The sequence below is a fragment of the Falco punctatus genome (assembly GCF_963210335.1).
Source record: "Falco punctatus genome assembly, chromosome: Z".
Taxonomy (NCBI): domain Eukaryota; kingdom Metazoa; phylum Chordata; class Aves; order Falconiformes; family Falconidae; genus Falco; species Falco punctatus.
In genome coordinates this window covers 79,572,025-79,716,203 of record NC_137586.1, presented here as the reverse complement: position 1 = coordinate 79,716,203, position 144,179 = coordinate 79,572,025, and the positions used below count along the sequence as shown (strand labels likewise).

The following is a 144,179-nucleotide window of genomic DNA, read 5'->3' as shown; positions in this document are numbered from 1 at the left end:
TTATGAATATCAAGTTCATAATTTGACATTATGGAGATTGTCAAAAAATCTGTATTGTACCTATTAATTTTCCTGGACATTTTTCAGACTACTTCTGCTTTGTTACGCAGTTAAAGATTTTGGGGAACTTTCAAACCTAGGTGCATACGCTTAGAGTTACAAACCTTTCTTTTAAGCACCTGAGAAGGTAGCTTTTACTTTTTTACTCCTGCCTGAATATTTTGAAGGAAACCAGATAATTCATAGATAGTTAATAAGATACGAAGCTGTTCATACCTAGTATTCCCACCGTTGCCCACAGCGTTTACTGCTTAAGCAGCTCAGTTGACATCCATTGGCCTATTTTCTGCAGTAAACTCTGTGCATTGTGGAAGACTGAGTATTAAATCATGAAGAACAATCTAGGCAACAGCAGTAGTTAAAGCTCATGGTTAATATAATTCACCACAACTTTAGCATTTAATGATTTTTTAATAAATCTTCAAGCTTTGTCCTTAGTTAATTTGTTTTCAGTCCTTCTAGAGGAAGTAGGTCTAGAACCAGCTTTTGATGATTTTGCCTATATTTCATTATTGTCTTCTTAATTAGTATTTTATTACCATTTGTTCTTATGAACCTTTTGTATTAATGTGATTTAAAGCAGAGACCTCAGGCCACAGCTGGAGAAAAATATTTTTGCTTGCATTACTGATTCAAGTAGTATCTGAACATTTTATCCCAACCCTTACTCATGTGCCAAAACCATGTCCCCAGCAACATTATGGGGGCAAAAAAAAAGATGATTTCTAAGCCAAACCAGTTGTCTCCTCTGGCTACAGACCCACACATAACATTTGAGCAAGCCAAGCTGAAGAGGCAGCATTGAGGTTAGAGTAGCTTTAACCACCAAAGTAAATGTTTATCAGCTATTGCCTTAGATACAAGCTGTAGCTCAACACATACTTCAAACCAAAAAAACCCATGAGCTTTTTCTGTAACTAAAAATGGTATCTGTTGTATTATTTGCATCCAGACCTGCTCTCCAGTCCACTTCAGTGCCGTTCAGTGCCTTGGCCTTGCCAAGAAGTCAAGGTCCTCCCAATGGCACGAGGGAGGGAACCACATGGAAGGAATGAAAGGGGAGATGAGGTGGTGGGAGGTGGGATTACTTCTCTGTTTGGCAGCACAGGCTTCTGCTGCTAATATATTCACCGAGTTGTGGTCTAGTGGGAATTTTATGATACAGTCAAGCTAGCAGTCACTGAGAGGAGCCTGTCTTCTGGTCCTTCCTGGCAGCACATTTCTTCCTCTCTTGCATTGTTGCTCGTACTCATGAAACCACAACAGCTCATCTTAGAGACTTCTCCCTCTCCCTCTCCCTCCTCCTCTTCCTCCTCCTCTTCCTCTTCCTCTCTCTCCCCCTCTCCCCTTGCCACTCCACATCAGTTCGATGCCCTTTGAGCACCAGTCCCAGCTTCAAGGAAGCAATGGTCATCAGCAACTGGAAGACCAGCACCTCTTCTCTAAATAGGCTGATGGGTATGGGCAGCTGAGACACCTTTTTGCTACCTTGCTTTTGTGTGCCATTTGCTGTAAGTCATGCTTCTCAAATCTCTTTAGGCCAGACTTTATTTCAGTAGGCTGAGAATTCCTCATCTCAAGCAGACAAGCCCCTGGGAGAGCATGGAAAAGGTGCTTGGTACCACATTAGCTGTTTTTATGAATCTTAAACAGGGAGGTGTGGCTCTTGGGTATAGAGGAAGAATGGAAATGCTTTCTCTGCCATTGCTGGAGCTTTACCTCTGATAAGCAGAAACAGAAACCTCCATTATCTGTCATTCCTTAAAACTGCCAACCTGTAACCAAACTCAGCCTCAGCTGTGCTAAAATATTAGCTAAAATACACTCTGACGGTTGGCTGAGGATCAGCACTGATTAGCAAAGGAATATGCAAAAATGTCTTTATGCTTCTTTGTGCTTCATCTGTCCTTTCTGCTTATGCAGTTTGGAGCTGTCTGAAGGCTACTTTAATTTATGCTCACTGTCTGTAGCCACAGAGTTTCATCTGGCAGTGAGAATGAGGGGTATTATCACAGCAAAGCTAAGGTCTCGTTCCTGTCCTCCCATCCCCACTGCAGCTGACCACTGCCAGGAGTAGAAGTGAGGGATGACTGGTGCAGGTTGAAAAAAATGAAACCAGCCCCGGCAGCATAACTTTATTCTTTAACACACAGTGGTTTATCACTTGGCAGTTTGCAGTGCAGCTACACAAATCGGTGCGTTGGCACACTCAGCCTTATTGCTAAAGAAATGTGTGGTAGAACTATGCACTTAGCCCTTGGTTCCATAATCGTTACTGCTGGGCCTATTTACAAATTAACCTGAAATACAGATGGCATACAGCTGCATTTCTAGCAAGTTAGGTGGGTGAGGGTGGTACTGTTTCTTAGCCAGCTTTTGCACTAGCTTCATGCAACTTTTGCATTACATGGCTGTAGAATTATTTTTTTTTATTTTTTTTTTTTTTGGTGCAAGAAATCCAGAAGCTAGACTTCTTATATCATAATGCCATGGCCTTTGAATGCTTATCAGTTAACTCCTCCTTTCCATTATGTATGTGCATGCTGATACAGAAACGCATAGTCAGGGTTCACTATATCACATCATCTCTTATACTGTGGGGATCTTTTGGAAGGCCAGACAGCTCCAGGGCAGTTTATGCGAAGGAAATTATAGAACAATTATGGTAGGATAAATAATTTAGGGACATGTCCTGCTTATTGATGTGTGATGTGTGCTAACGCCACCCACCCCCCACCACCCCCCCTGAATGTTTACAAATTTGTCTTAAATTATTTATTTTAAATTATTTATTTAATTACATTTAATTTATGGCCTTTATAATGAATCAAAGGCTTAGCTTCTACTGAGAAAGACAATCAATTGCCAATTTCTTTTTGTTAAGTGCACTAATTAACTTTAAAAGTGCTGTCATTTTGGACTAGATCTCCTTTTTCCTCTCATTTCTGGTGCAAGGTTTATGTTGACAGACAGTTTCCTAAGACCATTGCCTTCCAGATTGTCAGGGTTGTGTGTGACTGTCATTGAGGCTAAAGCCCAGTACAGCAGAATTCCCCAAGGACTTCTGCTCTGGTTGGGGCTGGGGAGTTGAGAAAGGGGCCAGCAGAATAAAAGTAGATGGAATCTGTCCCAAAGTAGCAAGTGTCCATCAGCTTTGCTCTAAAGCACAAATACCATAAAGACACAATAGCTTACTGATCTCTGAGCTTCCATCCATATTCCCGTCTCCTACAGATGCTCTTGCCCTCCCCCTTCAGTGATGCACAAAAGTCAGCCAATTCCTTCCTTTGGGTGAGGTGTGAATGCAAAGCACAGCAAAGCCTTTGGGAGAGGCCCAAACCCCTCCGGTGCTGAGGAGTGACCCACTCCCATAGGAAGTTTTTTGCAAAGACATTTTTAAGTTAGACAGAGAACATCAGCCTAGCACATGGTACTTTGCAAATATGTATCGGACAGTATCAGTGGAGGATATTGCTACATCCACATCTCGGTGTATTGTTCTTATTGAGGCATATGTGGTAAATCCTAAATAAATATTCTACATTGAGAATACCTGGAAAAAACTACGGTATAAGTTAAAAAGCACACACAAATACAACTATTATAATAACGATGCTATATAAACCAGCTCATAGCTTTCAATATAATACAGCTCAGGTTCCAAAGTCAGTATTTTTTAAACCTTGGTGTTACCACTGTTGGTGCCTGGTTTAAGAATTATCTCGTGTTGGGCATCCTGAACTAGAGGAAACATTTGAAATTTCAGATTTTGAAAGGTGTTCAACACAGCATCCCGGCGACTGTCTGTCACAGGGTAGGTAAATCGTAGGTGGTGGCAAAGTGCTAGATCCGTGCCTTGCCCTAGCAACCTATGTCATTTCTGTTTTGAAAGGCTCGTCCCACAGAAAGAAAGGAAGGAAGGGTAGCCCCTTTGCATATTAATTCAACTTCTCGTTTGTGATTGCTCACAAATATGCTGCCTGGTGGCTGTGAAACATGGCTGTGTAAAACCCAGGAAATCTTTTTATTCCGATCTGAGCTTGACTGGTCAAAGTCTGGGTGTCTGTTGGTGTCATTTCTGTAAAGTCAAAGCCCTGAAAGAAGAATGAAAGTCGGTTCGTATAGCTTAATCCTTTCTATCTAACATATGTCTTACACACAATATGCATCATGAGTCATTCAGAAAGCGAGATGGAAGTGCTTAGGAGATATGAAGTCTCCCCAGAGATATGAGTACAGTAATTACAGAAGAAACTCCGTCTCCCGTAAAATGTTTTAGTGGGAGTTTGAGATCTGTCTGAAGGAGCAGGGGATGAGAGCGGGCGTTCGAAGGCACGTAGGAATGGACTGAAGAAATCCTTCGACCAGTAGATGTCACTGGAGGGATCTCGCTGGCTTCGCCCGGCAGCTGTGACTTCGGTTTCTAGCTAGTCCTTTGGTACAAAAAGAAAGGAAGAAAGGTCTCGTTTTCCAGTGTCTTTTAAGAAACTTAAAATAGTTTCTTCACAAATTGGGAGAAGTAATAGTTCCCGCTATGTACCTGCCATCCAACTCTAGCATCTCTAGAGGAGTACCTGGGTTTTGGGGTCTGAGTTTAAATCCAGCTGTAATCTCAGAGTAAGCGTGACCAATGAACTCTGTGAAACTCCATCGTGTAAACAGTCGTACCCTTCCCAGTCTGCCGAGTGTTTGGTAAGTTTGTATCCTGGTTACATTTCATGTCTCATTCCTAAAAAGAATCAGCTCTTACGTAGTTTGTCTTTGCATCAGCAGCAGAGCAAGATCCTTGTAAACCCAGAGTAGCCTACTTCAGTCTCTGGTTTACACCAAGTTACTGATAGGAACCTCTGTAACAACAACAACAAAAAAATCTCCTCTTACTTTGCACAAAGCACGTACAAAGCTTGCACATATATCTGACATTTAAGAATATACGTAGAGTAATACTATAATAGACCTGTACCTGATCTTTTTGTAGTGACAAGCACGAGATTCTTTCAGAAAGCCTGTACTGAGTAATTGCAGTATAACCACCAGTAAGACAAACATCTTTGTAGCCCCAACAGTCAGTGTCCATCTTAAAATCTGAACCCAGGACAATCATATTTATGTAACATGATTTTAAACGTTTTTTCAATAATGTATTTTTTCCCTTTTTGAAGCTTATACCCTCTTCAACCTAAACGTATGTTTCAAGGGAATTCCAGTGTTAATGATATTACATAATCAGTATTGTTTTCTTTCTCCATTCAAAATAATTTACTTCAAAGTTATTACCTTGTTCTTCTGTCACCAAATGATAAATACAGCAGTCTGATTTATCTTCTCCATTACACTCGTGATTCCTTTCTAGAACAGTTTTAGAGAAGATAAGAAAAAACCCAAATAACTTGCATATGCAATTGCTGTTTTTCCTAGGACTTTTAAGCAGCTTTGAGTTACTGGGACCTTGATTCCATTAGGAGGTTAAATATGCATATAAATTTAAATCAGTAAGTACAGCTTAATCATCTTCAGTACACTTATAAACAAGTATTTTAATGATTCAGAGCCTAATCTTCTTGTCTGTATTATTGTGTCTTTGCTCACTGATGGATCTTTACTCCTGACAGGAGTAATTGATGGTGTCTCAAGAGCTTGGGTCACGCAGACCCAAGAACAGGACTCATCTAGTAGATGTCAATGAGTGCATGTTCACCCTGATACCTGAACACCAAAACTAGGTGTAAGAAGGATCGCAGCGCAGAAATACCCACTGTTCACCAGGATGCAGTCAGGCTGGGTTCACGCCGCGCTGCATCCGAGTTTGGCCCCTACGAGGGCTCCTTCCAGAGCTCTGCAGGGACGCCTGCCAAGTCCTGCTCAGGTTCTCTGAACCAAGCTCCGCGTTTGAGATGGCAGCCTGACTTCCCATGGCAAAAGGGCATCCCTCTGCTGCCCCCTTCTCCCTGCGTCTCTTGGGGGGTGTGGAAGGAAGGGTGCTATGGAAAAACTTTGGAAAAGTCAAACAATAAAGGGCATAGAAAATAATGAAGTAACTCTAAAAAAGTAAATTACCCTTATCTTGTGTTTTGCCAAACTCGACGAAGTCTGGAATATCAACTGAGGCAGAAATCAGAGATGTATTGTACAACTGATAGGAACTCCTGAAAATAGTTTTTAGTATGAAAATGCAGATCACTGCCTCTCCCAGTATTCCCTAGTCCGGGTTTTTTGAGCCAAATGTCATTCCTTTGCAACCCCCTCAAACTGTGTGTCATTACAGATCTATTTCTGCCCAAAATGAGTAATTCTCCAGTTGTTTGTAAGTGGCATCACTGTAGGACCATGCCTGAATTACCCTTTCTTGAAATCACTGTGCCTAATTACACTGATGTACAGTGCTCAACAAATGTAAAGCCTAGACACCCTAAACCCTAACAAGACCCATGTACAGATTTTAGGATTCACTTTACAATTCAAAGAGAGGGGCAGGAAATGCACTGAAGTTTATAGTTAAAACTGACGTTCTGTGAATAAGTGGTCTAAAAAAATACACATTTAAAAAAAAACCACTAGTGCAGGGTTATGCCTCTTGACACTAATCAACTCAAAGCTTCTCCCAAATAAAACTCCAAACCCCTAAAAATCAACATGGAAGCAACAAGCTAGCAGAACTGTGATGGGTGGATGGAGAAGGTGGCCTCCTGACATGTGTTGGAAGTTTCCATGGTCCAGAGTCTAGTATTCTCTCACAGCAGAACAACACAATACACCAGCTTGTGCCAAATGTGGGTTTAAAGAGTATTTAGTCAGCGTCTTTTCTCATGTTGAAATTACAGTCCTATTAAAACAGATGGAATTATAGTTTAACAGGGAAATTGTATAATTAAAAATCAATTCTTCATGAAAAAGTCCTTGGAAATACCAGACTGTAACAGCCAGACCATGAACCCAGCCTAAGCCAGGCCTTGATTTATGCTCTTGTGATTCCAAGGCACCCTCTGAATAGCTATTGTAAGATTTCCCGAGACAAACAAGTGACTGACACTTGAATTATGAAAAAGCTTATCTGGATGCTACCAAACTATGTGAGATAATGCTATAATCTGTGGATTCAGAATTGCAGGCTGGCACGAGGAAACTTGCCGCATCATTGCGGGGTAGGGAGGCATGGCAGTAATCAGAGTAAAGCGGAGCAGGACATGACATCACCGTTCCTGTGTCGGGATTCCGTTCTCACCGATTCTCTTCTTTTTCTTTGTTTGGTTTGTTTGTTTTGCTGTTTCAGGTGCAGGTCTCAGTGTCAGCGATAATGAATCTTGTCACGGCAGCCAGGACGGCGGCAGCATGGCTAACTCCCAGATCGTAGAGCTTAGAAGAATACCCATAGCAGACACTCACCTCTAAGTCCTCGGCTTGCTTGGGTTTTTTGTTGGTTTCCTGTTTCTTTTTTTTTTTTTTTTTTTTTTTAATTCAAGACTCAGTATTTTTATATTTGTACTTCCTTTTGCACTAAAACACTATATGAAACTGTGTAGTAGAATGCTGTGAGCTTCGCTGGACGTTTAACAAGGAATGTTTGCTTGAGGTTTTGTATATCAAAAAACAAACTGTAAATTTTTTACAGTGGCTGAGCATCAATAGATATCATGGCAATCAGCCTAGATTTGTATCTTGTAGCTAGATGACATATTTCACAAACTGTAGCTTTTTTAATTAACCTATACATGTAACACCGATTAATAAAAACAATAGAGTCTGTTTGATACAAATAAGTCTGTTATTTCTCCTGGCTGTTTATGGAGCTGGAAGATGATGCGGACACCCTGTTGGACAGGGAACCTTTTTAGTCACGCCGTTGTTCTAAGTTTCCTAAGCTGTACTGTTTTCACCGGTTTTCGAGTACCCAGATCTGTGAACTTTACAAATCCAAATAAAGGCACAGTCTTGAGCCAGAGAGCTTGAAATTTAAATTGTGACATGACAAAATATGCCGTGATCTGAAACCAACAGGGGGAAGGGGAGGTGAAGGACAAGAGTTGCACCCCTGGCAGCTGCATGCTATCGACTGCATTACCTTGCTGGTTTCACAATATTAAACTCTCCCACTCTTCTCACAGGCAGAAGAGGGGATCCCAAAGAGCTGAGTTTTCTGCTAATCTCCAGAACAAAGATATCCCTGTTCTGGTTGAAGTGTTCAAGTATTGCATTACAGAGTTAGATCAGTAATCTGGGGTAACAAATAAGCAGGAAAAGTTCCTCCCTTGAAAGGAAAAAAAAAAAACCCAACAACCAAACCAAAAAACCCCAGAGAAAGTATTCCAGAACTGAGAGGGGGAGGCAGGCTGATCTTGTAGGAATCATTAACTCTGATTCTGCCCAGACGCTCTGTAAGAAAAACACATTAAAGCAGGAGACCAAGGGAATTTTCCTTTAAACGTTTCTGAGCATAGTATAGAAACACAGTAAATGATAATGCAAGCCTTTCATACCTTCCTCAGGAGCTTGCCTAAAGGCTTAGTGCTGGGCAAGCTCTGAGCAACAGCTTCTCCCTTTAAAAGAAAACTTTTCTTATGGAAATCTTCCTGTGAATTTTGCTGTGGTGATATACAGATTTTACTGTATCTAATTATTTCTCATGCCAAAAAAAAAAAAAACAAAAACAAAACCCAAACAAAAAACCCCCAAACAAACCCCACTTCTGTGTCCCAGTTGTGTAATTGCCGGTAGGACTGCACAGCTTACAGTCATCACTCATATCCAAAGCAGACATAATCTTTAAGCTCTAATGCTGCAAAAACATTCACAGACACAGGAAACTATTTCTAGTCAGCAAAGCCCTTAAATAAGTGCTTTTTAAGTACACGTTTGAATTGATGGGAAATGAGTGTACGTCTATATTTAATTAGTATGTGTTCTGCTGCATGGAGTCTTAATTTTCTGACTCCCAGGAATTTTGTTGCCTTTCTTTGTGCTGGTCATGCTATGGAGCAAACAGGGCCAAGTCTTTCTGCTCAGTGGCAAAACCTGCTGGGGGGGTGGGGGGTGGTGAGTGGGGTGGTGAACAAACCTTTCTTCCCCATGGGCAATACGCAGAAGAACAGGGTGGTCAGGGAGACCCATACCTCTGTGCAGAAGGGGCAGCCTTTGAAGTCGGGTGCAGTCCAACAGAAGCATAGTGGGCAATTTTGGACAGGAAGGAACCATCTAAGCATATGAACTTTTCTGCCCATACCTACCCCCGCTGAAAAGGGACTTTCTGGGCTCTTGGGTGAGCTGCAGGTATCATCGAAGTCAGTTTGGCAGTATGGAGTTAAAATTGGTTTTGGATGCTTTGCAGTGCAGTACCTTCATAGTATATAGTGCGATGCAGCAATATATCAGTATATAATATCACATATAACAGCAATAGTAATTAGTAATGTAATATAGTATAGAACAGCAATATAGCACACAGAAAATCTGGCCTTTGAAGAGTTTCTTTTATTTATTTCATTCTTCCTGAGGCAGCTGAGATGAGCGTTGCCCACTGCTGATGCTGCTCCTCTGCCTGGTGAAGCCCTAACCTGAAGCCTGGCTCCGCAGGGCAATTGCAACACTGGCTCAGTTGCGAGAGAGTCAGGGTTGTAACAGATGTTTCGCTACTCGCAGCACATGCTACTACATGCTGTGAGAAAGCTTATAAAAGAAGGATGTTTGTTTGATTTTGACTCACCACCATAAATGTTAATACTTTGTGTCACTTCAACTTGTTGCACAACTGGCCTGGTTAGGGATTTACTGTAAAGGCATCAGGATTTTCAGAGCAGATCAGTAGGATGACGTCTGCTGCCAGCATTTGCTGAATTTTAAGTCTCTAGGTGGTGCTCACATGGTTTAAGATTGGGAGATGGGTTTTGCTATTGTTCTAGAAGCATTTTTTTTTAAAAAAAATGAAAATATTCTCTCTGTAGGAAATCCAGTGTTTTAACAGTGTAAGTCCCCCTCTGTTCCTTTTTGCTGTTCCTTGAGGAGGCAAAGACTGAGACGGGAACAGGGCAGCTGGGTGCTCTGACTCAGATGTGCCCAACAGCCACACCTGGATGGGAGGAGGACCTTCACAGTTGGCTTGACTAGCCTAGCCAGACTGAATGCCTCCTGCGGTTCCCTCATCTCGGGCGTTATTGAAAATTTGATAGAATATAAACATCTTTTTGTTTCTATGAGATGAATAAATCCACAGCCAGATAACTTTCAAACCAAGTGTTACCACAGGGCCTGCCAAGCTGACTAACTCGTTCTCTGTTGTCTAAGATGACTAACCATCACTCTGTTCCTGTAGCAAAGAGCACCAGGACACTTGCTGCCTTTGCTTTTTTCCACATGAAAGGATCCATCATTTCTCCACAAGAGGCCATTCTCTGTGTTTTGAGGGGCAAAAGAAGCTATGGCTAATGTGGACATAACCTTTTGTTGTTTGCTGTGTGAAGGAGACCCCATTTCCAGACAAGTTTCACCTAAAGCTCCTTGAATATGTATGTAAATCAGGTGAATGAATGGATGTGCTTCAGGAGTTTGTCACCACTCAGATGCTGATAAATAAATAAATTCACTTTTTCAAAAGGTGGGTGAATATATATGCCGCATTCAAGTGCATAAGTAATGAAAAATGGTAAGTTCAGCAGACATCTTTTAAGGGATGTTTTAGAGAAAGCCACTATAGATAGTGGAAGATTCTACTTTTCACTTTTCTTGGTACATATCCGAAATGTCAATTCGTGTCAGGGATATGTACCCAGGAACAGAAATATGCAGATCATTTTTTTGTTTTGTTTTTCTTTAGAACCTTGTTGAAAGCCCCAGTATATCCGTGTCCTGTCTCTACCGTGCAAATGCTTAGTGCTCCAGCATCCTACATCCAAAGTCATCATCCTGCCGGGAACTGCACGGTGAGAGCTTTGATCTGCAAAGGATTAAATTGTATTGAGAGCTTTACAGCAATAAAGTGCCTATGTGCTCAACATAAAATTATGCTAAGTTGACTGATCATGCAGAGGTTTGACTAGACAACTGCTTAAGTTCAGGCATATCCTGCCTTCGCATACATTCCACTATAGCTCGGCCAATACTGTGGACCTGGAGCTACTATTGTAGATTCTGCTTCACCAGCACTGGTGTAAACAAGCAATAAATCAGAATGTGTGCCCAGTCTGCTGGCAGCAGAATTTTCTCCTGTGTTAACTTCTACTGGCAGGAACACGTAGTGAAAATAGCACATGCAAGAGTGGGCTCATCTGCCCAATTCAGTATGTTATTCTGTTAATTTTCACAGAAAAAAAAATCTCATTTTTTATGCTATGTTTCAAAATAATCTTCTATGCAATAAATACATTGAAATAATTGAAATGTAGTTCTCTTGTATGCAGTAAATACATGGCAAATAATTGCAAGGTAATACTCAAGCATTATTGAACTAAATACCTGGGACTAATGATGTGCTGAAACTGAGAAGACAGTTGTGTAAACTGGCCTAAATGGTAGCCCAAGACCCCTAAGAATGGTTTTGGGTGGGTGGGTGGGTGGATTTTAACCAAGTCAAAGTTGTGCTCATGGTAGAGAAAGCATTTTCACAAATACACAGGATCTGGGGACAATTATTAATACCTTTTTCGTTGTTGTTACTGCACTTCAAAATCTTTTTCTTTCTCTGCAAACCCAAAGGCTAATGTGGCATCTGTTGGGTCCCGCCATCCTGCTTAGCATCCCCAGGAAAGGTGAACGCTCTGCTCTTCCTGGAGGTGGTGGCTTCACTCACAGGATTATTTTACCAATGGCTTATACTACAGACTCCCAGAAGGACTTTCCTGGATATCCAGAAAAAATAAATGTATTCTGGGAACTGTGAGCACAGAGCCTGATAGCATAGATTTAAGAACCCTGTTGCCACTCCCTGGCTAAAACTTGCAGCTCAGAGATGGCCCTGGGCCGGGGTGGGTGGGTGTGGGTGGGTGTGGGGGGTGCGGGTATCAAAGCAATGGCTGCTGTCAGAAGTGCAGGGAAGGATTTTTACTGAAACTGTCAGGATTTTCCCAAACTCAGCAGGCAGGCTTTGAATGCAGTGTGGTCATTCCTGCGCTGTAGCACCTCCGATCTGAGCACACAGTGATTTTATCCAGAGATGCTCTAACTCCCAAAAGCTGCCATCTTCAGTTTGGCTCCGTACTCTTCATGCAGAGCAAACAGCAGTATCTGGCCTACCTTTTGATGGTTCAAAGTGTGTGTGAAACACAAGTACGTGTCACGGTGTACACACAGACAGAAAATAATTACAGGATCTAAGGGCTTAATGTAAAAAGAAAAATAAATTCCATTTCAATCTGGAAGCTAAAACACTGCAGTCCAGGTTATGAAACAGGTTTCCCTAGAAACTTCTTGGCTCCTGCTTTGCAATTCCTGAACTGAAGTTAAGCGTGTGATTTCCCAGTTTCCAAACTGGAAAGACTCACGCATCCAGGCATGGCATATACAGTTGCCAACAGGGCTGCAAGAGAGGAGGTGTCTGCAATCTCCCTTTGCTCAGCCTCCCTGTGCAGGACCCACTGCGATGTTGCTGCCACAGGTCTGTCTGCTCCCTGGAGTGGGAAAGCAGAGAAGCAAATACAATGATTTTCCCGTCTGGCAAAGTCCGGACAGACTTCTCCATGAGCACTGTATTTCTTTTTGCTGTGGGACAACAACATGTCCTGGAGTTTGGGGCAGGGCAAGAGGAAAAGAACGGACAAACAGACAAGAACCTCGCCTGAAATACTTGTTGAGTCCTGATAAAAGGAGATAGCAAGTTGTTCCTCAGTGAGTGCACTCATGTGCTCCTTCCTGCAGGATGATAACGCCGTCAGCCCTGCCACATCTGCCGAGGCACACAGGCAGTGTCTGCGCTGGTGATTCAAACAGCTCTTCTCTGTTGCTTCAGCCCCAGAATGAGCCCTTTTTGCCTCTGTTCTCCACGATCAGATACCGTTTGCAATGGTTCCTGCAGCATGAGTCTAAAAATGGCCCACCGACTTACTCCCTGCTGCTGGAGGGGTGGTCCTTCTCCCTGATCTGCCTGCCCAGCACCTTGGTCACTGCTGTGCACCCATATTCCTACCCAAAGACACTCTTTATTCACTTAATTCCTTCTAATAACATTTGCCTCGATAGCAAGTGGGCTTGTGCTCCCTCTTCCTCAGCCAGGCCTCTGTTTGGCATAATGCCAAATGTGAACCTTTTTTTTTTTTTTTTTTTTTTCTATCTTGTGAGAAGGAACCCATTTCCTTCTTAATTCTTCGTTGTTTTGCGGTTTGTACCTTCAGCTGGCTGAGGTCCTGAGGAGTAATGTCCTAATTCCAGCAAAAGGCACTTGAGACCATTCTGAGTTGAGCATTTGCCCACTTTGGCTATTCAGGTGGCAAAATGGCTAATGTGTCTCCACCCATGTGAATCCTGGTACCCGGCTATTGTCAGACATTTAGTAAAGCTGGTCTGGCCATTTTAACTGGGACTTTCTGCAAGTTTTGGGACACGCATGCTCCCTTGCAGTATCTCAATACTTCTGTCCCAGCAAACAGCGAACCCTTGCCTGCACTGACGTGCGCAGGTGGTGGAAACTCTCCGCTCCAATCATTAGATTAGTCTCAAGGTTTAAGAAATGAGTTTGAATTTGGTGGAGCCCCAGAATGCCTGAAACCCTGCCCTTGTTTGTGAGCAGTGCTCTGACTAGCTGTCTACTGTATGAAAGGCAAGGTGTCTACAGCTTCTGCCACCCCTTTTGTGTGCTCTGGGCAGATCCTTGGAAGAGTGAGAGTAGGTACTTCTGGCAGGAAAGATTATAGCTGGAGAGCAGAAGCAAAGAGGAGAAACTTCTGAGCACTTCCTTGTCTTCATTTTCTCTTGCTTTCCACCACCCAGTTGCTTCCCACTATTTCCATAAGTGTGATGCTCTGCCTTCTGATGCAGCACGGTGCACCGATTCTGCACCCTTAAGGAAAGTGCTGCAATCCTTCTCCAAGGACCCTGTGCCTACAGCTTTTAGCTTCTTGCATCTTGAGAGCCAAATTTAACAAGAATAATTTTACTTTGTGGGGCTAAGGGGCTTTTCAGAGAGAAGAGTCCATCAACTGCTTAAATTCAGTTTTCCTGGCAGAAGACCTCCATTGCATATGAGAAGACCTCTAATCCTGGTCCTTAGTGGACTAAGGGTTAGGGTAAGGCCTGACCTACGGCAGCGGTGTGGACCACTACTGTATCACCAGCTGGGAAAGAGTCTGCCCACTTTAAAAATCACGCTTTGCTGTGGAGAGCAGAGCAAGAACGAACAAGGCAAATGCCAGGCAGTTACTAGCAAGCCTTCTGACTTGCAAATGGAATGGCTCATTACAAACACTGGGAGATTAATATTAAAGATAATCCTCTGAGCATGGAAAAGAATCCCATGTAGCCTCAGGAGATGGACAGCTAAATCCTTGGAGCCAGTATACACAGTTATGCCATCCAACCTCCGGGACACAGACCTTGTTTTTGAAAGCAGCATGCTCTAGAGGAGAAAACAAATGGAAAAACAATAACATCTTGCTTTCCTAACCCAGAAAAGGAGTCTTGAATGTTCATGAAACCAACCTTTTATTGCAAAGGAAACAGAAGCTGAGATTTTTCTGCCTCTCATAAATCTGAGACTAACATGATTAAAAATATCTTAGCTTTCTGAAACTGTGTGAATTAGTGAAGAGACAGTGTGCATTTCTATTCATCTCTTCTCTGGTTATATTTAAATACTCTCAAAAATACTGTTAGAATTAGTCTTTTTTTTTTTTTTCCCAGAAGTACTAGCCAACAAGAGGCAGTGTTTTACACATCACATGAAGTAAGTTAACACCTAGATCATAAAACACAAAGTTAGTGCCTGTAGACCACAAGCATTCCAAATTCATTACTTCTAATTGAACTGCTTGTTACTTATTTTAATCTGATATCTACTCTAGAAGGAAAATAGTCATGTTGAAACTAATTAAAGTTTTTTTCTTCTTCTTTTTTTGTCTTATATGAGTTTTACATTAGTGGTGGCAATACATGTTTTGCTCAAAATTAGGTCCATTATTTCTGGTTTTCCTAGGGGAGGGAGAAATAAAGACACATGCTTAATTCCTCGTAATGCAGAGAGAGGTTCTGTATTGTGAATAGTTCAGCATTTTATGAATTGTCTTAAATAAATAAATGAGATTTTAAAAAAATAATACTTCTTGGATTCGGGAGGGAGGATTTGCAAGTGAGATGTTTGCACATCTACACTCTTATAGAAAGAATCCAAAGAGCGGGAAAGCAGGGGGGATGTTTATTCCCCTTAAGTATGAAGAAGAAGAAGAAAAGTGTCTTCCTGGTAAGACCCATTCTAGGCCAAAACTGAAAACACAGAAAACAAATCAGTGACAGTGGGTGTCATTGTCTTAACTTGATTATTAGCAGCTGCAGGATTTCGCCTGGGGTGGCTGTTGTCATTTGCACTGGCAGGGTACAGTCAGCAGTGACTGCTCTACTGCTTCTCAAGGTCAGATCCTGATTCAGTGGCTCCCAGACAATGTTTCTTAACATCAGATTTCACTGGATAGAATTTATAGTTTTTATTTACAGACATGCATGCAAATCTGCCCTCAACTAGCTGCCTTGTGCTGCGAACAAAAATTTTATTTTTGGTTGGCAGGTGGATGAACCGAATCTCCAGCTCTCCCGTAAAAACCAGGAATACAACACTGTTCGGGTCGGTGTGAGACTGGGGTGTGTGCAATCCCAGCAAAGACAGCGGGATGCAGCAACTGACACACCAGCTTTAGAAAGCCCGTACTTGGTGGTGGCTGACTGTTCATGCTGCTCTGTGAGCTTGCGCTCAGCCGCCTGCCTGCATCCTGTGCACTGGGTACCCTTGGTCTCAGACATGACACCTGGCAGCTGTCCCTCCTGCTCAGCTCAGAGGGCACTGATGGGCAGAGGTGCCACCAGCGATGCAGATGCAGATGCCGGACCCAGCGCACTCACAGCCCTTGAGCTGTAGCCCATGGGCTTCTTCGTGCTCTTGCCCGCTACCCCCTGTGGTGTCTCAGCATTAATGAATGCACTTCACGCTTACCTGCCCTTGGCTTTCCACTACAGAGATCAGGGTGTATCTGAAACTATGGCTTTTATTTCTGGTGAGGACTTAATTAATGTGATGCTCGCCATCCACTCCCCACATGCACTAGACACACAGACAGAGCACAAGTGCCCCTCCGGGAGGTATTTGCATACAGCAGAGACAAAATAGATTTGGCTTCTGTCACCTCCTTTGCCCAGAGTCTCACTTCCCCCTTCTCCTGTCGCCACAGTGACAGCCCTGGGGGATGCCCAGATGATGACTTGGAACTTCTACCACTCCCAGTCCTTGGGAATGTGTTATCTTTGTGCTTATCTTTGCTCTAGAATCATGCTGTAGGGATGGTCTTCTTCAAGAGGACTGTTGCTGGCATCCAGATTGCAGGTCTAGGTGGGACAGAGATAAAACATTGCCATGCCCACACTTCTAGTGTCTTGAGGGTGGAGATCCTGAAGAAGAACCGGTTGCATCTGATCAAACCCAGCTTTACAGCTTCGGTTTATGCAGTCTCATGGATCATGCAAGTTCCAGCTACGTCTGGAAGAAAAGTGGTTCATTGTTTGGACCTTCAGGACATGCCTATGACTATCACGTTAGGAAAGAGCTTTGGAAACTGTTCTGGCACAGGGTGAGAAAGGGAGAGGACATGGCAAGTTCTAGGTCTGGGTTCCTGAGGCCCAACAGATAAGGAGAGAGAACAGGGCAGCTTGCTGGTGTCCTGGGATCTTTCCAGGTCTTAGCTTTAGCCCATACCAAGGAGCCCTCGGTGAATTGCACAACCTGGATCACCTGGGTCCACGGCAGCCCAGGATCAGCAAAATCTGATCTGGCTTCCTTGCAAGCAGGACCTGCAGAGCACATGGATGTGAAGCTGCCATACCTTTGCTCAGCCAGGTTACATACACAATAAGGGTGGCCTACAGCCTTGTGATACAATGCTCATCCCTGACTGTTCAGTTAATTTGTCTCTGAGGCCATAAAGATAGCTCTGTTTGATTCTCAGAGGTTGTTTCATGCTTGTTTTTGTTTCTGGATTAAACTTTAACTGGTTTCCAGGGATGCTGCGAGGGCTGGAGAGAGCCACGCTTCTAGCTGTGTTTCAGGCTTTCAAGTTTGGGGCAGAAAATCCGCCCACGACCACATGGTTTCCTTCTTCACTTTACTCTCTTTCTTCAGTTTTTTACAGGACAGCCCAAGAGGGTTGCCCCCATGTAACAGCACTTTCTTTTCACTGCTCACCTGCTTTTTGTTGAGCTGAAGGGAGCTTTGGCTGCCAGACAGGTACGTAGGCTCTGTGATGCACGCTGGACAACTGGTGTGTGCACCATGCAAGTCAGAGGTGGGTAGCACGTGTGTTGCAAAGGGCTGCGGTGGCAGGTGGTGAGTTGGAGCCTGCGCCTTGCCTGCCGCAGCTGCCAGCTGTAGGAAGGACACAACTGGTTTGAGCTCTCTAGCTCCGTGAATTCAGACTTCAGCTTCTTCCAGCGACACTGTTTTTCTTAAGTTCCAAAAAATTGAAGCTTTTGCCTTACTCAGGCAAAGGTTCCAGGGTATCAGTGTTGTCAGTTTGTATAAAAATCAAAACAGCGGTTTGTATTACTGATAACGCCAAAGCAACTGTGTTGCTGTTTATAAGCAAGGGGAATGTGAAGCTTTTTCTGTGCATCAGGAAGCTGGAAAGATACACTAAAGATACGCCTATTATCAATGTCTGATTAAATGTCTCTCTTGCTCTGCTGCACTATCTTTACATATGACCTGTACATGCCAGAATGCCTGATCTTCATTAAAAAAAAACCAGGCTTAACAATGTTAAAGGAGGAGGAAAGGAAATGTTATAGATAACACACCAAGTTCTTTTTATTTTTTTTTTTTGTGTGTGTGTGTGTGGTTGTGACCTTTTTCTTCTTTCATAGATAACTGCACCATTGTTGAAGCAAGCACTGAACACTGCTGCATTTCATCCTATGTGAGTATAGGGTCTTTAATGTCATCTAAAGATCAAGGTTGTATTTTTGCTTGGAGGTAATCTAATAATATTTGTTTGGACTTTGTGATTGGATAGGAAGGGAGAGGTTATCTATACACATGCATTTGTCTGAAAATGAATGCTTTTTCCCATGGAAAGCAGCCTGAATATTCAATCATTAATTTCCAAAACAAACAACCCAAAAGAATTTGGCTTGTGCCTTCCATATGTATCTACTGGGATTTAGTCAGAATTAACTGCGTATACAGGCACACCACGTGACACTTGGCTGCAGTTTCCATTTGGCTGACAATTTTTCACTTTGAAGCAGCACCCAGTGTGCGCGGAAGGGTCACGGTGCCACAGGGGTGTGATGATGATGATGGGGAGCAAGACACCTTGACAGTCCCTTGTGCTAACCTGTTGCACAGCAGCATGCCTCCTCTAGGGTTTCAGCCAGGTACTGCTCTGCTCTCCTGCTCTTTGCTCAAATGCTGCTGCTTAAGGAATTGATTGAGAGCAGATGCCTGCTGAGCACGAAAATGACCAACTTGCTGTGATGGAGGAACCCCAGTAAAAGCAACCAACAGTTTTGGGACATAGTGGCCTTTGCAGGGGTACGGACTCCATCGCCGCTTCTTTGCAGACTCAGGATAAATTTGTATACAGCATAGTATGAACATTAGCATGTCAGGCACGCCAGCAGTTGTACAAATATGGGGTTAAATCCATGTTTGAAATGGGTGAATTAAAGTAATTTGAAGCAATGTGCTTCCCCCCCACCCAGATAAAATATTACTGATGCTACATGATGAATTTTCAAATTGAAAGAAACTATCCAACATCTAAGTCCACACTGAAACAAAAGTAATGAAACTTCCTACCTGCCTCAATTAGGCTTTCCAATAGCCCCATCACTCTCGTAATTAAATGATTCCTTGTTTCTCAAACTGTACCAGCCACTGCCAAATAAAATACAACCATTTAATCACATTAAATTAGAGCTATAATAATATTAGTCATTGCCTAATAGCCTTTTTTAAGCCACTAGGAAAGTAAAGTCTTGCCAAGAAGACTGTTACCCTTCCACAGTATAAATCAATAAATCATAATTGTACTGTGTACCTTGACCTCTTTTCTACCACACTGTGGAAACCAAACGGCAGGAAGCCAGAGACTGCTTAAGTAATTTAAAACAATTTGTAAACTATAATTAAAGGGACTGCTTGGGCCTATTAATTAGTAAATAATTCATAATCTCAAAAGTATTCAAATGTGCTCAATTTCAGTGAAATATACCAAGTGGAGCAATCTGATAACACGGCTGCTACCATCAGGGCTGTAAAAGACCATGTTCTTTCCAACTGTTTCTGTTAATGTTTGAACATAAATTGGTGAACACATGCTAGAAAGTAATTATCAACTGCAACCATTCCACCAGAGCTAGACGCGTCATAAATTATGGCTAGCCAGAAGTCCTTAATTTTTAACCACTAATTACTGATATTTTCACCAATATTCCCAAACTCGTATTTCTGCAGACACAAGTCAGAGCTTTTTTTCCCCCCTTCTTTGCTCTAAATGAGCTGCTTTCTGGCTGTGCTGCTTCACTGCTTTGCTTTCGTTTTGTCAAGTCAGTGGTGGGAAATCACCAATGCTGGACTCCTGGAGCCACGTCTGTGCTGTGGGTATTTACAGCAGGGCAGGGCACATTCTCTGGGATAACAGTGCTGGTTGGGTTAGAAAGGATTTAGAAAGGATGGGGATTTAGAAGGAATTTTTATGTGATCCTCAAAACACCGGCTGAACCCTTCAGATTGCCACCCCCTCCCCTGGAACAGCTTAAGTGACATTTCTCTGTAGGTGCCCTGAAGTGCTCCCTGGGATGGTCCAAGCCCTGGGTGCATGTGAGTGGCCATCAGCTTTTACCGACCGTAGCAGAAAAGCCGACGCAGCAACCCAGCTGTGGCTGGACTGTGTCTGTTAAACACCACGGCTGGTGCCGTGCGAGGACTGGCATGCCAGCCCCAGGAAACTGCAAGTCAAGAGTGAAGCGCTTACAAGGAGGAAGTGCATGAAAGAATAATATAAATGCTTTCCAGGAATGCTTATGTTGGTTAGACATTTCAAGGAAAAGAGAAAAGAAAAAAAAAAAAAAAAAAAAGCTACAAAGTAAGTGCAAACCACAGGGGAGAATAACAGCATTTCTGGAAAAAAATTGTTTCGGAGGATTATTTATTGCGTGCTTTCTTACTTGTCTAATTATCAATATGATGTGCTGCATTCATGTATATATATATATTAAAATAAATTATAAATACTCACTAAAGGAAGAAAAAAGCTCGTATCTTGTAGGAGGGAACAGTCTGAGAGGAAAGTTGATTGGCTAGATTGTTACTACTTAAAAACAATTTTAATAATATTTATAGAGTTTAATGAATATTTATATTCTTTGTTTTTTCCTGATGGATTCTTTGTTTTTTTCCTGATGGATCCTTGGGTCAAGACAAGCTTATATCTTACATCACTACTGAGTCACTGTTCATTTTCCCATAAGTAACAGCAGGGTCTGTTCTACTTCTCTGGGGATAACTTCCTCCTCTAATGCACTCGTCCCTTTTAGAAAAAACACTTGGGGTGAGGAGGATTCAGTCAATTCTTGGTGATCTTACCAAAATTCCCCCACACCTAAAACCAACACCCATCTATAAATCCTTAGTTGGACCTTACCTGACTCTTGGTGTTATAGAAGGTGCCCGTGAGCACATTTTCCACCTGGTTTTCATATTGGGGCTAGAAATGCCATCAGCTGATGCAATGAGTGTAGCGGCCATTGCGATCGCAGGTTCATCGTTGCATTTTCAACTGCAGCAGGCTGCGGTCAGGGGGCCCCAGCAAACACACTATGCAACAAAGGTCTCAAAGCACACACACGTGTAGGAAAGAGCAAAAGTAGTTTGCAGAGGGAGTTTCAAAAATGGGTGTTGTGCAAACTACCTGTTAGACAAATGCCTCCAAAGTGTGGGCATTCAACTTTCCTGGTCCCGGGGAAAATGAGCATTGGTCTTCATCTCGACCTGGCACAAGCCCAGCCGCCTCCCTGCACTTGCACCCCAGGAAACTGTCGGAGGAAAGAGGCAAGTCCACCTGAGAAAAACTCCTCATTTAGTTGTGTCCTCGCACGTGGATGTCTGTGGAAATACCTCGGTTAATGCCTGTGCCAGTCACTGAAAGCTGCAAGGGCAAAATGACCCATCAGCGTGGCCACAAGGTGCTTCTTAACTTCACGGCAGCTCTGACCCAGACCACTCAGGGAGGCAGGGGGTGAAGCTCAGGCAGGTCGGGGATGCTAAAGCAGCCTGAGAAGACCAAAAATGTGCATCTGGTGTACGTACACCAAAAATCTTTGATGCTAACCCACGCTTATTAACATTAGCCGATGATTTAAAATGGTGTCATTAAAATTTAAAGTTTCAGAGGAGGAATGCTGTCTGTGAGGGGCTGGAGATACCGTGTGCTGCTTCATCCAGGCACATTTTTTCTGGTTGTGTTTGGAATTTAGCAGCATTCTGCTTTGGGAATTTGCAGTAAATAGGACATGTCAGTATATTTATGTAAGATTGGAGATAAAGTGTTGTTGCAAGCTAGAAAGTGGTAGAATGTGAATATGGAGCACAATATTCACAGAAAAAATGAAGTTTAAAAAAGTATGTGTAACCAGCTTTCCTCCTCGGTGGGCAGAGCCCACAGTGAATCAGGATATTTTTTTTCCTTCTAAAGAGGCAACTTTTCCACATTTTCACAGCATCAGATGGTACAGCAGGAATCCATGATTAAAAAAAAAGAAAAGGCCCAGCTTCAGGTGAACAAAATGATTGCTTTCTTCAAGTACACGGCTTGTTTATTTTTCCTCTAGAAAAAAGTGTCAGTTGCTTTATATTTCTGGTGACTTTGTCAGTTGGACATGACAGGAAAGAGCACCTCCCCGCAGCTGAAGGTGCCATGAGAGGAATAAAATTTTATTATCCTAGAGCTAGAAATGAGAATGTGGCTGTTGTTTGGGACCTTGAGACAGCTCTTGAGACAATTTTTTTACTGGAGGAAGATATCTGGAGAGTTCAGCTAGGCTTAACGAACAAATTAAAAAGGAAGGCCTAAGAAAGTTGAAAATTCAACTGATGTAAAATATCGCTGCTTACAACTTAACCTCCTGCTCTGTGTATCAAGTAGAAAATTGTTTCTGTTTAGCCAAGTAGTGAGTTTGACCCAAATGAAGGATAACAGAGGGATTCAACTTGCTCTAGCTGGAGATGTCCTTGCTTATTGAGGAGGGTTGGACTAGATAAACTTCAAAGGTTCCTCCCAACCCAAACCATTTCATGACTCTATGTTTCTGTCTTTGCTTGTCTTTGATTTGTTTGATTCTTGCTTTAAAAAAGAAATGAAAGAAAATTTCAGCTACCTGAAATTGTTCATGGGAGGATTCTTTGCTTGGCTTTTTCCCCTGCACTGTCCCACACTTTGTTTTACATAAACTTATAAATGATTATACTAAATGAGTACACAGCGATACATTTTTTCTTAGCCTTGTGCATATGCTGGGCTTTTACTACAACAAAATTCTTCTTACTGATACCTGTGTAGGAAGACTTACGGCTCCAGTTGTAATAGTATATGCTTACACCTATCTATTCAATTTTAGAATAAAGGAAATTGAAATTCTTAATAGTTAATTGTTTTATATTTATATATACAATCCGGTGTGTGTATGTGTGTGTACACCCACGCACACCCACGCATATATAAAATGACATTGCTTCCCAGCTTTGGCAGATCTGCTGGGCTCATACTGCGTGCTCATTCATCACATGCTATATGTTTTCTCTGTGTGTGGTTTTAAATGAAAATATTCTATTACCTTTTAAAAAAATAACTCAGCCACTTGGAATAACATTTGTTGTCTAGTAGAAATCTTGGTGTGCAGGTTTTTTGAGCTTTTTTTTTAAAAAAAAAAGTGAGAGAGAGAGAGAGAGAGAGTAATAGTTATTAAGAAATTTTCCAATAATTGTTTTTGTTATTGCAGGAAGTTAGCTCACTGCCCAATAGGAAATAATCACTCAGCCAAGCATAAGACCATTAATAAGCAAACTAAATAAGCTGCTCATGAGTCAGTGTATCTCTTTCTCTTTTTTTTTCCCTTTTTTTTTTTTTTTTTTTTTTGCAAATCAGACGTGCAACTCTTAGTCCCATTGAACAACTTAATTTGCGAGGTTAACTGCACACGCATGTTTAGCATGTGTATATGTAGTAGCAGATCCTGAGGCAGCAGGACATCACTTACTCTGGCAGGAGTGCAGCATGTTGACTTCACAGCTGACCAAGTAAAGAAACATGCAAAAATTCAGGCCTGATCTGAGCCAGCAGAACAGTTTTCCTAATGACTTAAATAGGAGCAAAGACTTACTTGAAGGTGGTTAGTCTAGAATTACAGATAAATTTCACACTATAGCTGGCCCTATGGTAGCAAACAATTCATTAGTCTCTACATGGCTGAAAGAGACCTTTGTTTTGCTACTATACGCATGGAGCACATTGCTGTTCCTCTGTATTCAGGCTGCTAAACATTATTGCTTTCTCAGACTGAAAGGTTTATAACTTGCAAAAAACCCTAATATGCTAGTGCCATTGTGTTTATAAACCAAAAATTAATTAATACTTTATTTGACAGTTGTGCTCCCACAAGTAACCAGTCAAAGTAAAGTGTTGATGAGCGATCCTTAGATTAAAACGTGTTTGCATTTGGTGAGCACGTACAAATGACACACACCCGTGTAGACAGAAAGGTCAGTTAATGAACAACTTCCTACAAACGAACCTCTGCTCACACTGTCTGTTAGGCCAGCCAGTACTTCAACCATCCTTGTCGTGTACTGGGGACACTGCTGATTCCAGAGCAAAAATTTACTACCTAACAACTAAACCTCTACATTTAAGGGATTCTTGCTGGATATGTTGTGAATGATGACAGCGTTTTATTTTCTCACTTCAGACCCTTGCTCAGTTCTGTAAACTTGTTAATTATCAGGGTCAAGTTGTGCTTGTCAGAAGCAGTGTGTTTATACCATAAGCAGATACTTCATAAATTGTGAAGCTTTTTGGGATTCAGCGCCCCAGGGCATTCAGCATTTTGCAGCTGAAGGGCTGAGGGACTGCGTTAGGTGTTCAGTGTACCACGGGAAGAGAAGGAAGAGCAGACTGCTTGCTTTCCTTTCCTTAGACTATGTGAGCAAATTTTATAGTGGAGTCCATGGGAGAGGGTGGAAAAAGAGTTTGGGAAATGTATTATAGAGTATCTGAAAAGAAATATGGAAGAAGACCTGTGAGTCAGTACTGTTCTCAGAAACGTCTTAGGTGACTAAACCAAATTATAATAGGTTAGCCCTCCGCTGAAAAAAAAAAACGATGGGAAAATTCAGAGTCCACAGGCAGCCTGAGAAGTCAAACAATACCAGAGGAAGACACTTGCTATGGAAGTGCTCTGCCAAGTATTTTGGGCTTGCCCGTGTGTAGTAGTACTGGCTACGCATTATGTAGCTGTTCTTGGCCTTTCTCCCTGCCAGCCCTGACTTTGCTAGGCAGAAAATTTACTCCCCTGTGTGCGCATGCCTGCCCACCCAGACCCTGGCCCCTGCGTGCCGCCTCTGCCAGGCGTCCATGTCCACGCCGCGTATGGAGGGACTGAGCAAGGCACGACTCGGGAACAGGCACGGTGTATTACGATGTTGAACACCACATGTCTAAGGAGCTGGCAGATGAAGCAGTTTGTCATTCAGCTGTGATTTATTTCTTTCAAAACTCTGCGCTCATTTTTGAATTAATGAATTAATGAAATAATATCACTATGCTTCAGCATCTAATTTTGAACTCCTTCAGCATCTAATTTTGAACTCTTGCTAGCTCTGAGAATTAATGCTTTTAAAGCAGTCTTGGAAGACCTGTTTAATGCAACACTTTTAGCTGTATTGGCTTCCAAACCAATCCATGTGAAACATATTATGTGCGCCCCGCATACCTGAGCAACAGGGGATCCCGTATGAAACAACATCTCCGACAGCGACACCGACACAGCCAAACCACCTTTCGGTACGATCCGACAGGATTTTCCAGGGTGCTCAGTGATCTGTAGACGCTCAGTAGCATTCAGTGCCGTCTGGATATTTCTTGGCATCCGGAGGTGTCTGCTCTGTGGTAATGCAGCCATAATGTCACGCAAGAGTGCCTTAAGTACGCTAATATTCCTTGCCAAGCCGTTAGCTCTGTTCTAAGGTCCTTTTAAGAGGCAGCAGCGGTGCCCGCAGCTGCAGCACGAGCCCGTGCACTTCTGTTGTCACTTTTTCTCTCTTCCAGCAGAGGAGGGTGAACCTGAAAGAGTTTGACCTCTGCTTGGTGACAGCCCATTATGGCTGAGCATGAACTCCTCCTGCTGACCCTGTCCTCCTCCTTGGATTCCAGGGGTGGATTCCTGATGGCATCGTATTATTTTTTTGGCTGTCAGCCTTTACATTTGCCATCCTGCTGAAGGAAGCCTTCACATTTGTCAGCATCAGCCTTAAAGAGGCAGCTGAAATTATTTGTCTGAAGCATGTACTCTCTCTGGACTAAATGCAAAGATAAGGTCATTTGTTTATATATAAATCTGTATTTATTTTTTTTTCCCCACCCAGAAATCTGTACTCCAGGAATTCAGCAATCCTCTGAGACAGCCTTTCCCTGCCTCCTGTGGCCAAGCTTCCACAAAACGGAGCACATCTATCACCTGATCCCGCTGTGGAAAGGCTGCTGGTGAGGGATTTGCTCTCTGAAGCATCCCCTGGCCTCTGCTACTTCCAGGGAAAAGCTGTCAAGATAATACCTGCTGTGATCAGAGCCCTGCCAGCCATTTACCATTACAGGAGGTTGGGTCTGTGCAGCATTAGGTGAACCAAAACAGCAACCTGCAACAATGTGGGCTTAAGCTTCATGGTGACATGAAATTTTGCAGAAAGCTGCGTCTGGGAGCGTGGTGCTGTGTCTGTCTGTTGGCAGGGTGGAAGCCAAAAAAGAAACGGACGCAGGCTGGTGTCCTGTGAGGCAAAGCTGTGTCATCTGTGTGCAAAATGCAGTAGCATGTTGGCTAGCACAGTGGTATCTGATTGCATTTTGAATTGCACCTCCTGGGAGACAGAGAAGCTGGTAGTTTGCATGGGAAACTTCTTGACACTGAGGGTATGATTTTGTATAGAGAGTTAATACTTTTCCTGAGGAAGGAGGTGGGGAGATGGGGAAAGTCCTTACAAAATTTTTTGCTGTTGCTGTTCTTAAAGCCTGAGAAAACAACTTGGTTTTTTTGCTGAAAAGTGTGAATTTGTTGAAATAGTCGTTACCTTGTCACTTCCCAGTGAGCTGGGATGGCACAATTGCTCCATTGCTTCTTTGCATCAACTGCCTAATTGGTTTCTATTGTGATATAGATCACTTATATACAGCCTTCATACGACCCCCAAAATAGGTTTCTGTATTTAAATATATACTGCCACGCTGGCTTGCACTATGCTATAGGGAGGCGGGAATTCAGCAGGCAGAGCAATTGTTCACAGGTCTTTTGGGGTGGGTTTTTTTTTGTGTTCAGAGAAGCCTCCAGTCCCATTGCTTAGCAGATAGCAACGCTGAGTCACACACAGCTTTTGTCCACACACCAGCATCATTGCTGCATATCAGCCTGGCACTTTGGCCAATCAGTTCTTCTTCTGTATCCTTTTTACTGGGCAATGACATCAAATCAAAACTTTTTTTCTGTGCAAAGGCAGGACCTTGTCCTTCTGCATCTTCCTGTATTTTCTACATTTCCATTTTCCCACACATCAAGGGAGGTTTCATTTCACAATTTCTACTCCAGAACAGCCTTCAGTGACAGACACCCAGTCTTCAGTGGGTAGACACTGCCATGATGGAGATCAGCACAAATGAAGCCTTACAGGGTTTAGTCATGAGTATGGGTTTTAAATTGGAAGATGAACTTTCAGACCAATATATCTTTTTGTTTTTCACCACAAATAGGACTGTGCCACGGAATCATAAACTGTTGTAGGGGCTTAAGGTTAATTAATTGATAACAGATCTTGTATCAAATTCGAACCCTGATATACACGTTCATGCTTTGATTTAGGGCTAGATTTTGCTATTGAATCCCACACTTCAACAGAAATAGCACATGAAAATCCAGCGTTCAAATGTGGTTTTCTTCAACCAGCTTTTTGAAACAAGCCCCAATTCCCTTTTAACTTCTTAAGAATAAATAAGACTAAAAGGTAACAATTTTCTTTCAGAAACACAAAACAGCAGGAGTTAATTTTATTCTCGGTTATTATGGTGTTCTGCTGAAATAACAGTGAAGCGGTGCTGTACTTTTCCCAGCTTGGAGAGTAAGATCTGTCCCCAGGAGCTTAGAAAATGCCTACTTTTTCCAAACTGCTAAAACGGTCAGTGTGGTGGGTTGTCTTCTTTTTTTTTTTTGGTTTTTTGTTTTTGTGAGCGTAGGGGAGGAGATCAGGGAATAAAAGAATGGATTAATCTAGAGCAGCCCATGGACAATACACACTAACCAAACCTGTTTTGCTTTTATTTAAATAGTTTAAATAGTTATCAACAATAAAATTCTTGTAAGTGTTTTCCAACTGTGCCGCGCCCCGACCCCCCCCCCCCCCCAATTTTAGCCAGTGCATTTTTTTTTGAGCTGACAACACAGATCTGCTTCTATTTCAAAATGCCTGCTATAATATCCCTCTCTTGATATCCCTCTCTTGTCCTGTATTTGCTGAGCCTGGGATAGCCACTATCTGAACTATCCCCAGCCTGGCTGAGCCAGGGAGGTTATTAACCCTTTAGTTTGATCTCCAGGGTGGCAGCCTGCTCAGCATCTACAGAGTTATGGTGTACTTTCCTGAATGATTAATGTACTTTCCCAAATGATATCTGGATAACTTCATCGGGAGCAGATGTCACCCATCTGATATATAAGGTAATTTTAACATTTTTCTTAAACTGGCTGCCCAGATTATTTTGATGGAAATGAAATAGCAAGTTTACCATGCGGTGCTGCTCCACGTGAAATGCCTTTTCTTATTTTCTGTTGTTGGCCATAATCTTTTTCTGGTATTGACTTGCTCTCCATATCATGCAAGTTTAATGCTTGAGAAACGTGAAAGATGATGCAGAAAGTTTAAGGAAGAAAAGGACATGTTTTTCTTCTTTACCAAAACTAAAGAATCTAAATTTGAATACTATGTTAACCTTAGATTTTATGCAGTGTGTAGAGTAGAAGTCTGAATACATGGCATATAAAGTTTACCACCAGTATATGATAAAATTATGTTCAGATCCTTTCCATATATCTTCTGAAACCCGTTGGTTTTGATAATTTTTTTAAGATGGTAATTAGTAGAGGGTATTCTGTATGCTAGCTTTATTACTTGGCCATAGACAGTCAACCCCGTCGGACTTTAAGATGAAACTCCTAAAGAGCTGAAGTCACTGGGACACAAAGGTGTGCCAGTCTGCTCCGATGCCTGAAAATTTAGTCACACAAGTTCCACTAACTGAATGGGGACCACTGCTGCTAAATGTAAGCTGGAACAGAATCCTTTTTTCCCTCTCTGTTTTTGATGTACCATGGAAAATAATATTTTCCAATTAAAAGATTATCTTTCCCAGTAGTCCTCACAGAAGATACAGAAAATTATTTTATCCAGTGCCTGAGTTATCCAAACTTGTGTAAGTGTCCATATTTTATTTTCAGGCTGTAAAATGTCTCAGATATTGTCAAGAGATTATCAAGAGATTATCAAGATGCAAATAAATTCCTGCAACCTTTCTCTGAAAAGAAGAGCTGACCTTCGTGTACCTGCTAATGATCAGGGACAGCCTTATTACTTCCAATTTTCTGGTAAATAGCAGATTATTTGCAGATACAAAGATGGTTTTCACTTTAACACTTCTGACATATTTTGTTGACAGAACCTTGATAGCTGGGATTTGGCAAATGATCTCTGTCCTGATTTTCCTTCCCTTGGAGTATTTAAACACCTTCAGCTCCCCATGCAGCTAATGAGGGCTGTGAGGTCTCTGTACCTTGGAGATGATCAGGCCAGTGCTGTTTTCTAATGAGGCTTTGCTGCCTTTGAATAACAGAGCTTAACACGAAAAATCAATACATTAAAGACTAAGTCTACAAATGCTTTGCAATCATGCAACCTTAACCAAACTTCAGGCAAACAAGCATGTGTGGTATTCAAATTTCCATTAGTCACTTAGAGTGGAAAAACTGACGTGATTGTCAATTAGTGGGTTGGGAGATCCAGCTTATTTAACCAAGAAACCACAGCGTAGCGTTAGGATCCTTAGTTAAAACAAATGTCTCATTACAAAGGTACTTTGATATTTCTTGTGTTTATGTAAGATCAGTCATCATTCAGGTACTGAAAAACTATAAAATTAAATACATGTGGACTTCACTAAAAGCAGGTCCTACCCCTCCCTTTCAATGTTTCAGCATTGTTGGCAAGCCTATACAGCACTGAAAATTAATGATGAGCTAATGCCTCCTTAAACAGTCTATTTAAGAAACACACAGGAAAACGCTGAGCATCTCCCTGCTGCTTCAGCACAGGAGCTTTCTTTCTTTCTCTTTCTTGTTCAGATGAATGATTTGCTGCTTCTCCAACTGTGAGTCAAAACAGCTGCTTTTGCCTTTCTGCACTGTGCTTACCTTGCCGGCATTCAGGGAACTAGTGTCAGCACGTACCTTATGCAAGCAGGGCTCAAAGGCCAGTTATTGGGAACAGCGGAAAAATCTGTTCCTTTTTTTCTAGGGAGTTTGCTCAGGATTTTTTCTGGTTAGGGCCACTGTCTTACACCCAAAAATGGTTTGTGTAGAAAGACATGGGAGAAAGCAAACGCTGGCTAGAAAAGGTGATTTTGGGTAGTTCTGTCCCTGTGCTCTGCACCAACAAAATGGTGACCAAGGGTGACTGAAGATCAAAACAGGTTTTGTTTTCAAAAAGCTGCTGAACTCTAATTCACCAGAACCTTGATAAGCTCTACTCTCTGTAACACTGTGCCACAGCTTTTCTTAGGGTTCTGTTGCTTCTTACCATTTTATGGAAGCCCTGTCCTTGCACCAGCTAGGACCAGGCTAGTACCATCCCTGAGACACCAATGGGTGGGACATATTAAAATAGGTGCTTTTCCAGACGCAGCTATGTCCTGCTTTGTGCTCCTTTCTTGTTGGCTCTACTGCTGGACAAAGAATAGCTCAGATAAGATACGTTTCACTAAGAGGCCCAACCTGTTTAGTTTGAAGGTGAAGGATTGGGAGAAAGAACAGCCTGATCTTGTGGAATTTTATCAAGAAAGGTGACTAATTGGAGTTTGTTGTCTGAGCCCATGCCGTGGGCAAGAGCTGTTCACTGCCCCTTATCAGGACGGAGGCACCAGGGTGTTACTGGACACTGCCCATAAGTCCCTATCGGCATGAGAAGTCCTTCAGACATCTGGAGTTTGTTTAACACTGGCTGCGCTCTGCATTGGTGCTGTGGCTCCGAGGAGAAGCCTCTGCCAGCAGAAACGTGCTGGCGGGCAACCCCTGGGTGAGGCGGCCCCTCCTGTCACACCCGGCGCTGATGGACGCTGGTGGGGAGGTGACCCCTCATCATCCCAGCTCTGGCCGCCGGGCACCGGGCCTGCCTGGCATCACCTCCGGGGTTGGCGGGCCTCCTTAGCATCTTCACAAATCACACGAGTCCTGCTCCCGCCGCTCACGGCCAGGAATCTGCTTTTGGAAGCTTTAACTTGGCAGCTGTCCCGGCGGCAAAGCTCACCACTTTTGGTGCATGGGTAGCTTGCTTGTATCAAAAGCAACTGAGGAAAAGGCCACGAGCTTCAGTCACCAACAAACCTAGTATCCAGTTTTCTGCCAGCATGTTCTGCCTTCATTTGGGTTGGAAAAGGAACACCTGGAATCCTGGGAAGGGTGTCGTGAGCTGTGAGACGGAAAGCAAGCTCAAGGAGCCCGGGCTGATGGTCCCTCCCTCAGAGGTGCGAGGGCAGGAATCATGACATTTCTTCTCCATTGGACCCCTCCGCTCAAAAGCAAATGACTATAATTGTCTAACACTGAGCAAAGACCAGGGCTAAATGAAAGTTTTTCTCTTAATTCTTAAATTCTGCCCAGTGAGTTCTGAGAAAATACATTTTAACATAATCCATCTAGTGTAGAAAGAGGAGACATGTAGTATATATTGATGTAGTTGATCATTTCAGGCAAAAAAAGAAAAAAATTCTTATTGGTTTGGGTGTTTAGTTGTTTTTTGTTTGTTGGTTGGTTGGTTGGGGTTTTTTTTACCCTATCCTATATAAAAATACTGGCCAATGCCTTCGATTTACATCTGAAATACAGAGCAGCGTTAATTGCCCATCTCCAGCAGTAGGATGTGCCAATTATCTGCCAAACAGCTTGCATAGTGGAATGACTCCAAGTAATTTTGCTAACATCCTGTAAATAGGTGTTTGCCCCACAGCCTTTCAAAAGCAAATAAAATCAAGAAACTTGATGAGCTGACATACTGTCCCTCTAAGGCTGTGATTTTTTGTTCTTTTGCCTTTTCTTAAAGACTATGTGGTAACCATTCCATTTAAGAGTGAAGTAAGTTCTAAGAGTAGCTGGTGTCCGCTCTCCTGCCAGCTTTTCCTTTCTGACTTCTACCAAGCTTTGCAAGATATGTCAGATCAGCATGAAGAGGCACTTGTCTCTCCTTCAAGAGGACCATTTATTTGTTGTGCGATAATGAGGGTGTCTTCTCCCTCTTTTATCTCCTCTTCTTCCTAAGACACCTACTCCTGCTAGCAGCTGGCTTAAGTTTACTACAGTTGGATCAGGTTTGCTCATTCAGCATCATTTGAGAACATCAAATTCCTGATTAGTTATATGCACTGTTATTATAGGAGAGCTGGTTTCCTTCTCAGCCAGACCATTTCTCTCAGTTTTGTGGAAATCGGGCTCCTCATCGATGGAAAGTCTGGGTAGGCAGAGCCGATGTAAGAACACAGCTGGAAAATAGTCATTATAGTGGAGACAGACTGAAGAGAGGAAAAAATTACTTGGAGAATCGGAGATTTATTTCATGTGGTTGTCTTAGAAAGCTCTGGAGGAACAAAGTCCTCCCTCATGCAAGAGATCTTATGCTCACTTCTATATGGTTCCAGTGGAATTAATTTTGAATCAAATTATCTTCCTAGGTCTGCGGGTGAAGGTGGGGACTGGTATATTCCCACGTGCAAACAAAGTCCAGGGCTTTCCCATGGAATCCTTTATTAACTCCTTGCAGACATTGTTTAAGGAGGAATTCTGGATGGGGTGATACTGGGCAGAGGGTGGGAGCAGCCATTATCTCTGGCCCTAAATGTTACCAGACAGTATCGGATACCATAGACCTCTCCTGTAGGAAGTGGTCACCCTATTTTTATTTAATTCCTGTTCCTTCCCGTAAGTAACATAGCAAGGACTCCAAACAGCAGGAAAACTTGTACAATTACCTAATAAAATGAGCTGTATGTGCCGAAGGCCTGGTGCAACACCTCTAGGAAATCTGTTCTCAGAATTCAGTGGCTTAAAGTCAGTAAATATGACCTGTATTTGGCACCCATCAATACTTCACAATGACTGGATGATGAAATAAAGGTACAGTCATTAAACTCAGAGGTTAACATTAAGCTGGAAGGGAATGAGAATGTGTAGACAGGCTTAGCATTGAAATTGGCCTTGACAAGTTGGTGAACACGAGTCAACAAGGACAAGTGCAGGGCACCACATCTCCGCAGGAGCCATCATCTTTTCAAACACAGATGAAGAACAAGAGTTGGAAATATTTTTTGTGAAAAGGAACCCAAGAATTATTGTGGTCCACAGGTTGGATGAGTCAACAGTGCTGTTCAGGTGAAAACATAAACACTCTTCTGCGAGTTAAATTAGAAGATAAGTCTGTGAGGGTAAGGTGAAACAACCTTTCTTATTCATCATGCACTGCTGCAAGGTTTCCATGGCAGTGCTGTTTTAGATACCATGCATGGAGGAAAAATAATTTGGAGAGATTCAAAAAAAGTAGCAACCTGGTCAAAGATCTAGAATAAAAGATATATAAAGGAAAGATACATGTTTACCTAAGCAAGAGAAAATAAGCCTCCTCCTCACGCATAAAATGATTTGTAATAGCCAAAAACACTCTGTTCTCCCATACAGATGAAAAATACATCTGAAAGCAGAGAGTTTAACTTGCAAAAAGGGAGCTTTGGTTACTAGTTAAGTTTTTTCCTTAGGGGTAAGGAAGTACTGTGCAAGAAAGCTGTGGAGCACTGGTGGCATGTTGCAGTAGTGAAGAGCAGGTTAGGCAAATGTTGTTCAGGAATGACACCTGTGATTGATCCTGCTTCAGTCAGAAAGGTGGAAGATGCCCTCATCAGGTTCCTCCACATATTCTAGTCTGTGACACTGACCAGCTGCCAGGAAAATTTTAACCAGAGATGCAAACTGACTTGCAGACCTCCATGCAGGGATGTAGACTGGGACTGGGGCAGCTGGGAGACACCTGTGAAATAAGATGATTTTAGGTAGGATTGTGTGCTTTTAAATTTACTCTGTTCTGCTCTCATGCGTAATAGGCATTTTATTTCTCTCTGTGATTTTCAGACTGACCCCAGGTACCCAAGCAGAGGTGTGTAGTCAGTAGACAAAACTCAGCTGGACACGCTGAATTAATGTGCACAGCAGAATGAAGTATTGCAGTCTGGTTGTCCAAGCACACACAACTGTTGAATTAAGCATTGGCAGACTGGCAAGGGCAGTCCTTTTGTGTAACAGTTGCCCCTTTTAAAAATAGCCTGCTTTGGTTTAGCAGCAAGTGAGAAACAAATAGCCCTTAATTTGTCATGGAATTGTTTGCTTTGGATCAACCATCCATATGCAGATGATTCAATCGCTTATTTCAGTATCTTGGTGGCAAGATTTTTTTCAATTTTTGAATTGCTTCTTTTTGTCTTTTGGAGCAAAAAAAATGGGAGTGGAAACTTTCTTAAGCTGTAATTATGAACATCACTATTTTCTGCACTTTATTCATATCCCAAACAATTCTGAATGTTTTCTGTCTCTGCAGATGAACAAAAAAATGTCCACTGTCTTTATCGGAAAGTAACATGTCTGCATATATGTCTCTCAAGGTAATTTTTCTGTAACAGACTAATATGTAGCTTATCAGATTTTTCTCTGCAGAGAGTATGAAAATGCTACCGAAAAAAACAACCATAGAGAATGCAGGCAATGTTAGTGTAAAAGCTGACACTGGAAGGGTGCTGCCTCCCTTTAGTGTTACCCTCACTGTCTATATAAAGCCATAGAAATTTGACATCCATGCCTTTTGTTAGCAGGAAAAGTGGTCTGCATTTGCTTTCCTAAAGGATTAAGGGTCACAGCTGAGAACAAACATTATCTGCTGAAATGCATTTACTGCAAAAAATCTTGACAGGTAAAAAAAAAAATCACTGGTGGAGCATCCAGGTGAAGAAAAATCTTTGTGTACGTGTGTGTTTAAAAAATAAAAACTAAACCCCACTTGCATGAGTCTACCTAAAATAGAATAGATCTAAAGAATTCAAGAAAACCACTACCACTAGTAAAGTTGCATCTTACAACTCTGATTTCCAGGAGTACATATGCAGTTACATAAAAACTTCCCTTCCATCAAAAACTAACAGAAGAGAGACTTTTACCTCCATAGAATGTGGAGTATATGGAATATTCATTTTGCTGTGCAGCATTTTTTAAGACTTTACACATCTGTCTATTACTTTGTAAGGCCATGGTACCATGACAACTTACAAATTGCTGTGGGCTTATCAGCACTGTGTTATGACATGCTAATATTAAGATATTAATATTTTTTCATGTAGCTGTGATACATAAAATATATCTCATAATATTAAAAGAAAAACCTTAGATTTGTTTCAACTTTTTCTACAAAGCTGTAGAACCTACAGCGTCCACTTGAAACTGCTATGCTATATTCTGAGAGGAAAATGAAGCCCATCTAAATGTGCCAGAATAAATTTTTTTGTAAGGTCGGGGTTACTATTTTTATTCTGCTTTCCTTTGTCAAAAAATGCTCAAGGTATTTCTGAAGAAAATTTTGTAGGTTCACAACTAACAATCTGAAAGAATACCAGCCTATAATTCTTCCCTGACTTTTATTGAAGTTTCTTAACCAGAAAGCTCTGGAAATAGTCTGGTGTAGTTACTTTCCCCATTTCTACACACCAGTTTGATTTAGTACAATCACTGTATTAAAAAAAAAAAGATCACTCAAAGAACTGAGACTGTACACCATTGTGGTCTAGAGAAAACGTGGTACCTTTTGTTTGCTTTCTAGCATCCTTCCTCACATGTAAGCTTTAACGTTTACATTTGCCATCATGCTTACAGAAGCACTGGTAACTGTTTCAAATCATTATTCTGTGACATCGCTTTGTTTCAGGAGTGGAAGTTTTCTCCAACCTGAAATGAAAAGGAATTGTGATTATACTGGAGAGCTTACCGAAACAACACAAGTTCGTAGTGCTGCAACCTGGGGTTTTCACTGTTTTAATGACATTGGGTTTTCTGCTGACTTAAACTTACAGACACAAAGCAGTTCGTACACACAAATCTGCACCGTGAGGTCAGCTCTCTTTCTTACCCTTATGTAGATGTCTGCATTATAAACATAAATATGCAGTCCTCCTTGTCTCCAGCTGAGCTCTTAAATCTGATGGCATTTTGAGTTTTGAAGGTTAGTTGTGCACTGTGCAAGCAGACGTTGCACTACTAATTTAAAATTTGCTTTTCATTAGTGGATATGACCAACCCAAAGTGCATAACTTCGCTTCTTCCCTTTTAAGACTCCCAGAGATGTGGGCATCCCTCCCCTCTCCCACCCTGCTGTGTCCATGCCATGGTCCTAAGCAACATCTTAGGGTTACAGCAGCCATCGGGTTGTGCCAGAAGGGGAGAATGGTCCACCCCATCTGCAAGGAGAGCTGCTGTTTTCGTCTGCTCCCTAGAAAAGATTAATTCAGTGCTGTGAAATCGAAACCTGTTGAGAGACTGTTCCCAGGCAAACAGCTGCTGCGTTAGATTTTCATCATCGCAGGACTGATGAGATTTACTTCGGGCTGTTTTTTTTTCCATTGCGACCCAGTGATAAGAATTCTTGTCTTTCTGCTAGTTACATGTTAACCTACCTGTTGGGTTTCTCCTTTGAGAAGTTAAATGGAGCAGACCTTGGGGGAAGGTCTGAAGTAACTTTGCAGTACTACTTCAAAGACACTTCTGCTGTTGACGACCCAGCCCACTGATGGCTGTAACTCTTTAATGCATGTAATTGCCTTATGTAATGTAGAGAAATTAATTAACAGTATTCTGGGTACTTTACTGACTTAAAGTGGACTCTCTGCAGATTCATAAATGCACACTGGCACTCGGCACTTTCCTTACAAGCCAGAGCTGGGACCCTGCTGGTGGCTGTATTGGCTGGCACTGGGAAACTATTATTAGACCTTCGGCTATTTAGGTGATTGCAGCTTTTCCCACTTTCAGCTAATGCACTCTTTGTTGTGTAACTTGGCTGGCGACTGGATTGGTGCAATGGGCAAAGCTGCAGGAGGTCCCACGGCGTAGGTACGCTGGGAGAGATACAGAGCTGCTCTCAGGTTTGGGGATTTAGCAGCAGTCAAAACAAAGCATTGCATTGCTGCTGTATATATATAATGTATATATAATACAATACAATACAATACAATATAATATAATACAATACAATATAATATAATATAATATAATATAATATAATATAATATATATAATATAATATATGTAATATATATAATATAATATGACATGACATGACATGACATGACATGACATGACATGACATGACATGATATGTATATATAATGCATGTGTAGGTGGAAAATTAGTTAAGTAACTCTTAAGTTCCAGAGCTGGAACACTGGATTGTGTTTACTTACAAGGCTGGAAATACATTAGCATTATTAATTTTCTGTGTACGGTGTGGTACAAGCACACTCAGCCCTGCCAACCTGAGAATACATGAGCATCCGGAGCGGACCACTTCAGTCTCCAAGGGTGAATGGCATTATCTCAGCAAGCCACCCCCTCTGAAAAAAGCCCAGGTCCCAAATGGGAGCTGGATTCCCACCAAGTCTAACATTTCCATATGGTTTTAACCTTGCTGTCCTTCAGATTTCCACCTTGAATGCCAGGCGTGTGTTAGGGCTCAGCTGCTTGGCACCTAAATCCAGAATTCAGTGTTCCTCTCTACAGCTGGCGCAATAACCATCTTCCAACAAGCACCTAAGAAGATACGGCTAGAAAATAAGACATTTTTAAGGTTTTTTGCTAAGGAGTGCATTAACTACCGTGGGTATGCTATGCACATATTCAGTTCTCTCATCAGCATGGCTTTTAAATCCCACAGCATCCCTTTGCATATCTTAATTCCTAATCTCAGTAAACTCTGTTCTCTCCTTTTCGCAAACATAAAATATATAAGCAGAACGGAACACTGAGTCATAAAGGTGGCTTCAGAAAATTGAAATGATTTAGCAAACTGAGTGGCATGGTTAGCTTTTCTTTTGGAAGCTTAAATAATTCGCTTGAAATAAAGGAAAGCAGTTTGGTTGACATAATATATCCTTTAGCAGTTTATATCCAAACCAGTAATTTTTTTTGTGTGGTATTTGGGCTTTGTGGAATGTGTGGAGGACAAAGATCTCATTTTCTAGAATTTCTTTGGGGTTAGTAATAAAAGTGATAATTAAAATTACATAGCATGCTCACCTATCCTCTCTCCCCAAAATTTCTTGGTCAGAATAGAATAAATCAGTATCCAAAGGCTTTAATATTCCACAGAGACACGAGTATCAATTTAATAATTCAAGATGAAATAACATTTTTTTCAATCATTTGACAGTCAGTTTTAATTAGGTGCATTCTTAATGGAGTTTTCAGTATGCTCCAGCCAAAAAGATTCTCTGATAATATCCAGATTAGGTTATACATATCTCCAGCTTCAAAGTAAAAGCCAAAAATACAAACTAAAATATGTAATTTGTCCCTTGCAAAACAAAGTCAAGTCTGTCATGGTGCTGGCATGTAGAAATCTGTCTTCACTTAAAAAGAGGTAAAATACGTTTTTTTTAAAAAAAAAGCTTGCCCAAGGAGTTAATCACAGCTATCATTCTTGATGTAAGAGATAGAAGGTTTCATATGCTTTTAAGACTCCAGAGCAGGAAACCAGATGCTTACCCTTTCTTTTGCTGCAAAGCAGACTTTCACTTCCTCTCAAAACTTTAATTATAATACTGATGTGGTAAATCAGGGAGTGCCAGTTCAGCTCTGCTGGACATGAATCCAGGAATGCCAGTGTCAATATAGGTAAGTTGATTAAGTGCTGAGTTTTGGGATCCCTCTTGTACTCTGCAAAGCGTGCAAACACGCCTCACCAGTCAGTCCCTACATTAATAACGAGCATGAATTCAGGTGCATGAGACCCTAATATTAGCAAAGAAACCATTCCTCTGAAGCATAAACTCACAGTTAGTATAAGGCTTGTCTAGGAAATTAATTTCTGGCAAAGAGAGGAGTGCAGTTGTAATGCTGGATTCAAACACTCACCAGTTCTAAAACAGGGATGCAGAAGGGAGTATAGGAATCTGGGTAAGATATGTTTCCTAACTCTGCTTTTTATTTTCCTTCAAAATTATCCTTCTGAGAAGCATATCCTGCTATTTGGGAAGAAAATGCAGAATGTCAGTCAAAATTCTGTGATTTTCAGAAACAGCCAGACCTGGCAAGCACAGCTCTAGATGGACAGAAACGCTGTAGCAGATCATGTGCTTTTAGATGTAGGATTCAGAGCACGGATTTGGTAATCAGTGCTTTCCACTGCTATACATCTTGGGAAGAAGGAGGAAAGAAGCAATACTGCATTCTACAGAGAAAGATTATTTGAAAAAGATCTGTCATGACACAACTGTCTTGCAAGGTCATTTGTCACACCATTAGTGCCAAAACGTTCTTATTGTCTAAAGAGCTTTTGAATAAAGAAAATCTCTTTTTAAAAGTACAAGTTAAATTACAAGTTCTATAGGTTCATGACGCCTTGTAAATGCATGCATTTCTTAGCTGAAACAATGAAAATACAAAAATACTCTGTAAAACTTGCAAATTCTCAGCTTGCTATTCCAGAAGAAAACATGCAGATCCTTAGATAAAATTATTTTAATTCAGAATTTGCTTTGATTGGAAAACAATAGCAAAGGTCAAACTTCAACACAGCATTTTGGGGGTTTTGAGTCAGTATTGAAATGTAAGATCTCTATCAGCATGGCTTGGTTTTATTTTTCCCATTTTTACCCCCCCTTTTAAGGGCTTCAGTGCAGTTCACGGTGATGAGCATCCCTCCAGCAAAACCATCCCGGTTCTACAGTGCGGACACTTGGATCTTGACATGCAGACAGCAAGTGGGGATGGACTGTTAACCCTGCCATAGCTTTAGGGCAGGAAAAATTTGTCCTGCCCCAGCTCCTCAGCGATGCTGTCCTGGGCTTCCTGATGGACAGGCTGGAGAGGGCTAACAGAGCTGTGGCTGTACCCCTTCCCCTATGGCTTTTTCATGGAGAAAAGAGTGTTTGTTTCTTCTGCACAGGCTTGCCTCCTGCTCCCCCCCACCATGCCAACACATTGCTTGTGGGCTGTAGCAACCACCCATCCTGCACTGAGGAGAGCAATGAGGACAACTTCTCCTTGGACTACCCTGAGGCAACACCAAGAGCCTTGTGCAACTGCTGCCTTGCTCATACTTTTTTTCCCATGAGTTACCAAGACTTGTCAGTAGCTTTTTTGGCGTTTTGTTTTGGTTTTGGGTTTTTTTTTTTTTGGTGGTTGTTGTTTGTTTTTTTCCCCTGCGTAACTGTTTTATAACATGGGTCACGTGAGTCCAAAAAACAACAATAAAATATGTAGTTTCCCAGTAGTGATGGCTTCTGGCAATGAGCTGCCTATGTCCTAATCTGAAACAAAGGGAGCACAGGAAGAGAGAGTGACTCAGTCTCTGAGTCGCAGCAAGTAAACACTGTCTAACCAGTCTTATCTGGTTTTTAAGAGCTTAAATGAGGCATTTTGCTGGGCCTGGATTTCTTTCGCGGGGGGGAGTATATGTTAGTGACAGACGCAGTTTGTGAACACAGAAAATGCTGCTAAATGCTCCTGATCGGAAAGATCTGAGAAGTACGTACGTGCTTCCCCTCTAGGAAATGGCTGTACGTCAGGAAGCTTTAAGGGCTTTGCCTTCTCCTAAGCAGGTTGGCCAGCACTTTTTAGGGTGGTTTGGGGATGAGGAGGAGTAGGGGTTTTATCAGTAAGGAAACTGAGGGTGCCGCTCACCCGCTGTCCAAGTCAGTGCAAGTCATCTGCTGGGGGAAGGGGCCTTACCCCGTTGCAGTCCTGCTCCTCCTGTGCCTACAAACCTGCCAACTGTCCAACAGACCTCCCACCCCACGTGGCAGAGACAGTTTCCGAAGGTGTCATGGCCTCTCTCTTACTGAGGGACCTGCCACCTCAGGCCCGAGTTCCTCAGCCGTGGCATCGTGCCAGGGAGCAGGACACTCCACACATGCCGCCCTGCTGAGCGCGCCCCTCACTGCCTCGCCGTGGAGGCTCTCCCTTCTCCTCCCCACCGACACGTGTACAGAGGTGTATCCCCAGCAGGTAAGCCTCTGTCTGCATTTCAGCTCTCTGGAGGTCTGTGAAGCTGAGAGCTGGAGGTGTATTCCAGCTTCCAACAGCTGCTTCATCTTGGGTGTCAGCCTCTTCTCCCAAGTAGCAAGCCATAGGATGAGGGAAAACAAACCCAGGTTGCACCGGTGGGACGTTTAGGTTGGATATTAGGAAAAATTTCTCCACCAAGAGGGTTGTCAAGGGTTGGCACAGGCTGCCCAGGGAGGTGCTGGAGTCACCGTCCCTGGAGGGATTTAAACGACACGTGGATGTGGAGCTTGGAGACACAGTCCAGTGGCGGGCTTGGCAGTGCTGGGTTAATGGTGGGACTCGATGATCTCCAAGGTCTTTTCCAGCCTACAAGACTCTGTGATTCTGTGGCTTACTGCTGGGGGAGGGTTGGCTGAAGAAAAACAAGTGCTGGCTATTGTCCTCCTTGAATGACCTTGGAAGCTCTTGGGAGAGGCACCTCCTTTACCTGCTCAGCTCTGCTGTCCCTTCCTCCTCCTCCATGGGTCCTTCAAATCGTATGTGTTCCTGGGGAAGCAGGTGGAGTAAGAGCGAACAACTCCCCTAAACAATGACCCCAAAGGAATCAGGCTTCACTTACGTGAACCAGTGCTGTGATTATATTTTAATTACACACTGACATGACCTCTGAATGAGTTGTCCTTCCAGTCATCCCAGGAAGATGCTGGCAGTCAGTGTTTCATACAGCACATCTCAGCGCCTGTTGGAAAACACTGCGGTGTTAGCTCTATTTCACAGATGGAGAAGTCACCAAACAAGAAATCAAGTAACTTTTAACACTGTTAAAGTGGAAGTGCAGAGCCAGGAATTGTGAGCAGCTTTATCTGTCCCAGAAATTCAGGCCAGCATTCTTCAGGCATCAAAATTTCCATAGCAGCTAGGCACTTAGCACCTAGACTTGTGGATGTTCAGCCATTCTTGAGGCAGTATCTTCCTAGATTAAGAAACTGAGTTACTAACAAACAACTTGTTAAATTCTGTGCAAGTTATCTAAAAGCCTAAAAGTAACTTGCATGATCAGTGTTCCCTTATCACGTTGAGGGAAACACTAGAGGTATTTCAGAAATGAGAAGACCAGAAATATCCACTTCGGTAGCAATCTGAAGTGAATAAATGTTAACTTAGTTATCAACCTAAAATGTCCTCTGTTGTTTTAGTTTGCCACTTGGTGTCGGCACTTGGCACAGGTTGCTGGCACCAAGTGGCAAAATCAAGCAACAGAGGACATTTTAGGTCACCGCTAATAGTGATTTTGCCCCAGCGCTAATTTTGCGATGTAGAGCAATGATAACCCTGTAGCTGGGGCTTACGAGGAGGTGAGGGTGAAGAGAACTGGGCATGAGGGATATACATATACACATACACATACACATACACATACACATACACATACATACATATACATATACATATACATACATATACATATACATATACATATACATATACATATACATATACATATACATATACATGGGGGTCTGGGGGGAAGGGTCTGCACTATGGATCGACAGAGACGCCAGCTGCCAGCAGGGCTGTTTGCAAGTTATCTTCTGGCTGGTGCAAATGTGTGAGTATTTCAGGTCTTTTACTAAATCTTCAAAAGGCATAATAATAATAAAATAATAAATCCAATGTTAATAATAATAACAACAACAACAATTACAACAATAATAGCAACAATATTACTAATAATATTAATAGCAATAAATAATTAACAATAATAATCAACAATAATAATGAAGATGTTATTAATATCAATAGCAATAAATATCAATAAGCAACAAGAACAAAAGTATTGCTGATATTATCAGTAATAATAAATAATTAACAACAATAAGAAACAACAATAACAAAAGTATTACCAATATTAGTAACAATAAATAATTAACAATAGTAAGCAACAAGAACAACAAAAGTATTACTAATAATATCAATAATAATAAATAATAAACAACAATAAGCAACAGGAACAACAACAATAATAAAAACTTAAAATTAAAAAAATTGAATAATTAAATAATGAAATAATAATAAAAAATGAAAATACCAAATAATGTAATTATAAAATAATGACATTATAACATCATGGAAGAGTGGAATAATAAAATTATGAGATAGTAAAATGGCAAAATACTGAAGTAATAAGAAATGAAACAGCAAAATAGTAAAATAAGAAAACAAAGTACGAAATAATGCAGTGATCGCGCCAATGCACTGCCCGTGCAGGGAGTCCCCTGGGTCAGCGCTGAGTCCGCAGTGGCGGGGGGGGAAGGTGCGGCGCCCCCAGCCCTGCCAGGAACCCTGGTCCCGCCCTGCCCAGTCCTGCCCTGTCCCTGCACCCCAAGTCCCCCCACCCCCCCAGGCCCCCCCGCCCCTCCGCCCTGCAAACAAGCCGGGGGCTGGGGGGGGTGGGTAGAGAAACACCCCCCACCCCAAACCCCAAACAAAACCCAAACCTCCCAACTCCCCACCCCCGCCCCCCGACTCAACAAAAAATCTCTGCTGGCGCTGGGCTGCTTTTACCCATTCCTGGTTATACATGGATTTTTTGATTAATTCGGTTCATGCTAACAGCACGTACTTAGTGTGAAATGCAGATTCAAGGCGCGGTGTCAGCGGGGAAGGACGTGGACCAGAGACCTGCTGGAGTCCCCCCTTCTCGCTGGGCTGGGCTGGGCTGCAGGAACCGTCGCCCCACTGTGCCCCCACCTTCACACGAGGCTCCAAACCATGCGCAGGATTGCTGATTACCGCCGAAGCATTCCCTGACGGTTAAAATACACTCGTTTGCAATATTACCTAATTAACCCCAACCCCTTTGGCTTCATTTGGGGACGCTCCCGGCTTCGCATGCGATGGTGGTGTTGCATCTCACAATTCTCACTGTGAAGCTAGCTGCAGTTTGTCACCGCCGGCTGAATCAGTGCTATGGGAGCCTGGGACTCGCGTGGTGGTGTTGGGGGGAATGCGCCTGTGTGCCAGGAGGTGAAAACATTTGTGCAAACTCACAGAGCGCAGCTGCTCCACTGGGAGATGCGGGGTGAACTTCAGTTCCACGCAGTGCAGAAAATCCGAGGGAAAAGCTGGTTAAGGGACGTGCTTCCAGCCTTCCCTGGGTAAGGCCAGACCTCGGCTGCGTTTTTCACCATCTCTGTCATTCTCTCAGTAGCTGGCATCACCGAGGGGGATGTATTTCAGCGCGACTGCCTTCCGCGTGCAGGGTTTGGGCTGTGTCAGGTATGCCTGTTGTGAATCGGTACTGCAGGATGCATGAAAAGATACAGGCAAAGTGAGTCTGGCACAGGCCTACATTGTCATTTTTATCTAAACCCTCTGGGGTGGTTTATTTTGGGATTTTTTTTTTTTTTTTTTTTTTTTAAGGAAAAAGGTTTCTAAAAAGAACAAGCAGCTTTAAACTTCTTGACTTTAGGTTGCCCAGAGCAACTGATTTCCAGAAAGCAGGTATCCATACCTGAAATGAGGTTCCTTTAAACTCTTTAAACTAAGTAAATACAAACAAGGTTGGCTTTTTTTTTCTTTTTTTGGGGGGGTGCTAAGGCAGTGACAAGGGATGCTTCACAGTGAATCACATTGTATGACTTTTTTGAGTGGAAAAATAATTTTAGACTGTCATTGGAAAAAAAAAAAATTAATGTCAGGGTATTCAATTTCTCGAAAACTTTTTAAAAATTGGGCCTGTTTTAAAATTTCAAAAAGTGGGTTGGAAACGGCCATTTGACAACTTAATTTTTTGTCTTAAAATCTGCATTTTCAAAAAACATTCCGGATGTGTTTCAATAAAACTGATTTTTTCGGTGAGTCTACTCCCTTACATCCAGCCAGGAATGTAACCTCCCTTTAGGGTCTGATAACCTCCTTAGGTCAAGATAGTCTTTCCTTCGTCTTTCCAGCTGTAATCACTCCCTGTGGACCTCACCACCCAACTGCATCTGTTGAGATCTTGCACTTCAGATCGGAACACCTGAGAGAGGAGGAGGGATCTCAGCAGAACTGCCAATTAGCTTGCCACAGAGGCTTAAGACAAGGATGGTTTCAAGGGGAGGGGAAGGAGCAAAACAAAAAGCATTTGAAAGGCCATCAAGGGGGCTGATCAAAGCATCTTGATGGTGGCTGAGGAAAAGAAGACTGCAGGCAGCAGATGGAAGTAGTGACAGCAGAGAGCTATACAGGCCTAAACAAGGGCAAAACACTGGACTGTGTCCAGAGTAGGGTGATGGAGCTGGGAAGGTTCTGGATCAACAGTCCTGTGGGGAGCAGCTGAGGGAACTAGGGGGGGTTCAGCCTGGAGAGGAGGGGGCTCAGGGGGGGGACCTTATTGCTCTCTACAACTGCCTGAGAGGAGGGTGTAGGCAGGGGGGGCTGGCCTCTTCTCCCATGTAACAAGCCATAGGACATGAGGAAACAGCCTCGAGATGCTGCATCAAGTGGTTATTAGGAAAAATATCTCCACTGAAAGGGTGGTCAAATGTTGGAACAGGCTGTCCAGGGAGGTGGTGGCATCAATGTACCTGAAGGTCTTCAAAAGATGTGTAGACACGGTGCTCAGGGACATGGCTAGTGGTGGGCTTGGCGGTGCCGGCTCAGCGGTTGGACTCGATGATCTTAAAAGGTCTTTTCCAACGTCAATGATTCTATGACTCTAAAAAAAGGTTTTATGGCCTGAGTGGCATTAAGTCACCATAAACTTGGGCAGGAATGAGAAAACGAGCAGTGTGAGGGAGCTCTTAGGTTGTTTCTTTTTATCCTGTGGGTTTCTTGCCATGTTAAAAGCCTGTCCAAGCTCAGAATAGGGGAGACATTGAAAAAATGTCATCTCAAGTTGGAACTGTGCAGACCTCATGACCTCTCTTCTGCAGCTGCAGAATGTCCGTGCAGCACGAACGTCAGTGGGTGCAGTTAGTTCGGAGCAGCAGATAGTCTGAATTCCTGCTCTCTTTCTTCCCCTTTGATTCAGCAGCTGGAAATGGGAGAGCCCAGCACACTGTGATCTGGCTTTTGCACTGTCCTTCAGGAACTTGACAGCGGTCCAAAAAGCATTCCTCAGATCACAGGCTGTTGACACAGTACCTCAATATGAACCGTGAGCGGGCTGGATTTGTTCTATATTTACTGCCGCTGGCAGCCGCCGGGAACGGGGCTGTGCTTGAAGCCTTTCTAGCATGCTCAAAGCTCGTAATGCCCATAAAATGGATGTTACACAACAAATAGGGTCTGACGGAGCTGGGCTTAGGGTACCACCAGGCAATGCCCCTCCAGCTGACCTGCTGGGTACCCAACGGTGGTGGTGTGGTTCTCGCCTCACCTGCCGATGGGTGAGCTATGCTGGCAGAAAACTATTTTTTGGTGCCTTTTTCCTTTTTTTTTTCTTTCCTTCCTATCCCCCCCCCTCCCCCACCCCCAGTTTAATTCCCTGAGCTGCCTTACTGCAGGGCCAGTTGAGCACCAATGCCAGCATGAGGGAAAACAGCAAGTCAGATGCTTTAGTGCAAAAGAGTACGAGACTCATTGCTGCCTTACTGTCCCCACAGAAACAATGAGGAGCAGGAACAGTACTGACAAGAGAAACCTGGTCTATGGAGGGTGAGAGGAAGATTTATTTAATTTATGGGCAGCACCCATAGAACATCCCTTTTATGAAGAAAGAAAGGATATAATTAGGTTGAGTGGTTTTATTCTTTAAAAAGGAAAGCTAAGATTTCAGATCTCTGAACAGCAAAAAAAAGCTGACAATTGCTGATTTGGGTTTTTTTCTGTTCCCTTCTTTTTATGCTACCCAGTAGTCTGTGGTAACATTATGCTTACCTAAGAAGCTAAAATCCCCAGAAGTAAGCATTTGAAAATGGGCTCGAATTCAAATGGTGTGTAGGCTTGCATGTGCACACAAGCTATATAGCTGTATGTTCATATGTGCAATTTTCTTATCATATCTTCATCAGTGAGCTGTATGTACAGAAGAGAGAGGGTGGTTTCTCCTCCTCTCTGACTTCCCTTTGGTTAGCTGGAAAAAAAAAAACAACCAACCACCCAAAAAACTCTGACTCATGCTGAATTGTTTTTTGCATGGGTTGCAAAGGTTTTAACTTCCAGCCTCAGTTTCCAAGCTCAGCTAGACTCAAACAAAGGGAGCAGAACAACAGCCTGAACTTTCCATCATGTGTTGTGTACCCCTGGAAAGCAGAGGGGTATAAGCCTTATTAAAGTCTTCCAGTGCATATCAAATGGAAAGCAGAGCCCAGAAAATAAACCTTCAAACCAGGATTTCTGCAACTGATTCAACTTCCTTTTTTTTTTTTTTTTTCTTTTCTCCACTAAGCTAACTTTATTATTGTCCCAATCCTGAGACCTCGTCTCTTTCAAACTGACAATCACAATTGCTTCATACTCCTTGAGGGTTCACCTCCTAGCTCTTCAGTCCTGCACATGAAAGGCTGATTTATTTATTTATTTATTTTATGGCATTGATTAAATTTGAAGTCTGTAGAGTCACTCTTGCATTTTAAGGCAGCAGTTCTGCTATTGCATGTCTGCTGGCAAGGGCTGGCATGGCATGGGAAGGAGGTGCTCAGAGAGACTAAATCATCCTCTTACAGGGTAAAGGAACTAAGAATATTACAGAGGTGCTGCGCTGCATTGCTGTGGTTACACATCTGTGCCATATGAGACCCGTCACCAGCTTTCACTGTAGTGCTTTAAGACTGTGAAAAATACTTCCTCTGAAGAAATGGCAATGCTCTGCAGCAACGGAAACGTACCTTGTGAAACCCCCTCTGAGCAGAAGTTTTGAGCATATTGGCGGGTCAGCAGTTTGAGGTCGGCAGTAGCTTGCATAAAGCAAAACTCATAAACAAGCCGGTGAGTCAAACTCATTTCCTTGACTAACAGGAATAGGATTTCATAAACACAGCAATCGCTCTGCGCTCTGCAAACCGACTGTGAACTGTGCTCGCCAGTTTGTGTCGCGCAGAGACGGGGGGTGGGGGAAGGTAGCCGTTTCCAGCAGCTCTTTTGGAAAGACTGTCAGAAAAGAGGCTCTTTCAGAAAACACGGTGTAGGTTCGACTTCGGGTAACAGGGGAGCCCTTTTAGCAGCACTTGTATAACTTGGTAATACTGCCCTGTTCCTGACCTGCTCAGCGTTCAACTAGTGTGTTGCCTTTCATGTTTCCTCTACATGTGTTCATAGTGCTGCCTTTATGTCTTTCTTAACCTATGTGATTAATCTGTGTTTAAAAAAAGAGTCAGTGGGCAAGACCAATCTAATTAAGACCCCAACCTCATAAAACTCTCTGTCTTTGCGGAGAGGCAGCAAGGTCCTTCAAATTCTCTTTACTTCAGTGGAAATTCAGGTAGATCAGGTTTGCAAGTGGCTTAAGACCTCACTAACGCAAGTACTTCGCATTTTAAACTCAGAACACTGTTTTGCTCTTTCTTTGAAGATTTTTTTACCAGTCTTTTAGAAATGTTGATTCACCTAATGAAATAGAATATATATTCTGTATTCAGTTACAGCTTTCCCCTGAAGGGTATCTTTTGAAATATTTTAGTGCACAAAAGGCTGTCAGTCTCTTTAGTTCTGCTGATAAACATTCTGCCCTTTGTCCTCCCTGCAGCTGCAGACCAACTGTACGCTGTGAATACGCTTCCATGGATGTTTCATGCCTGCAGTCATGTTAAGAGGCTTGGGTGTGGGTCAGGGAATGCAAATAACATGCTGAGGCCCAAAGTCTGGTCTGCAGTTGCCTGTTGTGGATGACTGGTGTAGATCAAACACACCCTCCTCAGGATCCCAGGCTGGAGCAGGGTCGGCAAAGAAGTTCGTCCATTGTTCTGCAGCCTAGAGAGCATCCCTGTCCTTTGTCGACAGATCCCACCTGAAATCTTTCATGGTCTTGACACTGAAAAGGTATTGAAATATCGCAAGGTACCATTAATCCTAAGGGGTTGGTAAATAAACCATAAAAAAGAAGGGAGATGTGTTGGTGTCCTCATCTCCCTAACCTTACTTTCCTCTTGTTCCTCAAAGAGATTGAGTCCTGCTGGAGGACCAGGACCCCACGCAGGTGCTTTGATTTTTATGACAGCTTCAGCCTGGCATTCCCCTTTGTCCGTGATGTGCTGTCAGCCATCCTTGCCACCGCTCTGCTTTCTCGAGCAAAGGGGAGAGGCAGCAGTGGTGAGGCCGTGCCTTGATGCTGCTTCCTTGCCCCCCACCCCCGCTGCTGGAGCGGGGTGATGGTGGGCTTCCTCCTCCTCCCCTCCAGCCAGCTGGTGGCAAAGCCTGACAAAGCAGGTCTTGACTCATCACAGGGCAGTAACATCTGTCCGTCACCCGTGACAAATGCCTCTCGCACTGCTCTGTGGTTCCACTACCCAGGCAGTGTGCACTCCAGGGTCTGGAGCACTCACTAGCCTTTGGAAACCAGGGCGGTTCGTTGACATTAATTTGTTCACCCTAATTAGACACCAGCAGTCTCCAGCATTGTCAGTGGGGAGTGGAAAGATTTCTTCTGCTGGATTTGTATTATAGCTTACCAAGACGTGTAACAAATGGAAACTAGCTAGCTTTTTGTACCATTTCACCAGAATCCTGCAAGATAAAGTCGAACTTACATAAACTAGAGGGCCACAGGTTATTAATTCTATGGGACCAGCCCATCATGTATAGAAGAGCTTCTTGTTTCCCCTCCATTAGCAATTCCCATCCATATAGCAAGAGCTCCATTTTCCCCCTCCCAGCCTTCCCGGTGAGCCACTTGTCACTTGCCCTGAATTCCAGGGAGAAACCTCATATTTCTTTAATCCACATTGCTTACTTGTTCATTGGCAAGGCTCTTCCTCTCCACCACTCTGGAATTTCTGTGCATTTCTCTGCTTGCCTGCATCTTTTTTCCTGTTGCCTTGTACCAGTGCCCCTATGCCCTTTACCATTCTCACTCTCTCCTTAACTTCCCTTCTCCCCCTCTTTCGGGACATGATTGTGTTCAGAAGGGTATTAGAAAGTTGATCAAGCTGAAGTGGAATGACTTCCTTGGAAAAAAGTCAAAGATTGCTAGAGTTTGAAGTTCTGATGATCACATTCCAGCAGACTTGTGTCTCCACCCTGCTGTGTTTCTGCTTTCCCAAATGACAGCAGTAGAGTTTTGCCCTTTTATTTTCCCTGAAACTTCAGAACTGAGTACGTCTGACGTTTGTAAGCCGTTGTGTAACATCCGAATGGAGCAATATCTTCAAGCTGAGAACAAGACCCTGCAAGCTCAGTCAACAATACCAAGAAATTGACCTGGATAAGATAATTTTGTCAGCTGGAGGTAGATCCTGAAGACTTGGCAGCATCTTCATCCTTGGGGTGCAGGGTCTGAGGGGAACAGGACAGAGAGGACAGGCAATCTACAGACACAAAGCTTTGAGCAAGCAAAAACCCACAAATCACAGAATGCTCAGTCACTGAGATACTGGCAACCAGATGACTTCTGACCAGTTGTTTCGTTTTTCAGTCATGCAGGTGTCTTAGTGAATGGGAATTGTGGAAGTGAAAATTAGCAAAGAAAAATGGATTGGCTGGCAATCTGCTACGAATATTCCTACAGCACTTTGCCCTAGTGCAATTATTTGAGCTAGAAAAAACAATGGCTGCAATTATTTTGGAAATATGCTTGGCAGAGGAACTTGGAATGGAAACACAATAAAATTAATATTCTTTTTGACAAGCAGTTATGCTGAAGTTGTAGATAATACCTTATGGCACCTAGTATGTGTAACCCCATGTTATCATCTGGGATAAATCTGAGGAACATTTGGTCTCCCCTGTGGAAGCAGAGAGCTAAACCAGTGTGTGCCACTGCTGAAAACAGACACACAGTGGGATAAATGTTGAGTCTTGCAGCCCAAGAGATTTTTTTTGGCATCAGGTAGTAAGTGCAAGGACTGGAGTGATAACTGGGACAATGGGAGGGAGAAACTTTCAAAACTGTTGCTGATGAGTTAGTGGCAAATAAATCTCAGAAACAACAAAAGAAACCCTGATCAGACCTGAAGGAAAAACTTAAATATCATTGTGTAGTACTGATTTAACTTACCAGAATCAGGCAGAAATGAGTGACATATTCTAGCTTATACTAAAGTTATATGTATAGATGACCCCTATACGTTCTTTGAGCAGGAATTCGTAATAGTGTTGGGAGTGTAACAGGAAAACTTTGCTGCTAAAGGAGACCTCTTAGAGTAAATATTGAACTCTGTTTCAGGCAACCCGGTATGCGCATTCACCTTAGGCTTTCCACATCTGTTTCATATACATTTATGTCAACAGTAATAGAAAGCTATTACCATATGGGTTTTGGGTGGGCTACATGGAATGAGTTATAATGAAATAAGTAACTCTTAGTATGAATTAAATATTATTCAGAGTCCTCTGGTGGCTTGTGGGAGCTGAAGGGAGAAGCTAGATCTCTGTTTGGTACAGAGTTTGAAATTAAAGAACAAAATTTTACTGGAAGTAAGGAAAAAAATCAGTTTCAGTCTGGAGAAAGATAGGTTAAGGTACAGGACCTTTTATAAGATGATATTTCGTTATTTCACAGAAAATTTGACTAAGAACCCACATGTCCACAAGTCTTGTACTTTGCAAAATCTGTAATCTATTATTTTTGTTCTGTATCTGGTGCAAAACCTACTTCGACCCTAACAATTCTACATTTATAAGCAAGAAATCACTAAACAAATAAAAGAGTTGGAACAGATGTTAACCTTTTCACTCTGGGGAAGCCAGATGTAAGAGGACCAAATTCAATAATCAGTCTGCCTAACAAAATAGATGCCTAACAAAATAGATACCTAGTGTGTGCAGTGATATGTGCAAGTTCTTTTTTTTTTTTTTTTTTTTTTTTTTTTGTACACTTACTTGTTTATCATTGAAAGTTCTAATTTCTGTATTAAAAATAATAATAATAAAAAAGATATCCTGCTTTTGGAGAAGTTAATGGGCCTTTTGCTACTCGCAATACTAAAGATCTGTTATAAACTAAAGGAGCAGTTCTCAAATGTGTAGCTCTGTGATATTGACTAAGGGAGAATGGGATTTGACTTGGGACCTCCAGAGGTCCCTTCCAATCTATATTATTCAATGTTTCAATGACAGTTTTACAGTTCATTATCAGAGAGCTTCTGCTCTGAAGTACCTGTTGTATTAGTGATCCCCTCTAAACTGAGTAAATCCAATTTATATTTTAGCCTTGGTATCTCTTTAACTTTCTGAAAAGATCATAGTTTTAGGAACAGGGAATAATGAATGACATGAGCAGTGGGAAAAATACCTGCACCACACATTTCTCTTTGGTTCCTTGGTTAAACTGGTAATTACATAGATACTTCAGTTATCTTAGGCTCAAAAATTGCCTATTATCTTCATACCACTTCACGAAAAAAATAATGTTTTTTGAGAGTATGATCCTTCTGTAGAGACCAATAAAGACAGCAGAACTTTTGAGGAAATAGCTGGCAAAACCACCTGACTTTTGGGAAGGACATCTGTAAAACAGAACATCCAATGACTGTGCAAGTATTTGTTAACTACCAGAAATATCCATACCTGTTTCATCCTTGCAGAATCGCCCTGTCCTGGATGGCAGAGCAGTTGTGATGCTTCACATCACGACCTTATGACATCAGCACAAAAGTTTGGCTAAGGAGTGTAGCTCATTTTTACTTTGTAGGAGCCCAAAGTTGCTTGTTTTGGTGTTCATAACTGTGGACAAGGGGTCACTGATTGAGCTGTGGGTGTTTGTCTGTGCACGGGTAGGTGCTGTAACTGTAATGTATGTCATGTCCTCCAAACACAGCCATCGTCTCTCCAGTTTTGGGGCCAAGAAGGGAACTTCCCTCCTCCTGCGAGTGCTGTATAATTGTTCCCTACTCTGTCATAGCTCCAATGCACTCCCCAGCTATTTTGGCTTCCAAATGAGTTACAGAAGAATGACAAAGAGGAGAAACCTACTGAGAAAACAGAATGAAAGTATGATTAAAGTGGTATGACGTGGTGTTTAATGCCAAGCTGTTAGATGGTTAACATCCCATCAGTCTTTCTTTGTGAATGTGCATAGATTGAGAGTTGGAGAAAGATGGTAGCTGCTTCCTGGGCTGTAAATGCCCCTTTTTCCACTCTTACCCCAGTGCTTGTTTGGGTTTTGATCCTCATTAAGAAAGGGAGGAATGAGATCGGACTCAGTGGACTCTTCTGTTGGTTGGAAATTATGGTACTGGTCGTTTGGAAGTTGGAATTAATATCTCTACCAAGGATAAACAGGATGAAAGAAAATGGAGAGCAGCTGGCAGAGACCCAGCAGACTCCTCCACCCTATCCCTTCAGAGAATATTTTCTTAGGCTTTGTAACTTGGTTCTCAGTAATGTTAAGTTCCATGTAAGATGGATGTAGAAATACATAGTATATGTTTTTTGAAGTCAAAGCAAACACTGAAGAACAAATTGTGAAATTTTGTTTGGCAGAGGGAGGTTGCATCATTGGCTTTCCTCTCAGCCTCAGGAGGTTTCATAACATCTGAAGACATCATCATGAGTGTGAGAAAGTTGACATTTAAGAAAGAGTCTAGGAATCGGAAAAATTATAAACCATTAAATGTCAAAAATGTGAAGGGATTGCACCAGTGATCACAGTCTGCCTGAGGAAGTAACAACCATGCACAAGCTGAAATATGTGTTGTTATGTCCTGTAAAAAGACAACCCCTATATGCTCCCCATATGATCCCTTATGTGGGGCAACCCCTATTTGCTCCTACATTTCAGGACTTCAGGAGCTTGTGCTGCCTGGGCTCTTACCTGGTGTCCTTGGAGGGCTACCCGCAAGCAGAAGAGGGAAGACATCGATGACTCAGTGCGTGAAATTAGGATAATTTTCTTCCTTAGTACCAAAGGTGCATTTATTACATTGAATTTCATCTGTTCAGTGGTGCAATACCAAGAGATCCCCCTGCAGAACTTTATAACTGGCTTCATTCTGACTCTCCCAAGTAGTTTTGTATTGTTCAGAGATTGCTGTCATACCACTATGGATTCTTTTATCTAAATTGCTTATGTGTTGAACAACAGAGATCTTGCTAATAACTATAGTGAAAAATTACTTTATTCCTTATGCATAAATCCCATTTTCCAATGTTTCTAATGTAAAACTGCTTACACAGAACACTCTTCTAACTTTTCTTTATAGAGGTGTGTGTATATATTTGTACATGTAGTATGTATTTGCATTTGTATGTATATACTAAGTGTAGGTATGTATGTGTGCATATATGTATATGTATGCAGGTGTGTGTATATATGTGTGTGTGCATGTATACCTATGTTAAAGAGAAGTATCTGAATTTTCTTGACTGACGGTTTTATATTGTGCCGCTGTTTGAAGGAAAGAGCTGCAATAACTCTATTACAAAGTCTAGACACTCAGAAAATGATCTGCTAATGCTGACAACATATAAAAACAGACAATAACACTTAATTTGGCCATGAAATGTATACTTCTGGATCACCAGTACTGTTAATGTGAAGATTGCTTACCTTAGTTGGTGTGATGTTTGGCAGGGGGGTGGCATCTTTTTGCCAATATTTTGTCTTTTTTGCCTTCAGAAAATTAACCCAGCTTGTGAATTAGCTGTACAGCAGACCTGACTGAATCCAGGAACTGGCAGATCTTCCTCTCATGGGGCTGTGATATGTTTTGAAGAGGCTGCCTAACAGGTTACATGCTGCAAAAACATCGTTTAATTCTATCTGCAGCAAGAATTCAAGGGGAAAAAAATTAATAGAATACTAATGTGACTGACTCGAGCACCTACTGGCCTCTTATGCACACATGCAGCCTTTCCTGCGGGGTTCCCCCCTTCGTTTTTTTTTTTTTTTTTCTTCGCCAATAGAAGTTTTATTTGGGATGAAGAAAGCAAAATCAGGAAAACTGACCACTTTTGCATGACTTCCAGTCATAAATCTCAAACAAAAAAATAAGGCATCCCTGCACACCTCAGACTGTCAGCAGATGTCCTGCAATCGGACAGACTCAGACTCATGCTGTTCTCGCCTGGCTTTTAGGAATAATTTTCCGTTACCCAGATGAAAGGATCCGTTCAAGATAGTTCTTGTAAAATGCGGTGCTTAGACCAACAGCACGCTTGAAATGATTATGAGTTGACTGAAGTTGTGGTATTTTTCTATTTCATGTGGATGCATTCAGCTACGTTTTCAGGCTGTGCATTGCTAGTGAAAAGTGACCTGCACAACCGAGAGATAACAGAATCTCCTGTGTGAGTAACTCATTTAGCTAATCCACACCTCTGTTTCCAAAGGAAGCCCTTTACCAAGCATTCTGTTTTCTAAAGGTTTAAACAAAAGTTACTTTAGCTACATGAATAACCTAATTGACTGCAGTGTGACTAATTAAGTACATTGCATGAAGGCATATGTAGTCAAGGCTGGGGAATGTAAATGGTGTCATGTATGGCCCTGTCCTTTTCATTCGTTTACTCATTTGCTTCTGGCAGTGTGGCTCCCAGCTGGATCCCTCCAACTTGCAGAAGTTGGGACTCGTCATTTCTTCTGTGGAAGACCACTAGGGAAAACAGAATTGCTGCAGGATGTAGCCTGATGATTCATCCATTGGATGCTCTCTCCCTTCTGAGTAACAACTGAATCACAGCAGATGCCAAGGGTGGAAAAGACTGCTTGTTGTTGAAAGGTGTGGCTATTTTTAGTGCAATCCTTATATCCTGGTCGATATTCCCTCTTTATAAGACTTTCTAAGGTATGTCACGCCCTCAAACTGCGCTAGTAGGGCTGCAGGTAGAACTGGCATGTTTTGCCACTTGCGTCGGCTACTACAGAAAGGCAGCCACTGATTCACGATAAAGTTTATTTTAACTGAAATGAACTGACCTCTTGAGATTCACAGATGTGCATATAAATCCCTAAAATCAACAGCGTGTTTTCTGGGGAAGGATAGGTGTACACGTGAGCCTAACCCAGAGGTGATAAGGGAATTTTTGTGGAGTTTTTCCTCCATGTCTTTATTTGCTGTATCCAAATCAGATATACTGTTCAAGACAGAGCTGTACCCCTCTGTGATATTTCTTAATACCTTATCCAAGACGTAGGATATTTGAAAGTTTTTCTGAAAGGTTTTGGAAGTTTTTTAATTTCGGGCAGTTCCCCTCGTTCATGTTTTGTACATTTCTTAATGCTGTGAGGGGCTGGGGATATTAATAAAAGCAAGAGATAATGAATTACAAAGTATTTCATGCTAATTTTGGAATAATTGCTCAGCCAGGAGAGTTGATGTTTGGGGATTTGGATGTGCTAGCTAAGATCTAATAAAGAACACTTTCATCTTTTTCATTAACTATAGCTTATAGATCAGTAAATAATAAAAATCAGTCTTCCTGGCTTATTTTAGGATTTCTCCAGTTCTCTTCATATATGTCTTTTGGGGATGAATAATGCGTATTCTTATTGGTTTTTAAGGCCCTCTAAACCTTCCTCACCGGCTCTGCATCTCTGGGAACTAACTACAGTACACTCCTCAGCCCATGTGAGCCCATGCAATGATGACCTGCCATTAGTGTGTAGATTTTACATACCACACTTTTTGACATGCTTTTCTGTTGTGGGGCAATTTTCTCTCAAAAGAGCTGTTTGTTAGCCATTGAGTGGCTATTTTTAAACATAAAATGAATACCTTTTTTTTTTAATTACTTTTTCCTGAGCCCCTCTAATTCATGTTTGTGGATTGTACATCCTGATTTTTTTAAACATGGGGTATTGTATCCTATAGAATTTCTAACTAATCCTGCTGGTACTACTTGGGGCAAATGGATAGTCCCAGTACTGCAGGGTGGGGAGAGAAAAGAGTTATGATGTTTGGGTAAACCTGCTGTCTGAAGCTTTTTACACACTAATGAGCTGCAGATAACTGTTACTTTTTTTTTTTTCCAAGTTAAAGAAAAATTTCTCCTTCACTTTCCCTGTATTGTTTCTGCTGCTTTCTTCAATGACTGAATTTTTTCCATTTGCTAAGTGGGACAGAAGTGAACAGGCTTGTGGTTACTTTACATCCTTGTTTGTGTATCGGGTTAATTAATGGTATAATTTGTAATCCTGAGAATGGTACTGACTAATTCATTGAGTGCTAATGACGTGTTCATCTAAATTGCCAGTTTAAGAGGTAGGGGCAAATCCTCATGCCTTGGCTGAGATTTTATTCTGCCCTGTAATTACTCAGTATCTTCATGAGATTTTTTTCATGAATAGAGGTGACATGAAAACTGAAAGTGGAGTGTCTGCTTGCAAGGTAATACTTAGGAAGGGGGAGGAAAAATCTGAGACTTCCTTTCTGTCCCTGTCCCACTGGGTCCTTCCTTCTGCCTCCTGATCTTCTTGCCTTCAGTGTTCTTCACTGAGCTCCCCAAACTCCTCATCTCTCCTTCCCTTACCATTGCAGTGGATCCCAAATAAATTAATCCTCTCGTTTGCCCCACACCTTTCTTTGTTCAGTGGTTGTGTGTTAATTTATTGATGCAAATACAAGCGTTAGCTCCACAGCTGCCTCCACCATCACAGAGATGAAGACTTGCCTGATGCAGCCTGTTGGTCCTCTTTGTCCCTTTAGTCTCCTTCCCACCTTTCTTCATCAAAGCCTCCTTTAACAGGTGGGAGGGTCAGACCCAATCTTGCAACTAGGGGTTGAGAAGAAAATGTATTCCTTACCTAAGAGAGGTTTTAGAAGCAACCCTGACCTTGAAAACAAAGTGTCTGCTGCCTACAAAACTAAGATAACCTTAAAAATGAACAGGTGGGGGATGGAGAAAACACCAATGAGCCATGGTGGCTTTCACCACGCAGTGGTGCAACCTGAGGGTCTGAGCAGCATTTGAAGGAAAGGTGAAATTGCTGCAGACTGCTGGGTAATGAGTGGTAGGAGTGCTAGATGGGGCAGAAATCTTGCTGAAAGTTGAGCTTTTCATCTGTAGGAAGACTTCTCCCAGGAATAACTTAGGCCTCACCTGAAAGGGATATCTCGCAGGTGGACCCAGCTGTGGGCAGCCACAGTGGCATTGTCCCCAGGGTGTTTGTAAATTGTCTGACTGAAGGATGCTGATGACCCATCAAGCCAATTTGTAATGAAGATGGACAGAATTTTGTGTGCTAATTAAAGCTCATTTGGTATTGCTCAGGGCTCCAGATGAAGCTGCAAAGTGCATCGCTTCCCAGGGCAAAGCACCGCTGCTATTTTACAGGTCTCTCTTAGGCAGGGCCAGCTTTAAAGGCAGTGGAAATGGAAAGTGGCCTTAGCCAGCCATAGGCCAGAGAAAGGGGAAAAAAAATAAATTTACCATTTGCTACTGCCTTCTGAGACATTCAGCAATGGTGAGGAATATAATTCCTTTTGTATTTTATTGGGCAATGAAGTTAGCAGCAAAAGGTGACAAAGTGTAATCTAAGAAAATAAGATAAGACTGGTTCAACTGCTTTTATTTCCTTGTTGCCTTCTCCACCTCTTTCAGTCCTTCTACCTAGCTGTTCCTAAATATTTCTCCTAGGCAACACAATCTCATTGCTACTTGTGTGGAAATTCACACTTTTCTTTTGTTAGCACTTCATGGTTCTTGTGTGTGACACAAAATGGTCAGTATTGCCAGCTGCCGCCATTCAAAAGGAATAATGAGAAGAGAAAAGTTTTTTCTTAAAAGCAGTACATTTGCAGGTGATACGTATGCACGTGTCTAGCATTGTGAATGTCAGGTTTTTGATGCCAGAGTGAACTCTGGCTGTGTTTTCAAACCTTCCTCAACAATGTAGTAGACATTGACTTATCTTTATTTCATTGGAGATTCTCCTGTTATCACCTAACGAGGCATGATGTCTTTAATGCTCAGATATGATTGAAACCAAAACACAGAACTTGGAATCGTCTCCTGTGCTCTGCTAACAACATAGCAATTAAAATTAAAACTTTTGTATTTTGCTTTTCAGGTTTGGGTGTTTTGGGGGGTTGGTTTTTGGGGTTCTTTTTTTGGTTTTGTTGTTGTTTTCATTCATTTTTTAATTTTTCTTTTTTGTAAAGTATGGGTATTATATGGTGTATCGTATCATTATGAGATGATCTCATCATCATTACATCCAAAACAAAACAAAAAAATGCCCTGCCTTCCAGCTGTGAAGTTGTTACTTCTGTTGTGTGTGTTTAAGCAGCAGAGTCCAGCCTGCAGCCCGTGCTGCCCCCCTTCCACCAGCAGCCTGACGGAGCACTGAGATGTTTGCGTGGATGAGAGGAAATAGTTACAGCAACTAAATATTTCTGATTTCTCTTTAAGGCGGTGGAATGAGTTTCTGATGTGTCTCTTGATCCCCACCTGCAACGTTAAGGATGAGCCCATGGTTGATCTTTGCAGGCTTGGAGGGTGGGCTGAGTCCATTGCCTGGCGCTTGATGTGGGTTTGATGACAGCAGGGAGAGCGCAGTGCCCCGTCGTGATTGCAGTTACTTTGTCCTGCTGCCTTTTCTTTAAAAGAAATTAAAAAATAAAAAATTACAGCCTACTAAACAGGAGCTTCTGCTTAGCGAAAATGACACTGTGAAGTTTTTTTGGTGTTTTTGGTCTGTGCCTCCTGTCCTGCTGGTGCTCCTGAGAAGTCACGAGACATTCAGCCTTGCGTGCTACCAAGACAATTGCTCCATACAGCTGATCCCCATCAGCCAGGCCATGGAGGGATGTGTCAGGGTTGACTGAGGTGACTCAGAAATAATAATAAATAAATAAAATAAAAAGAAAGGGGAGGTGGGGAAGGCGGGGAATAAACCAGACGTTGGTTTGTGAAAACATGACTCAGCTTCTGTTAAGTAAGCCCTCCGCTCATGCACGTCCCGTCAACTCATTACACAGCACGTTTCATGGGGTATTTCGCATTTCTTTCCTGGCTTGTCCACTCTGATTTCCTGTTTACAGTAGGCTAGGGAGAAAACTCGCTGGAATAGAATGGGAGCGGGGCCCGGGCTGCGGGGGCAGCTCGCTGTCAGAACAAGTTTTGCAGGGTTTAGCTCTAAAACTGTCTGTCCTAGCATTGTCCTGGTCTTTATCAATAAACATTATTGTAATTTCATTCAGGCAGCAGTTGTATGTTCTGGTATGTGTACACCAGCTGTCTTCCTGCTCTTACATCCAAATCATTTCCCAAGCCTGAATGCTTCATAAATCAGAAATAGGCGTGTGTCACTTACAAAGCCTTTCATTTTAATGCGTTTTTTTAAAATGTATTTCCTTATTTCTAAATCTATCTTATCAAAATTATTCCCTTAATAACTGTGGCTTTTAAAAGCTTTTCAAGCATACAGATTCGAACGCATACGAAGAAAATGGAAGTGAGAAAATTCGTGCATTTCATGTGCAGGTTTGCTTTCAGATTTATGGCGCAAAACTTACCAAATACAGGCTGCACCTTTGGAGAACAGATAATAAAATAAAGGCACATGGGGATCTGAGTTTACCTCCAAAATAAACTTCCTTTTCTTTTATGCATACCAAAGAACCTGAAGCGGTTAATATCTCTAAGAAACTCTGGGGCGCTGGGCTGGTCCATCTGTTCCATTGTCAGTGACTGTCCCAATGACACACACACGTATGAGAACAGGAACCTCGGGAGCTTTGTATACAGCCACGTGACCTGAGCGCTAAACACTACGTTCTACCAAACCAGCTTCAATGGACATTTTAAAAAAACGTAGCGCTATATAAAACAAAGTGTAAATCAACTGTTTTTTGTAAAGAAATATGGTTTAATTTTAAGCCTCCAGAAGGATGTTTATCATATTCATTAATGGGGGAAGAAGCAAAAAGCTTTTTAAATACGGAAAGTAAATTGCTGCTATCTTTTTTTGTTTGCTTGCTTGAAAAGTATCTTATTTTTTAATCTTAAGATGAAATCTGTCTTTTTTTTTTTTTTTTCCCTGTCAAGTTATTTGATGTAGTCTTTTAGACTAGAATAGCTGGAATGTGTTGCTGATTATAGTAATTGCCTAGTCTTCCTTTACTTAAAAAGAAGCACATGGACTTGAAAAACCATAATGAAGGAAATCATTTGGGTAGCTCTCTCTGGCAAAGAATCCCTTCCCTTCTCTTTAAGGAAAGTGCTGCTTGTATGTTTTATGATTCACTCACATGAAACCTCATTCAAATCTGAAATTATCGGAGGCTTCACTTAACACTTTATGGTTATACTGTAAGATGTGGGAGATGGAAAGTATGTAGAATATATTGCTATTTAAAGTTTCTAAGCCTGCTCAGCTTTGAAAGTCTCAAGACTACTGAGATCATAGTGGAAAAAGTATATGAAGGTGGGAAAGCAGTCTTCAAAATACTTAGTATGTTTCTATAAAGACTAAAAGGAGATCACTAAGATGGTTTTCAAATGCCGAGCCTCCTACATAAGGCTTTTATGGCATAAGAATTACTCTGGATTCATACACACACACACACAAAAAAAGTATACTTAGATGCTGTACTTAGTAAAAGTCAAGGCTAAATTCTCCTCAAAGACAGGTCACCCAGAGAATTCAGAGAGCAGATCAGATTTTTGATTTCTATCTCGTCCTTATTTGTGCATATTTATTAACTCCAGTGCATGCTGAATATTCTGACAATAAATAAAGTCTTTCTTAAGCAAATGTTTTTGTTGAAAAGCAGGTTTCTGGTGGATAGCATGAACGTCGCCTTGTTCTCAGAGCTTTGACCCCTACAATGAATGGAAGGAGAAGATGAGCACCCATATGGTGATAAATTATTTTAAATGGAAGAACACAACTGTATCTTGTATTAGGTTAAAAAGGTGAGGTTATATTACGTTATGAGAGTTAACCTTTCCTTGTGCATCATTAGGATAGTCACCTCATGCTTCAAAACATCACTTTCTGTTGTCATGGCTAATGCACACACCCCATGGTCCACAGCTCAGAGGATCAAGGCAGAAAATTTTGTGTTATAAACATAACAATATCATTGCAAACTGTAGGATTGAGTTGTCACCATTTGGTCTGTGGCCACTGTTTTAGGTGACTTGGCAGGTAGTCGTAGAGCTTTGAGAGCTAGGTTTGGTGAACATGGGGCATACAGGACCCTTGCTTCCCTTCCTCCGGCAGTCTCGTGCTAGGCAAACAGGGTGTCTCTGCGCACAGCGCTGTCGGAGGGGTGCTGGTAAATGGGATTTCAGATAATGGGTCTCCAGTGTGGCAATCCTCTGTGCTGCCTATGGATTAGCTGCATTAAACAACATACTTATCTTTATCCAAGCGCTCTGCTGTGAGTGGTGGACGCCACTGCTGTCCTTCCAGAGTGACAGGGCAAATAACTTGTCAGTGACAGCACTGATTGCTTTAGAGAGCAATGGAAATTAGATCAGTGTCTATTAGGAGATGACGTGGGTATCAGACAACTCAGCACAGGCTGGCTGGCAAGGCCTTCAGCTTTCTGAAACACGCAGGGACTCAGAAAAAATCTGCAATATAGTAAATTTTTCGGTATCTTTTTTTTTCGTTTCTTTTGCTATAAAAGTCAACCCCCCCCTTAACATTACTTAATGCATTACTAATGAATTATAGAAGTTCCTCCAGACCTGGCAGAGCATGTGCAAAAGGAATCCGTGTGCCAGTGACGTACCCAGAGTGCCACCAGCTTGGCAGGCAGCAGACGTGCTGTGATAAGTGCAGAGCAGTTGTGGGTGTGCTGGGTGCACCATGCTGCATCTGTGAGGCCTGGCAAGTCTGATGGAGCCTTCTGCAGTTGTGGTTGCAGAATTCTCAGCTTTGGGGCAAAGAAATCATTAAGTGAAACACAAGGATGCACCCAGCAAATTTGCCTTTGGTAAGCTGCACGAGCTAACTGTGTCTCTTAATTTTACAATACGTTTACCTTGTAGGATGCTGCATTCCTTTCATTTCAGAAATAATAGTTTAGATTTCATTATTTTCATTCATACACATCTTTAAAACATTTCCTCCTTGTCATTCTGTGGAGGCAAAGTTTTGAAGACTGATTTTTTGATGTTTATTCTCTGTGATTTGGGGGAGAAGTCTCCTCTTAGAACCTTCCCTTTAAAAAATGCAAGTTTTTTAAATACCGGTTTGACGAACAGAACAAAAAAGCCAACAAACCAACCCACGTAAATTTTCCTATAAATAGCTGCCTGAAATAATGTATCTGATTAAAACCTACAGTATTTATGCTTCTCTGTGTTCTACTCACTAGCCTACGGGTTGAAAGTCACCAGTAGAATGTCATCATTGCCAGATTCTACATCTGGATGTTTGATTTATTTGACAGACATGCAACATCCAAAATATCCAGGCGTATTGCCAGTGACTGTTCAGATGTTGGTGCAGGGGAACACACGATGTTCTTCACAGACCAGTGTCCAGTCATTCCCCCAGAACTGCCTTTTTCTGGCTGTCTTTGTGTTGATCCTGTGTGGTTTGAGTGAAGCACTCCTCTATCAGTTTTCTTCCATGAAAATAAAGATGATTGGGGAAGCTGAAAATTTATTTTTCGGCAGGGTTAGTAATATAGTAATTGTGAATCAGAGCTAGAATAAACTGAGTTGAAGAGCCAGGAGTAAATCAAGTCAGTGAACTACAAGGATATCAACAGAACAGAAGGGATTTTAGCTTTTTAAGTCAGTAAACAAAGTCAGTGAGGACACATCCTACTTTTTATGATAATTTTTGCCTTTTCTATGTACTGTGTTTATGGAATATGAGGCACAAAATAGAAAAAAAAAAAAAAAAAAAAAAGAAAAATAGCTATATGCACCATCATGTAGAAGCAAAAAAGTGCATTCATAAGGTTTTGTGCAAAACTGGGCTTGTCATAATCTGTATAAGCACACAAAATGTGAAAAGGCTGAGCCTATTATTTCTTTTTCTTTAATAAGACCTATTGCTTACATGCTATTTATTTAAATAATTGCAACCATCTTCTTCCCCCACCCTTGCTTTTTCCTTTTGAAGGGAAAGAACTCCTAGAAATAACTAGTGTCAGCTGTGAATTCTGTAGGAGGAGCCAAGAATACAAGGCCCATGCAAGTGTGGACAGATCTGACCCTGCCGGGGAACACGGTGACACAGTCCCTTTCCCCCGCCCCGGCCGGGGTGAGCAGGCGGGTGCCAGCAGCACCTTTTACAGAAGTTGCACAGGGAGCCAAGGGGCTGATTCTCTCTGCAGCTGCTCCGGAGAGCCAGCCAGCCCTGGCCGTGGGTGAAGGTGCACTTTCGCTATCCCTGCCCTGAGAAGACAGCACCCACAGCCTGCCGACGGGACAGGGTGCTCCTGTGGCACCCCTGTTCACGTGGGTGCTTGCGTTTACACCGCGGGGTGCGGGGTGTCCCGTGCTCGCCCGTGACTGCTGTGCTGCATCCAGCATCGTCAGCTGCCTCGACTGCAGAGTCTGCGCTGCGCCCGGTTTGCAGCCTGGTAGTGCAGAGCGAATTAAGCAGATGGCACTGTGATGAGGTTTCTTGCTACGTTGCACCAGTTGCATCCATGGCACATGCTGCTGCCACTGACAAATCCCAGTAGTTCTTCCTTTTCAGCAAGCTGCGTTGCTCTAAAGATATTTTTTTCCATTTTTTGTCTTTTCCTAACAACGCTAGCCCTAAGGCTTTTTTGGAGGCTGGGTTAGAATTTACGAATGTGAAACTTTTTAAAGGTCACCAGAAATTCTGTCAACAGCTTGTTTTGCACAAGTGCTGGAGAAAAGCATTTGGTTTGGTTCCTGGGTATGATTCCGGGCACCCTAGAACAATCCTATAACAACATTTTGAAACCCCTTATTGAAACTGTCACCATATTCAGAAAGATCTATGGGCTGCAGAAACAGAACATCTTCTTATAAGGACGGAAAATACAACAGCTTGTGCAAGTTCAAAATGTCCTTGTCTGAACTCGCAAGATCTCTGTTTTGGGTAACCAGTCAACAGACTTCTGGATCACATAAATCAGAGATGTTCCTCATCTGCAGTTGGCGCGGTCCACACGTGCGAGCGTGTGTGCTTGGGTGTGTGCACCTGCTGCCCCAGTGGACTTGCAGGTGATGGAGGTGATGCAGGTTGATGGGGAATTTGCTCCATCAGAGGTCCCTGGAGGGCTCTGCTTGCACGCAGCAAGGGACTTCCCTGTTGCAACATGCTTATAAACTGCAGGATGCACTATTGAGGCGAAGATATCCATCATGTGTTTGTCAGGGGTGAGATATCTGGCTTCTCTCTTGGTGACTGCTCTGAGTAGAGAGGCCAGTCGCCAGTGCAAAATCTGGGTTTCTTCCTTCTCCCTGTGCTGCTCTCTGCTTGCAATAATAGCAACTTTTCTTCTTCCCCTTCAGCTTTGCTCGAAGTGAGCCAAGGAGAAAGAAATGACTTCCTGGAGTACTTTGTATTTATCAACTAGTTGCCAAGAGAGTAAGGTTTATCACAGTGGAGTTCGCCTTTTGCAGCAGCAAATAAATGGAAGCAATGCTTGTACTCTGTTTCAACCTTCAGCATGCTCTCAAGTGTATTTATTTCTTGTCTATTCTGGTAGTGCCAGAAGCTTAGTTAGTGTTAGGGCATGCGAAATTGTGGAAGAGTACCAAATGCATGCCACAGAAATGAATGCATTTTAAAATTACTTTCTAATTGCGTATGGTAAGCAGAAAGGATTTGCACAACTGTAGGGTAATATAGCCTTCATTAGGACAGGGTTTCCATGTGTTAGCTACATGAAAATGATGTTTATAAGACATTTGAAGCTTAATTTATTGGGGGTTTTGGTGGGTTTTTTTTGGTGTTGGTTTGGGGTTTTTTTGGGGTTTTTTTGAGGTGTGTGTGGAGGGGTAATTGTGAGACACTGGTAGGATATCTTATCCCACAAGTAAAAAAATACATGAGTTCACTGCGGTGTATGCCGATATTAGTTGTTCCCATGCATGCTTTTAACATGTGATAAAACACCTTCAAACACCTTCAAGGCAAGTCAATTTGCATTCTTTGCAAGATACTTCAGAATAATGGTGCTGAAATACCTTAAAATAGTTCCCATATTGCAACTGCCTATTTACTAGGTCATACCATGAACAAAAAGTAAATGTTATACTTGATATTCACAAGTCTTCTATCTCATCACCACTGCTCCTGGTGCTTTTCAATAGAAAAGATGATTTTCGGGAGAAAATGTGTAGTGCCTTTTCAAGTACATTCTGGGAAGGTATTTCAGGTCAGAAAGCCAGATGAAAGAGATTTGCTTTGAGGAAAACCAGTTTTATATGAGGGTTTATTGGTGGCATAGGATATATGAGCAAATATGAGCCCCAAAAGGAGTAGGATGTTTTGAAGTGCTAAAAAGTTCGACTAAAGTGCAGGAAAGGGAAGGCAAAGGGATTAAGAGAATTTTGTTACCTCCTTTGGAATACTTTGAATTATAAGGGGGGGAAAGAGGGGCAAATCAGAAAGAAAAGTAAGCCCTATCTTGTGGTCCGAAAGTGAATTTAAACTACATTGTCCTACTTCTCTTCTGCACAGGCTAGGTATTGTTTTCTTCGTTTGTTTTGTTTGGGAGGATAGCTTGATGTGGTACCACTGACAAATCGCTTTATTGCTTTAGAGGTGCACAGCTCTGTCACAATAAATGGTGTTTGATGCACTAAAAAAATAATGGGCAGCAGTAAAACTGTCCTGTCTCAGCCTGTTAAAAGATAGGTAAAAGGACCATTTAGTTTTGATTTATGGGAGTTAATCAAGTAGCTGTAAAACACTGACGCAGGTTTCTCTTTGTTTATACCACATATTTAATATTGAAATAATTTTTGAAATTGGAGCTGAAGATGTTACGGTGATCTATTCTTTTAGCAATCCGAACCGGGAAAAATGAGCTGCTTATGGAAGAAATGGACTAGTGCTCATGGACTTAACTGATTTAGGGTAGGTGCCCAAACAAGGGTGTAATTGATAAAAAAATAATTTTGTTAATGGGAAGTCATTACCTGGTGAACACACCTTTTATGGAGCTACCGAACCACAGAGGGATTTATTAAATTGTGTTTCTCAGCTGATGGGCAACGACGACAGACTTGCCTTCAATGTTGCTATGACTGTCTCCAGTTGACAGCTCCATTTCAATTTTAGGCAGTTCAATGACAGCAAGGCCTTGCTTAGATCTGGGCAACTGCATGAATTTCCAGATAAAAATAAATCATACTAGGTTTTGCAATAAGTTTTCCCCTCCTCCTATGTTCCCTCCGTGCAACCAGCTGAAAAAAATTATGTTCGTATCTCCTTTGAGAAAGACTGAACGGCATCACGCTCTCCAGTTTATTTTAGAAATAACATTTATTAAACCACTGAAGAGCTAATGGGCCCTGGCCTCCCCATCCCAGAGAGTTCGGTGGAGAGCTGGTGAGCCAAAGGCATGATATAGTGTGGCGAGTCTCGAGATGGAAGGCGAGTCCTCGGTGGTGGTGTGTGGGAGCAATGGGGACCACTGCGCTTGGTCGTTCCCTCCAGCGTCCCCAGCTGGAAGCCCTGCAGGAGCTGCTGGAGGTCGATGGAATGCACCACCTCAGAAAGACTGTGGTTCTGCCCCTCTGACCCGCTCTGGTGCGACCCACCTGCGGCACTGCCTTCAGCGCTGGTGCCCCTGTGCAGGAAGGACATGTCCTGTGGGAGCGAGTCCAGAGGAGGGACACGAAGATGATCAGAGAGCTGAAGCATCTCTTGCATGAAGATGGGCTGAGAGTTGGGGTGGTTCAGCCTGGAGAAGAGAAGGCTCCAGGGAGACCTTACAGCACCTGCCAGCACCTAAAGGGGCAGGCAGGGAAGATGGAGAGGGGCTTTCTACAAGGGCATGTAGTGATAGGACGAGGGGGGATGGCTCTAACCTGAAATAGGGAGATATAGATGAGATATTGGGAAGAAATTCTCCCCTGTGAGGGCAGCGAGGCGCTGGCCCAGGCTGCCCAGAGCAGCTGTGGGTGCCCCATCCCTGGCAGGGCTCAAGGCCAGGCTGGACGGGGCTGGGAGCAGCCTGGGCTGGGGGGGGGTGTCCCTGCCCCGGGGCAGGGCACTGGAGCTAGGCGATCTTGAAGGTCCCTTTTGACTCAAACGATTCTATCACGTGGCTTTTTCTTGTATAAGACATCAGATTCTACTGCTGGAGCAGCAGAGAATGAATGCATAGTGACAGGTTTTGCACTTTTGAGACTAGTTTCTGCATGTGCTTTCTTTGAATTTTGTTTTTTTTGGGTTTTAAACTCTATATTCTTACCCTCCTAAAAATACATCTCCTAAACAACTCTTTTTAAAAAATATTTTATTTTTATATATATATATTTTTTATTTCAAACCTTTACCTTCTCTTTTCTAGGTCATTGTCTTTCATTCAAGTATGTGTCCTGGTTTCAGCTGGGATAGAGTTAATTTTCTTCTCAGTAGCTGCTGCAGTGCTGTGCTTTGGATTTACTATGAGAATAATGTTGGTAACACAGTGATGGTTTCAGTTGTAAGTGGGTAATGTTTATACAAAGTAAAGGAATTTTCAGTTTCTCAGGCCCTGCCAGGGAGAGGGCTGGAGGGGCGCAAGGACTTTGGGGAGGGACACAGCCAGGACAGCTGACCCTAGCTGACCAAAGGGATATTCCCTACCATAGAATGTCCTGCTCGGTATATAAACTGGGGGGAGTTGGCTGGGGCTGGCTGATGGCTGCTGGGGGCTGGCTGGGCATCAGCCACTGGGGGGTGAGCAACTGTATTGGGCATCACTTGGGTGGTTTTTATTCCTTTCCCTTTGGATTTCATTCCTTGCACACCTTCCCCCTCCCTTTCATCATCATCATCATCATCATCATCATCATCATCATCATCATCATCATCATCTACGTTATTTTTCTCCTATTGTATTTTGCTTCAATAGTTAAATTCTTATCTCAAACCTCAAGTTTTACATGCCCTTCTGATTCTCCTCCCCATCCCTCTGAGGTGGTGGTGGTGGTGAGAGTGGGGGAGCAGCTACATGGTACTTAAGTTTCTGGCTGGGGATAAACCGTAACGGTCCTTTTTTCCAGTCCCCACCACCAGATGATCTTTAAGGTCCCTTCCAACCCAAACCACTCTATGATTCTACAATGTCACTTTTGTCTTGTAAGATGTCACCTTTTTTTTTTTTTTTCTCAGACTGTACTGCTGACGCAGCAGAAAATTAAGGTATAGTCCTGGGCTTTGCACTTTGATACTAGTTTCTGGTTGTCTTTTTTTTTTTTTTAACAGTATTTTTTTACCCCCTTAAAAATACATCTCCTAAGTGACTCAATTTTGATGTTATATTTAAAGCTTTCACCTTCTCTGTTCTAGGTCATTGTCTTTCATCCAAATATGACAAACATTTATTACAGCAAGGTGCCTGAAGCAAACACAAAATGCAGTGTCCTTCTGAACTCCGAGTCTTCTCTGTTACAAGCTGGGTTAGATGGCAGGTACACTGTTCCACTCAGATTTCATAGCGGTACCCAGCTGCTGCTCAGAAGCTACTGCTCTGTCCTAATGTCCACTAGGTCAGGAGATAAGGAGGATCCAGCTCTTAAAATAGCATGCTGTAGCTAGGTGGGGCAGTTCCAGGAGCGAGCGATTGCTGGGAGAACAAATAGGTTAGTTTTCTCCTATTCCCAGGATACGGTCTGGGAGGCAGGTGGAACATGCCTGACAATGTGTCTTTGCAAGTGGTTTTCACTAAAACCTCCAAAATCTAGGAGCTGAAATCCCCAGTAAAGATCACGCAGTGCAACTGGTGGTACTTCAACTCTCCCCAGACCTCTGAAGGGGAGTTCTGCTCAAAATCAAGGACACGTGGGAAGTCTGGACTCTACGTCCCCATGAGCTAGTTGTTCTGCAGTACCAGCCTGCTATGCTGGGCATTTGACTGTGCACCTTGAGCCACAGAAGTTGGCTTAAATTGGCAGAATTCACCTGGGCAAAGATATTTCCCAGCGGAAAATCGTTGTTGGGTGGGCGCCCAGCTTAATGTGCTGCTTCTGGAGACCCTTCTTCAGTTCTGCAGCTGAACTTTGTGCTTGTGGCCGTGCTGTGAAAAGCTAAGGGGGCTGGAGTTCATGGCGATCAGTGGTTTGTTTCTGTAAAACACAAAAAAAAGCTTAAATTTAGAAAGGGGTTAAAAACTGATAGATACGTGTTTTAACTAGATAATTGCCAGGAAATGTGTCGATCAATTTTGCAACATTGCCCTGTGTCCCTCAGAAGCTCAAGTGCTCAAGTGCTGTAACTTGCTGCCCTTCTGTATGTTGTCACCGACAGCTGATGTGGAAGAGCCTTTAGTTTCTACATCCTGGAGTAGCACAGATTCGTGCGCACACAGGTATTGTAATATTCAGAAGCAAGAAAAATTTGCAGTAAGAAAATCAGATCTCAAATAATACAAGTAATTCCAAGCTTCTAAGAGCGCTGACAATAAAGCTAAACTTAAAATTGTTAAAGGAGACGTGCTGGTCTAAAATGTGAGATTTCAAGAAAACGTTGCACAGAACTGCGAGAAGTATGTATCCCTTAAATGATGTTAATGTCAATTTAAATTCCAACACTGCCACATGGCATTAGAAACTTGGTTAGTAAGAAATGTTCTGCTGGTATTAGGGAAAAAAAAAAAGTATCTTGCTGTTGCTCAGCTACGAAGAAGCTCCAAGCAGATGTGCAAAACGCGAGACTACCTTTTTTATGCTTCTTATTGAACTGGAACTGGGGCAAAACCGACTGTTATTAATAGGGAAAAAAATCCCTGAAGTCTGCTTGAATTCTCCAAACTCAAAATTAAGCTGAACACTTTCACAGGAGGAGGCCCTACTGTTTGCTTTACGCACCATGTTCCATCAGACGTTTGGGTTGTCCACATCAGCAGCAGCACCATTAAACTGAGGGTACAGTGGTGTGGGGATGCAGTGGTCCCCAGCACACCAAACACCAGCGGGGAGGAACAGGTCACGCTGGCCGCTCAAGCCCCTGGCAGCTCGCCTGCTGAACCTTCTCTTAGGTCAAACGACATGTTGATACTGAAGGATGACGACAGTCCGTTTTGTCCCAGGCTCAGCTGTGCGTGGTATGCGGAAGCCAGGCACCACGGCAGTGCCTCACTGCTGGCACGCTGGGGAGCTGTAGGAATCCTGCACAGGGATCCATCCAGCAGGGTGCACGTCGCAGGAGGATGTTTTCAACATCTGGTTGTCACACCACACCTGAGAAATGGTTCTGAAGGGCACCTTCTCCACCCCATGTCAAAAACCCCAGCTGCAAACCCATGGGTGACTCCCTCTGACCCCCACCAAAATGCCCCTCCCTGCCCTCCAGCCCTATGTCCTGGGAAGGACCAGGAGCCTGGAACTAGGGTCAGCACATTCACCATGAGATACAAGCACAGAGTCCTGGAAAGGCATGCGCATCCTGCCCATTTCCCAAGTCGCATGTAGGAAAATATCATTTCCCATCTGGGACCTGGCCCAAGAGGTCACCGATGTAAATAGAAGGGGCTGAGGGGGCTGACCCTGGACTTCCGTGGTGCTCAGTGGCAACACTCCTAGAGAGAGTTTTTCCCTATGCAGTTTGACACAAGCAGTCTGTGTGCTCCTGTAGTAAAATACCTGATTAGACGATCCTTGTGGTTATTACCTTATAGTTATAACACTTAAAGATTTATATTTTTTTTTACAAAAGTTTATTTTCCACAAGGAAGAGCAATAGGAAAAATTAAACAGTTTTCCACATATTGTTTTCTTGAAACAGAGTCTACAAGGACATATTCAGCACCAAAACTAAAAAACAAAAAAAGTACAAACAGCCATAGAATATAATCTATAAAGCAAACATTTAATATTGCACTTTGTTTCTCTAATGTTTGGATTTTACTTACTTTTTCCTAATTCAGATCAGAATTTTCTATCAAATACTGGGCTACAACTGTGAACCTCATGTTTTATAACGCTGAGAATTGACCAATAATTGTGGAAGAGTAATGACTCTGAACAAGTAACAACATAATTTAAACAGAGTGTCTTTATTTGATAACGTTATAGAATTTTTCACTGATCACAAAGGCTGTGATGCCATCTCAATTACTACGATATTGGTCAATCCTGTTTATAGGCAATTTTTCTACGTATTGTGGTAAGTACTTTTAATGCTACGTGTATCAGCAATTGTTCCCTAGTCTGTTAAAAGTAACAAAAAAAGGAAAAAAAAAGTAAAACCACCAAATGCCCTTTTATGCCAACGATCCCATCAGCTTTTAGAATTGTCTGGTTGGAGAGGGTAGAGGGAAGGGACATTCACAAAATTGGCCTAATAATGCAAGACATCACCCAATTTCCTTCTCCTCTGAGACCCTTGCTTGAAGCCCAAGCCTTTAACTGAATCACTTAAAACGCGACTCATTTGTATCACCCTGTTGTCATTTTTGAAACATGAAATTATCGTTCATGTTCTCACAAAGGCCACTTATGGAAAAGCCTATTTTGTCGCATTTATGAAGCCTTAAAACCAAGGCAGAGGTTTTTTAAGAACGAGCACCACCCAGAAACACCAGCCTGCCCTCTCTCCCGCTCCCTTCTGAGCTGTTTTATTGCACAAGGAGGTAAGATACTTGATGGATTACATCTTGGTTTGTTTAAGAAGTCAACACCAGAAGCGTGTCCCTTTGTCAATGCTCTGTGTTACACGATTTTGGAAAGGGAAGTTGACTTTTGTTGTAAATCTCTAGCATGTTAAGTGCTGGTATTTGTGTTAGTACATCCAATGGCTCCATTGCACTCATTTTTCTTCCTTGGGGCACACTCAAGGGCAAGTGCTCTTTCCATGTAATTTCTTGCATTCTGAGCAAGTATGTTGTAAAATGGGCTGTTCTGTTTTAAAGCTCTTGAGTATCACAGAAGATGCAATCATCAAAGCAACTGTAACTAACTCACATCTTAAGTATGGCTGGTAAACATTGACCTTGCCCAGTCTTAATTATACTTCTAGTCTTACTATTTTTACAATATCATAAACCCTGAAGATAATACAAAGTGCACAAACTGAGCTCTTAGCAGTCCACACTTTTCCTGCAGTTTGAAATATACTTTTACTAGAGACTCATTATATATAGAATTTTTGGTGATAACTATATATAAAAATAAATTTATTTTCCCTTCCCATCCCTACTACTTGAGATATCGACCTGCCTATGAATCCTAGACAGTATATGACTATTTACTTTTAAAATTCTTTTTGAGGCTGAGCTGGTGTCTGCTGGTGCTTTCATTTGTGCCTTTTTTTTTTTTTTTTTAAAGCTTCACAACTTTAGTTTAGTATCTCCTTTTGTAATGTAGAAAGAGAAATGGGAATGAGGGTGGGTTTTGAAACTTTTGTGTATGTCCCTATTCCAGATCCCCCTCTTGAATAAAGAACAAAAACAAGAACACAAACACAAAACAAAAAAGTAGTAACTAAACAGTGCAACGTAACAAAACAAATAGCATTCCAACATTTTGGCAAGTGATGAGTTCACCTGAGATTAAGTGATTTTTAGGCAGTCTGTAACAAAATGCTGCTTTGCGATAATAGTAGAAAGGCAACAAATTCTTAAAAGAAATCAAGAAGGTATACAATCTTGATGAAGTCTATTAGTTTCTTTCTACTAACTCTCCACCCCCCACCCCAGCCCCGCATTTGTTGCTTATCTACTACAGTAGGCTGCAAAACGTACAGCAAGAAGGATTGGCTTGAAGGCATTTGATGTTTGTAAATAAATCCACAACAGGATCCAAGCTGAAGAGGTGATACATGATCAGCCTACGAGGACAATTCTGAGCATGTGCATAATGCATGTAAAGTCCAGGCTACATTAAATTAAAAAAAAAAAAAGAAAAGTCAGTGCATTTGTCAAAGTCTGTTGCTTTTTTTTTTTTTTAATCAAAGCTTTATTTTGCTTTTTATTGTGCGGACTAAGAACAAATAGGGGGTAACAACAGTCCAGCATAAATGAGAAAAAGCTGTAGTGACACTGAACCGCACAACTTAAGCAACGAGCATGTGCAAATTTCCAAATCGTAAGAGGAAAACACCCCTCCTCTCTTACAATGTGGTTTAAGTGTTTTGACACACATGACTGTAGGTTAGTAAGGCTGCTCCTAGTATGTGCCAGTATTTAGGGGGGGTGGGGGGGGTGGGATTAAAAAAAGAAAAGCTCAGGTCTTCCAAGCATGTGGAGCAGTCCTACAATGTTACTGTAGGCTTCAAAGCATGATCACAGGTTGTTTTCATTTATTCACCATACACAAGAGCAAACCTTCCTCTGAAAGTGTCTCCGCTATGACGCCTTGACCTTCAACACAGCAGGTATGATTCAAAACCCAAGTCGAGTCAGCTTTTTATGAATTCCTTCAACGAGAGGGGCAAGACGGTCTGTCATCTGTGGGCTGCTCTGGGTTTGGATCAATCTAACCAGAAGAGAAAATAAACAAAAAAAAAAACAACCACACAAGACATTTAGTCAACCGTTATAAACAAACCAATCCAAACAGAACCCCACCAAAACTGACCAGTTTATGACAGTCATCATAACAAACTGCATTCCCAATCCAGTAACCAAAAATCTCTAATCTATTAGACAAAACTTGAAGGAAAACTAGCAATGAAGTACAGTGGAAAATTTTAAACTACAGGTTGGCGGCAATTTAAGAGTAAGCACAAAGAACTAATTAAAAAAGACTTTAAAACATCTGCTTTAGTAGCACAGAAATCTGTCAAATTTTTTACTGTATGCTAAAAAGACAACTCATCACTAAAAACGTAACTTTGCTTCAGGAAAAAAGTTACAAGTAGAATGATTTTTCACGGATAATTCAGAAGTTATTAATCCTCAAGCACCCTATAACATGTCTTCAAATTGTGTTCCACACCTACCTCTTCCTTCTTTCTGCAAAGAAGAGGTAAGGTGCGGAACACACTTTTTATTTTACTTCCTTTCTACAAAAAGAAGAAGGGGGAAGCAACCTGCTAATGTAGGTCTCCAAAACTGCACAGTAAGAATAGTTTAAGTATGTGGTTTCATCAACATTCTTACCAGTCTTATACAACCATTTCTGAGGACAAAAATGGCTTCTTTCTAAATCTTTAAAAACCTAAACCAAAAAGGACTTGAGTTGTATTCTAGGGTTAAGCTACAAAACAGTCCTCACATAAGTCTCCAGGACACAAAACCCCTGCCCCAGCATATTAGTGTTTCAAGAGAAGAAAATTAAAAAAAAAAAAAAAAAAAGAAATCAACAGTGGGTAAATTCAGCTAAGATTTAACCAAAAGCTACTTTTGTTCTATATCACAGTTTTCCCTGAAAAATACGAACATGGAAAGCTTTTGAAGGTAGGGTACTGTTACTGAGCGGCTTTCACAGGACTAAAAATGCCGCCAGAGACGGAGAGCTATGTATTTACAGAAAACTATGTCAGAAAGAATACCTTCGTAACTTCTCTACATAAAACTTCTGAAAGCACTACGTACAGAGAAACAAAAATGTGCAGTTTTAGAAAAAAGTAGAGCTGAAAAACATGCGCATGTTGTGCATTTATAGACCCAAAATGTTGGCATTAACCAACAACATACAAGGTTTTAATGAAGGTGCTAAGAATGTACACAACAGTCTGGAAATGTTACATAGCATTAGAACTGTGAGGAATCCTGGCAAGTCTGGATGTAATTCACCTGCACTTTGCCAAAACCAAGCCGTGTTATCCCATTCACCATTTCAACAGTTTCTCCTGATTTTAGGAAGGAGAAACAGCTTCCTGCATTTATTCCACAGACAGAATTCAGCAAAACAGTGAATTAATCATATTCTGTCTGAGGTACCTACTTCTGAATAGAGGGGTGGAGGCAGATAACGGAACTCCTGGATGTATGCAAACAATGGTCCCGGAAGCGCTCTCTCAAAATCATCACAAGCACCTACGGGTGCAAGGCTGGACTGTCTTTGCTCCTCTGTGACCACTTCTGCATAGCTAGGAGGTGCTGCGGGGAAAAGGCACACGCAGTTCGAACAACAAGTTCTTATGCATGTCAAAATATGTAACATGATAAATATCAAACTTTCACAATCGTAAAATGCACCAGAGCAGGTAGGTGACTGTAGTCATTTACCTAACAGTTGCTGAACATGAAAGAGAGGGTTAGGCTGGTTAGTTTTAAGATTATGCTCACAACAAAGAGCGGACTGACCGCTGCTTATGGCGGCTTAATCACCCCCTTAAAATGTAAGGCATACTCAGAATACTGAACTTCTGTACAAGTCAGAATGACAGGACTTTGCACTCATCTGGACTCCACGAATTTGTTTGGGATTTACACATAAAAATGGACATTTATTCAGTACGTGAAAGCAGAGGAGAGGAGATAATTTCTCCTTTGTTAAGGGAGACTTCCCATTGTAATGAATTACATTACCTTTTCCACAAAGCCTTGGCTACCAAGGCTGGTAAAGGACACCATGAACTGCTATTTTGACAAGTTACAATGCCTTATAACCAAGGATGCAACTGGGGTACTAGAGGTACAAGTAATTCTGCATAATGGCATCCTACACTTTCACTTGTGCCAGCTTCCCAGCAGCTGGATTTCGTTGCTTGTCCTTGACAGATGGTGGCAGAGGCAACTCTTGCTCTTCTAGAGGACAAGCAGGTGGCAACGAAACATCCACAAGGGATCTCCTGTGGGCTTTATGACAAAGGATGCAATTTCACTCTATCTGCATGACAGCAACAGATAATGCAGACAAAAATCAGGACAGGCTCACCAGTTGATTGGGATTTATAAGTCAAGTTACCTTCTGGTCTTTCAGGCAGTGTCAGACCAAGCCAATTCATGTTCATGCTACACTGGCTGCTCACACTTGATGTTCTGCTACCAAATGGGTGAAGAGGAATGGTACCAATGACCAGTGGCAAGTTAAGGAATAAATCCATGGCGCCTGGAATATCAACATATACCTGAAGAACATGAACAACAGAAGAGGTGTATGATTAAAATGTACATTTGTACAACCACTTCATCATTATTGCACTAAGTGTCCTGGTTTCAGCTGGGATAGTTAATTTCCTTCTTAGTAGCAGATACAGTGCTATGTTCTGGATTCAGTGCCAGAGTAGTGTTGGCAACACTGATGTTTTACCTCTTGCTCGGTAGTGCTTACTCAAAATCAAGGACTTTCCAAGTTTCCCATGCTGTGCCAGGGAGCAGGTGGCACAAGGACTCAGGGCTGCAGGGGGAACAGAGCCAGGACAGCTGGCCTGAACTAGCCAAAGGGTATTGCATACCATAGAACGTCCTTGCTCAGTACACAAAACCGTGGGGTTGGCTGGGGCCAACCCATAGCTGGCTGGGCAGGGCATCAGTCAAGTGGGTGGCAAGCAACCGTGCATTACTTGTTTTTTTCCTCTTTGGGTTTTATTCCTCCCTCTTTCTCTCTCCTTTCTGTTACAATTGCTATTCTTATTGTATTTTATTTTTTCAATTATTAAATTGTTCCTATCTCAACCCATTACTTCTACCTTTTTCCTGGTTCTCCTCCCCATCCTGTGGGGGGCAGGGGGTGCAAGGACTGAAGGAGTGGCTACATGGTAGGTACTTAGCTCCCAGCTGGGATTAAACCACTACAGTTAACTTCGCTGTCCATGGAATTTTCTACAATTTCTTATTGTCTGTTTTGGGTCCAGTGCCCCCACAGAGAAAAAGGGCTCCCTGAGCCAAAAGCAGCTTGGGATTCTTAATACAAGCCCTTGCACAGAAATGTCACCCTACTCATGACACATTTGCTTTGCTGGCACACTGCAAGTGTTTTTTTTAACATGCATAATTTAAACTGAATTTATTTACCGAATTCCTGTCAGGACACCAATACTAGGATACCTATTTTTTAACTAGCAATCACAGAATGCTTTGTTAGAAATTAGCAAGCAATGATGGAAATTCATGCTCTAGTGAAACAGACCACCCAACACACCATCAATGAATACTCCACACGGATTATACTACAGTCGAGGATTGAAGGGGAAACAGGCGGGATTTTCAGCTGTTTGCCATTCCAAGTTTCTGTTTTGCCAGATGACACTGCTTCCCCACGCAGGTTGGCCACAAGCTGTTTGACTTCCTTCATTTTCCCTTTGGCGTAAAATGCCTGTGTTTGGTAAATGGCTGCCTTTGGCACCACCACACGGGAAGAGCAGTTCTCAATCTCAGCGAAGATCTGAATTGATTCACCTGAAACAGCAGAATTTCATGTTCTCTCTGTATCTACAAGGCAGCTTAAACAAATCCTGACATTCTGTGTATTGCTATAATGCACTGGCAGTGCTCTACCTTGAAAAACATCCACTGATGCTAATAGGAATAGGATCACCACAAGCTAATCTAAAAGAAAAAGTCACAGGTCTACTAGAAGATGTCCTTCAACCGTCTGAAGACACAACTAGCATTAGTTAACAACAGTAGTCAAGGCTAATAAGAAAGTATCGGGAAGACTGCTGAATGCAAACTGAGGTGGCAAGAATAGTTTAAACATTTCATTTATACAAAAGCAGTCAAGTACAAACTGTCATTTTAGAAGGGAAGGAAAAACATTTCCTATAATTACTTCTGTTACGTACCTGGGGTGTAGCCCTTCCTTGCAATTTTGGCACTTAAGGATATTGGGCCTGAGGTACAAAACCAACAACAGAGAGTCTTTTCTTTTGTGCCTGCTTGGGGTGACTGCAAAAAAGAACAACAATGTTGTTTAATTAAGAGTTCCATGAATTTCTTCATCTATTCCATCAACACGAAAATATTTTCATATTATGTATTTTGACAAACATAGCTAGTTCTATTTAGAGGAAAAAACTTGAAACAACTTAAATTGCACTATGCAGACAGGTTTATTTTAATTCCATTACTCATTAACACTGCTTTTTCTGCTACAGTTCATACTACAGTGCCACTTTAAAACAGTTTTTAGACATGAATACTGTATAACTTAAAAAGAAGGCTTTATAGCCTACATGTCAGCACACTGCTGGTAAAGCTCTTCCTGTATCAGTAAACTAGAACATCTTTGCAGTACACTATTTCAGAAACAATAACTAAGCCAATGAACTGTAACCTTGACTCCTGCCATTTCCTCTGTTTCAGAATGATCCCGTTTCATCTACATTAAACAGATTTTGTTATTTTACATGGCATTGGGATTTAGGACATGATCCAAAGCCCATTAAACTCAAATGCGAGTCCTTTGATTTTAATGGGTTTGCACAAGGCCAACATCCCTTTGCAAGTCTGATTTTTCACCCATACACAACAAGAAACCTATTTCAATGGACTTTTGAGTTTGGTTTTTCTCTCCCTCCATAGTTCAGAATTTGAGGAAGAAGAGAAAAAATAGAAAAGGAATTTTAGGCCAGATTGAAATCAAATCATCATTGAAAGCAGTTGTGATACTGAAACTATTTTAATGAAATGACATTTCATAAAAAGATTATACAGAATTGCGATAATTTCTCCCCATTGGCAGAAAACTATCCATATGGAAATTATCAGCTATGCACGCCAGTAAGTTTTTTACTTTGCATTTCTAAGTTAGCAGGCTCAAACTAGAATATTCTTTCAAGTTTCACCATTCCTTCCACAGATTATTTAAAATCAAAGAGGAACAGTTATCAAAATTTTCCTTCTTAGTGACATTTTACAATTTAGTATTACCAATTTAATTTGACAAAGCCATTTTACGAATCTTAAAAAGGTGAAGCAACTCTGAGTACACAGAAATGTTAACTTTCAAAATACCAGTAGTTACAGAGCTGCTGAACTGATGTAATGCTTAGATCAGCTGTAACTAAACCAGTGAATAAAGATTAGGTAAAATTAGATGTGAATATTGTTTCAGTTATTATACTCTTGTTATTTTTATGCCAGAAACAAAGAATGAGTAATTCTGTCAATTCTTACCAGTAATGAAGGAGTGTTGATATCTATATGTTCAAAGACTGTAAATTCCTTCTTTAATTTTACTGGTAGAAACCAAGGCCTATGCAATTCGGCTTTCACCCAATAGCGCACACTGCCATGTCTGCCTTCGAATGAGGTAGCAAGTGGTCTGTGCAGGACACAAAGGTCAAAATTGAGTAACGTCTTTGTCTAATAATGATACAATTGATCAGATCAGGGATTAGTATGTAGAATTGCGTTTTAATGCAATGTAGTACTTAATGCAGCGTAACTTATATTTGCAAAGTTCTGGTATCTCAGAAAAATCCAAGATTAAAGATGGGAGAAAAAATCATCTCCAATTATCCTACTGTGGTTTTGCATAGATTTTAAGAATCCATTAAAGAATTGTACTAGAAAATGCCAGGAGTACACATTTCCTTTAAACTTAAGAGGCCACTTTCATATCTATAGGAAAGCATGCCCTTTTAAGGCCACATTATGACTACCAGCCTAAAATTAGCATTAGTGCCAAACAACTACTGCTTTGAGTATCGTATTTTGTAGATGATTGTCTATTGTTTACTTGGCTGGTATCTCAGTGTCATGTTAGTTTTAGCTGCAATTCAGCACTTTTGTAGTTTCTTTCATGTTATGCAGGGTAAGTATTTCAGAGTTCTGGAGAGAGGCTATTCTGAGTACCTTCTGATTTTCCTCTACCCTAATGAGACCAGCTTAAAATATTTACATACAGATGTACATACATGGATGTACATAAACATGTAAATATACATGCAGTTACTATGTCAAATTTTAGAGCAGAATAGTCAGATGAAGTAAGTTCTTTTTGGGAAGTGGAGGAAAAACAATGTGGAAAAGATCTCCAGACCTTTCAGCATCACCTGTTTTCCCCTGTAACATCATAAAATTAATACTGAGCTCTTTATATTCCAGTTAATTCCAATTATCAGTAGTTTCCCATAAGCTTGTTCTTATTTTTAGGCAAGTTTTTTTTCTTATTTTACTATGTTCTGAATACACTGTTAAGAAAAAAATTAGAAACAAATCATTTGCAAAGCTTCCATATCTTCCATAGGGAATACTAGCCATGCCAGTTACTAGACTCATTCTTTCAAGTTATAGGTTTGAAAGGATTTTCTAATCCATCTTCAATGTTTCATCCAGCCCCATATTTCTTGAAGGGCAAAAACCAGTCAAGGCCAGTGTGTATCTTCTTTCTTTTCACTGCTGCTCTGTAGCTTAGGTAAATTTTGGAAGTATTCTATGGACACAAAGTAACAAGTAAGTACACAGCATCAAACTTCAGGTTTTCAAAACCAAAACCAGCCCCGTTTTTTTTCCTCCAGTGTTACCAACAGCTGGTTTCACAGTTATCCCTTCAGGTTACAAAGAACCTGTGCTTTGACCAATGCTTGAGATACTTTGCTGGCTATGTTTCACTTCAAACTAAGCTTTCCATCTTCATGTATAGAAATGTTTTTGGTTTTTTGTATTTAGGTGCTCCTTTCCACTCAAGGGAAGATCAGCATGAACTTTTTCTCTTTTTGTAGTTGAGATGTTCAGAATGCTAAATCAACTTTGGAAGTCTCCACATACACAGGTCTTCTCCATTATTCCAGTAAGATTTATTGTTCCAAGTCCTGTGCTGTTCACTTTGAGACTGACCTGTTAAAGCATTTATCATTTGCAGGTTCTGCTAAAACCAGCACCTCTAGTAAACAGATTGTTTATTAGCTTTTATTGCTAGGTTTTGAGCTATTTCACATAACACACTGCTAAATTTGTTCAACCTTAATGACTTCACTGCCTTTTTTTTTTCACAGCAAAAGGCTCCTTCCAACCATGTTGAGACCCTCTGTTCCCATGTATTTAGTTTCACGCATGGAGTTCCCAGTACTGAAGTTGCCTAAAAATACAAGTTACAGTAAATCTTCCATTCACAATGTCCAGATTACACATTTCAGACTTGAAAGGGTGTATGTGGGAACAATCTTTAACTTCTGCTCTCACTCATGCTTCACCTTCGCTTTTTGAGACAAGTGGGATTAAGCATGGGAATTTTTCTTGCTTCATCCACCCACCCTTTCTGCATAAAGACCAGCCTGGGTACATACACCCTATTTAAATGAGAACAACTTCCTCTTCTGTTCAAACGTAGTTAAGCTTGCCACATCAGCTCCAGACTGAGCCCAAACAATTCAGCTGTCATGTCATCTCTAGTTCTGCTGGTCTGCATGGCTCCAGTAAACTGTTTAGTTGGGTTAGAAGGTACCCCAGCCACTCTGCAGTACTCCAGTGACTGTTTAAATTCATCTCCCTCCTCTTGGGAAGGGGTAATATTATTGGAAGACCTGGTAAGTCTGTAGGACTTGGTCAAAAGAAAGTGAGCAACTGGGTAGCAATGAGCTCCCATTCTGGGGAAATTTAAAAAAAAAAGCAAGTGTGTTATCAGGTTAAAAGCAACCTCTTTAGTTTAATGAGATTATGTCCTCCATTGCATGTCAGAGCACAATTCCTACTACCATTGAAAAGGTTTCCCCTCCACCCGCAGCAGGAGTTTTGTTCAGGTAGGTGGCCAGCAGGGCCTGAAGACTGTGTGTGGACACTTACGTCTGTGGAAGCTCAAAGCTGAATGCATATTCATGCCTTCCCGAATGGATGGTGTGAAGGCCTTCTTCTGAATTGTCATCATCTAAGAGGGGAAAAAGAACCACAAAGTAAGTTATTCTACCTGCACATGTTTTATACATTACCTGGGCTTCTCTTCAAGAATAAATTGCATTTACACACTCATTGCAGCACATGAGAAGGTGGTGTCCAAGAAACAAGGGTCCCCAATCCATTCACATTAACTGCCCAGTGCAGGGACAAATCTTACTTATAGCAGGTTAGGCAAGATTGCCAGGTTCACCTTACAGAGAAGCAGAGGTTAATTTGCTTTAATTTATAACCCCGCTTCTGAACACTGACACAGTTGCAACTGCTGCCATTTCAAGGCCTGCCTGCAAAATCTGTAATGGAAATCATGCTTTCCACTGCAATTCTTAGTTAAAATGAAACAGAGGTGGCTCTTTTAACAGCATTAAATGATCTGCATCAAGTCTGCTGTGTAAGATTAAATTTAGTAATTCAGCTTCCTTTTATCTCCTGCCTGGCAACAGTGTCCAGAAATTAATCACCAAAAACAGAAGTGGGAGGAAAAAAAAGTCAAAAAAGTGTACAAGCACCACCTGGAAAGTACCAGACAAATTCAGGGCACAGAAAATGGCAGGACACCTGATTTTAACGCTGTCGAGAGCTAAGTTTTTAGTTTGTGATAGGTTAACTTGGTCTTGGCATGGGCAGCAAGACCCAGGTATTTGCTGGTTCCACCGAGAAAGCCGACCTTCATTTATGGCCACGGTTTCTTGTACACATTTAAAGGCTGCAGCAGATTTGGAGTTTATTCTGAGGTAAATCCTATATAACCTGAAAAACGCTGACTCCACCAAAATACAAAGTTGGGAGGAAATATAACTGAGCACCTCGCACAAAGGGCTGGAATAACAGAAGGGGGATACAGCCAGGCGACGTGAAAGGCAACCGCTTATATTTAATGGTCTGAAGCGTTAATGGAGGCAGCGCAGGAGGGTTTTAAGTTCCCATTGTCCTACAGAACCCGCCGACCTTCCCTTCCCACAGCGCACTGCCAACACCAAAAAAACCATCAAAACCGAAAAATAACCCCCAAGAGAAGCCCCCCCCCCCAGCAAAGCCGCCGACACGGACGCACCTTGGGCGCGCAGTGTCACGAAACCACATCAGGGGAACGCGCCCTGAGACAACGCGTGTCTAAGCGTGAGGGTGCTGGGGTTCTGAATTTTTTATTTTTTTTTTTTAGGGGGTGGGGGGCCGGGGGCAGCGCTGCTGCCGGCTGTGCCACCGCTCCCCAGCACGGCGCTCTCCCCCCCACAGGAGCCCCCGTCCTGCCCCCCGCCCGTTCCTGCCAGCTCAGCAGTCCCGCCGAGCCCGGCCGCGGCGGAGCTGTGGTAAACAAGTGCTGAGCTGTCAATCAGGGGCCAGGCTGGAGCAGGAGCCGACCGGCCTAAACCGGCGTGAGCGGATCCCCAGCCAGCCGCTCATATACATACGGTATACGTTACACCCGCCGCATTCGCTCACCAGCCCCGCTCCCCGCCGGCTTGGGGAGGGAGGGAGGGCGGGGCGTCGCCCGCCCCTCGCCTTCCGCTCTCCGCCGAGACCCCCCGAGAGGGGACCGGCACCGGGGAGGGGGCGATGGGGACGTGACTGGCCGCAGCACGTCCCGCCGCCCGCCCGCCCTCCCTCAGAGCGCGGCGCCCCCCGCCCCCCAGCCGGTGCCAGCTCCCTCCCCGCCCCGGGGGGCTGCCGGCGCACGCCGGCTGAGGGCAGGGGAACCTGCTCCCTCACCCCCGCGGCCAGCGCCCCGCCAATCAGCTGCTGGCATCGCCCTAGCAACAGGCCAACAAACCCCGGCTGGCCAATCAGGGGCCGGCCGGGGGGCGCGGCCAGGGCGGCCAGCTCTGGGGAGCGGCGCCCAAGGCAGTCACTGAAACTCGGCCGCGGGCGCCGGCAGCGGCTGGGCCCCCCCCCTCACCACACCACCCCCACTCGTGGGGGGGTGCCCCGCCCCCGCCGGCTCGTGTCGTGCGTGCCCGCACGCTTCTGTCACCCTCGACCCGGAGGTGCGTGAAGTTTCGGTGGGGCGAGCGGCCCCCGAGGCGTAAGGCGGGCCCGAGCCATCTCGTTAGTGCGCCCGCCGTGCGTGAGGGTGAAGAAAAAGCCCAAACCCCAGCTCCTATAAAGCGTTCATTTCAGAAACGCTTGGTAATGGGGCTCGGTGCGCCTGCAGCCGGAGTTATTCCAAAATTAATTTATTTTTTCCTCAAAAGAAAGGGGAAATATCCCATCCCTGCAGTAAATGCTACGTTGTTTTTTTTTTTAAGAGAAGAGGGAAAAAAAAGGGCAAGGAAGCAGCACCGAAATTACATAACCGGTTTTTAACATTATTTTCTTGTGCTAGGGAATTAAGTCATCGCCACCACCTGACGCGTGCGGCCAATCTGCGCAGAGCAGCCTGCCCCCCCCCCCCCCCCCCCCCCCCCCCCCCGCCCCGGTCCCAAACAGGATTGAACCGCTTCGAACAAAGGCTGCGAACTTCGGAAAAAAAACACACCCCGGGCCCCGGCGCTCTCAGCCGGGCGGCAAGGGGGGCTGCCGGGTCGGGGGGGGGGCACCCCGTGGCGTGGGGATCCCCCCAAACCCCACCGCTGGCAGGACCCGGGGAGCGGGAGGTCCTCTGCTCCCCAGTTTTGGAAGGGATGCTCCCATTACGCAACCCCCCCTCCCCTTGGTTCCTCCATCAGGAATTTTCGGCCACATCTTGACATCGGGGTGTCCATCTGTCCCCCGCCTCCAACATCCCTCGAGGGGTGGGACGAGGGAAATTGAAACGATTTAGCGCGAGGGGGTAAAGAAAAAAAAAATCAAATTGCACGTGGGGTGGTGATAGCGTATGTCAAAAAGCACGGCCAATCTTTTCCCTACCAATAACAAGCTCTCTTTAAAAACAGAAAAACGGGACACATGGGATTATCGGCCCGGTAAAGCAGAACCCCGATGTGCCAAAAACTCTTGTTTCGCTTTCATTGTATTTTGGGATTTCTTAGGATGCTGAATGAAGTCGTTTACTGCCTATCTGGCTTGGATTTTACAGGTTATTTTCCCCACCGAGGGGCAAATCATTCTCCCATCACTAAGCTTAAAAAAGCCCCAACCAACCAAAACACAACCGGTAGTGCATTTCGGAAAAAAAAAGTGTTAATGGCTGCATTGAAGGGCAGGTAGCTCTAAAAAGTCCTGCTTGCAGGCGCTGTGCAGATGCATCTCCCGCAGCTCCAGCACCGGGTCCACCACCCCGGCGCGTCCTGCCGCTCTCCTACCGCCCCCAACCGCGGCCGCAGGGACGGGGGGCATAGACCCAAGGCGCTGCCGAACGCCGCCCCCCCCCCGCCCAGTGGGAAGCAACCCCTCACCTCTCTCGTGGCCGATCAGGATGTCCTTGTGGTTGAAATACTCCACTTCTTCCGTGTAGTTCTGGGTATAGGCAGTGTTGGATCCAGCATTCCTCGATTCAGTCCAACGCACTTTGGCGTGTCCCCTCGCGTGAATTTTAAGAGATTTCACTCTAATTTCCCCAGTTACTTCTAATCTGACCCTTCCTGAGACTGTGTCCCCGCTAGAGTAGACAGGGACATTGCTGTCATTCAGACAGTCAAAGCTTATTGTCAAACTCTTCACCTTCCCCAGCACCATTTTTTTTTTTTGTTAATAGCAAAGTGTAAAAAAATATACTGTAAGAAAAAAAAAAACTAAAGGGAAGGGAAAACAAAAAAACAAAAAATATCCCCAAAGGCCCCCAGGCGAAGGGCGACCGTGGCGGCACGTACCCTACTGCCCGCTCATAGGGACGGTGCAGAGCCCCGGCCCGGGCGGCACTGATGCCGGCTGGGCGCTCCCCACAAAGGCGCTGCCGGGGCCGCCGCGGGCCCCGCCTTATAAGCCGTGTCACAAACAAGCGGCACCACGCATGCTCCGCCCCGGCCCCGCCCCCCGCCGGCCCCGCCCCCCGCCGCTCTCCGGCGGGGGAGCGCCGTGCGCCGCGCCGCGCCGAGCTGGGAGGGTGGCGGCGGCGGGAGCACCCCGCTGGGCTCCGCGGGCGCCGCGCCGCGCTTGCCCACTGTCTGTGTTTATTTTCCTCTGCTGTGTGTTTTTTTAAAAATACATATGTGTATTATTTGTGTTCTTCCCCCCCACCCCTGCCGTCGGGCGGGTAAACGCGCTCCACTCACCAGCCTCTGCCTTGTGGGTTGCCATGTCTTTCCCCAGTGACACCGCTTGTTCCAGCGAGAGGATGCGGTGGGCGGCGGTGGGCACCTTTCCCGCAGCCCCCGTGCCTCGGCGGCCCGCGCTGGGCTCGGCCCGGCAGCCGGGTGGCAGAAGTTGCCCCTGCAGTCGCTGCTGTCGGCACGGACCGGCCCGCTCCCTCTTGACCTGACACCTGGTGGAAGTTCTGCTCCTTTTCTAACCACCGAAAATGTTCGGCCCTGCTGTGCGGATGTGCTAGGACTTTCTATGTTTTTGCACCATCTTGTGGTAAGCCTTCATACTCCTGTAGATCGTGGGCTGATCACAGAATCATTCAGGTTGGAGAAGACCTTGGGGATCATCTAGTTCAACCGTGAAAAGATACCTTGCAAGAGAAGCCACAGGTCCTCTCCTAATGCTTTTCCTGCTAGCCCCGTGTCTTTAGATGCAGCTGCTCTCATGCATATGTTTATTTGCGTCTTCTCCTTTTTGACAATTTGGAAGTTAATCATGCCCTCTGCGAGTTGTCAAGGCCATGACTCTAGTCCACTGTTGCTGTAGGACATGTGCAAGCCGGCAGCTGGGCAGCATGGCGCTTCCATCCGCAGAGCTCAGACCACCGCTCCTGTCCTAGGCCTGGGCTGGTTGCCACTGTCCACCTTTCCCAGGGCAGAACTGCACAGGTGATGAAGAACACAGCAGCTGCCTTTTCTGCAAAGCTGAAGACCCAGATCTGGCTACCCCAGTGGATATTCGGGTGGAATTCTTTTGCACCTACATAGATAGGGGACTTTCCTATATAACTGGAGTCCAGTGCATGCTCCTTTATTTTCTGATAGTTGTGATGCATTTTGTGTACTGATCGGATTTGCCTGTTCCAGCTTGTTGGAGAAGGATAGGATACTTTGCTCATCAGCTGAAAACCCTCCCTTGTGCATCATCTGCAGATCTTGTAGCCTTAACTTGCCTCACTCTCACTAGGTTTCCTGCCTTTAGCCGGTCATTTTGTGGACACACGACTTGAGAACACCACAGCTACTGCCGCTGCTGGGGTGTGGGATGTGCACCAAGCATTTCGTGTGAGTGGGCGGTTCAGGAAGGTCACACCATTTGTGAGCTTGCAGGTCATCTTGTAGGACTTCATGTTTTGCCAGTTTGCAGACAGTTCTGACCATGTGTCATCCTGAGCAGCAGACAGTTCTTTCCTGTTCCTGGATTGCTGTCTGGAGGAAAATGAGGTGTATGGTAGCTCTGCTTTTTAAGGCATACCGGATATGTTGAGGGCACCACCAATAAATCTCATTTTTACTTCAACAGTGAGACAGCTGCAGTTTGGAGCAAGTTTTGAGGGCTGGTTAAGCCCTCTTTGATGTTTTCCTGAACCCCTGATGAATCGGCTGAAACTGGTGGGTCCTTTGAATATCCATGCACTGCAAAATCCCACAATCTTTGAAGGTCTCTGATTTCTATATGTGGCTATGCTGTTCTGAGTTAATTACAACATATCCTGAGCAATCAGATGTGCGGATTTACATGAAAGTTGAACCAGTTTTCAAGACTAATTTTAACTTCCTGTTGAAGCCTGGTGAAATAAAGAGCAGCAATTTCACATGCACCCAAAGCAGCTGAGCTGAGATCTATTCTTGTTTGAAATAATGACCTTCTTTTTCCTAGAGCCCTGGTCAGGAAACTTTCCTGTTTAGTTTTAATTCATCCCTATTAGCTCTTCCCTAAAACCTGAGTCTTCTTCCTGCAGCCCTTCACCTCCATGTCCTTTGGGTAAGGATAATGGACTGGCAGCAGCATGTCCCGTGTTGCATCCTGTCGGTTATCATGGACACAGCTCTAAACTCCCAAAGAATGAGATTTTATTATGAACCCAGCAGTATTTGGTATGTTGAAGTCTCAGATTCAGGAGAGGTATGAAGCTTATCTCTAGCAGACACTTTAGACTTTATGAGTTCAGAAAAGGGCTTTGCGTTCACCAGAACAGCCCAGAAATCGGCACACAAATGAAATAATCAGTATGTTGGTCTCTTGTATTGTGTGTGTATATATATATACACACACATACACACATACACACGTGCACACACACATGTATATAAACACTTCCCTTTAAATCCCCCTTTTGCTCACTTAGGCTTGCTCCCTTGCCTGCATCTTACCCACTCGCCCATCTCCTCTCCCTGCCCACGTTTCCTCAGTGGGAGCAATTCAGCCTGGGTGGGTGCCCAATGCTCAGCCCTTATCCCCGCTAGCCCACTCTCCTCCTCCTCCTCCATGGGTTGTCCTGACTTTTCTGAGCCTGTTTCCCACCAGAAGTACCACCTGCACCTTCTTGTCACTGCTCTTTCTTCTGGTCTCATGCTGGCTTGTTTCCAACCACCTTCTAGATCACTGCAGCAGTGTATGTAGTCATATGTAATTTAAAACGGGAGCACTGAATAGGCTGACACAACTTGGCTAAGCCTGGGTTACAAATGACAAACTCTGGAACCACAGTTCTGCAGAATGATGTTGTATGGGCATGTATTCATGCGTTTCCCACATCCTGCTGAAAGTCTCGCATACGTTCAGTCTCTCCAGCTTTTCTTTTTAACACTTGTAGTACCCCTTTTATTTTCGTCCTCATAATTTGTATATTTCGTGCCATCTTGTGGCAAGTGCTGTGAACTGCCTGCGCTGCCTTTTACCGGGCTTCAGCCGGCACATTCCCACAAACCCGGCATGCATCTGTGGACCTTTGTATCAATACCAAGTATCTTTTAAAAAACTGAATTCTGCATTCATTTAGGTGGAGAACACGCTATGTAATGTAACTGAAAGAGTTATTTAGCAGTAATTTTCAAATCCTCAGTTTACTGGAAAGATCTGTTAATTTTCAGTTGTTTTAATTTTTTTCAAATGAACTGTCCTTTCGTTAAATATTAAAAGTTAGATCCTGAAACAGGATTTTGAAAACTGAATGCAAAGATGGTCAAGTACCATCTTAGATGAACAATAGGCAGTGAAAGGCTTGGAAAAGTTGGGAAACGTCCAAGGACCCTTATTGCTAACATGATGGATGTACTAATTGGATTTGTCGTCTTTAAAAAGGCTATCTGGTCCTAAGTTCCTGTTGCTTATACAATGTGGCAAAGACAAGGACTTAAATCATGGTCACTAGTTTAGTGAGATACGTAAATGAGTTCCTGGAATTCTAATGAATATGTAAACGATTTCCTGGAAAGTTAATGAATAGGTATGAGTTGCTTGTATAAAGAGGGGACTGAAAGGTCCCCTCGGTGTGCATGACTTTGGTGGAGCAATCCCCCATGCACCCAGCGCTGCCGAATAAAGATAACCTCCGCTCACTCCAATATTCGTGACTGATTCTTTAAATCAGTTTGTACACATTTACAGTGGTTATAATTTGTCAGGAGCTTCCAGTAACCTTTCTCAGGTCTTGTGCATGACAGCCTCCACATAGAAGTCCACATACATTTGTAAAAAAAAATTGAGTATATATACAAATATATATATATACTTTTTTTTTGGCTGACAAAACCCATGAAGGTGATGCTCTATTATTTGAGCCCGTAGCGCCAACGAAGATGGCAATATTCCAGCTTCTATAAAGAGATAAAGATTAGATCTCCACCAACCATTTCCTGAAGCTGGCAAGCTCCCTTGTATGTTTTTTGGTTTTTTTTTTTTTTTTTTTTTTTTTTTGGTGGAAAGTGATGAAAGAGGAGAGAAAACTTTGTTATAAAATTATAGAAAATTATGGAAAGAAAGGAAAGAATATCCTGCCCTTCTGGCCTGCTGGGATGTACAGATTGCATTGCCTGAGAAATTCCCTGGAAACTATCGAACATCAGTACTGGTTGGTTTATCTGAAATTCACTTTCCCAGTGTCGATGTCTGTATGGTGTCAGTACGCTCTGCTCTGCTGCTGTGGCAGAGGGAGTGTCACACTTCACTTGTAAGAGAGAAACAACAGTATGCTTGCTGGTATGAGACAGCTATTTAACTTATATCTAAAGGATTATATGGGCACAATCAGTCCTTTATACCACTTAGCTAAGATTTTCAATCTTTAGCATGCGATCAGCCACTTACTGAGAATCTGTTGCCGCAAGGAGTCTCTCCGCCTCAAGGAGTACCCTGAGAGGCGTCCCTGCTCATGGGGAGATGTGCTGTGCAGCCCACGGCCGTGTGGGAGGGCTCAGTGGGCCCTGGGCTGCCCACCGTTTCTGGAGGAAGGTGATGGACTCATAGTCATATTTGCCTACCAGCTACAGAAGCTGGTTTCTTGCAGCCTTGGCTTGAGTTGTACCTCGACCAGCACTGTTAGTTTGGCACGTTGTTCAAATTAGCCCTTGGCTGTCATGTTGTCATCTGTGTCCCCAAAATCTACTCTGAGAGGGATACAGCCATCACAACCCGACCCATCCATTTCAACCCCCCCCCAGGTGGTTCCCACTTGAGCATTGTCATGGAAGCAAAGATCAGGATGTGTGTGTGTGTGTGGGGTGTACACCACCACAGCTTCTGAGGGGTTCAGCTCTCAGGTGAAGGGTTCAGACAACCTAGACAGACAATCCTATGTGCTGCAGACTGCTGAGATCTAGTAGAGGGATGTGGATGTAGAAATGGGCAGAATTTAGGTCACAACCCCCAAATCAATGTTCTAAAATTTCTTGAGGAGCTTTCACCCAGCCTTGGAAGTTTTGGGGGTTTTTTAGATATTTTATTTTATGTTATTTTGAAGTTTTTTGGGTGCCTAGATTTTCACTTTTGTACATGCCCAGAGCTGTCCCAGCAGTTTCAATGTGACCAAAAAGTACATTCATGCTGAAAACCACCCAAAATCCAGAGGTTAAGAATTATTCTGCTTTTGTCCCTGTAGGGTCTTTGTCTAATCTGACTTCTCACCATGCATTTTATAAATCTGCAAGGATGGGTGTGATCTACAATCATCTTGACAACATCCATTACTTTTTCTAAAAGTAAAACCAGAAAAGCTTGTAATGCTCTCCTGAGTCATTAATCGATAAACTAGTGTTAACAGGAACATCTGGATTCTTCTCTGATCTCCTCAGAGACCATCCCAATATATTATCTGGCCTGGGGTAGAGATAGTGTTTACTCTTCCTCTTGAAGATGTTTCACTGTGCAGCAGAGAATGGTCTAGAGAGCAACAAGGCAGATGTTATGTGTTGTCTGGTGGTTAAGGTGTTCGTATCAAAGGGACGATCCTGGAAAGAAAAAGCATGCTCTGGGACCATTTCTGTATTTCATGCAGTGAAAGAACGGAAGATGTGAAATGCACTTATGAAGTTTTCTTAGCAGACTTGTTTATGGCCATCCTTCATTGTATAAGATCTTCAATCCATCCATAAAAATGAGAAGAACAAAATTTCCCCTCCTCATACCTCTTATGATGCTACATTTGTGAAATAAAGTCACATTAAGGTGTGGAATGGTGAGATACAAGGTCATGTTATGATATTGTTGATCTACGTACTGCAGCACTCAGGAGCTGCTTCCAAAACTACATGCAGAGGGATGTCTGCAGACCTTCCTTTTGGTGCCACCTGCACTGGAATGTCTGTACAGCTGTCAGTGCTGAGGAAGACAGAAGAGAAAATTGTACTAAGTAGGCTTATTTTGGGCTTTCTAATGGAGAATGCTATCCTCGATGATGTAAAGAAACCTGAGAGTCTGTGGAACTGGCTTCTGAATTTGAAGGAATTGGGAGCTAGCAGCAGCATTCCCTGGTCATAGCTGTGTCATTGCAGAACAATATTTATGAGTGAGAAAGGATGTGCACACGAAAAATGCTGTATTTCTGAACATTCTGTTTTCAGAATTTACATACTATCAGTAAGAAAAGTACCCAAACTCAAATATTTTGTTTGCAGTGTGTAGTTAGGCTTGATTGTTTCTTTTTTGTTGGGGTTTTTTGTTGTTTTTTTGTTGGGCTTTTTTTGTTGTTGTTTTGTGTGTGTGTGTGTGTGTGTGTGTGTGTGTGTTTTGGTTTTTTTTTTTTTTACCTCAAAAGATTTGCTAAGTAATGACTTAGAGTAATTTGAGTTCTGAGGTGTATTAGAGTTCAAAAATACAATTTGAGTTAATCATATAAAAAATAATATTTGCAAGTCTTGGTTTGAGAAAATAATTGCTGCTGCTGTTAATCTGAGAAAACAATGAGTTAAACTCGTGCTTAAACTAACCTCTGATGGAAAACACGACCAAAGTTCAAACTTAAAGTTGCAGTCGGTAATATATAAGCATGTGCTTGAGATACCTGCTGCAGAGAGGACGAGGGACACTCAAACAGGGCCAGAGCTACAGCACTAAGCATAGTACAGAAGGGACGTGGCCGTGTTCTGCACTGGGTTTGGTTGTCCCTGTTGTTGCCTTCTGCTCCCTCTGCGGTGGTTCCCCCTTCTTGCCTTGCAGCTAATTCATCTGTGGGCTCCTGCCAACTCCTCCATCTCCTGCCAAAAGGGCTGGCACTGTGACTAAGCTGGGGGATGTGCCTGAGCCAATCTGGGTCTGTTCGGAGCCATTCAGTATTTCAGCAGGGCGCTCCCTCTTCTGAAAGCGTGCTGCAGAGATACCTGCGCTGCTGCTGCAGAGATCAGGAACTGGTTCCACAGAGCTTGGGCTCTAAGCTTTTCCTCACGCCTCTTTTGTCCTTACAGGGGCTCCGTGTTTACATCGACACCATCTCTCTGGGGTCCGTGCCATAGCTGCAGGGCTCCACCCCTGGCTCAGGCTCATGGTTATATATAAAAACACATGTAAAGACATATTCCTTGAAATACATGAGATAGCCACTGTTCCTCAGTGTTGTTGTTTTTGTTTTTGTTGTTGTTTTTTTTTAATAAAAACTTCCTAGAAGGTCTTTGGCAAGGATCTGAGGCAGAGCAGGATTATGAAATCCAATGGGAAAAAAAAAAAAAAGAAAAAAGAAAAAAAAGGCCACGAATGATACTGGGCACCTAGGAGGCAAAACGTTACAAAGCTTTTCTCATAAGGTTTGACCATATGTTGCCAGAGAAAGCAGGGTTTGGCTTCACACTTGGGTCATGGTGGTACTAAGGACCATGCTCCACCATTCTGTCATTAATACTGCTTTTGCATGCTCTCTGTGTTCATCTCTTCTTCTTGCTAGCAGTTTGCATGGAAATCTTGTAATAGATGTTGCTTTACAAAGTCCCTGGTATTTGCTGTTTGTGCTTTTATCACAGAATCTTTCCCAACATCCAGCAAAAGCAGAAGAAAGATTTCTGAAATATTTGGACTGGAGCTCTGTAAGAAAACTAAGACTTTTTTATTCTCCTTTCTTTTGGTTCATCAAAGGACCCTCGTCAGCTTTGTGTTTCAAAATGGAAAATTATATACCATGATTTTATTTCCAGAAACAAGCTGTTATGCTTTTTGGTAAGCAAGGATTGTAACAGAGGTAATATCTTTTATTAGACTAGTTTATAGTCTGGAAAAAGAACAGACCAGCTTTCAGCACACCAGCTTTTCCTCAGCTTAGTTTCAGACCTTTAGTAAGGCAGTATTTTTAGAAAGAATATGACCCTGAGGCAAGCCAAGTTCTGTTTTAGACCATTATTTTACTTCAGCTTTCTGAGCTAAACTAATAAGCCCATCTACCCTGCCTTTATTAGTGAGATAAGCATTTTGGCAGCAAGGGTGATGGTTATCACTGCTGGGGAGGCCACACTACTCTATTTCTGGCCCCTCAAGCAAGGTGGAAGCAATGCCTCTGCTTTCTGCTGGTGAGTACTGTTAAAAAACAAAGATGCGGGCGCTGTGCACCCTTTGTTGGCTCAGCAGCTCTGCGGGGAGGGTTTCCCAGGCACGCAGAGATGTGCAGGGTGCTCAGCACTGCAAGTCAGCCTTTGTGCCCACACCAAACCTGAGGTGGCAGGGGGTGATCGCTGTGGGTTTGGCAGCCATACGTGGCTTTGTGCTGGAGCTTCAGGGCGTGAAGATCACTCGGACAGAAAAGGACAGTGCAAGAGCGTAGTGATGCAGGATGGTCTACTGAGCACGGGTGTTTTAAGGATTTTTGGTAACTTTTAGTGTTAGTGTGTAAAGTGGTCAAGTGGAGCGCTTGTGAGTTGGGGAAGAGTAAAGGGGAAATGGCAGAAGGAGGAGCTGCTGGCAGAAATGAGAAATGCTTCTTCACAGGTGAGCAGAAAGTATGCCTCAACCAGCTCCTTGGTGCATCTTGTGTTCCACAGGGTGGGCCAAGTTGGAATGAAAAAAGAGGATATAGACATTTGAAGTGGAGCTTAGGCAGAACTGTGATCATGGGAAAAACCCGGCCAGATTCCTGCTCATCCTTTAAGATGTTTCAGAAGCACCTCAAAGGTTTATTAGAAAGTTTTGCATGGCTCATTTTTGCCAGAGTTGAGCAGCTTGGTCTTTGCCTTATTCCAGCTGGTCAGGATCCAGAAATTGGGCATTTGTTGGCTCCCAGCCCTAATGGATACAACCTGAAAACATACCACATTTTCACCATGATGGCGCTGTGGTTGTTTGAGGGGTATATATCTGTGGGTACATGCCTGTCAAATTTGTTTGCAAGGCGAGGCTACTCCTCTTCTCCGCTCCACTCATAGCAGCCATCTGGCAGGTGACAGCATGTCGTCATGCTGCCTTTTCCCAGGGGAAGCATCCCCCAGCACTGTGCTGTGTGCCTGTGGAGTTCAGGTATTGCTGCAGTGATGTGCAGGAGGTCCCCACACGTGACTCTGGCATACACTATCTGGAAGTCTGTATGTAGGCACTTGTGGTTAACAGTATTACCTCTGAGTTCCTCTCAGGTACCCTGGTTTAAAAAAAACAACACCAGAGGAAAGGACTGGCCTTTGTAGTTCTTGTGGGGTTTTTATGGTTTCTCTCTGTGTGTGTGTGTGTGTCTCTCTGTGTGTCTGTGTGTGTGTCTGTGTGTTTGTGTGTGTGTGTGCGTGTGTCTGTGTGTGTGCATGTGTGTGTCTGTGTGTGTGCATGTGTGTGTGCGTGCCTGTGCATGCGCGCATGTGCGCACGTGTGTGTGTGCGCACGCGTGTGTGTGTGCATGTGTGTGTGCATGCATGAGTGTGTGTGTGTGTGTGTGTGTGTGTGTGTAAAGACCATATAGAGGCAGGAGGGCATCTAGACAGATAAGTTAACTTGTACTGAATGTAATTTGTGCAGAGAAATTTGTACTATTTCATTTCTGTGCCACAACGTGTGCGCAACTTATGCATCCCGACGTGCCAGAAATTGCACTGATCTTGGTTTTTTTAATCTGCCTGAAGTTTTCCTCTCTCCAGGGTGTGGATTCCAAGCAAGCGGATTAATTTCCCTGCCACCCCAACTCAGTAGCTATGCAGCAGCAAGATAAGGCGGATCTGTGTCTCAGGACAGTTTGTGGACTAGCAGAGATAGCTGTGGATTCACCGTAACATTGCTCATGAGTCTCATTCTCAGATGCCTAATTCTCCACACATACTGGTGCTTGGTCCCAGCAGAACTGCCTGCATTCTGGAGCTAGGCATGTAAGTGAAACATGTAGCTAAAGAGTTTCTGCCTGATTTTCCAGGAACCATCAGTTTTGGCAATGGCATTCTGTGAGTTTCTTCCTCACTTGTAGTGACTCATACTTTCTTACTACTGTGCTGGATGAAGTATAAAACTGACTAGTAATTTGGGATTTTTTTTTTTTTTTAACCTGAAGAATATTTGTGTTAAATGAACAGCACTTTTACGCAGACCCAAGATGATCTGAGCAACACTGATGTAGATGAACTAATGCACTGAAGCTAGCAGCATGAGTGTTTTCTCCTTTACTCCCATTTTAGTTTGTGACGATGACATGGTTACTAAGGCATGGAAGAAAAGCTTCAGGCTTTCCTCTTACTCCAACAGATCAAGCCTTTCTTCCAGATGTAGTCACATCCATTTCACTGAAATCACTGACACAGTAGAATAAAGAACATGGAAATCACAAAGAAGTGAAATATTAGGTGACAAAACTTGTAATGGCATTCGTGTGTTAAGATCAGTGTAAGTGAGGCAACGTAAGACTTTTTTCCCCTGAAGTTTCTCTAAAAATGGGTAACCTCATTTGATGGGTAAATTGTTAATGCACATGGGTTTAAGTGCCTTCCAGGAGTTAATCTTGCACCCTGTGAAGACTGCAAAAGAAGAGTCCTTTTCAGCAGGATGGCAAAACAGTACTGAGAAAAAAAATCTTAGCTGAACAGGTTTGAAGATAGTGCTTTGCTGAAACTGTTGCTATTGCATTGGCCTGCTGGGGTTGGTTGAAATCACCTTCACACCGAAGACAGAAATTAACATACCTCCTGTTTAAAACTCCTGAAGAGGACTGTGATGGGTAGAATAGTGTCATGCTAAATTTCTGACACCCGCATGGCTAAGTCTGAATCACAGGATTGCTGTCTACTGCCTTTTCACCCACCACATGTAAGCATTACAAGTAGCCCCTGAAGAAGGAAAATGGATGTTATTTTTTATGGCCCATGGTACCTGCTAAGAACTTGACCAAGAAAAATACCCTGTGCTCTGTTGAAGGGGCACACACACATATTTATTGGATTGATCATGGCAGGGGCACAGAAGGACTCGCGAAAGATGTAATGCTTCATGATAGAGGGTGTTGATTTATCCTTCAACAACAGCTTAGAAATTTTTGCAACTTCTCTACTTCAATAAATTCTTCAAGGAAGGAGATCTACTGTATAACATATGGAGTTGTCAGTAGTTTTTATCTTTGAAACTGCTATTAATAACTTTTGGGAAAAGAGTCACGCAAAGAAGGCAGCAGAGCAGTGACATTAAGTGGGGACTGATTAAGGGGACATTAAGGGCCTCATTAATTGCTGCAGTGCAGGGAAGGGTAGTGTTGAGCAGCTAAGTTATGGAAAACACGACCAACATTGATGTCACGTACTTGCATTCACCAGGACCAAACAATTCTCCGATGGTCAAGAACGGAGCTCCCCTCCAGGGTTTGTCAGTGAGCCTCATGCGGCTTCAATAAAGTGCTTTAACAAATAAATTGTTGCAGCAACCTCAGCAGTGATCCTCAGGAAGGGCCGCAAAGGGAGAAAGTCCCATTTTCCTGCTGCTGAAACAGAGGAGCACAAAGAATCCCAAATCACCAAAGAGTTTCACGTCTCCTACTTTTGGAGACGACAAGATACTTTAGTATTTTTTCAACCTTTATCTTCTTCTTTTTTTTTCCCCTTTTTTTTTTTTTTTTTTTTTTTTTTAAATTGGATAAGAACCCCTTAGCGTTCTGCTGTTACATGAGGAGATGAAGAATTAGCTGAGCAAAAGATCCAAGTGACCCAAATTAATGAAGCATTAGAAAAGTGAACAAGGTTGATTAATGTAGTATGTGCTTTGGTAGTTCAGCATAATGCCCTTCCCAGCAGACAATGTAATTGTTACAAAACTAACCCTGACGACGAAGTGCTTAAGAAATATTCCTTGGAACAGTTGCTGAAGAACAAGAAGTCCCAGAGCAAAGGTTCTGACTGGTGCGCACTGGCATCATTTATATATGTCATCTATTGGTTGCACAGCTATTCTTTGGCATTCACTGTGACTGTTCTGTTTTTGTGCATGGCCACGTGTACTTCTATATGAAAATACAGCCTTGATAGCATTATCTGCTTAACTGAGTGAGTCTGAGAAAGTTCTGGAACTTTTCTCATCTACCGGTGTAGGTTATTTTATGTAGCTGGGTATTTTTTTCCTTTTTTCTCTGAAGTAAATTTCTTATGGACATGGCAATATACTCACTGAGAACAGGTTCTTGCATATGTACCTGAGTAAAACCATTAAATAAACAGAATGAGATATGCTTGATGCTATCACAGGTAATGGGGGAAAAAAAGGCAGCTGTCTTTAAGGAGAAAAAAGATGCTTATATGTCACCTGACAATACATTTTAAAATAGTGAAGTTCTTGTTAATAAGGGAAAGCAGCTAAAGCAGGTGATAGTGTGCATTGTAGATCCCAGTGGTAGCACTTACACTGAAAGCACCTGGTATTACAAAAGAGTGGAAAAGGAAGGATGTGAAGTGGTCTCAGTCATGGTGATTGGTGTTACTAGTTTAACTGAATTTGGGCAAATACTAAAAGGGTAACTAAAGAAGAAGAGAAAGAATGTGGATATGGTTGAAACTGAGGCCATTGTGAAAGTTTTTTATCAACTCAGGGGAGCTATGCTGAATACTTAGTTTTTCGGGGCCATATATGTCTATGGTGGGCGATTATATTGTTTCACTGAAGTCACTTGTATCGGTGTAATATGTAAATACTGACAGTTTTCATTTCAGGCGTTTATGAATTGTGAACACCACTTGAATTATGGGGGTGGATTTTTTTCTAGTGTCCGCTAGCCATAAGAAAGAAAGGCAACAATTAAAAGTGATTTTGAACATTGTGTAAAGTCGGAATTTTGATCATTTGCTGGGTTTTATTGCCATCTGGTGGCAGCTTGTCTATGTTTCAGAAGGGGCTATTGCAAACTGTTCACACTTTGTGTGCTGGTATTCATACAGTTTTAAAAAGAAAGCACAAAATCAGCAGCTGTATAAACAATGCTGAGTGCATTTAGGGAATACTCTGCTATCGTACAGAATAATCTAGCTAATATTATATGTAATACCCTATGCTAATAAACTGGATTTGAATCTGTGAGAGAAGGATACGTGTGACTAAATGCAGCCTAGAAGTCCTCCTGACCTCAGTAATAATCAAAATACAAAGTGCTGTGCAGCGTTGAGTATTTGCAGTTCCCTAGAACTGTAACATAAAGGACAAAAGAAAATTCCAGCAAACATAAAATGAAAGGAAATATCTGAGATCTCGAGATGCCGTTTGAATTAGTTCTTTTTCCTATGAGGATACATGTGGTACAGTATCCTGAAACTCGGCTTGCATTTCTCCTTCAGCATGTTCAGTTGCTATCCTGTCTGCTACACTCAAGTGCTAATTATATATGCTATTTGTTAATCTCATTGATAGGTGTGTGTGTTTTACTTTGTCATTTAGTTTTGTACGTGGCTGTACTTTTATCTGAAATGTGAATTTCAGTGTAAATAAGGGGCTTACCTTGAGATTTAATTCTGCATAGGCAGAAATAAATGCCACTCTTGGGTAATGTTTGTGATTTTTTATGGCTTGTTAAAAGCAAGTCATTAACAGCTTCTCTGTAGTCCATTTTATTTATTCCATGTGTTGGTAAGAAAAAAATCCTTTAGGAAAATGTTAGATTACCATCCTGATTAGGTTTTATGAAAGTTTATTTCAGAATGGGAGAGGAAAAGATGTTCACTTCAGTGCAAACCCAGAAAAAACTCATGTCCATTTCTATGGACACACACTTTTGCATGATCTAACAATGAGATAAGCATCCTAAAAACAGGAAGATAAGGGAAGGGGAAGACCCTTTCCAAAGTGACAAATCTAAATGTAGTTTTAAAGTATAACTTGGATGGTTTTTAGTTTGCTACGCTTGCCCTGTGACGTGTGTCTGTGTTTGGATGATTTGAACGAAACGGAAACTTCAACATAAAGTTTGCCTGGTGTTTAAAATAGAGTCAGTGAACACGAAGGCTCTCCTTTGGTGTCTGCTGTAAAGCACAGCAGCGTGAGAGGCTTTGGCCAGAGATGCAGCACTGGTGCTGCCATTGGTGGTGCGTCTCCAGTACGGGAGATGGCCGCGTGTTATCTGAAACGAATCAAAGCAATTGAAGAAAGCCTTGACTATCCCCAAAAGCCATTTCCTCTTTGGTTATATTGCTGATGCCGCGTCCACTGTCCTTGCTGTGATCTTGCTTGGACTTGTGACACTACTATTATTGGGCTGTTCTCTCCCAGTGCTGACACTGAGGTTATTGTCTGCCAGGTTTTCCTTCATGCAAACTCTTGCCATTATTTCTGCTTGCTGTCCACACTGCTTGGTACTTTAAGCCTCATTTGCTATAGCCTTTTCTTGTCCTCTAAACTGTCATCCATGTTTCTTCAGTCTGTGCTGGAGAAAAATAATCTGCTGTGTCTGACACTGTTGTTAAATCAAATCCTTTAAAATACATATATTGGTGTTCTCTAATCATTCATTACCAGAACAATGAAATATTTTGAACGAGATCTTTTCCTGCTAATTTTATTTTTAAAAAACATATTCTGCCCTATCACACAGCACTACCAGTAAATGTGCACTCTCCTTGTCTGCTATGAATTTCCTCCTATGCCGTCTCATTCTAGCCATAAAAGTGGTGTCAAAGAGGGCATCTGTGTTTGTCTGAATGTTGTGAGCATCACTGTTTTAAAGCCTAACCTTCTGCCCCTGCACATTGTACAGAAAGGTCAGTATCTTGTAAGTTCCAGGAGCAAGATCTTCAAGGCAGCCAGCTCAGCTGAGCGGGTGAAATTGGTGGCAGCCAGGTGTGGGAGCACTGCCAGCATTACCTCTGTCAGCCTGATTCCCTATGAATTTGCCTTTCTCACCGTGGCAGCTGGTGAGGCTGGTTTGCACCTCAGGGCTTATCTGTCTAAGGCATTACAGACCTCGATCACCCTTATGCAAAACCTCCTTATCCTGCCTGACGGAAGACTTTTGGGATCCTGTTGTTTTTACTTTCAGAGAAATCTGTGGGGCTGTCGATGGTTATGATCCGTTCACGTTTATACTAAAGATGATCCCTTTTTCTATTGAAAATACAGAATTTGCAGAACACCCTTGCACTTCATCTCTTACCTGCATTGTGTCCTGGCCAAAACCAGGAGAAGTACTGAGTACCTGCCATGTTAGAGTTAGGATCTACATTTCTCTTTCCAGATCCTGCCCCAAGCAAGCAGTAATTGTAATGAGTCATTAGGGGAAGGAATGAAAGCGACTAGTACAAGATGAAAAATGGTCAGAGTAGATAGGACAAAGTAAACTTTATGTAACACATTATGTAGGTCTTGGAGCTGATGCCTGAAGTGACACATCAGGTTAAACATAATTAGTTCATCACTGGGTATTGCGGTATATGTAATGCATAAAGCATTAATGTGTTAATTTACGTGTTGTTCCTTAATAAGAGGGTAGCCGTGTACCTCACGGCTAGATATCGTAGATCTACCATGGTGCCTTTTCCCAGCACATGAGGGGCTGAACCGGTACCTTTTTTCATCCTGCTTAGCATTGGGCTGGGGAGCAAGAATTTCACGCTGCTGTAATTTTTGGTAGGTAGAGGTCGTGATGCTGCTCAGCAGAGGAGCTGGCTCAGCCACTGCCAGCCAGCTGGTAGAGCATGTGTAGGAGCATTAATGCCAGCAGACACACTTTGTACAAAATATGTAGGACCTTGCTTGCCATTTGGAAGGTAGCTTCTTGCAAGTTTCAGTCAGGGGAGCAACTACGGTGATGTTGATTCACTCATACCATTCTGTGTCCATTTATATTCCTGGTGACTATGGGAGTGCTACCTAAGCAAGGGTGGCAGAAGCTCTGAATTTTAAAAAGGTTGCAAAACAGCAGCATGGTGAGATGCAGTGGCCCTGCTTGGCCCTGACAACCAGAGGAAACCTCCTGATTCCATAGTTCATTCAAAAATTAGGAAACATAGGTGTGGAACGAAAATTCAAACAGTAATTGTATTAAAAGCAGCTGCTTGAGGAAGCATTACTGTCCTTGCAGAGATGGGCAGTAGCCTGAATTTAGGTGGGAAGGGAAAGTTTGAGCTTGTGTAAAACCCTTAATTTATGGTACTTAAAGCATGAGATTGAAGAAAAAAAGTTCCTTGGATAACAGGAGGTGTTAAGCAAGGCTTTTCCAGTGCTACTTCTGTTCAAGAAACAGTTTTATTGAGAAACTTGTTTTACCGTAGGTCACAAAACTGTCTGCTGCAGGGTATCACTGCAGAGATCATAGCAGGATTAAAGTGGTTTATATAATAATTTAATTAATAACAGTTTAGTTCCATTTTTAAGGTAAGAAATTACAACAAATACTTGAAGGCTGAAGTTCTATGGAGAAAAAGAAGCTTCTAATGCTTGGCTTTCCAAAATAGCCAAGTATCCAGCATGCTGTAGTGCAATGGAAATCTGGTTTATCAAGAAGCATGAAACAGGAACCTTAATCACAGGTCTTCTTCTAATGATCTTGTAAAGTAAGCAGATTTCTTTGTAGTCATCATATTCCATGAAAATTTCCACCCCCTACCTTTCTGCCAAAGCACAATTGGTCCAGTTTGCCTGCAGAAACACATATGGGGCAAAAAGTAGTCTTGTCTTTCCTGTGCTACTTGGATTTATTCTGTTTGCTACATTAGATGCCCCAGCAGCTTTGTCAGATTGATATTCAATTAGTTCTCTGGAGGCATTTGATACAGATACAATTTAGAGACTGAAGTTAAACTCCTAGATTCCGTTCATAATAAAAATAGGTGGTTGCCTTTGAGGGCACCTCAAAACACCTAAAGTAGATTTCTCAAAAAAACACTGTAGTGAAAAGTACATGAATACAAAACAAGAGCCTACAATGTATACTGTTAAAAAACAAAATTCTGTCAGTTTTCATAGCCTTCTAGATATGTGAAACAGGCAATAAACTAGCTCACCACAAAACTTGTCAGATTTTTCCAGGTCATCACACTGCTGGTCAACAATACTCTGGTCATGGCAGGAACAGCAAAAACCTTGGCTAAAATGTCAAGCTTTCTTTTCAGTGCTTCTTGTACCTTTTCTTTTACGAGCTTTAAATGCTGTCAGTGGTGAGACCTATGGCTGTGGTGAAATGTGTGTTTGTAAAGCACACCATGTCCCTTGCATGGAAGCCACAATAGAAATGCAAATGCATTTGCATCGCACCTGTGGTGGGACCTATAACTCAAGTGAAACGTGTTTGCAAAGCGCATTGTGTCCTTTGAATGGAAGTTACAATGTAAGGATGAAAGCAAACACCTGTTTTTTGAGCAAACAGTTCTCGGTTGCATCAAAGCCCAAAGCATGCAACAACTTTTAGTTGACCTTCTAGCCTGATGCTGGCAAGGTTCTGTCTAAACAGTTTGTGTCTGTACACTATACTGTTAAGAATCAGTAACTACAAAGGCCAAAAATAGTTTTTTGTCCTGTCCAGAGACTTAGTTTTCTGCATGGTCTGTCTGTAACCATTTCAGGAACTGATTTCTCTCCTGTTGTGCAAATAGCATCTCCATGTCCATTCCTTACTGACTTGTCTGACCAGTTCTCTTTCCTTCTGTGGAACCTTCCGCCAAACGTTTCAATGTTACTTGCATCCTTTTGATTGTGGACTCATCCCTGTTGTGATGGGCTGGGATAATTGTCCAGTTTTTTTCCAAAATGGGCTTGTAAGCATCCCAACAGGAAAACTACCGCACCAAAGGAAACCAGATTCTGCCTTGATCAGTCAAGGTTGTCCCTCAGTTGATTAGAAGGATGATTTTTGATGATGTAATGTAAATGGACTTCAACAAGTTTTAATTTTTGACAGCTTTATGTGTCGGAGTAGCTCTTTACTAATAATTGCATCTCTATTTTTACTACAGTTAAGGAAGTGAGTACCCTGCTTATTTAAAACCAGTGCCGTAGCCTGCTCTGAAATTGATGGTATAGGGTGCTGATATTTAAATGCTCTGCCCCAAAAAGCTAATGCCTCAGTAGCAGCTTAACTTGTACTAGCATGAAAGAAACAGTGAGATGTTTGTATTTAGGTACCCACGTTTATAGGCATGTATATTTAATGTATGCAAAGCCTTTGTGCCCTTGTGTTTTGCATTTATAGTCAGCAGCAGCTGGGTAGCCAGTACCAGAAAGGTGTATGTGAATCCTGAAAATGTGGCCTGGGGACAATGTGTAATAATAGTGCTGCAATTGATGCACCCACAATGGTAAGCTGGGAGCATGAATCATTTAGTTAGGACTCGAGTGCTGTTCTCATTTGTTTTGTTAGCTGCTTCTGGTATGTTACAGGGATTATTGCATATTTAGTTACCTTTTCTGTTTAATGATTGCAACGCATTTATTTGATTATGGTTCCAGACACCATGTCTACTGTAGTTACTTTGGTTTACATGCTCTTTCAAGCTGTGCTGTTATTGAGCCTAATCTGAAGGCAATCCCTGAAGCCCTGCTTCTGCAAGGCAGAGGAGCAGGTTGATGATTGCTTTTCCAAGCATATGCTTTCTGAACAAGTTCCCCTGTCAATTTTGATTTGCTACTGCTGCTTATTGCACCCTTGTGTTGCAAAGATAACTGTTCTTTTGAAGTTCAAGTACTTGTACTGGAATGTCTCTGTAATGTATTACCTAGATATCAACTTAAATATCAAGATATACTGAGTACAGACAATATTTTACCACTATTTTAGTTCAATACAAGACAGTGTTTGTAACAGAAGCTACCTGTGAGCCAGATGAAAGATAAGGAGTGTATTTCAAGAACATCCTTGGTTAGGGTTTGAACTGATACCCTCCATTTTGCATGGAAAAAACAACAAGAAAAGCTTCTTAAAGGCAGATAAGAGGTGCCACTGAGAATAAATGAGGCGCTGTCATCAGGGGTTGGGCTAGATGATCTCCAGAGGTCCCTTCCAACCCTGACCATTCTGTGATTCTGTGGAAGAGGAAGCATAAGAGGAATTACAGCACCACATTGCTGCTTGGCCTAATTAAGATTTTGGATGTCACCTGCATAGACAGGACATTTTTGCATCTCAGAAAAATGAAAAATGCTGCCTTTGAATTGTTGAAATACCTGAGCTGGAAGTGTGGTGGGGTAATTTTTAGATGGAAGGAACTAAAATGTTCCTCTCCAGCAGCAAGACCTTACTGAGCAGGTCCTTGCAGAAGAACTGCAGCTGGCTGCTGAATTTATATGTTCTCAGAAGGCAGGAGGGAAAGGTGCAAGACACACCTCACCAAGGGGCTGGCGCTTTAGTGCACTCTGTAGCAATAACATTAAATATGCAGTGATGGAAGGATATCTGTGTTTACTACAGAAGAAGACAGGAAAAGATATTTCATTTTCTTGCTAACCATAGTTCTCTTTTTGTCAAGTTATGCTTCTTTCATGTTAATTAAACCAAAAGCTCATCAGAGGAAGAGGCTGTGACCCATCTTGTACGTATACAGCTTGGGGCTTTGCGTCTCGGTCTAGATATGGGAGTGGGGGAGGAATACGTGTCTCGGTGTGCATGTTATTTTTACTTTATAGCTAACAAAGTTCAATAATTCATTCACCTGTCAGCCCAATTTTCCTTTCAATGGATGCTGATATGATATTTCTTCCCTGTTTTCCTTTTTCTGGAGGTAGTGTTTTCTACCTAGATTGCCCCCTGGGACACATTTCTGTCTTTCTGTATCTTTCCTGCTGTAGTATTGCTTCCTGTATTTCCAATTGCCTTTTCTCTTCTGTTTATTCCTGAGGTGGGATCTCCTGCGTGGCTTTTCTCCTCTGACATCACTGTATTGTATTTACTTTTGTCTTTATCTTTTCCCTTTCCTCCTGCCTCAGCACTATGGTCTGTCTCTCTGCCCATTGCACATCTGCTGCCCCTCTTCATCTCCCCATGTGTTATTTCTGGACTAAATCCAAAAAAGTTGTTGTGGTTCCCCAGCAGTGAGAGCTGCAATGCTGCACTTTGGCGTTCCTTCTGTTGGGATGGTGAGAGGCCCCTTGTTAAGCCCAGGAGAGTAGTTCGACTTCCCGGGAAGGACCCAGAACCTCTAAAATGTTGAGCTGCCTGCAGCAAGTTAGTAAGGAAGGACTGACATAGGGAAGGTTAGGATTTCAGGCACAGCATACATACTAAAATCTATTTTTTTGTTTTGTAAAGGTGTTTCAGAATTTTGTATATGTGTTTTGAAAGCACAGCAGAGCTCAGTCTTGGCTTTTACTCAGTGTGAGTAGCTTTTCCACCTATTTAATCACCTCTTTACAGTACATGCCACTTGGCTTCACCGCAGTCCCCCCCTCACCCTAGGATGCTCAAACTTGCAGCTTTCCCTCTGGCAGGAATAAGCCTCTATTTATCTGTTATTGTCATATGGGTTTGCTTTTTGCTTCTTTTTTTTTTTTTTTTTACCTGATATGAAATAACTCAAGATTTGTTGGACAGGAGGAGTTATTACAAACCAGTAATGTAGGGAGGGGGATCTAATTCCTGCTCCAGGAATTGCTGAGGTGGTATATGGGTAAAATGATCATTGATCTAGATTGGGAAGGAGAATGGTTTCTGACGTGAACAGGCAGGCACCCTGTGCTTGTGTACCTGACTTTCTACCTTCCCCACTTCCCCACTGACCACTCCACGTGTCAAAATAGGAGATGTCTCAACATATAACCCTCAATTTACACATTATGCTTGTGCACAGGCTTATAGAGTCACTCCCATACTGAAACTGGATCCAAACGTGATGCATAGAGCTTGCATAAAAATGGTCTGTTCCCCCCCACCCCCCCCACCCCTTTTTCCTCAGCAAGAAACAACCACTGTCAGCTGTTCACAATCGCTTCATCCATTACCGAGTCAGGTATGTCGTTCTCCACCAACAACAAAGTGTGCGATAGGCATTGGTATGCAGGAGCCATCTGTGCCACCAGCGAAGGTTCAGCAGAGGGCACCCAAATTACTACGAGTTGGAGTCTTGGTTTCTTTTATGTGGAACAGGGTAGGTCAGACTGATACCAGGCACACACACATACAGTTCCCCGCAGAACCAGACAAAAAGCTAAAGATTTAAATTATTTACAAAATCAGCAGTTCTTCATTCTCGCCTTAAAGATTTGATGGGATGGGGGAATGCACTAGCCCACGGTGCGACAGTCATGCCTCTCATGTCTCTGAGCTAGGTCCTGTTCGAACCCTCAAGGCAAAATCCCATCCCTAATGCTGAAGGTCAGGGTTGACAAACACGCCAATGCAGTCACTCTTGAAGAGCTCTACTACAAGGTGATTTTTTTAATTTCTATTAAACTTTATAAAAATTTGGTATTCGTGACAAAGTGTATCATCAGTCTATTTTTTTTTTTTTTTTATGAGTTAAAAGTAACATTTCAGATGTGTGGCATTTAAAGACTTGGATATGGTGTAAGCAGAATTTCAGTACAGCAGTATATCCTAAGAATTAATCTCTGTTTTATATATATGTGTGTATATATATATATAAATACTGTGCTATAAATGCTTTTGAAATATTTGTAATTTTAAAATGAGCAATTCCTTGCCAGTTGACTGCAGAGTTACACTACTGTGTTTCTAGTTGCAGTTTTAAACCAAAACATTTACTGATTATGCAACTTCTACCACTAACTCTTTAAGATGTCAGGGTGTGTAGGTTATGTTTTGTTGTTTTTTTTTTTAAATTAAGTTAGAATGCAAGCTCTTTGACAGGAATAAAAAATACACCTAGTGTATTACAAAATACACTTTCTGTGCAGTATTATTCCATGGACAAAATTTCTAAGTGTAAGGTACTATGTATGTAAGTACTACATACTTAAGTAACTAGGTAGTATGTAAGATTAATCATCCCCTTAAGTGGCTTGGGTTGCAATGTGGTATCCCTTGTCTGGATTGATCAAACTGATTGATTTAACTATCAGTTGTCAATTAGTCAATTAGCCTTGCAGCAAAACTAAACCTCCACTCTCATAAACTTTTCCTTCTAACATTAGCATTAGTGTCTAACGGTCCTCATGGTCCTCATGAAATGGTGTTTCAGTTGTAACCTCAGTAACTGCTGGTATATGATACGAGAAATGAAAGCAGACCCAGAAGTTGGTAGCTAAAAATTGCAGAGACAGAAAATACTCCAAAGAAGCCCAAATTCTGTATGTTGTAGATAATTTAACTTTCAATAAGGAAATAATTTCTTTATGAAACCAAGTGGTATTGATGAAGAAGTTTAGGAGCAAAAGGTATTGCATTTTTTGTGAAGTCCTGGGTAGATGATCTGTGTTTTCTTAGCAGTATACGTTGAAGTAAGATAAAGTAGGCCAGTTAATAGACCTAGCTTAAGAAGCCAGAGCAATTTTGGAATGGTGGAACCGCCCTCAGCACAGTTCTTGTCAGTTCTGGTATTGATCTCACTCAAGAGGGAAAGCCTTTAAGGCCTTCATAGCACATGTAAAGCTGCTAAGCCAATTTGTAAGGCTTGTGGATCCATTTTTTAAACAAGGTTGTAATTATGATCACACAATGCAAGCAAAAGAAAATATAGAATATTAAGAAAAATAATACTAAAAGTTCCTAACAAAAATTTGTGGCAGGAGGGGAAAGGCTAGAGGAAAGGGTGAGCAAACCATTAGAATTTCGTAAGAATAAAATATTTGTAAGAATAAAAATAGACTTAATTTGGAAACAAAATAAGACAGTGCCATGCTGGACTGCAAATGTCAAACCCAAAGGAATACGCTAGGTACAGCAAAAGCTGAGACTTCAGAGGAGTCTGAAGAACATAAAAGAAGTGTGTTTTTAAGAAGCCACATGAAGAACTGTATTCACAGCAGAGCCCTGTGTTCGTGCAGAGCCGCAAGATCCACAGAAAACAGGAGCATTTTGCAAAAGCACGTAGACAGGTATTTTATATGCCTAAAAAGAAACTATCGATACCTGAAGAAATCCATACCCAGTGAAAAAGACAGTAACTACATTACAGATGAAGGAACATTCTTTGTGGGAATTCTCCAAAGATCAACTAGGAGTGTGAACCTGGACATGTCTATCAATCACCCTTATTATTTATAGGTTGGGTATTGATATAGAACTTAATTTTGTAACTGAAGATTCAATAAAAGGTTGCTAAAGAGAAGACTTGTTGGCTGCAAATAAATGATGTTAAGATCACACAATAGGAAAATTGCTTATACTATAAATGCATCAAAACTGTATATAAAAATGTTACAAATCTTGAAAAGATAGTTTTGCACTGTTTCATGAAACAGAGTACTTGCATACAAAGAAGCTGGGCACCAGGTTCCCCTGGGAGTCAGTAAGTCTTACTGCAAAGTTTGGGAAGCTGGCTGTATCTCGAAGAGAAAGAAAGTGTAGGCATGGGAAAGGAGAAGTTACTTTTGCAGCAGGAAGAGAAATCTATTTTAATATAGAAGTCTTTATCTTATTTTTTTTGACTGCATGACAAAGAAAAGGTTAAGCAATCACTAGTGCTTGATTTATATGCAACATATGTAGATATTTTAACACTAAGCCTGAAATTCTTGTAGTGTTATGTATGCTGGGATCATTGCACGTTGCTTCTGGAATAAAATTAATGAAATTAAAAAAGTACATCAACAGAGAATTAAAGTGTTGAACATGTTTTCATAGGTATCAACTGATATTAGCTAGCCTTGCATACCACCTACAGTATAAACAGCTAATAAGCTACAGCTTTTGGTTTATTGTGAGTTTAAGTATTTTGTAAGAAGGCATTTCAGGCATGTTACTTAGAGTTCAGGGTATCCACTCCCTAACTGTGCTGTGAAAAATGGTGATAAAGTTACTTGCAAAGGTCTGACACAGCCAGATTTGTGTTTCATCTTAATGAGTAGTGGGGCAGTACCATTTAAAAGGACCTTCAGCAACTTCGTTTTGGGTAAGCAAAATGCTTTGAATGTAGCTACTTGACTAACTTTTAAAACCACGAGGTTTTTAGAGTATTTTACTGTTAAAAATTTAAGGTTCTTATTCTCACAGGACAAAAGCTAAAGCCTTTGCAGCTGTGAATTGTAGAAGAGCGTACAAGGGAGGAGAAAAGTTAAGGCGTCTCGTAGAGTTGCTGCTTCTTCCTCAAAAGGGATAGTAAACCAAAAAATGACCTGTAAGTGAAGTAGCTGATAGTTACAGCTTCTTCTGAAAAAAAAAAAAAAAAAAAAAAAAGGGAGAAAAGAGTTGAATACTGGACCTGTTGAGTTCTTGAGATAGAAGCAGTCAAGGAAGAGTCTTTAATTGATAGGGCATTAATTGTAAGTACTAAGGAAGAGTAGTGACAAATCCTAAAAAAAAAAGTAAAAAATTATTCTGTCTTGCAAGGCAGAGACAAACTCCAAAGGCTTCGTAAGAACTCCTGAAATATTCATGCCTTATATTACTTCGCCTCTGAGGAAGGGTGACCTATTCTTTAGGAGGATTCTTGGGCACATTCTTTCTCCAAGCAATAGTTATTTGAATTGATTGAGGACAGAACTGGTAAATCTACAGGTGCCTTTCTCTTCCTCTGTTGTCAGATATTTGATAAATAAAATTTTCTTTTTAATGACATCTTTTCTTTTCTTTCTTTCTTTCTTTCTTGCTTGCTTGCTTGCTTGCTTGCTTGCTTGCTTGTTTGCGTGCTTCCTTGCTTTCTTTCTTGCTTTCAACTCCAGTTTGGAATTTGAAATAACTATTAACTATCAGCATTGTTATCAGCATGGACAAGAGAGCTGAAGAACGTGAATTCACCGGGAGATATGCACCTATCTACTTTATCCATTAGTACAACCTACCTATGGGTAAAGCCCTAAGCAGGCCTAGATGGTACTTTTCTTTAGAGCTATGTGATGTGACTGCTGTCTTAGGGAGAAAAGGAAATGGGGAAGAAAAATGTGAAAAGATATATAAACTATGCAGATAATCTTTTTCAGAGGAAGTGTTACAAAATCATTTGCCACATAAAAGTAAAAATTGCTGAAAAAGAAATTATGAGTAATCAACAAGAGGAAAAATGCTGAGATATTTTAAAGATTTAAAATAAAAATGCAAGTTACAGGACAGAAATATATGAAATCTTTTCCCTCTGGTAGGAGTTATAACATAAAAAGGGTTCACACCAACAACAGTAAGAATGAGTGAAAGGGATGGTAATGCAGCACTACTCAGAGGTTTGTAATCTCATACTCTTCCCATTAGATAGAATGAGTCCAACGGGATTGGAAACAAATGAGGAAGAACTTGAGGCCCATGAAACTGGGTGCTCTGTGGTCGTGACTTTTTTGTAGTCAGAAGAAAGACCAAGCAGCAGTAAAATTTGTTTTCATTTGTGTTTTTTTTTGTTAAAAATGACTTCAGTGTTTTAGAGTGACAGTAAAGACAAAACGCTGTTTCAGAAGAAGTGATTTTATGTGCATACATTTTTGCACAAATCCATAGCAGAAAAACTGTATTGTCAATATAAGAATCAGAATCCAATGCAGTACCAAGAATAACTTTTATTTCAGTGAAAGAAATATATCACAGGTGAATTTCATTCTATTAAACGAATATGTCAATTTAAATGAAAGGAAAGAAAATTGATGAAATTGTGAAAAATATATTTTTTTAAAATGCTTTAGGATATTTTTTGCAGAGATAATTGAGTTTTTCATATATTGAAGACCAGTTTATTTCTTATAGATACACATATATGTGTACCAGTTGCCATTTTTATAGGCAAAAATGTATTTGCTAATATCTAGGATAGCAAATTTTAAAGAAAATTGTGGAATGGGAGACCCTCTGACCTATTGTTTGAATCAAAACAGTTAGATTGAAAATCTTCTCAAGTTCCCAGATTGAAAGGCAAAAAGAGCTCAGGAAATTTATGAAACTTTAAAATACTTTTCTGACATTTCATAATTAATCTCGTGGTGAAGAGGATTAACTTCTCATTTCGTACGCTGTTGCAGTACAAATTAGAAATGCTGTACCACTCTCTCCTCCTCTACTACTTGTATTAAAATTACTCAAAAATTCACAAAAATAATTCTGAGATCCTGTCTTGGATGCTATTCAATGTTACACATCCTGGGAATAACATTGAGAAGAGTATCTTGTCACGGGCAGCTGTGAAACTGAAGGAGTACTGTGCTCCTCCAGACAAGGCTTCTGGTTGGAGAGTCCTCTGTTAGTGGCACAGTAGTGTGTCAAGGAAGGAGATTTTTCCTCTCACAACCTGAATTTTGTGTCCCTTATTCCAGAATGTGACAAAATACTAATGACATGGTCTGTTGAAACTGGATGGGAAGCAAAGTTGTGGAAATAAGAAAGCATCTTGTAGAGAAAGCAACTTAGCAATGGAAAAATATGTGGAGTAGACTGGAGATATGACAAAATGCTAACTTCATAAAATAAAGGCAACGGAAATAAATAATAATAAAAAAGATTCAGGTTGGAAGGGACCACTGGCAGCTGTAGGGTCTAATCTCCTTTTCTGTTTCAGCAATAGCTCAGGTTGCCCAGGACTTTGTCCAGTTTTACATGTGTCCAGGGATGAGGATGCTGTAGCCACCCTGGGCAACCTGTTGCAGAGCTTAACCACCCACAAAGGGGAAAGGTTGGGTTTGTTTGGGTTTTTTTACATGCAATTTGGATTCCTTCAGCTGTAACTTGTGTCTGTTGCCTCTTGTCCTTTTTCTGTCCGCTTATGAGAAGAATCCATCATCTCTGTAACTCTGCTTTTGGTTGTGGAAGACTGCAGTTGGGTGCCCCTCAAGCCTTCTCTTCTCCAGGCTAAACAATTCCAGCTCATTCAGCCTTTACTCATGGTACCTATGCTCCAGCCCTCTATCTCAATGACCCTCCCTCCCTCCTCCAGACTTTCTTCAATATGTGGGTCTCAGTCTTCTACTTGGTGGTGTAAAAGGTGGTGCAATATTTCAGATACAGCCTGATCAACACATCTCTCCACCTTGGTAATGCATCCTAGCACAAGGTCTCGTCTGCTGCAACAGCAGATTGATGGCTTGGTTCAGCTTCCTCACATAGTCCTCAGGTTCTTTCCAAATCACTTTGCTTCATGTCTAGCAGTTCAAATTTTCCATTGCTTTAAAAAAGTAGAATGAGGCTCTTTGACCTTGTTAAAATGAAATTTGTCAATGAAAATCACTGTAGTTTCCAGCATTGGCTATTTGAAATGGGTTCACAAGACATTTATTTTTACATGACTTGTCATAAAAGTGATGTACATTCAAAAAGACTCAGACATGCAGTGATGATGTAGAGAGATAGAAACAAGGTTTTGTGAGACACTCAAGGTCTTCTATGTGAATACCGCAGGTGTTATAGATAGCTTTGCTCGTGTTCTGTACTTCTGACAATGTGGATGAGGTAAAAAATGCTTCTTTCATAACACAAAGTCTGTGTTAGGCAAGTTCTGCAGGTGCGCACCTTTTCAATGTCAACAGACAGTGACTGAGAAAATACTGATTAGTCCACTGGTTACAAAGAGAATAAAAGTGTACACAGTTGTGCAAGAGATAGCTCTTACTGGAATTAAGCAAGGATTTCGGGCCACAACAAGAAGGAGATTTTGTAAGGTGGGAATTGATAGTATTTTAGCCTTTGATCTGCACCTGCAAAGGACATTACCTGGACCATCCTGCAAATGTCCCAGTTGGTGTAAGATTCACAGAATCAGAGAATCACAAAACATCTCAAGCTGGAAGGGACCCAAAAGGATCATTGGGTCCAACTCCCTGTTCCTTGCAGGACTACCTAAAACTAAACCATTAGACTAAGAGCATCCTCAAGATGCTCCTTGAAGATGCAGTGGTATTGCTGAAAGTATAGGTGGTGGCAGCTATCGAAATCCTGTTCCTTTAGTGTGCTTTGGGTGGTTGAACTCTTGGAAATTTCTCCCTAGTTACTTTGCACAATACTTTTCAGTCCTGTGCCTGATCAAGGGCTTGTTTTCTTGCAACATGGGGACAGAACAGATTTGGTCTTGTCATGGGTAGAAGCTTCCATTTGGAGCACAGTGTGGATTTAGCCTTAATCTTCTCACATCTCAAAGCAGAAATGTGGCAAATGTAGGCAGTTATATAATGGGTACATTTATTCTAAATAAGTAATATCCTACTTTCTGAAAGCTGGATTGTCTCACCTCTGCTGTGGAAGCACATGAGTGTGCTTTGGTTTCATCTCACCTAACTTCAAACCAACTACAGGCCAATTGATTAACATCCAAGCTATTGACTTGCTTTTAATGGAGAAAAAAACATATTTTCATTCAGTCTTAAGATCAGGTGCGGCAGTGCACTTCCTGCTGATGGCTGCCTCTCACCACTGATGGGGCCAAGTGCCTGTGACAGCTAACTTGGGCTGCGGAATGAAAGTTTGGGAGCCTGAAGCCAGGTGCATTGAGCCCCACTCCGAGCTAACATCTGCTCTCCGAAAAACTGGGCAAAATGGCTATGCTGAAGTTCCGTGGTCAAGCAGCTGGTCAAAGGTGGAGGAGAGGTTGGTTCCTGGCATGAGAAAGGTCTTAAAATGCCAAGATGCAACGACCTCAAGAGGTCCAAGCAGAAGCATGTTCCCCAGGGCAGAAGCTGATTTCTGACCAGCTCAATTTAACAGCTCATTAAAAAGGACAAAATTCAGCTTCTTGCCCATATGTAATGACCATGTAGTCAGTGTGACTGGGTGGGCTCCCACTCCACTCGGATTTCAGCTCTTTGCAAGAGTAAATTTGCTCAAAACTAGCTTATATAGTTGTATTAGCTTGCTTCCCATATGCAGAATAGTCTACGTACATGTCACTCTCAGTGCCTCGCTCCTCGCATTTTCCCTAAAAATTTTTTTCATATGGTAGCTGGAAGTAACTTGAACACTGTCTGAGGGTGTTTCTGTTGCTGTTCCTGGATATTTCACATCTCAAGTTCTTGATGCATCATTTAAAACATACACCAACTGCTTTTGGGTAAGCTCCTGGGTTTAAAAGTAAATTACAGTAAATCACAAATAATTGGTATTCAGCACTCAAATAGCAATTTCACACTATGGCTTATCCCTGTGACACTTCTCCCTAAGGGTCTTGAGTACCTCAGAATATTTATCCCATCAAGTTAATGCAAACTATTTAAAATTACTCCATTTGTAGCTATTATTAAGTGTTGTGACATGCTATGATTTTTCTCTGCAATTTTTTTTCTTTTAATATTTCCCATGGGAACTAAACAGTCAGAAGTCCCTTCGAGCCTAAGAAAGGGTGGATTTTAATGAACTGCCCAGAGAATGGCTGTTTGTGCTCAAGTGGAGTTAATAGGTTTCAATAGCAACCTCACAATGGCCTGAAACAATGAGGTGTTTGAGTCTAAATGGATTTTACAGTATTGTACATGAATGTGATTTTAAAATTCATATAAAAACTTTCCCATAACATCTTCATGCATATTTCATGCATATTTTAGTATAGCATCTTTTGCTTCAGTATCCTGTTTCTGACACAGCTGAAACACTGGCTGGTGCCGTAGGTACTGTTCATTACTACTGGCATGGTAATAAAAAAAATTGAGTAATGAAGATACATACAGTTCCTGATTATAATGCATATTCATAAACAGTATGGTGGTTAATGAAAGCATGTGTTCATAGGCACTGTAATTCCCTCAAATTTTTATCATTTTTTTTTAGAGTTTCTTTCATCCAGATACGAAGGAGGTATCAACACACATTTGTTTTCTGGGAAGATGAATGTAATGAGCATCTCCCTATATCCACCAGCATACCCGTCTGCTGCCAACCCCACCCCGTCCCCAGACCTGAGCCTCATCTTATCTCAACAGTACTTTTTTGTATGAAATCACTGTTCTTTCAGATTCATTTGGGGCACAAAGTCAATCTGCCAAGGCGTCCAGGGGGTGTCACTTATTCCATGGTTTTTGGTTTGGGGGGGGACATTACCTAGCACCAGGTTACATGTGCACAACATCTTCTAAACAGCTAGCAAACAGTTACTATAACAATTTCTTTCTCACTTCCGTTTTCTGCTCAATTTATACTACTTATGAATTCACTTATCTGCAAACAAACTTATTTCACAAACTTTTTTTTCCTTTTACCTGCATGAGACAATGATAAATGGCTTCTTCATTCAGCGTGTCTCTCTAACTGCATTACAGTTTAGACCTCTTTGTTTTTCTGTAAATTATGGTAAACCGTTCTTAACAAAGTTAATGGTGACACATTGTGTCAGCTTTGGCTGCAGGATTATTTTTCACGGGCTAGGCGTCACTGTTATAAAAAAGAAGTCATTGTCCCGTTAGTGCTTTTCCACGTATTTCATCCCCGTCTAAGTCATCGTCGCTCTTGGTAAACAAAGGACGGTTCACGGTGGCAAAGGCTCTCCACGAAGGACCGTGCTTTCTGACAGCTCTGAAGATGAAAGGTGCCCACCGGCACTTAGTGTAGGCTGTGCTTGATCACATTCTGCCACTGTTCTCCCTTGCCGCTCGGCGGGATGGTGGCGGCGTACCTCATGTCTCCAGCCTGCATCACCAGGGAGCTCTGGCATCTTTCCAGCATCTTCAACATTTGTATAATGTTCCACGGCAGGAGTTCCTCTTTTATCTACAGCTCAGGCACTTTCTTCTTGCTACCCTACAAGATTATCTCCTACCACTGGCGACAGACCTTGGATCTCTTTTCCTCAGATTAAAGTCTGTAAAGGGATTTGCTTTGAAACGATGCTGCCTGTTTCATTGCAATAACTCTCATGCTTTTTAGAAGCAGGAGAAATGGGTTGAGAAGCAGGTTGTGAAACGTCTGATGGTAAGATGGTGGCCATCCCTGCTAGCTGAGAACAAGTATTTTCATCTTTAATTCATATTTTGATTCCTGAAACCCTTGCTAACGCTGTAGACAAAACATGTTTACAAAAGATGCAAGCTGCCTCTGGTGACCTGGGAGTATCTTGGGTTTCTGTTTCTTTTTCAGGTGCTTTTTGAGAGCCAACTGTGGGTATGGCGTCAGGGGACAGGACCGGACACTGGTGGCTTGGCCTTGCCTTTAGGTGGCTCACTGCTGTCATCGCTATGGGACATACTGCAGCCTGGTCAGCACGCTTATAGTGCATGGGTTTGGTTCCACAGAAAATAAAAAACCCTAAAAAACAACAACTAGATTAATTTGTTAAATCCTGTACTGCGTGTTTAGAAGACATGTGATGTTTTCCTTACTGTGACCTATGAGAGAAGTTGTTTTTGTTTTTTCTTCTCTCGGTTGGTATTAAATAGTGGTAGAATTTGGCTGGGTATTTTGTGTTTGCTTTTAAACTTTATTTCACAAGTTTACATGTTTGTTCCTTTTTTTTATTATTTATTTCCCCCCCCTATATATGTGAATTTATGTTCTCATCTTAACTCTTCAAAGACTGAAAAGGAAAGGTATCTTATATCATAAGGAGATTTTTAGTCTCAGATAACAAGTTCAACTTTGATTTATGCCATTAAAATTCAGAATAGTGCAGAAGACTAAAATAGTAGCTGAGCGCAGAAAATTAAAAAAAACCTCTAACAAACAACTGCCAGCCTCATGTAAGGAGTTGAACTGGTCTTCAAGAATGTAAAAAATACAATCTGTTTTTAAAATCTATTATCCATTAGGACTACTTTTCCCCAGAGTGTTATTCTTTCAAGTTTTGAAAAGAAGCCACTGATTGTAGTTTCAGTAAGAGAATTTTGCACTGCTTCTAAGTAAGTACAAAAAACCCCCATTATCTTTATGCTTATCTCTATGTTTTTTTCCAGTTTTGATTACAGTGGGAGTATTTATATGGTTATGAATGTAACTGAATAAGGCCCTTGGCTTGTTTGTTAATGTTTGCAAGTCAAACAAAAACATTTCATATGTAGCTTCTGCTACCTCTATGGAAAATAGTACTTTAACCCTTATGTTTATGTCTGGTTCCTTTAGTAAAGTAAATGTGAGTTTCCGTTAACTTAGGCAAGCCAGCTGATGTTCATGTTCTTTGAAACTCAGGCTGCACCTTGACAAGTTGCTTCATATTCCACTGAAGCTTCCCTCCAGTGAACTGGCTAAAAGCCTGAAGAACAGGCTTCATTTTGGCACACACAATGGGGAGCACAATTATGTCTGTTTATCCAGCAATGAAGTGGACCTTCTTTTCAGCGTCACAAGAAATGACTTCCAGCTGAGGCAAGCTTTGCAACAACTCCAGGCTCTCTCCGGTGGGAGCCTGCGTGTCAGATCAGGTGGAAAACTTGCTGCTCAAGCACCACGGAGCTCCTGGGTTGAATTTTCAGGGTATGACTGGGAACAGACACAGTCAGTCTGGTGCATAGTGCAAGTCCAGCCATCAGCAGCAAAATTCATTCCTGCATTCAACTGGTGCCTGAGCAGGGCTGCGCCACTGAGCTCACTGATCACAATTATGCAGGTTTATTTTGCAATAAATTCACTTTTTTAAAAAAAAAAAACAACCCTAGAGACCTATAAGTGTTCATTATCTCTTCTTGACTCATATTCATAAAAGGCTTTCAGACGATCAGACCTACAAGGAAGCTTTTAGTTCCTTCTCGAGTTTGATTATATTATAGTTTGAGATCAATGATGTGATCTTGCTTTGAACTCTTGCAGTAAATAAACCTGAAAAAAAAAAAATCTCACTATAATTAGGTTTTTCCCTTACCCATAACGTTGACTGCAGGATTAGTGCTCAATCTAGCAATTATTGAGTACTTATGCAAGTTGCTGAGCACTCTGAGCTCCCACAGATGTCAGCTGGATTTGAATACTGATGGCTGAATTAAGTGCCACAAGAATATTAAAAGTAGGGTTTATAAATCACTCTTTTCCCTTATTACTGATAGTGGTTATTGCCACTTATCATACCGAGTATTTCTTTCTTTAACCTGAAATTGCCACTGAACGCACAGATAGATTTAGATCGGGTATTATGTTAATAAAGAGCAGCTATCTTATGAAGAGCCCTGTAAACCATCCATACAACTCATTTTAGGTGGAAGAACAAAGGGTTTAGGTAACCTGTTTCAGAATAAAAACAACCTCTATCAAAACTGATGGAGAAGACACTTTAGTAACTTGCCATGGGCATCATGCGGAAAGTCTATTTTTTTTTTTTTTTTTTTTTTTTTGTTTGTTTGTTTAGTATTAGCTAGGGAGGAGATAAATGTTATTGGCAAAACCTGTGATGGATACTTGAAAACAGATTATACATATATTTATATGCACATGTTATTTCATTTTAAGGAGAAAAAAACAGCAATTCCACAACATCGTAGTGGTTATGTTCTTGTTTTGAAAAAAAAATAAATTCTCAACTGGTTGAGATAAGGTATGCTAATTATATTCATAAGGAAAAAAAAAAATAATTGACCCCTGAATCCTAAAGCAGCTCTGTGTAAACACCTAATGCAGTGTTTGGCTCATTTACTTTTAACTAGAGACTGCAGCTAGAATATTTTGGTGATTGGTTGGTTGTTCAGCCCAGAAAAGAGAGAGGGAAGGAGCAAAAGGAGGAAACATTTGGCAATCTGTTCACTGTAGTTTATCTTCCTGAAGTTTAAAACTTGAAACTTCTGGATTATTCTATTAGCTTCAAGTGACAAACAATCTGTGGCAGAAGGGAATTAGCAGAAAGCAGAGGGAGTAAACAAAAAGAGGGAAAAGAAATAATCTCAAACTTTGATACTGCAGAATTTCAGCATGACAGTCCCAAGAGCCCGTGAATGCACCCCTTCCCATCACCCCCTCCGACCCATGGCTGGTCAACAGCACTTCTGTACATCTAATTTATGAATTATGGGCTGACGTGTATTGGGCTGTGACTCTTTATCAGAGTGTCATGGAGGTTTACTGCACGAGGATCATTCTTAGGATCTGGCCTTTTGTCTGCTTGCTTGCTTTGCAGCTAGGCTTCAGTGAATAAAGGCAACCCCCCCACCCTCCACAAACAAACCCCCATATAAAACAATTTTATAAATAAATAATAAATGAATAAATAAATTTATTATATTTTGGTACGTGCTGTGAGGCTTGCTGGCGAGAAACTGAGAAAAGCAAGTATCAGTCACATGCATGAATAGTTACAGGAACTACATCCTGAGCTCAACCTTGCATGTACTCACCTGGAAAGTGACTTCTTCTGCACTGAAAAGCAGAAGCTACTGCATTACCACTTGAAACTCAACAGCAAAACTTGCAATGCTAATATGTGATAAATTCACAGAGCAAGTAAAAAAAAAAAAAGAGTAAATATGAATAATGAGCACGGCTGAGGAGATTTTGTGGAACCTGTGACTTTTTTATTATTATGATGGTTATATGAATTGATTAAATTATTTCCTCTAATTTTAACAACAGTTGGTAAAATGTACTTCTCACCGGAACTGATGTGCTGTCCTTAATATACCTTGTGGGAAAGCATGCAAAGATATCGATTGATTTCAGTGAAGGCGGGGGTTTGTCTGTAATCAGTTTTCAAGAGACAAGATGACTGGTTACATGAAATGTAATGAAAAATGAGAAAGTTGAAGTATGTGGAAAACCACTAATGTTTTATAAGTATTAATTTTGATAACACATGGACTGGAATGATCTATTTCATGCAGTCCATTTTCAAATAAAACAAGGGAAGTGATATTGTAAAACAGCATTTAGACCTCTGTACCAGAAGGCAGCAGCACTCATTTGTGCCTACAGTAGGTGTAAAATTTAACTTTACAGGTTGGAAATTTCTCAGTTGACTGTAAAGTTTGCAAATAATAATCCGTTATAACCCTTTTGACTTGCAGCTTGAAATGTAACCTTTAACTTTTCAGTAACTCAGGACCCTGAGTCACTAATTAAAATGTAAAGGCTTTTTCTATGAGTTTGCTGAAAACTTCACCAAATCCATCTAATTCAATTTATCAGAGGACTTCTGGGCATAGAGCGTTTTCTGACAGCTAATTGAAAAACATCTGTGGACACAGACTTGGCAAAAAGACTGCTGCTGCCTCCTGTGCAATGATTTTAGGGTTGACAGTGTACATGTAACACTTGAAGGTTACCCCTACATTAATTGTTTCTTCAACAGGTTCCTCTAACATACTCTAAGTTAATATTCTCACTGACAGTGCATATATTGATTTATAAATACACTTTCCAGTAGAGCTAATAATCTTATTAGCTTTTGCACCAGATAATCAGCACTGCAGCAAGTAATTCATGAATTTTATGAGATTGTTGGATTTCTAACTGTCATGGGAGCTGCAGACTGCATGCACTTGGTAATGCATGCACCACCACATGATGACTAATGAGGCAAGGTAAAGAAATCGAAAATTTTTTCATTCCCTCAACATGTAGCTGGTGTGTGATGCCAGATGTAAAGTCATTGATGTACTTGCCAAGTTCCCAGGATCATGTCATGATTTATTCAAACTTAGACAATCAGGATTAGGTCAATCTTTTGGAAATGGTCAAATTCAAGGAGACTGGTTAATAGATCAGTAGAAGCACTGCTTTTAAATAAAACATTGAATATATATTAAAAATGAAATTATTATTTACAGCTTGCCTTTTTTAGGTCACGGTTGCTCTCCTCTGAAGAAACAGCTAATGACTACGGTTCTTAATCCCCAAACTCCGTCAGAATTACTTTATAATGAGACACATAAATTCATAAGAGCTATAATTGAAAGAACCGAGGCATTCTAAGAAAATAATACAAATGCCTCTCCCAATATGCACTGTGTTTTATATGAAACAACTGTTTGAATATTTGTGAGTCTCTTCTTGTGTTCTGCATGCAACACAATCAAACTGGCTGATGTATAACAAATTTCTGATGGAGAGAACGAGGTAGTGTATAAAAATATAAATATATACTTAGATAATTAAAGTAAGTCTGGTAATATGACTTTCCAGCTTGTTGATACATAGCAAGAAACGCTTAGAATGATTGAGTGTGTTACTGTACGGTATCTGGTAAGGTTCAGGTTGGTTGTCAGTACCTGAAATTTCTTCTCAGAAGATGCATATATTTTCTGTCAATATGTATCTCAAAAAAAGCGCTTTTTTTTTTATGACTGGGCTTTGGGGACTGAGTACTTACATGATGACATTCTTGTACTCTATGTGCAAACATTTGACTTGCTGAAATAAGAGTGGAAGCATTTACTGCCTTATCTATTTAGGTGAGATTATGCTTTGACAAATTACTTGATGGATCATTAACTGGAAGAGACATCTAAGGTGCCATCACCAATTAAAGCAAATTTAGGATTTCCCTGCAAGTTCCTTCCATTTCCACCTGCTCCTGTAGAGCAAGAAGCTGTTGAATTCCCTTCAAGGTATTTTGTGTTGGATGATTACAAATAAGCATGAAAGTTGAGGCTGACCACCTTTCACAGAATCACAAAATCATGGAGTGGTTGAGACTGGAAGAGACCTTTTGAAGGTTACCTTCCCCACCCACCCTGCTCAAGCAGAGACACCTAGAACCAGTTGCCCAGGACCATGTCCAGATGGTTTTTATATATCTCCAAGGATGGAGACTCTATGACCTCACTGGGCAACTTGTGCCAGTGCTCAGTCACCCTTGCAAGTGAAAAAGTGTTTGTGCTTCCTGACGTTGAGGTGGAGCCTCCTGTGTTTCCATGTGTGCCCACTGCCTCTGATCCTGTCAGTGGACACCAGCGACACCACCACCTGGCTCCCTCCTCTGTGCACCCTCAGGTGTTTGTACACGTGCATAAAATCCCTCTGAGCCTTTTGGACAGTCCCAGCCCTCTCAGTCTCTCCTCATAGGAGAGATGCTCCATCCCTTCCTCATCTTGGTGGCCCTTCTTTGGAGTCTGTCCAGTCTGTCCATGTCTCCCTTTACTGGGGAGCCCAGAACTGGACACAAGACTCCAGGTGTGACCTCCTCAGTTCTGGGTGGAGGGGAACAATCATCTCGCTCAGCCAGCTGGCAATGATTTTCCTAATGCAGCGCAGGATACCACTGGACTTCTTTGCAGCAAGGGTACGTTGCTGGCTCATGTATGTTGTACCTTTGGATCTGTAGTAATGCTGACCCAAAATAGGAGTGAACTGGATTTAGTAAAACTTGTGTTAAAAGCATGACATTAAATAATACTTCATTGTAGTATCTGCACGAGTAAGACTTAGTTTTGGGTCTCTGGTTTGTTTTGGGTGGAATTCAACTGCTTTCCCACATTCAGGCTTCCCACTATGTCCAAGGAGACTCCTCAGCTGTTTGCCCTTGACATGTTTCAAAGGTCCCAACTACTGCTATTAATTTTTCCTTCTGAGATAAGACACTGTCAAATAAGATTTTTTCACTAGTTTTCTCACATATTTAAATATTTTTCTTCCATTTCACAAATTTTATACATCTGAATTCCCTTACAGTGTCATAGCTCAGTCCCCACATGTAGGGGATTGGCTCTATTTCCTTGCCATATTTAGGGTTGTATAATTAAATGATACATATTTAAAAAAAACAAAACCAAACACAACGACATCCTGTAGTGGCTGTATTGTATTTATTTTCTGAACAGAGCACAACTGATACCGGGATCCTTTCATGAAAACTGGAATGCAAGCCTACAAGGAGTTAGTTATCATGTTGAAATGTTTATAAAATATTTCTATCAAAAAGGGGAGAAATAGAAAACATCACTGAAACTGTTCTTTAAGGAGCAAAGCTTATACAGTAGTATTTAATGAGTCAGTTTTCCCTGGTTTTATCCCTTCCATAATGATGTTGGAGTTCCTTGACCATATTCAAATAAACCAGAAAGAGAGGTCGTTCAGTCTCCGCATATTCAGTAGGCAGCTGTGAAGCAGGAAGGGGTCATTGACTGCTAGATAAACTGAACACTTACCAGACCTTAGGCAAACCCATTCTCAAGACACAGATCCACTACAAGCCAGCATTTCTGCTTAGGGAGCTGTTTTTTTCAGCAGGGGAGTTAGTCGCAGGTTGTACACTGAGCAGCCTGCTCTAGCGAAGATGTCCCTGCTCGTTGCAGGGGGCTGGATTAGTGGTCTTTAAAGATCCCTTCCAACCCAAACCATTCTATGATTCCATGTCTTTCTCAACATTCCCCACTTCTAGGGGAGCCTTTGCACAGAAGTCCTGCTTGGACACACTTTGTGCTTCTCAAACAAGTGTTTCACTTCAGCATCATCTGTGTAAAAGTTGTGCTAAAATCTCATTCTTCAGCAGATGAACAACAGGTAGAATTAAAGTCTCAGAAGAGCTTTGGTTTGCATAGGTGTTCAGAAATATTAATTGCTCTGCCAGTTTTTCTGTCCTATAATTCATGGGTTGAGACTAATGTCTGGGGGGGTGGTGAGGGGGAGGAGGAAGGTTGCTTTCTTATTCTTAACACAAGCAGTAACTTTTCCTTTTTCAGCCAGATTTTGTTATATAAACAGTGAGAAAAGAAACTGGTACATTACTATAGAAGAAAGCTGTGCGGGCAGAGCAAGATAGATGAGCCAACATTTGTTTATATTAAGGGGTGACTGGCCTTTTCAGCTGTGGCTGATTCTTACCCATTACTTTTAATCTCTGAGTTTTTCTGTTTTTCATTGGCTTTGGTCAATTCATGCTATTCATATGCGTGACAGTGTTTATAGCTGAACTAGGCTATCCATTTGTAATATATCTATTAATAATTTTTTTTAGTCACAAACCCTATTTTTCATTCCTTTCATTTGACTTCTGTATGCCAGATAATAAATGCGTCATCTGGTTTAGCTGGTCAGATATGCATCAGAAGCAACCAGGAGTAAAAGAAGTAAAATTATGTTTGTGAAGAACCAATAGGTTTGTGTTTATGCCCTCATTACCAGTTAATGATAAGATAGAGTAGAATAGATTAGAATAGAACACAACAGGATAGATTAGAATAGAACACAACAGAATAGAATAGAATAGAACACAACAGAATAGAATAGAACAGAATAGAGCAGAACAAACAGAACAGAATAGAATAGGTCACTTGGAAGGGATCTACAGTGATTGTCTAGTCCAACTGTTTATGATATATCTATGAGAGAGAGACACACATCTCAGATATAATGATGCATGTAGTCAGGAATGGTTGGCTTTGCAACCAGACAGACTTACTATTTACTTTCAATAATAACCTGACTGGTTCTTTATGAACTTGGAGTCCTTTCGTGAACTCACACTAAGGTTTGGGCATCTCACAAAACTCAGTACTCATGCTCATTCACCTGTAATAAAAATACCTGCTGCATTAATGTGGAATTTTCCCTGACTGGCTGTGATTGTGTAGAGCATTTTATAGCATAAAACATATTTGTGTATAGCTGGTGAAAACTAGAGAAGCACTTTGTTTGAACTCTTGTTACTGTTGCAGAAATGTTTAATTAACCTTTGCAGTTAATATCAATGTTTTTATTACATTTTTCAGCTCCCCCTGGGGCCTAGTGAAAAGTCTTGATTTCCTTCACTAAGGAGACTGTGTGCAAAATGATGAATAAGGCAGCTGACCTGTAGGGTTTCCCCCGGCCAGTGGTAGACAGACCACGGTTTTTAAACTTTCATATAAATAGTATACAGTCTGTGATAGACTGGAGTTACTTTCTCCTGCTTTTGTTTAATTCTCTGACCCATCGCTCATGTAACAGCTGTGTTCCCCATGCTCTGGTCTGTTGCTGTCTGCTGAAGACTGTTCCAGACTGTTCCAGTCACAAAAGGTACATTCGTAAAGCACCGATTCAGAAGGAATTAGAAAAGACATCATTTAAGGAACTAAAGTGAATGGAAAGACTGCCTTCAGCTTTGAGGAACTGTTCCCTTCCTTCTTTCCTCCCCTACGCACAGCACGCTCTCCCCAAGCCTTGTCTTTGGGTTTATTTGTGATTTGGTAAATTAATAGGGTCAGAGGTTCTCATATAACAATAAAAAAAAAAAAAAAAAAAAAAAGAAAAAGAAAAAAGAAAAAAAAGAAAATAAGTGTTTTCTGTCTACATAGAGGACCTATCCTGAATAGCTAAAATAGGCTCGATAGTTAGAATAGTGCGGATAGTTAAAAAAGAGGACAGGTACTTGATTGCTCTGTAGAGACCCAGCCTGACAGTGAGTATTTCATGCTGATATTTCAAGACCTACTTATCAGGGCCCATAGTTTGTTACTTTTTAGTGGCTGTATGAATTGTTTATTGATTTAGGTTCCTGTTTGTGTATCAGTGTTAAAACTTTATCACTAGCGCAGTTGGCAGGCTTTGTTGGAGTCTCTTCAAAGCTATTGATTAACTGCAGAAGAGGTTCTAATTTGTCCTTAAATGAATCTTGGATGGCAACGTTTATTCCTTTCTGTTCATAGCCTGGGCTTTGACTTGCTTTGTGCCACTTCCATACCTTTTCTCTGGATAAAGATGCACAGCCAGTCTGGGCATGTTTCATAAAGCATAAATATCACTGAAGTCAGGCAAAAGCTAGACCTTTATATTCTACTTCAATGCAACGTGTTGCAAAGCATCACCTGTGATCATAACTCATGTTTGACTCTGTATATGCATATAATTATGGGAAGAAGTGTTTATAGCTTAGAAATCAGTTTTTGAAGAGTTGATGTGATACTTGTCCTGCTAACCTCACATAGAGGCAGCATGCTGGTAAGAACATACAGCTTGTAAACTTAGGGCACCTTTCAAAACTTTGGATTTTACACTTATTTTTATTTTTAATATAAAGAATTTTTTAAAAATCCGTGTAGCATGCATTTCTAGGAGAATCTCAGGACAAGAAAACCGACTAAGACATGCACAGTTTTCTATTAGAAATAGGCTTTTACTGTGCAGTCTGTGCTTTTTCTACTCAGTGTGGATAACTGGCTAGCTGAAAAAGGTCTCATAGACATAGTCCAGCTGGCTGGACAAAAATGCACATCGCTCTCAGCTTATCTGAAGTAAAGCAAAATACACTGTCTTTGGCTGTTTGTGTTACACAATAACAGGAAGATTTCGGTGGGAAAAGAATGTTGCAGGTGGGAACAGATAACTACAGAAGAGAAACTAGGGGTGGACTTGGTATTTAGGCAACTAACCAATAATGAGCTTAACTTTTGTAATATGTATGAGCTAATTATAACAAGGCATAAAAGGTGACTGTAAGGGACAATAAACGAAGTCTGCTGATCACTCATATTGAGTGACTGTGTCTTCCCTCCATCGCGACAAATGGCGCCCGAACAGGGACCCTAGAGAGGGCTGAGCCTGTGAGCCACGGTTCGACGGAGATTCGGGTACCGGTCCTGAAAGCAGCGCAGGAGGCGGCAGGGCACAGTCCCCGCGCCCGGGAGCACCTACAGAGGGTCCCGCCGGCCACGCGTCGCCGAAGTCTCGCAAAGGCTGCAGCAGCGCTGACGAAGGTATGGAGAGACAAGCGACGTACGATTCGCTCATTTGCTTTTTAGAAAAGCGGAGCGTTCGGGACATAGATTGTAACAAGGCATTACCCGGGTTATTAGCGTATGGGACAGCATCCGGGTCCCCCGCGGCAGCGGCGAGCGGCGGCGCGCGGCACGGCAGGCCCCTTCCCGGCCGCGGTTTCTCTCCAAGGCGGCACCCCCACCCCCCCCTCCGATCGGCGCCATGGCGATGCAAGCGGCCAAGCGAGCTAACATCTGGCTGCCCCCTGAGGTCAATCGGATCCTCTATATTCGGAACCTGCCGTATAAAATCACAGCGGAGGAAATGTATGATATTTTTGGGAAATACGGACCTATTCGACAAATCAGAGTTGGAAACACTGCTGAAACAAGTGGAACAGCTTAAGCTTCTCAAGGAAAAATACGGACTTGATTACAAGCCCACAAAAAAAAAAAAAAAAAAAAAAAAAAAAAAAAAAGTGCTTCAGATGTCACCTACAAGAAATGGGTTTCTGCTTTGAACTAGCAAACATCTCTGTGTTTAAAAAGAAGCCTTTTTGCCTTGATGGAGATAATTTATTCTGTATTCTGTATTTATGCTGTATTCTGAATGTGGAAATCGGTTGGGACTAGGAGGCTGGCTTAAAGGCATTTTGCAAACGGGATTATTATTTTTGATCATTATTGTAATAATCATTTTTTGATCAAAACCAGCCAAAATTATTTGTAAGCATTAGGCATATCTGAAGAGAATGCCTTTATTTGAATCAGCAGTTAAGGTGTAGTTTAATCTGATGCTGTGGTTTTATCTGCTTCTGGTGAATTTTTGAAGTGATGAAATCAGAGATACAAGGTATACTAAGAGTTATGAGGTAATAAGGTAATAATCTAAGTAAGGGTGCTGTCTTTTATATCTACAAGTGCAATATGCATTTATGTAGCAGAGAGAAACTTTAACAAAAATGTTGCTTGAGCGAGATGTGCATGTGACAACTTGGGAAAAGGGATATCACAACTGGAGTGCAACAGTGTTTCTATGTCTGGCAGAGTGAAATCTTTCAAGACCTGAGTTTAGACAGTCTAAAATAAATTGTTAGTATTCAGAAAACCCATCTTAAGCCTCTTTTGCTTACATAGTGTTATGGAAGTCAACTGCTATTGTAGAGAATTAATGATTTTTTAATACATATTAACAAATACTACTATTTTAACTTGAGGCAGTTGAGTGAGAAATACTCACGTGTAGCATTTGAGGGAATGTCAGCACAAATCGCACTTACAGTAAGACTGCATTTTTAATTACTGTACTCGTTAAGATTCGATGATGCCATAAGGCTAAGGCCTTTTATCACAGATTGGTTCTGAACTAAAAGGTGTGTGCACATGTAGATATGCACATTTGTGTTATTTTCCTTAATTGGCTACAAAATAATATAATTAGGTTGGGGACTAGATCTTGGGAATTTGTCTATTACACTTCTGTTTGTTAAGGAACGTGCATAACATACAGCACCCATGTAGGCTTGGCTTGTGGCATAGTTGTCAAATTTAGCATAGACATTCAGACAGATAAGCAACGTACTCTTCTTGTGTGTATCACCTACAAGCCATTATGGCTTAGTGTGTAAATCTGTATGTAACTATTGAAAAATCCACTTATGAATGTATATAGCTTAGAACTAATTTCCCCCCTTTGTTAATTCTTTGATATCAATGAGGTATTCTTCAGAAAATGTATGGACTGGTTGGTTGCATAAGGGCAGTTGTTATTTGGACAGAAAATTGTTAATGATCAGGGATTTTCCACTAAAATATTTGCAAATATTCCTAGTCAAACATCAGTTTGGTTTCTTTTTGGGTTTTGAGCTTGCATTAGTCCATGTTCAGAACTTTAAAATTACCTTTGAATTTTTTAAACTTTTTATATCACTGGAACAGAAAGAGTATCTAAATTAAAGCTTCAAGCTAACTTTATTTTTCAAGTATTTCAGGAATTATCCTTCTGAACTGAGATTTTATAAGTTGGCTGTGTATTTTCCTGTGTTAAAACGCTGTTATTGAAAATGGTCAACCAGGCCTATGTCGCCCGAAATAAAAACGGGGGAATTGTGGATAACTGGCTAGCTGAAAAAGGTCTCATAGACATAGTCCAGCTGGCTGGACAAAAATGCACATCGCTCTCAGCTTATCTGAAGTAAAGCAAAATACACTGTCTTTGGCTGTTTTTGTTACACAATAACAGGAAGATTTCGGTGGGAAAAGAATGTTGCAGGTGGGAACAGATAACTACAGAAGAGAAACTAGGGGTGGACTTGGTATTTAGGCAACTAACCAATAATGAGCTTAACTTTTGTAATATGTATGAGCTAATTATAACAAGGCATAAAAGGTGACTGTAAGGGACAATAAACGAAGTCTGCTGATCACTCATATTGAGTGACTGTGTCTTCCCTCCGTCGCAACAACTCAGTTCTTGGGAAACAGAGATTGATGTTTTTGCATGTCACCTGCTAAAGAGTACTTCTTATTATTTTTCTTTTGGGGTAGAATTCACATCTCCACAGAGGGTAAAAAACAGAATTACTGACTAATGCTGTTAATTATATCTGTAGGTACAAACAAAGTTTGCAAGTATTCAGCAGCAGCAGCAAGTTCAAAAAATCATTCATAACGACTGAAAGATATTTAAAAACACCAGAACATTTTTGCCTGTTAATTGGAGATGGTAAGAACTTCAAGCAAATTTAGTATTTGTATGTCAACTTCATACATTGCTGAACATTTATTCCTTTTCGTATTCCTAGTATAAACTCTTGGCAGTATTCCACAGAGAAGGAGCATGCATACTTGCTCTGGAAATTTCTCATCTGAGGAGTCTCCTCTGAGGACATTCTTTTCATAGCTTCAGTATCAACAAGGGAATCAAGGAAGGTACAATTTGGGAGACAGACTTTTCCTAACTGGTTGCTGAGATGCATACATACGTATAAACCAAATGCTTTCTACACTCTTCCAACTGAGACAGAAAAAATGAGCAATAGTTTTTCTGGGCTGTGTCTATCAAAATAGTAACAAGTAGACTCAAGCCTCAAAAAGCATCCAGAACAGGCTAGGCAATTTGTGTAGTTCAAAGGATAATGCTATAGTTTTACTTAGCAAGTAGGGTGATGATGATTTGTAAGAACTCTTAACATTCAAACTAATTCACTGATTAATTTTTTAATTTTATGATGTATCTGCTCACTCTTTGAGGTCAATAAAACTATTCTCACATCTATCTGAATTTCTTCATCAGATTGGTTTGCCAAGTGTTCATGCAGAGCTTCCAGCCTGATATTTACACAAGAGAGACACAAATACAGAGAAAAATTCAACCTAAGGTTTCTTACTTGTTTGAACCATTCATTTTCATCTTCATTCACTGAGCAGATTTTGTGATCTTAGATTACTGAGTACCTACCATACAACATAATGGATTGCAGGTGAGTTGTATATAGTGGGTTGCTGGTGGACTGCAATTTAGAAGGAGATACTCAAGGACCCTCTTAATTAAATACCTCTTTGTAATTTTGTCAAAAGTTTGGCATTCAGTAACTAAATGCCTTGCAACTCAAGGAAAAAACCCCAAACAACCCACAACCAAAACAATAGCCACCCCTGGCCTTTTCCCCCTCCTGTAACGTACCCCTATAACAGAAATCAGAATTCATAATGTCTACTCTAAGGGTTAAATGCATTTTGTAACAGGAATCTGCAGTGTTTCACCAGCATATCTTTAACTGTTGAGTGTTTAAATTACTTGCTAATTAAATTCTATTTTTGAGATGGCTAAACAAAATTTATTTATATTATAATGAATGCAATGTTTGGCATTTTAGCCTGCTGGTTTTAATCAATATTTTTGATACTTACAAGCAGGAGTAAGAAGAATAGTATGATAAACATATTGTTGGTGCTGTAGGGTACATTTTAAATGTCTAAATAGTAATCAATACTAAGAAATTAGGTATTGACTAAAATACTTTCATAATAAGTAATTATTGGTTTGCTCTTTTGAAAATTAGACTTTTTCACTGTGGGAATAAAGAGTAAATATACGGTCATGAAATTAGACTGTGACCTTTTCATACAACTTTCTTCTTTCTATGAAATCAGTAGGTTTAAATATGGTTGCACAGCTGTATTACGCTCTAAACATCAATTTTTAATTATTATAAGGTCAAGATTATAACACATGTGATTAGCACAATCATTTGGCACGCTTCTGTTTTTGTTACAGGACCTTCAACTTTTTTAGGTCATATTCCCAATACCGCTGACCTTTGCAACACGGTGTCATTTTTGGTCAGCGTTTCCCAAAGTATTCAATAGTTGTACAAATAAAGATTTACTAATATCTGTGGAAAAACTCCCATGGACTTCAGAAGAGGCTGAATCTGGCCAGCGGTAAGCAGTGCTGGAAATTTTCACTGGAAATCACCATCACGGTTTGGGATGTTCTGGCCACTGATTTTGTCCACAGTGCAGCACCAATCCCAGCTGGCAGCACTACAGGTGTCTCAGCCTGGAAGCTTGCAGCATACAAGCATATGCTATTTTCTGCTTTTATGTTACTGCTTTTAAAGTTTTCATAGTCAAATTGAACACTTTTTCATTAACACACCCCCCCCCACCCACCCCCACAGTTTAAATTAAACAATAGATCTTTTACAGCAAAACAGTAGCCTGAGGAATATGGGTAATTAGTTTGGATATTATCTTTGCTGCTTTTCATTAGTTTGTCAATCATAAGGGTTTATCATATCATGACAAGATGTTCCATGCACATTGCTGGAAAAGCAATAAATTTACTTCTTATAGCTAGCATGTGCCAGCACTTCCAAAACAAACCTCAAATGCGCCCTTTAAAGCTGTATTTCTATCAGGTGGTGCATCACCAGCTCATTTGGCAAGGAGACAGGGACCACTGCATGTGGCAACAGGTAGGTTGCACCTTTCAACTCTGTCAGAAACTCAGGTGATATGGAAAATACAGTGGCGTTGTTTTCAAGAAAAGATTTAAACAGGTTTTTAACAGAAAAATGCTTTTCCCAGCCCTCCAAAACAAGTGAAATTAAGGGGACTTAAGTGTTGTGACAAGAAGTTGAAAAAACCCAATTCTTTATAACTTCCTCCCCGCCTTATTTTTCCAGCACAGTGTCTAAATCTGGGAGCTGTACTGAGTTCTTGCAGGATTCACTGGTTGCCCTGAATGCAATAGGTGTAGCACAACTGGTGCCATGATCTGGAGACCTCGCTGGAGGTATAGGACTTGTCATTTGCATAGGGCAGCTAGAAAAAGCTGGAGTGGTCAAGGGAAAAATTGAGTCAATAGCAGAGCTGACTCCTGTATCAGTAGCTTTATACATTTTAAAGAAGAGTCAAAAGAAGAGTCACAGGACTATGGTAATTTTCTTGAACTCTTAAAACACAGAATAAGCTAAAGAATTTATTGCTTTTACTGGTTTCAAATACAAAGAAGTATTAGAGTGGTGCCAGTGTATAGATAGAGGTCACCTTCCTTAAATCTATATTTTTCCATGAGTTTTTTCAGTCCCTGAAATGCCCTAGTGCAGGATGCATCTGACTCTAAACATATGCCTTGTCCATTGCATAATATCGAAATCAATGTGGCCTTATTGTCACCTAACTAAAGTACTTATGACTTTGTTGTGCATAACATCCAATACTTAAAACTCATAACTTCTCATTTTTCTGGGTGGGGTGCCTCTTGCCAAACACAAATAGCTCAGAGCAGGTAATACATGCTGAGTATGTTGCATTCATAAGTAATGTAAAGATACTTGAATTCACAATTCCTGCTTGAATGTCACAGTTTACCATCAGAAGATAACCATACTGAAGCTAAATCTCAGCCACCTCTAATGGCTTGCATGCCATTAATTCTTTATCACTTGCAATAAGAATTTCCATACCTGTTTTTAACAAATTTGAGCAAATATGTCAGAGTCGGTGGTGTAATTACAGACAAAATTTTAATGGACTGTGTGGATGGAATTCTCTGAAACATTGCTGACATTAGGGTCAATGGAGTTATGCTTTTGTAACAAGGACCCTCTTCCATTATTTACAGGGTAAAATTTACTGGAGTCTGTCTCAGCTTTTCAGCATCTGTGCAGACCATTTGTAGAGCAAATTAATTCAGTGTATGCACAGTGTGCCCAAGCCTCCCTTTTTCTTCCCCAGTCTCTACTGAAGCCCAAATAAAACCTGAAACCAAATTGCTATCTATTAGGTGACCCGTCTTTTTAGGCTTTTGAAATGTGCATTTACTTCTTTATGCCTGACCAGCACTTTTCTGATATTTTTTTTGTAAACAAGGAAATAAAATAGTTCATATAGGCTTTTGCTTTGCATACTTGTACACTATATCTACCTTGCCACTTTTCTGTAAAAAAAATTCTGAATGAGTTACAAATGTAGAAAGAAAAAAAAATCAATCAAAGGATAATAAGTTAGTGATAACTTGATTTTATGCTTAAGAAGGTGCTTTCTGCTGGAGCGGTGTCTGTTAGCAAGTTTCATTTATGCTTCTGTACTGTTGTGAGCTGAACATAGATAGAAGAGCAGCTGCAGCATAATTCAATAAAAAACCTAATTTTCTGGAGGGAGTGTACCTGGAAGTGCCTGCTGGATGTCATGCTATGGAGGCAGTGCTGTGGTGTATGTACCAAGCAGCTGTTGTCCACTATTTCATTTTGTTCGGTGTAAGCAGAGAAAATATAAGATATTGTAAATGTAAGATATTGTAAAATACCCTATTGTATTTATAGAAAGGCATCCTGAGGGACAGCTACACCTACCTGCATTGTATCTACCAGCTTTCTATGTAACTCATTTTGCATATCTATCTCGTCTATTATTTTAGATAATTGCAAAGTTTGTATCATGCTTTATTAGCTGTCAATTCAGAATTTATTTTCACTTTTTTAAGAATGAAAGGCATATGGAGATGTTTTGTTGCTGGACTGATAAGATTATCTATTATTTAATTCAGTGGGATCTGTGTCTTTTTACAGATATGGATGGCCAAGTAATGCAGCATGTGAGGCTCTGGCCTCATCCTCTTTTTGGAAATTTCTCCTAGCCTGTGTACTTTTGAAGAAATATTATCAGTAAGTTGTCTAAAGAAATGAGAGTTGCATGTGTTGGGGTACAGGTCATGAACTTGCATATTCTAGGTGCTCTAAAGCCAAGTTATAGATTCAAGCTTTTTTGGTCTCTTTTCTGAAAGGGTATTTCTTGTAAGATGCAGGGAGCAAACAGGATCATCTTCTGTGCTTTTCATGGGTATGAATAGGGATATTTTTATTTCTAAAAAAATTCAGTCCATTCAAACTTCTTCTGAATTAGAATAGTCTGATTAAAGTATTTTGGCTGCTGCTTTAACTGTCTCTTTATCACAAACAAGCCCCAAATGTGCACTGAAGAAGCAGTGACGTGTGCATGGGAGACACAATTTCTGAACATTAATGTCCAGAGGACATTGGCCAGATGCTGGTGGGGTACTGTTATTTTTCTCTGCAGTCTGGATGTGGTTATAGCTGTCAAGCCAAGTCTGACGGCACAGAACCCACTTGCTTATTCCATTCAGACCTGAAACCCTTCCTCTGGAAGGGAAAAAAGAGATTAAACTTTATTTGTTCATAAAAGGTGACTTTTGGTGACTGTAAAGGAATCTGGTGGAAAGAAATATGACCTTAGCAAATAGTCTGGATGTCTGTAACCCAGTATAAGGCAAGCTGTTTTCTATACAGTTTCCAGCAGTCCAATTTTATCAGGGAAGGATGCATAGAAAACCAATATCAACCTGTCATGGTTATCAACCTGATCTTGGCTAAGTGGATGAAACCCTCTTTGTGCCACTTGATTTGTGTGAGCTGAAGTGCTTTGCATGGAGAATTGTTTTCCTGTTAGCAGTATTATTAACTTGCAGAATTGCTGAGCCCTAGACATTCGGTGACTGATCTGCCCTATACAATGATACTGAAGAAAGTAGTGTTACACAGTCATTAAATTTCCCAGGATAATCTTGAAGCTAAGTATCAATCACCTGATCTACAGATGTTGTACAACAGCTGGAGCAGTGGATTTAGGGTAAGGGATTCTGTCATTCCACCACCCCCACCCCCCCCGCCCCCCTCTATCACTGGACCATTAAATGTCCTTCAGATAGCCGTGGTACTGCGTTATACAGTACTCTAAAAAATGAAGTGCTTCCCAGCCTCACAGAAATACCGATGTGGCATGTAAGGCGTTCTGGTGCTCTGTCACGTAAAGGTATAGCTTGCTTTTCCTCCCATACCTGTCTCCATCTGGGACCCAGGAAATACTTTCTCAGTTAAAAAGTTAAGGCAGATGAGGAAAATTTCAGTAACCCCTAGCGGTCAGTCTGGATTGTTTAATCGCAGGAATCTAAACCTCATCCTGACTTCAGGGACCTGGGAAAAGGCAGAAACTCAAAACACTATGTTAGCAAAATCTCACCAAGAAAAACAGGTTACAACAGCAATATTCCAATGGACAGGGCTCCTTCACCTCCAAAATGACACTCCAGAAAGTAAGTTATGTGAGTCTTCCCCTGCCCTAATTGTATTATAAAAATGTTAACAGAACTTCTGGGTTAATAATTACTATGGCTTTGCCTTCTGATACTTAAGATAGTATTTAGGCAAGAAGAGGGAGGCTCCATGCCAGCCACAGGTCACACAGAACAATCTGATGTTTTGTGGACATAAAGAATAGATCTAACAGATTATTTAAAAATCCTGTTTTCCCACTGATACAACTATGGGAGCTTGCGTATTGGTTGTCAGCTAGATCTAGCCCTAATACTTTTAATTACATTAGGCATTTTTAAGTACGTTTATTATGTACCGTGTAAGAAAAACCCTTGGAGCAAAGAATTATAGAAAAAATGCAGAGACTAAGCTTATTTGAGCCCTCCATAAGGGTAAGGAGCCAAAGTTTTATTAAAATGGAATTCAAATCTACCGTTTTCTGTTGTTGTTGGGGTTTTGGTTTTTTGGTGTTTGTTTTTTTTTTGTTTGTTTGTTTTTTTTTGGGTTTTTTTTGTTTTTTATGTAGTAAAAATATCATCCACTTACTGAGGAAATAATCTGCAATTTTTCTCTTGATGTATATTTTTTGTTCCAGGGTTTATAGCTGAACAAGGCCCTGCAAGTTGTCTACGAATGAGGTCAAACTCCTCTTCCAAAGCAAATCTTTCCAAAGGAAGGTAGGCTAAGAGTAACAACGCCAAAAATGAAAAGCACAGCAATGACATAATAGCAAGGAAGAAGAGAGTTAAATTTTCACAACACATTTCAGACTTGAAACCATGCCTTGCATAAAATTAATGAAAGCTTGGATATGATATACAGTATCTTCTCCCCTTCAAACAGCAGAAGGTATTTTGGAAATTGTGATGTGGGAGTGTGTCCTCTATAGACTGATAGTATTGTACTGAATTGCATCGTAGGTGTATTTTGTTCTGAGTGCTACAGACTAATTGCAATGTATTGAGCTGTAGGGTAGGTGTTTTAAAAGCTGCTTTAGTTCTGGAATGTTTTAACTCAAAATTTGCAGTAGACCCCTTTCTTGAGCAAATGGTGAGTGATAGAGGCAGTAGATTTACCCCTGGGGTCCATGGAGAATTCTGCATTCTGCATTCCCTAGTCATATCTAGCAACTATGTCCGAGATACAGCAACGTGTGGTTTATGGTAGGAATTGCCGACCCAGACCAGATTTCTGTCACGACTGAGACTGTGGGTGTATGGAAGACTTTGGAGACAGATGATGGAAGCCCACTAGGGAAAATTAGACAATGGCCTGATCATATAAAACTGTTCTTCCCAACCTGACACTATATATATATTTTTTTCTTTCTTTCTTTCTGTATGATGGATAGCTGAAAGTATAGGCTATGTATGAAGACGCAGGAGTGAAATGGTTCCTACTGTGAAATACTCTTAGTCTAAAAGGACAAGAAAAGCAAAAAATTAATGAAGGAGATACTCCCCAGGCCTATGTTATAGCTCTCTTTTTTTTTCCAAATACGCTTTTCCAGAGGCAGCTGGCCAAGCTATTTGAGCATCAAATAGCAATATCATATGCAGCGTGTTCTGATGAGCATGAAGCGCAGCAATGAGCTGTAGGTTGGGGTGCCCTTCACAGGAATACCCTACACTCAAGGGGGTCCAGGTACAAATTATACTTGCCTGCAGCAGCTGTGAATTATCGCTTGACTGAACATTTGACTACAAAAACAGTTCAGACTTCTCAGCATTCGGAGTTTAAGTCTTTGAATTTCCCATTATTTTCCTGGTACTTCCTATCATTGTCCTCCTGTACTGTCCCATCACTTCATTTACTCTAGGGTCCCACATCTAAGCCATTTTGAAGTTGAATATGACTTCTTCCCCCATATAAAACTTTGTTGCAAGAGGTGTAAAACACACGTGGAAAAGGTGAATTTGTATTTATAAGAGTCTGATAAAGGGATTTGTTCTTGTTCCGCATTAGTTATGTCCAGCACACAACAGAGTCTGTGGCACCTGAAGGCCACTGTGACACCAAAGACAAATCTCTTTCCACCACCAGAGTTGCCGGGAACTTGGAGGCTGCAGGAGGAAGGTGAGATGGTTATTCATGCGGGCCAGAGGAAGCGGTTAGACGGCTGTAAGGCACGCCATTAACACAGAATATTTTAAGGATGGTAAAAAACCAAAAAGGCAAAACATAATGGTATTTGATGGAGTACCCCTTCTGCTGGAAGGCAGATGTTTCCCTGTAAAAAAGGTAGACGGACATCTAAAAAGTTCTCAGTAGAGTTTTCCTGCACGAGGGAAAGTGACTCGCTTTTGTCACTTCGGTTGTGATTCCTTGTAAGAAGGGATTATGAAGGAACTTCCTGGTCTCCAAACACTGACAAAATAGATCAAATTTCTGCATTGCACAGTAAGACACAGCAGGGACTCGACTCTACTGACAGCTCCCACTATTTCCTTTCAGTTATTGTTCTAAAAAGAGGCAGTGTCCTAAGCTGAGTAACTTGCATCATATGTTCACAAGAAAGAAGAAATTATGAAACAAGGATAAGTGTGCTGAAAATAGAAAGCATTTTATGGGTTTTCTTACTGTGAAAACTGAGCTTTATGGGAAAAAAACATTCCTAAATATCTTTGGTCTTTCACAGGAAAAATGATGTTTTAATTTCTCTGATTCTTAGTAGGGATTGAATATGCACCTATTTCTGAACTGACGAAAAAGCTCTCATGTCTTCTTGGTTAGCTACCTGATGTGTGATGCAATGTGTGTCAAGTCACTTTTTGCTGTGAATACTATTCCTCACACCATTTGTATTACCTTTGTTTCTTTATCTGTCACTAAGAGCGTGCTAATTGTACCTGAAGCCTGAAAATCATGTCAGATGGTCTGTGCAAGGCCCCTTTAACTTTTGCACTAGGACAAGTTGGACCCTCAGCCCCTTGCTTGTTGGGTCAACAACATAAAATAGTTGATTTTAAAATTGCCACCACAAATCTAGGAGACCAGCTCATAGTTGTCCTGCAAAGAAGGTAAGTGTGGAGCACTCTGGTGTGCATTTTCCCTTGGGCTGACAGTCTACGTGGTGGAGATGCAATCCGTCTGCTGCCCCAGAGCCATGTGCATCCACAGTCTTGAAAACCTGGGTCATCAGTCTGACCTGCCCAGGGGTACATGTATGTGCTTGCAGAACTGTCTTCTTCCGCGGAATTTTTCCTGTAAATCCTAGCTATCAGGAATGGCAATTGATGGATTGAGACCTGCGAAATCCTTCACCAAAACAAGGAAGGATTTTGTTGTCTCTCTCCTTTTTTCTTTTGTGATATATGTATTCAGTTTGGAGTGATTTTGCTACTTAAAAATTTACACCTTATGCGTTGTCAAACATTAACTGACAGAGGATACTTATAAGGAACCTGTTGCCTTGAAACTGAAAAATTTCTAGCCCATTCCTTCGTTACCTGAGCATGTGCGTTTTTCCACATGTGAGTGCATAGTCTTTCTGGTATTCTGCAAGAGAATGTAAAAGCAAACATTTTCATGTTGAACTTGTTGCTTTAGTATTCTTTGATAGCTCTAAGCATCTGTGCCTTGCTGCAGCCTAATGTAAAGACATGTTTTAATGTTGGTTGGTTATTTAAATCATATATTGGATAGTGTTTGAAAGAGCTTTATAAGCACAAATTGTTTTTCTTGCATTGTCTGAGAAATAAATGCAGTAGTTTTCTGCGAGTAATAAATAAAAAGACTATATAATATGTAGAGAAACATAATGAAAAGAGCTTCTTTCCTTAAAGAAGCCTGCCACGCAGTTCAGATTGTTTTAAAAACAAATCGTGGAGCTCAGCAATTGCATTATCCAATTAGGGATGCATGTGTCCATCTTGGTATACTGAAGACAGGAAAACTGCTCCTGCTTGCATTGTACTATCTTTAGTGAGGCATTTTCCTCCAATTCCTTTATTTCACAGTATTTACTTATCTTCCTTTCCCTCTAGGCACCTTTACTTTGTAGTAAAAATAATGTTGTATCTTCTGGTTGCTTTCCACAACAATTAGTTCTCTGGTAGTACCTAAAATGATGCTTGTTTGCTAATTCCAGTGGTGTCTGAAGGAGGCAAGAATGGCCTTCTGAGCTGTTAGACTCTGAAATGAAATAGTAAATCAACTGCTGATAAGACATATATATCATATTAAACACAGGGAATCCACCAGAAAATCATTACACTAAAAAGCGACAATTTTGATTGATTAAAATGGTATGGGCTGGATAGTGTTAAATCACAGTGAGTGATGTGACATTACAATTTTACATATCATATTTCTGTCAAGACAACGAAGGTAAAAGGCATTGTCATCAGACGATAACGGACAATAAGAGGAATCCTGATGTTAGATTTATTACTTGGTTTAGATTTAGAAAGAAGTAATTCTTGTCTTGTGCCACTTATCAAATGACTGTAAATTTAGTAATGATGTAAAATTCAAAGGCAGAGCCACTTATACTTTTGACAAAGTGCCAGCTATAAAGTATTTACTGTTCTCAGTGGTTCTGCCTTGCACACTTAAATATTTATCAGAAACATGAACTCTTCTGATAAATGTTTCTGATCTTTGCTGTGGATTTTTTTTAACATTTAGATTTTTCATCAGAAGCTGATCTCCCATATTTCACAATAGTAACAATCTTTTGCTCTCTTTTAAATTAAAAGGGCAAAAATACATTATTTTTCGTAAAGCACATTCTAAGCATATTTATTCCTTAGAATATGAAGTGCATAATATTTACAAGACCACATTCTTTTCATTTTTGATGGCCATTTGTAGGGATAATTGGTGTCATGAATGCTAAGGACAGCCATAACTCATGTTATGCTTTCTGAAGCAACAGTCACGGAGCCTCGTCATTGCTCATGTGCTCCTATTTCCTCCTGCCGGTAAGTTAAACTCTTTCTCATTGTATTTACTATCTATACTATCTACATTTGTGGCTCGAATACCATTGTAACACCCATATTTGTCACCTGTGGCTCTTGTCCTCTACCACATTGTCTGCCCCGAGGAGCCTGCAAAGTAAGAAAAGGCACAGTAGGCAAGGGGCTGACGGAGCCCCTCGAGCCTTCACTTTTAATATTATTATGACCGAGTTAGCAGGGTGAGGCAAGGCGAAAACAGCCTGGGTGTTGAATATCACTGCAGTCAGTAGTGGGAATGCATAAAAAGAAGCAAGGGCAAAAGCTCTGCAGACATCACTGAAAATGTTTGCCATCACACCTGCCTTCTAAAGGTCCACTTGCATCCTCCGCTGCTGAGAATAACGCCTTGCATTCAATTACGCTAACTCCCAAATTGGTTCGAGGTGCGAAAGTGACGGTCTAATTTTGGCTTCATTGTGGTGGTGATCCACTCCCCCACCCCCCATCCCCCTGCCTCCCTTTTCAAGATATCATTACTGGTTTAGCACAGGATATAAGTGACAGACCATTGCCTTTTATATCAAATGACTACAAAAGTATTTAGCTGCAGAGGATTAATTTTTTTCACATTCATGGTTAGGGAATGTGAAACTGACTTACATTAAATTTCCCATGCCATTTGGCTTTCTGAGGCCTGTGCAGTGAAAATAAAAAAGTTTCCATGGCCTGGATGAAATTCTGATGAATAGATAAGGCTGGGTGCAGAGCAGAGATCTGTGACCCTCTGCAGCTTGCAGTCAGCCACTCCACAGCTTCTTTGACATCAAAGGTTGCAGATTGTTGTGAGTGAATAGAGCCCTTACAAATCGCGTCTGCTAAATACAGAAGAGCTGGGTAGCCGTCATCTTAAAAAACTAAGAGTTTCTGAATTGGGGCAGATTATTAAGGCCTTCTTAAGGTACCTCGGCAGCCTAAATCCATGGAAACTCTAGCCGAAAGTTAGCTCCTCTCTTACAGCCGCCTTTTCTTCCCTCGCACATCCAGTGGATGCAGATCAACATTCACTTCATTAAAAAGGAGAACAACAAGGGCACCTCAGAACTAAAACTAGTGAGCTCTGCAACGTAGAGCTCTGGGCAAATATCCAAATTTCCCGTAGGAGCTGTAAAGTTTTAAAATTACAGCCATACCTCCAGATACTTTTATTTTTCCAAGTAGTTTTAGAGGGCTAGCATTTTCTGTAGGCAGAGGAAAGTGGGAGGCTGGAAAGCTGTCTTGTTTCGTAAAAGTTGTATTTTCCCCCATGCAACCTGATCATTCCGAAAGCTTGTTTGCCACAAAGTTTCTTCTAAGCTGTTACAGGCCTGTCTGTGGAGAGCTGCATCAGAGGTCTTTGTGATCCTGTAGCAAGAATTTAGGGGCGCTGAGCATGTCGGTGGCCTGGCTCGGCTTTGCCCGTGCTGACCAGCGCGTTCTGGGTTTGCGGGGCGCATTCATTGCATTGCCAAGGTGAATGAAGAAATTGTGAAGTTAAAAAATGAAGACAAAGGCCTTTTCTATAATGGACTGCCTTGAAGCTATTGCTTTCATTCTTGACCGTTTTATGCAGAATCACGTGGAAACAATAATAATAATAAAAAATAACGCATGCCCTGCTTTCCCTGGAAGCACCGCCAGCTCGGGAGGCGGCTCTGCCGGTGCTCGACGCTGGATGTCACTGCAGGACCGGGGACGCGGCGGGAGGCTGCGCATCCTCCTGCGGGGCTCACGGGCGGCGGGTGACGGGTCCCCTGCTGCCACCGGGGGGGGTGCCTCGCGAGCTAACCTGTCCGGTCTCTGTCTTGCAGCTGGCCAATGCCCGGAGATGGCAAACGCAGCAAAACCAGCTTTCCTGTAGGAAGAAGCTTGATTTACATTGCAAAATATTGCATTTTTAGACTCCGGAGGATGTTTTACAGAACTTGCTGAGGTAAAATCAAAGTTACAAACCAGGGGACACTAGTGTACTTATTTAATATTGTGTTCAATGCAAGCAAATACAAGACTTGCTAATTTTTAAACTTTGTCTACAGTTTTTTACCGAAAAGAAAACAAGCTGATCTCAGGCTCTGACAATTTATTTCTTTATGTATTTATTTTATTTTTTTAAAATATATTTTCCACTTTCCATGCCTTCATATATCTTTTCTACCTATACTTCCCATCATCAAAAGTTACTTTCATTCATTCTTTATGCACACTTTCAGTATTTTAAAAAAACTTTTTCACCCTTTTCTCCTTTTTTTTTCTGTCTCTCCCCCCTGCCATGTTCTGTTTCTGGATGTAACATGACCTTTAAACTTTGTTTTTTTCAGCTGAATTCTCTTTCCTGTCATGCTGCTCTTCACTCTGTTGTGTTAAACATTTTACTCTGCCCACCTTTT

At 41.7% G+C, this 144,179-nt stretch overlaps 2 protein-coding genes and 2 long non-coding RNA genes across 12 annotated transcripts in view; 2 read left to right on the top strand and 2 right to left on the bottom strand.

Moving 5' to 3' along the window:
- ADGRV1 (adhesion G protein-coupled receptor V1) overlaps positions 1-7,671 on the top strand; it is a 299,412-nt gene extending 291,741 nt beyond the window's left edge. For all 5 annotated transcript variants that reach the window (XM_080371326.1, XM_080371327.1, XM_080371328.1 and 2 more), the window contains one exon: positions 7,331-7,671. In XM_080371326.1, the coding sequence (XP_080227452.1) occupies positions 7,331-7,449 (119 nt within the window). In that variant the 3' untranslated portion in view covers positions 7,450-7,671. The remainder of the gene's footprint in view (positions 1-7,330) is intronic.
- On the bottom strand, positions 7,486-20,618 carry LOC308056269. Its single transcript, XR_013924758.1, has 2 exons — positions 17,420-20,618; positions 7,486-16,717 (listed from the first exon to the last, which is right to left on the bottom strand). It is a non-coding gene; the product is annotated as an uncharacterized lncRNA (long non-coding RNA).
- A 24,452-nt stretch (positions 20,619-45,070) lies between these two features.
- Positions 45,071-74,666, top strand: LOC308056268. 4 transcript variants are annotated; one of them, XR_013924754.1, is made up of 4 exons: positions 45,071-47,973; positions 55,666-55,859; positions 56,642-56,708; positions 57,114-74,666. It is a non-coding gene; the product is annotated as an uncharacterized lncRNA (long non-coding RNA). The 4 variants fall into 4 exon arrangements; XR_013924755.1 differs by having other exon boundaries at positions 56,642-61,998; positions 62,768-74,666; XR_013924756.1 differs by having other exon boundaries at positions 56,642-63,029; positions 64,172-74,666.
- ARRDC3 (arrestin domain containing 3) lies at positions 74,119-86,752 on the bottom strand. Of its 2 annotated transcripts, XM_080371331.1 has the most exons (8): positions 86,246-86,750; positions 82,803-82,884; positions 80,193-80,340; positions 78,860-78,962; positions 78,217-78,473; positions 77,041-77,203; positions 76,075-76,229; positions 74,119-74,661 (listed from the first exon to the last, which is right to left on the bottom strand). In XM_080371331.1, exons 1-8 carry the CDS (start codon positions 86,523-86,525, stop codon positions 74,605-74,607), a joined length of 1,245 nt encoding a protein of 414 aa, XP_080227457.1. In that variant the 5' UTR covers positions 86,526-86,750; the 3' UTR covers positions 74,119-74,604. The 2 variants fall into 2 exon arrangements, with proteins under 2 accessions (XP_080227457.1, XP_080227458.1); XM_080371332.1 differs by lacking the exon at positions 76,075-76,229 and having other exon boundaries at positions 86,246-86,752.
- Positions 86,753-144,179: the final 57,427 nt, after the last annotated feature.

Excerpts from the sequence above, each read along its gene's own strand:
- ARRDC3 (XM_080371331.1), bottom strand. The coding sequence starts at position 86,525 with ATGGTGCTGGGGAAGGTGAAGAGTTTGACAATAAGCTTTGACTGTCTG. Across the intron at positions 78,963-80,192 it reads TCAACACTCCTTCATTACTG|TCACCCCAAGCAGGCACAAA; the intron begins GTAAGAATTGAC and ends TCTTTTTTGCAG. Across the intron at positions 76,230-77,040 it reads ACTGCCTGAAAGACCAGAAG|CACCTCCTAGCTATGCAGAA; the intron begins GTAACTTGACTT and ends TTTTCCCCGCAG.